At 38.4% G+C, this 130,250-nt stretch overlaps 15 protein-coding genes, 1 long non-coding RNA gene and 1 other non-coding gene across 26 annotated transcripts; 7 read left to right on the top strand and 10 right to left on the bottom strand.

Annotated features, from left to right (window-relative positions):
• Window positions 1-5,708: 5,708 nt before the first annotated feature.
• Window positions 5,709-11,439, bottom strand: LOC131310162 (uncharacterized). The gene is made up of 4 exons (XM_058337025.1): window positions 10,977-11,439; window positions 8,759-9,021; window positions 7,701-8,009; window positions 5,709-6,410 (listed from the first exon to the last, which is right to left on the bottom strand). Exons 1-4 carry the CDS (start codon window positions 11,311-11,313, stop codon window positions 5,766-5,768), a joined length of 1,554 nt encoding a protein of 517 aa, XP_058193008.1. The 5' UTR covers window positions 11,314-11,439; the 3' UTR covers window positions 5,709-5,765.
• Window positions 11,440-18,640: 7,201 nt separating this feature from the next.
• On the bottom strand, window positions 18,641-19,950 carry LOC131309717 (ankyrin repeat-containing protein BDA1-like). Its single transcript, XM_058336314.1, has 2 exons — window positions 19,626-19,950; window positions 18,641-18,990 (listed from the first exon to the last, which is right to left on the bottom strand). The coding sequence occupies exons 1-2, from the start codon at window positions 19,948-19,950 to the stop codon at window positions 18,641-18,643; spliced, it is 675 nt and encodes a 224-aa protein (XP_058192297.1).
• A 5,354-nt stretch (window positions 19,951-25,304) lies between these two features.
• On the bottom strand, window positions 25,305-30,662 carry LOC131310163 (ankyrin repeat-containing protein ITN1-like). Its single transcript, XM_058337026.1, has 4 exons — window positions 30,231-30,662; window positions 28,167-28,429; window positions 27,110-27,418; window positions 25,305-26,388 (listed from the first exon to the last, which is right to left on the bottom strand). The coding sequence occupies exons 1-4, from the start codon at window positions 30,565-30,567 to the stop codon at window positions 25,759-25,761; spliced, it is 1,539 nt and encodes a 512-aa protein (XP_058193009.1). The 5' UTR covers window positions 30,568-30,662; the 3' UTR covers window positions 25,305-25,758.
• A 6,770-nt stretch (window positions 30,663-37,432) lies between these two features.
• Window positions 37,433-42,402, top strand: LOC131310169 (uncharacterized). Its single transcript, XM_058337047.1, has 3 exons — window positions 37,433-37,627; window positions 40,946-41,364; window positions 41,487-42,402. Exons 2-3 carry the CDS (start codon window positions 41,260-41,262, stop codon window positions 42,180-42,182), a joined length of 801 nt encoding a protein of 266 aa, XP_058193030.1. The 5' UTR covers window positions 37,433-37,627; window positions 40,946-41,259; the 3' UTR covers window positions 42,183-42,402.
• Window positions 42,403-42,507: 105 nt separating this feature from the next.
• LOC131310171 (uncharacterized) lies at window positions 42,508-43,336 on the top strand. The gene is made up of 3 exons (XM_058337050.1): window positions 42,508-42,612; window positions 42,695-42,796; window positions 42,905-43,336. The coding sequence occupies exons 1-3, from the start codon at window positions 42,589-42,591 to the stop codon at window positions 43,037-43,039; spliced, it is 261 nt and encodes an 86-aa protein (XP_058193033.1). The 5' UTR covers window positions 42,508-42,588; the 3' UTR covers window positions 43,040-43,336.
• A 2,110-nt stretch (window positions 43,337-45,446) lies between these two features.
• LOC131310170 (uncharacterized) lies at window positions 45,447-49,433 on the bottom strand. The gene is made up of 8 exons (XM_058337048.1): window positions 49,207-49,433; window positions 48,951-49,043; window positions 47,960-48,070; window positions 47,104-47,208; window positions 46,817-46,891; window positions 46,011-46,073; window positions 45,801-45,925; window positions 45,447-45,673 (listed from the first exon to the last, which is right to left on the bottom strand). Exons 1-8 carry the CDS (start codon window positions 49,378-49,380, stop codon window positions 45,655-45,657), a joined length of 765 nt encoding a protein of 254 aa, XP_058193031.1. The 5' UTR covers window positions 49,381-49,433; the 3' UTR covers window positions 45,447-45,654.
• A 10,390-nt stretch (window positions 49,434-59,823) lies between these two features.
• Window positions 59,824-63,757, bottom strand: LOC131309716 (ankyrin repeat-containing protein BDA1-like). The gene is made up of 4 exons (XM_058336313.1): window positions 63,619-63,757; window positions 62,728-62,990; window positions 61,784-62,064; window positions 59,824-59,875 (listed from the first exon to the last, which is right to left on the bottom strand). The coding sequence occupies exons 2-4, from the start codon at window positions 62,962-62,964 to the stop codon at window positions 59,824-59,826; spliced, it is 570 nt and encodes a 189-aa protein (XP_058192296.1). The 5' UTR covers window positions 62,965-62,990; window positions 63,619-63,757.
• A 10,604-nt stretch (window positions 63,758-74,361) lies between these two features.
• On the bottom strand, window positions 74,362-79,108 carry LOC131309715 (uncharacterized). The gene is made up of 4 exons (XM_058336311.1): window positions 79,030-79,108; window positions 75,573-75,667; window positions 74,747-74,854; window positions 74,362-74,533 (listed from the first exon to the last, which is right to left on the bottom strand). Exons 1-4 carry the CDS (start codon window positions 79,106-79,108, stop codon window positions 74,432-74,434), a joined length of 384 nt encoding a protein of 127 aa, XP_058192294.1. The 3' UTR covers window positions 74,362-74,431.
• Window positions 79,109-81,175: 2,067 nt separating this feature from the next.
• On the top strand, window positions 81,176-82,965 carry LOC131310172 (uncharacterized). Its single transcript, XR_009195139.1, has 3 exons — window positions 81,176-81,320; window positions 82,326-82,387; window positions 82,736-82,965. It is a non-coding gene; the product is annotated as an uncharacterized LOC131310172 (long non-coding RNA).
• Window positions 82,966-86,791: 3,826 nt separating this feature from the next.
• Window positions 86,792-92,010, bottom strand: LOC131310165 (ankyrin repeat-containing protein BDA1-like). The gene is made up of 4 exons (XM_058337037.1): window positions 91,674-92,010; window positions 89,433-89,695; window positions 88,378-88,686; window positions 86,792-87,145 (listed from the first exon to the last, which is right to left on the bottom strand). The coding sequence occupies exons 1-4, from the start codon at window positions 92,008-92,010 to the stop codon at window positions 86,900-86,902; spliced, it is 1,155 nt and encodes a 384-aa protein (XP_058193020.1). The 3' UTR covers window positions 86,792-86,899.
• On the bottom strand, window positions 91,914-102,005 carry LOC131310166 (uncharacterized). 10 transcript variants are annotated; one of them, XM_058337040.1, is made up of 10 exons: window positions 101,792-102,005; window positions 101,536-101,628; window positions 100,548-100,658; window positions 99,674-99,781; window positions 99,386-99,457; window positions 99,228-99,278; window positions 98,581-98,643; window positions 98,371-98,495; window positions 94,197-94,273; window positions 91,914-92,029 (listed from the first exon to the last, which is right to left on the bottom strand). In XM_058337040.1, exons 1-9 carry the CDS (start codon window positions 101,963-101,965, stop codon window positions 94,222-94,224), a joined length of 849 nt encoding a protein of 282 aa, XP_058193023.1. In that variant the 5' UTR covers window positions 101,966-102,005; the 3' UTR covers window positions 91,914-92,029; window positions 94,197-94,221. The 10 variants fall into 10 exon arrangements, 9 of the variants coding, with proteins under 9 accessions (XP_058193023.1, XP_058193022.1, XP_058193021.1 ...); XR_009195138.1 differs by lacking the exon at window positions 91,914-92,029 and adding an exon at window positions 93,027-93,459 and having other exon boundaries at window positions 98,371-98,428; XM_058337039.1 differs by lacking the exon at window positions 91,914-92,029 and adding an exon at window positions 93,027-93,459.
• Window positions 102,006-103,124: 1,119 nt separating this feature from the next.
• Window positions 103,125-106,411, bottom strand: LOC131311241 (ankyrin repeat-containing protein BDA1-like). The gene is made up of 4 exons (XM_058338603.1): window positions 105,962-106,411; window positions 105,446-105,708; window positions 104,705-104,944; window positions 103,125-104,073 (listed from the first exon to the last, which is right to left on the bottom strand). Exons 1-4 carry the CDS (start codon window positions 106,296-106,298, stop codon window positions 103,468-103,470), a joined length of 1,446 nt encoding a protein of 481 aa, XP_058194586.1. The 5' UTR covers window positions 106,299-106,411; the 3' UTR covers window positions 103,125-103,467.
• A 3,489-nt stretch (window positions 106,412-109,900) lies between these two features.
• On the top strand, window positions 109,901-110,842 carry LOC131311022 (mitochondrial import inner membrane translocase subunit TIM23-2-like). The gene has a single exon (XM_058338335.1). The coding sequence runs from the start codon at window positions 110,006-110,008 to the stop codon at window positions 110,558-110,560; it is 555 nt and encodes a 184-aa protein (XP_058194318.1). The 5' UTR covers window positions 109,901-110,005; the 3' UTR covers window positions 110,561-110,842.
• Window positions 110,843-116,619: 5,777 nt separating this feature from the next.
• LOC131311330 (glycylpeptide N-tetradecanoyltransferase 1-like) lies at window positions 116,620-118,837 on the bottom strand. The gene is made up of 2 exons (XM_058338738.1): window positions 118,647-118,837; window positions 116,620-118,223 (listed from the first exon to the last, which is right to left on the bottom strand). Exon 2 carries the CDS (start codon window positions 118,218-118,220, stop codon window positions 116,895-116,897), a length of 1,326 nt encoding a protein of 441 aa, XP_058194721.1. The 5' UTR covers window positions 118,221-118,223; window positions 118,647-118,837; the 3' UTR covers window positions 116,620-116,894.
• Window positions 118,838-119,737: 900 nt separating this feature from the next.
• On the top strand, window positions 119,738-125,879 carry LOC131310660 (eukaryotic initiation factor 4A-9-like). The gene is made up of 5 exons (XM_058337813.1): window positions 119,738-119,984; window positions 122,314-122,383; window positions 122,532-122,644; window positions 122,986-123,416; window positions 124,949-125,879. Exons 2-5 carry the CDS (start codon window positions 122,316-122,318, stop codon window positions 125,582-125,584), a joined length of 1,248 nt encoding a protein of 415 aa, XP_058193796.1. The 5' UTR covers window positions 119,738-119,984; window positions 122,314-122,315; the 3' UTR covers window positions 125,585-125,879.
• On the top strand, window positions 121,034-121,146 carry LOC131312245 (small nucleolar RNA snoR98). The gene has a single exon (XR_009195812.1). It is a non-coding gene; the product is annotated as a small nucleolar RNA snoR98 (small nucleolar RNA).
• Window positions 125,880-128,885: 3,006 nt separating the features above from the next.
• Window positions 128,886-129,591, top strand: LOC131310661 (uncharacterized). Its single transcript, XM_058337814.1, has one exon. It carries the CDS (start codon window positions 129,019-129,021, stop codon window positions 129,400-129,402), a length of 384 nt encoding a protein of 127 aa, XP_058193797.1. The 5' UTR covers window positions 128,886-129,018; the 3' UTR covers window positions 129,403-129,591.
• Window positions 129,592-130,250: the final 659 nt, after the last annotated feature.

Raw genomic sequence — 130,250 nt, 5'->3', positions numbered from 1 at the left:
AAAGTATTAGTAAAACGTGCTCCGCTATATAACAAATGAAGCATATCCTATCGATACATTGGTGACACGTCACATGGTACTCAAAGATGCATGGTCACCAAAGTACTCCTATATATTATTATTATTGAATCATTTCTCATATGATAGCAAATGAAAAGATACAAACTTTTTCTTTTTCGGTGAAAGCCACACAAACAAATGGTAAATTAATGAAGAGAGCGGTACGTGGGATTCAGAATGCGAGTGAAAGCGCCCATCTGTTTAATTTACTCATTCAGAATGCAAGTCAGGTTTATTCTATGGCTATTGCTAAATGGTTACCCTGGGGCAGTATTATTCCTTGTAGTGAATGCGGGAGACTCTCTATTTCCTTTGACAAAAAGTACTAGTCGAGCATTTCTGACTTTCTGTTAAGGAGATTCCAGTTGTCTGCCACTGCAAGGGGCGATAGGGAAATATCTATCACTCTGATGAGCAACAAACAAATTAACGAGTGAACTCAAATTATGCACACCGTACCTCTGAGAACTTCTTTAATTTCTTGACCACTAGGTTCCTCTGGACCTCTGGTTGTGAATTGGTGGTGAAATGACATCATTATAGCAACGGGAAAGCATTTACATGATGAGGTCATGATGATGTCATCACAATTCTTTTATTACTCATTAGGTCCCTCAAGCTTTTGCTTATTGCAAAGTTAGTCCCTGGCCCATCCTTTATAAATAGGGCCCTCGCTCAATTCTCAGTTTATGGATTCAAAATATCAGAGAGATACTATTGTAGAAGAGTGAAAGTAAGGTTATGGGAAATACTTCAATAATACAGTATTCTTTTACAGTTTTGAAGACTGACCCCTCTCCCTCTCTAGTTTCTGAAGCAACTATATCTTTTCATATATATTGTGCTCTCTTGCTCTTGTTCTTTACTTTTATAACATATATTTGTCTTTTTCCATTTTTTTTTTCCTTACATTCACGTTGAATTTTTAGAAATCAGTTATTCATCTTTAGAGAGGTATTGGAAAACTATAAATTTTCTTTTAACCTCTGCTTAATGCCTTCTACTTTCTATCCTTTTAACCTGAAAATTTCTTTTTCGTTATCTAAAAACTCAACAACCAAAATAAAAAGAATTGAAGAGATTGAAATGATGAACACCAGAATATATGTGGAAAACTCCTTAAAAAGGATAGAAACTATGGGAGGAAATCAAACCACTAAAATAATTATTGTGCAGTTACAAAGACGATCTTAACTAAAACAATCGTGAATCCTCACCGACTAACCGAAGATCGACTTGCCGAATCCACATACACAGTACCGCACCAAGTGGTTGATTCCGCACATCTTGAATCCTCAAGTCCTCCGAGATACTAGCAGAATCCACCGGAAGAACGTTTCAAGTAGTAGGATTAAAGTTTGAACAAAACTGTTGGAGTTATTCCGAAGGCATGATGATCAATGGATCATGATTACTCCAAGAGACAAGCCACAATCTCCCTTGTGTATTATTCAAAAGATCGTTAAGGATACGATTATAGTGACATTATATTGTATAAGGAAAATCTCGAATTTGAATCTGAAATTGACGACTTAGAGTGAGCTTATCCATTTTTTTTTTTTGAATCAGTCAATTTCATTACACCCGAAGGCGAAGATTACATTGTAAAATACAGGAGTGCACCAAACTATCTAATCCTGGACCCTAGGACACCCTGCAAAAGCAAATCAACACTAGGTGCTAATATGAGAATCCTGTCCGGGACAAGACAGAAAGATCTCAAATGAAATCTCAGCACAAACCATTACACAACAAGGCTCATATGTAATCGAAAACAACAAACATAAAACAAGCTTAAAGGAAGAAACAGCCCTCATGGCCAGACCACACCGGCCACCAACCGACTGGAATAAAGACCATTCCAGCATAGGAGAAACTCCGGGGAGACTCCATGGCAAGCCTCCGCTGTCATGCGAAGCTCCGAACACGAGAGCCGAGGCAAATGCCGGAAAGCGACTCCGACATGCCCAAGCGACCACGGCGGTCGAAGACCAGACCCTCCATCACACCCAATCTGCCGTTGACGGCCCAGAGCAACCAAACCAGTGCTGTTACGAGGACCCCCAACACCAGCAACACAGCTGCTGCTGCTGGAAAACACCACATCACTGAACCAGCCGCCTACCACCCATCAAAACCAAGCTAAATTTATTTCGCCCACCACCTAAACCGCCGGACCTGGGGGAAACCCAGACCAGCACAGCCCGAATCTGGGGGGACCCAGATCGGAGAACACCAGGAAAGAAACAGTCGGTAAACAAAAAAGAAAACCAAAAGAAGGAAAACCCCAATCCAACCGCACACCTTATTATCTCGCCGATGACTCCGAGCAAGACAGATCTAGAGTCGCCGTGTGGAACCACGGATTGTGGACCACCACCACACGCCGGACGAAGCCACCGAACGGGGGAGCCACGTTTGGCCAAGCAACGAACGAACCCCAACTGTGCGCACGGAAAGCCAGCGGCGGGAGACCACGAGGCGAAGAGGGCGAGGGAAAACGAACAGGGAGGAGGGAGGAGGGAGAGAGAGGCGGATGCCTCCCCCCCAGCGGCGGCAGCTAGGGTTTCTTTGTTGAGGGAGTTTTTTTAAAAAGAGAGAGAGGCGACAAAATTGAGTGAGCTTATCCATGCGCTTATCCTCTTAGGCATTCTTTTTCTAATCTGTCTTTCGTCATTGCTTTCCTGGGTCTTTGACATCCTTTTACTGACTTCTCCACGTAGTTCTCTGAATTCGATTCTCTAGTTTGTTCACTAACTCATTATTTACGTTACATTTTCGAAAAGAGAAGGTATACAACATAGTAAATCAAATGTAGGAACAAACTTGTGAAAAAAATGGGGTCCTAATCTATAGAAGATATCTTCCATATTGAACCTATCGCAGTATAATACCAAATTCATAAACACAACAAAAGTCATTCCGGTTAGTGCGCGACTCCCGACGGCTATATTCCACAAGAATCTCAATATTCCCTGTTGATTCATTTTTATCCAAAAGGCTATAGCCGGTCGAATCTAAGGTATGGAACCCTTGTCAACTACCTACTTCTCTCTCGATTTAGTTGATCGAAACTACCGGATCGAAATCGTCCACCAACAACCCCCCGCAAGCTCATCGGGCCGAAGGTGGAGAGAAAGCTTGTCACGAAGAAATCGTAAACGTGACGAGGCCAACAAGAGCTGATTCGATTGTCTTTCCTTTTAGGTAATTCCTGAGTGAAGGGCAGAGGTCGACTTTCAAGGATAAACATAGATCGCCCCTTTCGTGTATTTCGACGTTGGTTGATCAAAAGGGTCGCCAACTGGGGGGAAGGGTTCGTTGGAGTTCGGGCATTTCTGTCTGTCTGCGAGCACGCCGATCTTAGGCCTGTCAATCGGCCAGATCCGATCCGGATTCGACAGATTCGAATTCGATCCGGATCCGATAAGACCCAAATTCGATCTGAATCCGATAAGACTAGAATCCGATAGTGGTAATCCAGATCCGAACTCGAAAAATCCGGATCCGATCCGAAAATCTGAATCCGATCTGAAAACTTTTTTACTTCAAAAATTTTAGCAAAAAAAAAAATTTTCCGAAAAAATATTTAAAAAATAAAAATAAAAATACAACTACTTAAACATTTTTTTTTCAAAATAAAAATTTTACTGTTTTTTTTAAATTTATAAAAAAAATAAATAAATAAAGTTCGGATTCGGATTGATAACGGATTTAATCCGATCCGATCCTTATTTGGATTACCGGATTTAGATTATCGGATCATATTTGGATTCGGATCGGATCCGGTCCATTGACAGGCCTACGCGTATGGAAGTTTATGAGTTTTGGAGACAGAGGAGAGTAGCACAAGTTTATTCGGTGGTTTAGAAAACCCAAAAGAGCTGCCTATAAATAGATGGATAAAATCTGTCAAGTTGCTCGAACACTGGTAAAAGCTTTACGTACTGGAGTTGCTCGAGCTCTAATTTTGATGCACGTTCCCATATTTTTCATCCATTGATTATGTGATCCCCTTTTCTTATAGGCGGCTATAATCATGAAATTCCTTTCAAAAGATTTGATTTTCTTCCAATCTATTTCATTAACAAACTCTATCTTTAAATTACACAATATAATTGATATACTTCCTAAAACATACGCTTTATAAAGGAAAATCAATAAGTTACAACTCAATAATAAGGGATACAAATCAATATGTGTCTTGATAAATGGAATTTGAAATATAGACCTTACATAACCAGAACCTCTGGAAAATTTTCTTTGTTGTTCAAAAAAAATTTGGAAAACTAAAAATTAAGACCAAAAACTAAGAATAATTGACTAAAAGTGGATAAAAAAATTGAAGTCTTATTTACAGTTGGTTCAATTGATTCATAAAAGTAATACTTACTGATTTTCGTTGGGGCTGATTTCTTATAGAGCCCCATAAAATAATATTCAAAAATTTATGGATATTTTTTTAGATTTTTGTGGGACCCGGAATGGGCCTAAATGCATTTTTCCTTGCGTGGTTCCCTACAAATTTTCCTTGCGAATAGCAAAGCTCTTTTCAATTCTACTTGTCGAGCCCAATTTAATTTTAATCCTAACTATTTTGACAACAAACTAAAAAAATCCACTAAACACCAAAAATTTCCTATGTTTCGGCCCTTTTGGGTATCATGTGATGTGTCACTAAAGTATTGATAGAAAGTGCTCCACTATATGACAAATAAAGCATATTCCATCAATATATTAGTGACACATCACATGATATCCAAAACATAGTAATTAAAGATGGTTACCAAAGTATTATTGAATCATGGGAAAGTTTCAAATGAGGACCTCTTAAAATGCAGACTCCCCTTTCCCGATCGAACCGAGCCGCTCAATGTGTTCAGAACATGATTTTAAGGGTACCCTTAAGAAATCGGCAAAAAAATAAACCCGGGAAGGGCTTATTTGAGCAGTTTTTTTTTAACCGTTCAATAAAAAACTGTTCAGATGAAGTCAATGTGTTGAGAACGTGATTTTAAGGGTACCAGCGAGAAATCGGCCAAAAAAAAAAACCTAGGAAGGGCTTTATTTGAGCAGTTTTTTTTAATTGTTCAATAAAAAACTGTTCAGATGAAGTCCTTTCCGGTTTTTTTTTTTTTCTGATTTCTCGCGGATACCCTTAAAATCACGTTCTGATCACATTGAGCAGCTCGGATGATTGAAATTCGATCGGGAAAGGGAAAAAATAGGAAGGTCTGCATTTTAACTAAAATAAGAACCACCTCGTTTGAAACAGACTGATTGAATCATTTCTCATATGATAGCAAATGAAAAGATACAAAGTTTTTCTCTTTCGATGAAAGCCACACAAACAAATGGTTGATTTTGAGTTTTGATGACGTAGAGAGGTTCCAGAGAGAGACCGGTGGGATTCAGCATGCGAGTGCAAGCACCCATCTGTTTTACTGATCCAATAAAGTCAGGTTTATTACTATGGTAATGCTAAATGGTGCCCCTTGGGCACTACTACACACCTTGAGCTAGTGGACACACACATGCTACATAAATATACTCACAATCACATCATAAAGGGTTTCATACGTTACCGTATTCTTTACTAAAGATTCTCGACCACACCAAATCAACTAGTCTACAGTATTGATCCCGACCCACAAGCACAAACCTCGGCTTGGAATAGAAGCCCAGAGTAGACCAAAGAAGACTAGCTAGCAGAAGTTTCCTATGCACCTTTGGCTGCCAGCTGCTGGATTAACCTGATCAATAGTAATATTGTGTGCATCTCTTGGAGTTGGTCCGCAACAACGATAACATGCTTTAACGAGTTTTACCAACTTGTTCCCCAACCATACCAAGAAGCGGCATGAGTGAAGCACCAAAACAAATGCGAATACACCCGTCCAACCAATCGACAGTCCATCAAACATATCCGAAGGGAGCTTATATTTAGACCATATTTCTGGGGCAACTAAAGTAATTGTCAACGCATAAGCTTCAACCAAACATATAATTGTGATGTACACAGTGAATAGCAACAGCCATGTTAAAAGCTTGTTGTGCCTCGGGAATCCACTCATGGCTAGCACAAGAGTGCTCAATGATGCTATTAACACTATGGTGTTAAGAACCAAGTATTTAGCAAAAGTGTCGCCGTCATTATTGTCCAGAATGGCATGTCCCGCAATGTGCTCATCCGAAATAAGATTTGAATTGCCTGAGGAAGGAGAAGGGGCAGGCGAAGCAGCATATTGCCTTCTCTTTGTGTCTTGCCAAAAACCCCTAGGCGGACTTAAAATGGATTGATAAGCCATGGTTGCAGTTAGGGTGGCTGCCGTTATTAAATGACCGCGTACCTGTTGTTGGCATAAAAGATGTATTTACATATATTTTGGGTCATCATAACTTTAAAAAGTGGGTTCCCATAACTCATTATCCATAAAAGATGTATTTACATATATTTTGGGTCATCATAACTTAAAAAAATGGGTTCCCATAACTCATTATCCGACCCATGCACTGACTAATTCGGATTCAATTCCACTATCCACAAATGAATTGTCCAATTATAACCAAGGACTAAACCCGTATAGAATTGGCCAACAAAGAAAATAATAGTACCTGGTTGGGAGTTAAATATCAGACCAAAGGTTTTGAAAGGCCCCCTAGTTGCTTTGTGACTACAAGACTGTGACGTCTCAGCACAATATTGCTCATCATATACACTCATTTAGGCCCAAAAAAGGATCAAAACCATTTTATTTGTTTGTCTCATCATGTTTCTCGTGCGTGTAAACATGATTTAATTAAACATGTTCATTCTTAAGTTTATCTCAGAAATTAGGCTAGCGGTTAATATTTTATGACAGTGTGTTTCGGTCGGTCATGTTTATACTGATGTCTAGAGGTGTGATTTTCTATGTACACGACAAACTCGATGAGCCGAAGAAGATAAACGATTAGAATCACTTTTCGAGGTTGAGATTGGGCCCATATGAAGGGCACAACATGACAAATTTGGGGTGATTACTAGTTCGCTAACTCTGGAGTTTGCTTGAAACATTAGTTAATAATTTGATCGATAGAATGTGTAGCTGTGATTTTGAATTTTTTAGCATCTACTGCGCACTAGGCGAAATGCCTACCCAAAACACCAAATTTTATTTTGGCTAGGCACAAAATACATCCCCACCCCCAGCAGCTTAAGCAAAATGGCTATTCAAATCGAAAAACCTCCTTTTGATCCAAAAAAAATCCAAAAATTTGTTCTCTATATCTGAAATACTTTTGCGCCTCCTTCGCCAAGCCCATCACCATTTATCATAAGAATGGGGTGAGTGCTACAGTGACTTGCTTGGTGTGGCAAGTCACCAAGCAAAAGCGAATTTGTTGAGGAGCATGGCGAGGCAGCTGGGAGTCGGTTTTGGGATGTTTGGCTCCGCAAAAGTTACGGAGGCTGGTGGAGCTGTGATTTATAGTTATGCATAAGTACGAGTGTATTTGAATTTCCGTTTGACCGAAAAAAAAAATTTATGAGTGTATTTCTATCAAATTGTGACAACTCATCAGAGAGAGAGAGAGAGAGAGAGAGAGAGAGAGAGAGAGAGAGAGAGAGAGAGAGGGTGTGTGTGGATATCTAAATGTACCTCTTGGAGCCAGACAGGGTCGACCTTGATATACTTGGTCCAAAACCTAGAAATGCATCCAATTAATAGAACTCCAGCTTTACAACAACGTTGAGGAGAAGGATTATTGGGAGGTGATTCAGGGTTGGGATCCGGCTCACTGCAAATGGATCTACAAACACCGACTTGTGAAAGAAACTCTCGAATTTCCATGGTTTTTAGGTCTCTGTTAGGACAGTGCTGCACAACATCCAAAGCTGTAGAACCATTCTTGTTCTTGACGTTGGCGAGGTCTTTGACACTCTTTTTTCCCAACAAGTATTCTATGGTCTGCAAATACAAAGTGCCATTAATGTTTGAAAATAATGCCACAAAATTAAGAACAAAAAATGAAAAGCAATTAGAGCTTGAGAAAATTCTGACTAGCTTTTCCTTTTCAGTTGTTTTCAAGCCGAGCAAGATAAAGATAAGCAACTAATTCCCAGCAAACTTTCAACAACTCAAGCGGTCGGCCTATGGCACACGAAACAAGGACAGTCAAAGACTCCAGAAAAGCACACTCGTCCTAGCATTCTAATAGTGGATTTGTTTTTGGAAGTCAAAGAGTCTTGGAGCTACCCAGAAAAAAATGTTTTCCTATGCGCGTTTCCTGTTTCGAGTGTATCCGGCTCAATTTTCACTGGCAAGGTTCAAACACAATAAGTGATAGCACGTGGGTAGAAGTCGAACCCTAGACCAAAAGGCTCTTACTGCACCTGGGTTTTTATTATTAGATGCCACTGCACCAAGTCTAAAAGATCAGTTTCTCTCTTTCTTGTGTTTTTTGTTACAAATGTTTAAATGGGGACAAAGGGATGAAAAATAACAGTTTGTAGTGGTGCAATAGGACTCAATTTGTTTAAGAACATTCAACTTATTTTAGGCATAGTTGTTGGTATCGATGAGATTTAAAATATGAACTTTTCCGTTACCAAAGAAGACCCGAGAAGGACTCACAAATGGACAAACTTAAGAGTCTGGTCCTTCTTCGTAGTCATAGTAGTGAGAGTAACAAGCTATGTGTATGCACAGAAACTCACATCCTTTTGTTTGAGGGCTGCAGCAAGATGCAAGATGGTGTTGCCATCATCGTCTCCGGCGTTTAGGAGAAACTCCATGTTGTTGTTGTGCAAATATTGCACCAGTGTCTTGAAGGCCTCTAGCCTGTTATATTTGACACATAAGTGCAGAACAGTCTCCCCTCTGCCTAGTTTCTCATGAATCGACTCCGATTTAGTTCGAAGTAGTTCTAATATGACCTCAACTCGCCCTTTCATGACTGCCAAGTGGAGAGGGATTCTACCTGTTGGAATATATGTTTTCAGAACTCTCATATTTGATCAATTCGAGAGTATTTTATTTTGGGCTACAGGTAGAATGGTAGTGCATTAGTAAGTTAAATTACTATTAGGATATCGATGCTACGTACACAATCAGTTTGAACCCAAAACCTGCATGACCTTCAGCTACATGTTCTGGTGTTATTAATTGCAAAAGCTGGATGATATATTTGTTGTAACTAATAGTTAGATGTCTACAACAATTCAATCTGTACAAATTTTGGGTGCTTCATTTACGACCATCCTGTAATGATTATTTCTCTGTGTTTGAGAGTTAGTAGCCTAATTTGGCCTTGCAGATGATGAGACAAGTGATGAAAGTTAAACAATTATGTTATGTACTCTCTCTTGTTTTTATGGATGACAATTGAGACAGTTTCTTTTCACTGATAGACTCAAACACTAGAGGCAAGGATGGAATTAGGGAGGGGCCAGTAGGGGCGGTCGCCTCTAAAAAAGAAAAAAAACTTTACTTATTATATATAAAATAAAAAATTTCTATGAAAGTTTAGAGGCTCGCCCCCCTCTCTGCCTAAAAAATCTCCATGGCATACCAGACCTCTCTCCCTCTTTCTTGGCACAAGAATCCCACATCGTCAAAACTTTGAAGGCAGTTTCGAGAAAATAAGAACGTAGGAGGAGATTTTATGAACTCTAAGTAATCTTAGTGAAATCTAAATTGTAACTATGAAATGAGTAAACACTAGACTCCGCAACACGATGGGGGATGAACTTTAGCAAGTTTCTAAATCACTTACATGGAGAGGGATAATGCAAAAAGGTTTGATGCCGATTCTATCATCGATATTTTTAATGATATGAAAGAGCGGAATGCAATTGAAGATGCCTCGTTTTACTAGATAAGCTGAGGTAAGTCGTTAATACTTTTGCAATATATATCAACTTCCGTGATGGCACTGTTGATAATGATCATCATTTTTGTTGTCAGTAGTAATCTTAGTTTTATCACTCTGGATTTTTGTGTTCCATTGTTTGGGAGGGGGGATATTAACATGCTGATAGAACTTCCCAGGAAGTAGCTCCGGCCTTACGTAGGCAATGTATAATCAATTTCTTTTATATGCTTGCCGCTTTATCTTTTTTAATGTTGTTTGATTTTCTATCTTGAAGGTATGGTGCAAAGGTCTTCGCTGCAGCAGGCATCCCGCATAGGCACAACACGTTTAAGAGTGCCACGACACGACACATGCACAACATGAGCACGAAAAAAGCACGGGCATGACACAACATAATTAAAAATTTAAACATATAAATAATTAATCACAAAAGTAGATGTAAGCTACATGTACACTCTTTGTCCTATAATTGATGTGTCACAATGTTGATGATTACAAATAAAAAAGTATTACATTCATTTTTAAATTTGCAACTGATTGTCAATTGATAGTTGAGTATGAGCTAACTTAGTTAAAATATACTCAAACTATAGTGATGCAACTCTTACCTATTTACATTCATTGTATTACGAAATTGCAATTTTCCATAATGTTTTGTATTTTTTCAGTTTAATTATTTTATTTTAGTATTTTTATGCAGAATTGGTCGCATATTTTATTTAAATTCTTTTGGGAGCATAATTTATGAAAAGCATAATTAAGTATGGAGTAGTCATGTTGCTATTTTTTACATTTTTGAGTTTTAATGTATTCACGTTGTTATGCACGTTTCTTTTCTTTCTTCCTTTTTGTCTTGCGCACATACATGGTCGCCCCTGTGTAGTGAAATTCCTAGCTCCGTCCCTGACTAGAGGAGAGTTGCTATAAGCTACCATCAGGTTAATTAGATTCGGGAGTCGCTATTGTCTGCTAGAATCTTCGCATGGGAAGGAATGACGAATTTCATAAAAAAAGAGAGATATATAAACTGTAAACAATTCTAAAGCAAAAAAGCAGTATACCATCCTGATCACGAGCATTGCAAATGTCAGTGTTCACCCGTAACAACTCTCGTACAATCTCAACGTGGCCCTCAGCGGAAGCTAAGTGGAGGGGCGAACACCGTAGCGAGTCTAACTCAGTGGCAAGTTTTGGTTTCCGAGCTAGAAGGGCTTTCGTGAAGTCCAAATGACCGCGCAATGCTGCTACGTGCAAGGTGGTGTCATCGGAGAAGCATGTTAGTGAGCTAACTCGGTCGAGAATGAGTTGATCTTTCTCAATCAATGCGTCTAATGCTGGGACACTCCCACTCAAACAAGCTTCATAGAGCCTTCTCCCCATGTCTTCTCTCTCGTTCATATCGAAATATTTATGCTTTCTTTTATGAGAGAAAAAAGGAGAATTTTACTACTATATAACTCGAAGAATGATAGTACAAGAAGTTAATCAAAATGGAACCGGTACAAAATCTTCTTATAGAAAACATTGATACTACAAGTCAAACATTCCTGTGAAGGAGATTTCAATTTGCATGTCAACCACAAAAAGGAGAGGCCTATAAAAGTCTTTAGCCATCGTAGAAGAACTGTGGGTTTGCGAAAATGACAAGAAATTTCACCTTGTAGTTGTAAACTTCCAAAGTCGACGTCTCTGGTGCCTTGAGTGCGCAGAAAGGGGAAGCAATTAAAAGAGGGAAGGGATGATTAAACGAAAAGTATACGCGCACAACCATTGTATTGGTTGTGCACGTAATTCTGACCGTGCAGATGTATTTGAATGGTCTAGATTTAAAAAAAAAAAAAACTCATCCAGGGAAAGTTGAAGAGTTTGAGTGAATCCTGATTATAGACTGGTTGTGTGTTGTGTTTTACACAACCGTTGTGTGTGCTTAGAGAGAACCAATTGATTGGTCAAGGTTTTCGGATGGAGTTTTGGTCATTCTACGTTTTCATTTAATAAATTTCACGTTTTCACTTTGTTTCAAAGTTCAATGGGTGTAAGTAAAAATTGAAGTGTAAACTGGGCATCTTTGCCAAAAAAAAAAAAAAAAGTTTTTTTTGCCTGTTTTCAACACACTAGGATGGCAACGGGGAGGGGCAGGGTATATCACTGTCCCCCTCCCTGATTTCTGAAAATTTACAGCAAACCAAAAAATTCAGATAAGAAAAAGATTATACAAACATTAATCAGTGGTAAGTTTAGTCCAACTCTCTAACTCGGCTATTGCAAATAGAGAGGGAAAAAAAAAAGTGTAATGATTGGGACACAACATTCAAAAAAAAAAAAATTGATTGGGGCATAAATACATCCAATGTTGTCGTTTGTGTGTAAGTCACATGTATCTCATGTGGTCTCGTGCATACGGCTTAAAAATATGAGTCAATAGCATAGATAAAAAAAAATACTACCATTGTCTCAAAATTATTTGTACGATTCACAAAACAAAGACTTGAAAATAATACATTTTTTTAAGAAAAAATTCTAAACATTTTCATTAATTAAAAAAACTCATTAACAATCTAGTAAGTTGGTTAAATATTGAGTACCGGAAAACAATAGAGTAATTAATTTGCCTCATCGTGTACATGTATTCCACCTCGACTATCAAATCCATGTATGTCCACACTATAAGGAAACAAATCAAACTTCGGGAGTACTCTTCAAGGTTTGGAGTTTGATTTTCCACCGGATGAGTACCCTGAAGTAAGTGGGGAGCCACGATTGGTGTGGCCGCACTAGCTCCCCAGGAGGTTTGGGTTGCACAGACGGGTCCATTTAGTGGCCTGGCTGTAGGGTTATTCCTTCGTTACCAAAAAGAAAGAAAGAAACAAATCAGACTCCATATTAATAGAGATTATGCCCAAAAGAAAGGGAGGAATAAACCGCCACAAGATGAAGAGATTGCTGTTTTCGGGGTACTTTCGGAGTAAGTTTTCTTTGTGCCTAGCATTTCCCTTCTCAAAATCCGTTGCCTAGTGGGGTACTCCTTGCAAAAAAAACACGAGACTACCTTCCAAACGAATATCTAATGAATTTTGGCGCGGTTATTTATAACTTCATGCTTGTTATTTATAACTTCATGCTTCCATCAAATACCTCGGCGGCAAACAAAGTTCATTTTTCCTCCCTCTTACTAACAGGTTACATTACATGATATCGTTCTTAAAATTTAGAAACTCTGGGGTTAGCTGCCATTCCTGGTCTTTCAAAGCACCAAAAATTTCATTGAGGAGCAACACAAGCAAATTGGCTAAATGTGGCTCGTATCTAGCCGCAAATGAACTGAGCCGTTCGCGAATTGTTCGAAGCTCGATTTGGCAAGAGCTCATTCGAGTTCGATTCGTCTGCTAAACAAACTGAACTTGAACCTCGATTCTAGGCTCGTTCCGTAAATGAGCCGAACCTGAGCCTAACGGTATTCGGCTCGGTTAGGCTCGCGAACCTGTAGTTAAATATAATTAATAATTCTTTAGGGGTCTATTTGTAAATATAAAAAAAACTTAAGGTTATATATATAATTCAATACTTATTTTTCTCCCAAATTCTATACGATCAATAAGAGAGTTTGGGTTCGGTTGAGATTAATGAGCCGAGCCGAGCCGAGCCGAACCAAAACTACTCGTATTTAATACTCCCTCCGTTCCATATTGAGAGTCCACTACGAAAAGTCGTACCATTTTTCAAAAAAAAAAAATCAACTACTTCCGTGAAAATTACACACGAAAGTAGTTAATTTTTGGATTTGAAAAATGACAAGAGAGAGAGAGAGAGAGAAAGAGTATGTGACTCTCAATATGGATGGAGGGAGTACCAACCAAATCTTTCAAATAATGATTTTTTGATTTGAAAAATGGCAAGAAAGAGAGTATGTATGCAGCGTTGTTGAGACTGTTGTGATCTTTGTTTTGATTTGGGCTGGTGTTTCGGGCCACGCCCATGGAGTTTAGAGCTAAATTGTTAGGGGCCTGGCCCACAAGGCGTGGTTTGGGCTCGGTCCCAAACTGCTTTTTCTTTTTTCATCCGACTTTTAGTTGAATTTTCCTTCCCCTTTCCCCTTCAATGTACTTGTCAAGATTTTAAATTGGATTCACTCAGGTGGAATCCATGATAGACAAATCCTATACGTAATGCATTAAAATAAAAATAAAAACAGAATTAGTTTCATGACGACCCGTTTCTTATTTTTGCAGATGTGATTAATTATGAATATCGCCCACTTGGATTTCTCCATTACGTACGGGGCTTATTAATTAAAGTAAATTAAAAAGTACTAATTAGGAAAGCTCAAAGAAATTGTAAATTTATTTTAAACTATCCTAACTCAACATTGGAAATAGAGAAAACAATAAGTCTACAACACACACAATTGGGTCACAAATGTGTTCAACAATAAGTCTACATCCACACACACTCCGATGTGAGGAGGCCACACTTGTTTGTGTGGGTCGTGTGTGTTCGGGTAAGGTTGCAGCATTTTTTTATGTATTCAATGTCGTCGTTTTTGTGCACATGTATCTTATGGGGTCTCGTGCATTATACAGCTCCCGTGATGTGTCAATAACATTGATAAGAAAATGGACGTGATTTTGATAGTCCACTCTTTAATAATTACACTATAAAATTTGTCTTTTATAACTTTTGCTTTCAAAATTGTGCCATGTGTTTTTTTAACGTTAAAAGAAAAGCATTGGAGTACGTGTGTTTATCAAAATGTGAGGTGCCAAAATCATTTCAAGCTAGCAATGATATAGTGATCATATTTAAGTATCATATTTTAGGTATCATATGATGTGTCACCGAAGTATAGGTAGAAAGTGCTTTACTATATGACAAATGAAGCATATTCCAAAAATACATTTGTGAGACATTACATGGTACCCAAAACATAGTACTCAAAGATGGTCCCAAAATATTATTGAATCATTTCTCATATGATAGCAAATGACAAGATACAATATTCCGAAGTACACACACACAAAAAAAATGACAAGATACAAACTTTTTCTTTTTTCGGTGAAAGCCACGTACACAAACAAGTGGTTAATGTAAAGTGTCTCATACACAAGCACAAACCCTCGGCTTGGAATAGAAGCCCAAAGTAGTCCAAAGACTAGCTAGCAGAAGTTTCCTATGCACTTATGGCTGCCAGCTGCTGGATTAACCTGATCAATAGTAATATTGTGTGCATCTCTTGGAGTTGGTCAGCAACAACGATAACATGCTTTAACGAGTTTTACCAACTTGTTCCCCAACCATACCAAGAAGCGGCATGACTGAAGCACCAAAAAAAATACGCATAGAATCCCCAAAACATAAATTATAATCGAAAAGTAAAATTTGGATTTGGACCATATGTTGGGGGATACTAAAGCCATTGCCGACTGATAAGACACAGCCATACAGTAAATTGTGATGAACACAGTCATCACCATCAGCCATGTTAAATGCTTGTTGAGCGTCGACGGGAATCCAGTCATGGCCAGCATGATAGTGGCCAATGATGCTATTAACATTACGGTGTTACTAACCATGTAAAAAGTATAATAAGTGCCATTGTTGTCCATAATGGCATGTCCCGCAATGTGCTCATCCGAAATAAGGTCGTCCATAATGGCATGTCCCGCAATGTGCTCATCCGAAATAAGATCAGAATAGCCAGAGGAAGGAGGAAGGGCGGGCGAAGCAGCGTTTTGGCATCTCTTTGTTTCTTGCCATAAACCACCAGGCGGACTTAAAATAGATTGATAAGCCATCGTTGCAGTTAGGGTGGCTGCCGTTATTAAATGGCCGCGTACCTGTTGTTGGCATGGAAGATGTATTTACATATATTGTGGGTCATAATAACTTAAAAAAGTGGGTTTCCATAACTCGTTATCTGACCCATGCACCATCTAATTCAGATTCAATTCCAGGCTAAACCCATATAGAATTGGTCACCCAAAAAATAAAATGATAGTACCTAGCTAGTTGGGAGTTAAATATCAGACCAAAGCTTTTGAAAGGCCCGCTAGTTGCGTTGTCACTTCATGACCGTGTCTCAAGCACAATACTGCTCATCAAATAGACCCATTTGGGTCCAAAAGAGGATCAGTTCCGTTCTATTTGTTTGTCTCATCATGTTTCTCGTGCACATAAACATGATTTAAACATGTTCATCCTGAAGTTTATTCTCAGAAATCATGCTAGCAGTATTTTTTTAAGGAAGCTGTTAATGCCACGGGGCAATTTGTTTGTGCCACGGACATTAATTACATTGAATGATAAAAAGGCTCAATTGCCCTCTCAGCAATCAAAATTGTACACCTTTTACTGCATTAATTAGTGTTCAATCCTTTTAGTGCAATCTAGTAGCATGGGAGGAGTTAAAAATGAAGAAATCATTATACTAAGTTAAAGTTTTGAGAAGTTATTGGTAATTCAGTTTTTTTTTTTTAATCGTATCAACTTGGTTTTATAGAAGAAAGATTTTGTTCGGAGTCCTACTATTGGTATTGAAAATGTACAACGGTTTGTGGGTCAATTTTGGATCACACACAAATAATCCCAACCATTCATTAATTAAAATAATTTTTCAAGTGGCCTTTCAAAAAAATCTGCTCAATTGAATATGCATAAGAGGTTGATCCAAACTTCAAGTTGTCATTCAAAATTGTAAACTCTGAATGATAAATTGAAAGATTAGATCAACCACTATCGGAAATCCAATTGAGCTGATTTTTTGCAAGAGCCACTCAAAAAATTATTTTTCAAATTAATGAACAGTTTGAATTATTCGTGTGGGACCAAAAAGTAGGCCCCACATGCCATTGTACATTTTCGGTACCCTAAGATTCGGTACCGATAGCATTTTCGTTTTGGTTGGGTCATGTGATAGTGGAAGTATCAAATTAGATTAGGAATAAGATCAGAAAAAAAAAAAAAAGGATTAGGAATGGAAAATATATGAAGAGGATTTGTAGACTGTACACGGAAAGTCACCAAGAGACATTTTGAAAAGTAAAATGAGAAAAGAGAAACCAAAACAATTTTGCTTGCTTGGGAGGGCAATTAAGCCTTTTTTTACAATTCTGTCTAATTAATGTCCGTGGCACGAACAAAACACCCGTGGCATTAACAGCTTTCTTTTTTTTAATGATATATTATATGGGTCATGTTTATACCGATGCCCGACGGTGTGATTTTCTATGTACCCACGACAAACTCGATAAGCCAAAAAAGATATAAACGATTAGAATTACTTTTCTGAGATTGAGATTTTGGGCCCATATGAGTGGCACAGCATAACAAATTTGATGATTACTCCTGGAGTAGTTCGCGAACTCTGAAGTTTGCTTGAAAGCATTAGTTTTTTATTTGATGGATAGAATGTGTACCTGTGATTTTGAGCATCTCCTGCATGCACTTACTAGGCGAAATGCCTTCCCAAAACACCAAATTTTATTTTGGCTAGGCACAAAATACATCCCCACCCCAGCAACCTAAGCAAAATGGCTATTCAAATCGAAAAATCTCATTTTGACCCAAAAAATTAAATAAATAAACTCATTCACTCTCTCTCTCTCTAGAGAGAGAGAATGGGGCGAGTGCTACAGTGACTTGCTCAGTGTGGCAAGTTACCATAGCAAATGTGAATTTGTTGAGGAGTCTGGGGAGGCAACTGGGTGTCGGTTTTGGAATGTTTGGCTCCACAAAATTTTCAAAGGGAGGAGTTGCGAGGCTGGTGGAGCTATGATTTATAGTTATGCATGTGTATGAGTGTATTTAATTCTATGAGAGAGAGAGAGAGAGAGAGAGAGAGAGAGAGAGAGAGAGAGAATCATCCAAATGTACCTCTTGGAGCCATTCATTGTCGACCTTGATATACTTATTCCAAAACCAAGAAATACAACAACGTTGAGGAGGAGGATTATTGGGAGGTGATTCGGCATTGGGCTCCGGCTCACTGCAAATGGATCTACGAACACCAACTTGTAAAAGAAACTCTCGAATTTCCATGGTTTTTAGGTCTCTGTTAGGACAGTACTCTATAACATCCAAAGCTGTAGAACCATTCTTGTTCTTGACGTTGGCGTGGTCTTTGACACTCTTTATTCCCAACAAGTATTCTATGTTCTGCACATACAAAGTGCCATTAATTTGAAAATAATGCCACAAAATTAAGAACAAAAAATTAGAAGCAATTAGAGCTTGAGAAATTCATTTTCAGTTGTTTTCAAGCCAAACAAGATAAAGATAAACAACTAATTCCCAGCAAACTTTCAACAACTCAAGGGGTCAGCCTATGGCACATGAAAGGAGGACAGTCAAAGACGCCAGAAAAGCACGTTTTCTTATGCGCGTTTCCTATTTCAAGTATATCCAGCTCAATATTCACTGGCGGGTTTCAAACACAAGAACTGATAGCCCGTGGGTAGAAGTCGAACCCTAGACCAAAAGGCTCTTACTGCACCTGGGTTTCTATTATCAAATGCCACTGCACCAAGTCTAAGAGATAAGTTTCTCTCATTCTTGTGTTTTTGGTTACAAATGTTAAAATGGGGACAAAGGGATGAAAAATAACAGTTTGTAGTGGTGCAATAGGAGTCAATTTGTTTAAGAACATTCAACTTATTTTAGGCATAGTTGTGGGTCTCGATGAGATTTAAAATATGAACTTTTCCGTTACCAAAGAAGACCCGAGAAGGACTCACAAATGGACGAACTTAAGAGTCTGGTCCTTCTTCGTAGTCATAGTAGTGAGAGTAACTAGCTCCTCGTATACACAGAAACTCACATCCTTTTGTTTGAGGGCTGCAGCAAGATGCAAGATGGTGTTGCCATTATCGTCTCCAGCGTTGAGGAGAAATTCCATGTGGTTGCTGTGCAAATATTGCACCAGTGTCTTGAAGGCCTCTAGCCTGTTATATTTGACACATAAGTGCAGAACAGTCTCCCCTCTGCCTAGTTTCTCGTGAATCAACTCCGGTTCAGCTCGAAGTAGTTCTAATATGACCTCAACTCGCCCTTTCATGACTGCCAAGTGGAGAGGGATTCTACCTGTTGGAATATATGTTTTCAGAAAACTATCATATTTGATCAATTCGAGAGTATTTTATTTTGGGCTACAGGTAGAATGGTAGTGCATTAGTAAGTTAAATTACTATTAGGATATCGATGCTACGTACACAATCAGTTTGAACCCAAAACCTGCACGACCTTCAGCTACATGTTCTGGTGTTATTAATTACAAAATCTTGATGATAAATTTTTTGTTGTAACTAATAGTTACTGTATCGTTTACAACAATTGAATCTTTACAAATTTTGGGTGCTTATTCATTTACGACCATCCTGTAATGATTTTTACTAATATGTGTTTGAGAGTTAGTAGACTTATTTGGCCTTAATTGCTGATGGATGATGACAATACAATTACTATGTCATGTAGTCTCTTGTTTTTATGGATGATGACAATTGAGACAGTTTTTTTCCCACTGAGATAGACTCAAACACTAGAGGAGAGTTGCTATAAGCTAGCATCAGGTTAATTAGATTTGGGAGTCGCTATTGTCTGCTAGAATCTTCACGTGGGAAGGAACGACGAATTTCAAATTCTTTTCTTTTTTCTTAAAAAAGAGAGATATGAACTGTAAACAATTCTAAAGCAAAAAAGCAATAAATCATCCTGATCACGAGCAATGCAGACGTTGGTGTTCACCCATAACAACTCTCGTACAATCTCAACGTGGCCCTCGGCGGAAGCTAAGTGGAGGGGCGAACACCGTAGCGAGTCTAACTCAATGGTAAGTTTTGGTTTCAGAGCTAGAAGGGCTTTCATGAAGTCCAAATGACCGCGCAATCCGGCTACGTGCAAGGGGGTGTCATCGGAAAAGCATTTTAGTGAGCTAACTCGGTCGAGAATGAGTTGATCTTTCTCAATCAATGCATCTAATGCTGGGACACTCCCACTCAAACAAGCTTCATAGAGCCTTCTCCCCATGTCTTCTCTCTCGTTCATATCGAAATATTTATGCTTTCTTTTATGAGAGAAAAGAAGGAGAATTTTACTACTATATAACTCGAAGAATGATACTTGTACAAGAAGATAATAAAAATGGAAACGATACAGAATCTCTTGTTATAGAAGAAAACATTGATAGTACAAGTCAAACATTGATAGTACAAGTCAAACATTGACTGAATAAATGGGAATGCTTGAGACTGGTAAAGTGAATAGACGTCGTGTGAGGCACTATGAGATTGAAAAGAACGAGATAACTATTGGGCTTCTTAAAGCCGTGAATTGTGAAGTAGTGGATACTTGGTGAGTTTGTTAGACACTCTATGAGTTTGTTGGATACCTTGCGAGTCCATTGGATACTGAGTGAGTTTGTTAATGCATGAACATATTTGGTGTTGTGTGAGCTATTAAATTGCATGGTTGGTTTGTTGAGGTATTTGTGTATGAAATGTGCTGCTATTTAGTTTAAATTCTTTTTGTTTGACCGGTTGTGTAAACCTAGTGGGTGAAGTCATTTCTTTGAATGCGATACTAATTAGATAGTGATGTGATATGTGGATACTTGTCACTAGTCAAATGTGTAAGCGATAGAAACGTACTTGAGTTGATTGACACAAATCTTTTAGTTTGACGTAACGCTATGCAAATTATTGGAATCTCTATTTTCAATTTCTTGTTTGGTTGTGGCTTACGATTTGACGAGTACTTTACATGCCTTTCATTTTCTGGATTGTGGTCGTATTGAGAACCTTGATAATCTAGTTCATTCTTCGTGAGATGTATACTGAATAAGTAAGACTAATTGGACGTTGTAGACACTGTCGCATTCGAATCAAGTCTTACAGTTGGGACGTCGAGTAAGTATAGAGAAACATGTGAAGTGGTGGATTTTGGTTTTCGGAACCGTTACACCTACGGAGTTATATACATATGTAGTTGGACTCAAATTATTATTTTTTTATTTTTTATTTTTTATTTTAAAAAAAGAAGAGGAAAGGCTTTGTGAAGACTGATTGTTCATATAGTCACTTTTGGAAATGGTAACAGTATAGGCTTAGAATCAGTTACATCCCAATGGAGTGAACTTCATCCCAAGTTTTTGCTATGTTGACTACTTGTTGATAATGTCTTTCAAAAAAAAATTTACTTAATGACGTACGACACTATACACATGCTCTTATAAATCGTAACTTTGAGACTCGTGGTTGATAAATTTTTGACATTCATCATGTTGGACACTTAGACATTGACCTAGCGTTTATCTTCTCGAGGGAGCATGTCTTGAGTATTGCTATTTTATTGGAGATGGTCCTAGGGGATTATTTACTCGAAAATGCATTAGTTTTCATGAATCTATTGGAGCTTAGTAATTGAGAAGGGTCTCCATGTTTCAATTATGACTAGCAGTGTTATTTCTTTGGGTGACTAAGTGGAGTTATTTTGTAGTTGGAAGTTGGCATATGTCTCTTCTTTAACAGCATCAATGGTATATAAGGAACTAATTAGTTTGTGGGGAGGGTAAAGTAAATTCACTTGACTTCAAAAAAATTGTTTCCTTACTATTCTAGTGTATGATATGATCAAAAGATTAGATATGAGAAGTTTCTGTGATATGTCAACCCTTAGTTGAGAGTAATTAATGACTTGTGGTAAGGAGAGTAGTGGATTTCTGAGTTCACCTGAGTAGTTTTAATGTTATGTCGTGTTGATTTATGTAGAAGGGACATTACCGTGGGAGTAAGTTTGGGTTTCCAAGACAGAAGTTGGTGGTGATTCCGAGTTGGCTGAGAGATGTAAATTGGAGATAATGGCTAGTGGTTTGGTGTTGTGTACTTCGCTATACCAAGGGAAGTTAATCGTGTCTCTGTGAGGGGGAAGTGAGTACCAAGATGCATAGGACCATTTGGGATAATTAAGGGAATAATGTTACAGCCTATCATTAGTAGTATCATCAGAGTTGGATCGATTGTGGGACATGTCTACTCTTGGAGTTGAAAGAAATATCAATAACTTGAAGCGTGAGGAGTTTAACCATTGCAAGTTGATGATTATGACTGAGCAGAGGATAATGAATCATTATGTAGTCTAATAATTGGATCTTGAATTGCTTGCAAGCTAAGTTTAGTTTGGATCCGTATTGTTATTATGAATCTTGTTCGTGAGTAAGTCACTCCCAATTTTTTTTGAGTTTTCTGTAAGTATCCTTTGGTAAAATATGCATGCTTAGTTAGATTTTTTTTTGTGGGGGTACTATTGAACTTGGTGGTCACAAGGTGGAAATCATTAAGCCAGAGTTTTAAGTTAGGAATGACCCATGATACTTCAAAGAATTTAACATCATGCGAAAAGGAAAGGGACAATTCACTATTATATGAGGTGTGTATTAGATCAAGTGGTACCAAGTGATTAGTTGACTCTTGAGAATTCATTTAGAACACTATTAAGTGGATGAGGATATTCTTGATTCTATGACAATATAGAAAATTTGGGTACTCTAAATTAGTATGTGAAAATTTTAATTCGTTGGTTGACGTTGATTGAGGGAAATAAGAATTGGAGTTTTATAAGCTTTTCAATACATCCTTCTTGGTAGGTGGATGAATACTTATTGGAATAAGGCACAAGGAATAGGAATGTGAATTTCAGAGTTTGGAGAACGCGGGTGCTCTAGTTGATAGATCTTGATGTGGTTGTTATGTAATTATATGGGATTAGAACTTTAGTACGAATATTCAACGAACTTGAGTATTTGTGCAAATTCAAATTTGATAGGGATGATTAGAGGTTGGTGGATTTCTTGAGGAGAAATTGACACGTATCCTAGATTCGCGTGAGCAAGTTTTGAAGGGTAAAACTATTCCATTAGCGCGAGTTTTTTGGAGTAATCTCGGAAAGGAAGAGTCGACGTGGGAAAAAGAGGACAAGGTTAGAGAATAGCATCCGCATTTGTTTCCGAACTAATCAATGTGAGTTCTAAGTTTTCACCCCTTTGATTGTTGATTTATTGTTTGATTATATATGTTGTGGCATAAGCATCAGTAGTTGATGCATGATCTTAGTTGGCGTGGGTTGTAAATTTCGGGACGAAATTTCCTTAAGGAGGATAGACTGTAGAGACCCGAAAAAAAAATCATTAATTATTGGAATGTTTATTAAATGTCTAATTGGGAAAAATGTGATTTATTTAGTGGCTAATTAGATTGGGGATTGAAGTAATAGAATGGAAACATGAGGGAGCGTGTGTGTGATAAAAAGATGTGGGAGTAAATATATGGGGTGTGTGTGTAGGAGATTAAAAAATATCTCCCAATCTCCCTCTCTCATCCGTTCTCTCTCTCTCTCTCTCTCTCTCTCTCTCTCTCTCTCTCTACCGGATTCTCTCTCTCCTTCTCCCACTCCAAACTCCACTCAATCTCTCAAGAACTTCAAGAATCAACAACCCTTCAGCCTTCCATTGGCGTTCTTAAGCTCGAAAATCCTTGGGTCAAGCTTGGATCGAAGTTTTGAAGTTCAAAAAGGCTAGGGCTCGTTCAAATCTTGTAGATCTTGGCTATCGCCGCGAGGTAGGGACTTCTTTACCTCTTTTATGTGTTTATATGTTGATATGATGTGAGAATCGAGCCTTGATCATCTCCCTTCGTTCGTTTCGAAAGCTGTTGAAATCTGCAGAAATCGCCCGAAATCGCGTAGGGATCGATCCCTAAACCCAGGGATCGATCCCTGGTGATGGGGGGATCGATCCCTCCCCTCTCTGGAATTTTCTGCTCGTCTTTCGGGTTTCAGCCCAACTTCAAACGGCCATAACTTTCTCGTCCGATGTCGGATTCATGCAAATTTTATATCGATTCGAAGGTCTTGAAGTTAGCTTTTCATCGCCACCAAAATCATCTAAAGATTCTAAGTACACAAAAAGTTATGACTGTTAAAGTGAGGGTGTGTCGATCTCCCAACGTCCATTGGCTACTCCTATGATCCTTGTTTTGTCATTATGACTTTCTATGATTAGTAGATGTTATTTTTGACTTGTTGGCCTTCTGTTAGTAAGGAATGAATAATAGATTACTTGGTTAAAATGCCAATAAGATGCAACTTGCGAATGAATGATTGCTTGTGCACGTTTGTGGCATATTTGTGATATTGTTGGCCTGTCGTGACATGTTTCATGAATGAATGAGGTTCTGAGAAAATATTAACTTGTATGTTGAGTGAGGAAATGGTTGTTTGAGTCGGTGGTCGATTTAGAAAGTCTCGTAACGCAAGGGGTGGTAATACGAAGACTAAGATGGTCTCGTAACGCAAGGGGTGGTAATACGGAGATCCTAGATGTTGGTGCATACCGTAACGCTAGGGGTGATAATATGGTGACTCTTGTAGTGCTACACGGTAACGCAAGGGGTGGAAATACCGATGGTGGAGATTAGTGATAAAGAGTCGTGTCGAACCGTGGAGTTGCTCGAGTCTTATGAACAGTGTGGTTGATTGGTGATAGTGGCAAGTCTTAAAATGGTTGTTATGAATGATTGGCATCCCTTTGAAATGATTCCTATCTATCGATTGAGTTATACCTTTATGTTTTCATCTTTTTGCACTTGTCTTCATGTTTGCACATAGAATTGGTAAAGATTTTCCTACTGGGCTTGTAGCTCAACCTAATTTTTCTTTTCAGGTTCAAATACTGGTTAATAGCTCGCATGCATTGTTTTCTTGGAAGTAAAGGACCTTTTGGAAGCTATTCGTATTGAGTTACTTAATCATCTTTGTAATTGAATTTCTTTTGATAAAGAGGGGTTTGTAACTATTCATTCAAGTATTTCCTTTTGACTAAACTGTTTGTAACTTAACAACTTGTTCGTACTTGTTTTAAGTTTATTTGGGCCGGAGTGCCAATGTTGTATTTTTCTTAAATTTGGGAATTTATTTGTAAAATTAAACAGGTGGGGACTCTTTTGGGATATTATTAATGATATGCGAGGACCCTTTCATTAAAAGCGGAATATTTATTTATGTTGAAAATTCAGGGCGTGACACTAGTGATGTAAGCTTGTGATGTGATGATGTAATCAATTCTGTTTGAGATCGTGCAAAAGATATAAGCACTGATCTTTCCCTTTTGTAACACCCAAGTCAGAATGAAATAGAAATCAAGATTCCTCTCTCTCTCTCTCTCTCTCTCTCTCTCTCTCTCTCTATTTTTTCCATAGTACCAACTTGAACTCGTCCCGCATTTCGAGTATCTCATGATGTGTCACCAAAGTATTGATAGAAAGTGCTTTGATATATGGCAAAAGAAGCATTTTCTATCGATACTTTGGTGATACATCACATGGTACCCAAAACATAGTACTTCAAGATTGTCACCAAAGTATTATTGAAACATTTCTCATATGATAGCAAATGAAAAAAAAAGAAAAGAGAGATACAAACTCGATCTTTCTTTTCGGTGCAGAAAGCCACAGAAACAAGTGGTTGATTTTGAGTTTTGATGACGTAGGGGTTTCATAACATTCAACTGAAGGGAGCAATGGGATTCAGCATGACATAGGGGGTTCATGTATATGGTAAATGGTGGGCATGCTAGCTACTACAAACCCTGGGCTAGTGGGCACACACATGCTACATAAATATACTCACAATCACATAATAAAGGATTTCACAGACTCACACACATGTTACCGTACTATTTACTAAAGGTTGTCGACCACACCGGATCAACTAGTCTCCAGTATTGACCCCGACCCACAAGCACAAACCCTCGGCTTGAAATAGAAGCCCAAAGTGGTCCAAAGACTAGCTAACAGAAGTTTCCTATGCACTTATGACTGCCAGCTGCTGGAATCCTGATTGATCAGTAGTATTGTGGGCAGCTCTTGGAGTTGGTCTGCAACAACGATAACATGCTGTAACAAGTTTTACCAACTTGTTCCCCAGCCATACCAAGAAGCGGCATGAGTGAAGCAGCGCAACAAATGTGCATAGACCCAGCCAACCAAGCAACAGTCCAGAAAGTATATCCGAAGCGAGCTTAAATTTATACCATATGCCTGGGGATACTATAGTCATTGCCAACACATAAGCTCCAGTCATACATGAAATTGTGATGTACATAGTGAATACCAACAGCCATGTTAAAAGCTTGTTGTGCATCGGGAATCCAGTCATGGCCAGCATAATAGTGCTCAATGATGCTGTTAACATTATGGTGTTAATAACCAAGTATGCAGCATACCTGCCATCGTCATTGTTGTCCAGAACGGCATGTCCTGCAATTTGCTCATCCGAAATAGGATCTGAATAGCCTGATGAAGGAGAAAGGGCAAGCGAAGTGGCATTTTGGCTTCTCTCCGTGCCTTGCCAAAAACCACCAGGCGGACTTAAAATGGATTGATAAGCCATGGTTGCAGTTAGGGTGGCTGCCGTTATTAAATGGCCGCGTACCTGTTGTTGGCATGGAATATGTATTTACATATATTTTGGGTCATAATAACTTAAAAAAGTGGGTTCCCATAACTCGTTATCTGACCCATGCTCCGTCTAATTCGGATTCAATCCCACTATCCACTAATGGAGTGTCCAATTAAAACTACGGGCTAAACCCATATAGAATTGGTCACCCAAAAAATAAAATGATAGTACCTGGTTGGGAGTTAAATATCAGACCAAAGGTTTTGAAAGGTCCCCTAGTTCCGTTGTCATATGACTGTGTCTCAAGCACAATACTGCTCATCATATAGACCCAATTGGCCCCAAAAAAGGATCAGAACCGCTCTATTTGTTTGTCTCATCGTGTTTCTCGTGCACATAAACATGATTTAAACATGTTCATTTCTAAGTTTATTCTCAGAAATCATGGTAGCATTTAATTTTTTTATGACATAGTATTTCGATCATGTATTGATGTCCGACGGTTTGATTTTTTATGTTTACGAAAAACTTGCTGAGTGTAATTATAGTTATGCATGTGTATGAGTGTATTTCTATCAAACTGTGACAACTCATCAGAGAGAGAGAGAGAGAGAGAGAGAGAGAGAGAGAGAGAGAGAGAGACTTTGTGTGTGTGAATAATCCAAATTACAGAGAGAGAGAGAGAGACTTTGTGTGTGTGAATAATCCAAATTACAGAGAGAGAGAGACTTTGTGTGTGTGAATAATCCATTACCTCTTGGAGCCAGACACGATCGACCTTGATATACTTGGTCCAAAACCTAGAAATGCATCCAATTAATAGTACTCCAGCTTTACAACAACGTTGAGGAGGAGGATTATTGGGAGTTGATTCAGGGTTGGGATCCAACTCACTGTAAACGGATCTACGAACCCCAGCTTGTAAAAGAAACTCTCGAATTTCCATAGTTTTTAGGTCTCTGGTAGGACAGAGCTCCACAACATCCAAAGCTGTAGAAGCATTCTTATTCTTGACTTTGGCGTGGTCTTTGACACTTTTTATTCCCAACAAGTATTCTATGGTCTGCAAATACAAAAGTGCCGTTAATGTCGAAAATAATGCCACAAAATTAACAACGAAAAATGAAAAGCAATTAGAGCTTGAGAAAATTCTGACTAGCTTTTTCTTTTCAGTTGTATTCAAGCCGAGCAAGATAAAGAGAAACAACTAATTCCCAGCAAACTTCAAACAACTCAAGGGGTCAGCCTATGGCACACGAAACAAGGAAGTCAAAGACTCCAGAAAAGCACACTCGTCCTGGCATTCTAATAGTGGATTTGTTTTTGGAAGTCAGAGTCTCGGAGCTACCCCTAAAAACAACATATGCCTATGCGCTTTTCCTGTTTCGAGTGTATCCAGCTCAATTTTCACTGGCAAGGTTCAAACACAAGAACTGATAGCATGTGGGTAGAAGTGGAACCCTAGACCAAAGGTTCATACTGCACCTGGATTTTTTTCATCAGATACCACTGCACCAAGTCTAAGAGATCAGTTTCTCTCTTTCTTGTGCTTTTTATCACAAATGTTAAAATGGGGACAAAGGGATGAAAAATACTAACAGTTTGCAGTGGTGCAATAGGAGTCAATTTGTTTAAGAACATTCAATTTATTTTAGGCATAGTTGTTGGTCTCAATGAGTTTAAAATACGAACTTTTCCATTACCAAAGAAGGCCCGAGAAGGACTCACAAATGGACAAACTTAAGAGTCTGATCCTTTTTCGTAGTCATAAAAGCGAGAGTAACTAGCTACATGTAAAAACAGAAACTCACATCCTTTTGTTTGAGAGCTGCAGCAAGATGCAAGATGGTGTTACCATCATTGTCTCCAGTGTTGAGGAGAAACTCTTGGTGGTGGTTGTGCAAATATTGCACCAATGTCTTGAAAGCCTCTAGCCTGTTATATATGACACATAAGTGCAAAACAGTCTCCCCTTTGCTTAGTTTTTCATGAATCGACTCCGGTTTGGCTCGAAGCAGTTCTAATATGACCTCAACTCGCCCTTTCATGATTGCCAAGTGGAGAGGGATTCTACCTGTTGGAATATATGTTTTCAGAAAACTCTCATATTTGATCAATTGGAGAGTGTTTATTTTGGGCTACAGGTAGAATGGCAGTGCATTAGTAAGTTAAATTACTATTAGGAGATACCGATGCTACACAATCGGTTCTGACCCAAAAGCTGCAAGATCTTCAGCTATCTGTTCTGGTCTTAATTACAAAAGCTGGAGTAACTAATAGTTACTGTAGATGTCTACAACAATTGAATCTTTACAGAATTTGGGTGCCTATTCATCTACGACCATCCTGTAATGATTATCAGTACTATGTATTTGAGAGTTACTCATTTCTAGATATGGTAAATGGGCGGGTTCAACGGGTTTGACCAAGTTGAATGGGTCGTGAGTTAAATAGGGACGGGTCAAATAGTAAACGGGTTAAAACGGGTAGGGTCAAATATGTGTTAAGCCAAACCCAAACCGACCTGACCCGACCCGTTTTCCTCTTTTTTTTTGTTTCCCTCCCCGCTCTCTCCCCCTTCCCTTTTCCACCTTCCTCTTTTCTTTTTTTCTTTTCTTTAGGATTATTGGTTCTACTTAACGTGAGGAATCGATAAAGTAAAAAATTATGGTCCAAATATAATTTTTTTAATAAAGACGAAAAAATGATTTATTGGCTTATGTTTGTCTTTATTCAAAAAAATCAAATTTCTATCGTAATTTTAAATTAGGACTTTTTTTTGGTTTCATCCTTATTCAATTTTTTTTTTGCGTTTGTTAATTTTGCACTTCATGTTTTTAATTTTTTGATTCGTATCTTCAAGACAAATCGGACAAGTAAAATTTTTGACTTTTACCTATATATTTTTGAAAAAAAACCATTTTTAAACAAAAAAAATTGACTTTTTTTTGGCTTAAAAGTGCATATTTCCCAAAATATTTGGGTAAAAGTAAATTTTTTTATTGTTCCGATTTGTCTCGACTAGACGAATCAATAATCCATAAAAATTTGACACAAAACTAACAAATGCAAAATTTTTTTGAATAAAAAAAAATGATAAAAGAAAAATTCTTAGCGGAACGGGCCTTGTTCAGAGTGGTCGGTTTTGGAGATTCTTTGAAATGGAGAGAGAGAGAGAGAGAGAGAGAGAGAGAGTTTGTGAGGGTGTACTTATCGCACTGGAGAGAGAGAGAGAGAGAGAGAGAGAGAGAGAGAGAGAGAGAGAGAGAGAGAGAGAGAGAGAGTTTGTGAGGGTGTACTTATCGCACTGGAACATTTTTCTACGAAACAAACCATAGTTCCTTGTTTTGTCCGGTACAGCGTCCAGGAGCGTCGAGCGAGAGATCAGCTAGAGATCAGTAGTTCACGTTTTTAACCGATATTGAACATATTTTTAATCCATTTAAATCCATGTAAATGTGGGTTTATATGGATTCAATCCATATCAACCCGTTATAAAAATATGGGCGAATTGGGTAAGGTAATAAATGGGCTGATTTGGACGGATTAAAAAATATGAGTTGAGATTGCCACCTCTACATTTCTATGGTATGCACAACATATAAGGTTGTATAGCAGTAGCCTTATTTGGCCTTGCTGAGGATGAGAAAAGTGACAACTCTCTCTCTCTGGATGACAATTTCTTTTTTCACTGGTAGACTCGAACACTAGACGAGAGTTACTATAAGCTAGCATCAGGTTAAATAGTTTTTGGAGCCCCTATTGTCTGCTAGAATCTTCACCCGAGAAGGAACGACAAATTTCAAATTCTTTTCTTTTTTTCTTAAAAAAAGAGCTATAAACTATAAACAATTCTAAAGCAAAAAACAGTATACCATCCTGATCATGAGCGATGCAGACGTCGGTGTTCACCCGTAACAACTCTCGTACAATTTCAGCGTGGCCCTCAGCGGAAGCTAAGTGGAGGGGCGAACACCGTAGCGAGTCTAACTCAGTGGCAAGTTTTGGTTTCTGAGCTAGAAGGGCTTTCGTGAAGTCCAAATGACCGCGCAATGCTGCTACGTGCAAGGGGGTGTCATCGGAGAAGCATGTTAGTGAGCTAACTCGGTCAAGAATAAGTTGATCTTCTTCAATCAACGCGTCTAAAGCTGGGACACTCCCACTCAAACAAGCTTCATAGAGCCTTCTCCCCTTGTTTTCTCTCTCGTTCATATCGAAATATTTATGCTTTCTTCTTTAATGTGAGAAAAAAGGAGAATTTTACTACTATATAACTTGAAGAATGATACTAGTACAAGAAGATAATCAAAATGTAAACGGTACAAAATCTTCTTATAGAAAACATTGATACTACAAGTCAAGCATTTCTGTGAAGGAGATTCCAATTTGCATGTCAACCACAAAAAGGGGAGGCCTATAGAAGTCTTTAGCCGTCGTGAAAAAACTGTGGGTGATTCTAAGTTTGTGAAAATGACAAGAAATTTCACCTTGTAGACCTCACGAAGCCGACGTCTCTGGTGACTTAAGTTTGCAGAAAGGGGAAGCAATTAAGAGAGAAGGGATGATTAAAAGATCGATCTTTAGAGAGCACCAATTGATTGGTCAGGGTTTTCGGATGGATATTTGGTCATTCTACGTTTTCATCTCATTTAATAAAGGGAAATGATTTCTACACTCCCTTTTTTTATTATGACACTTATTTTCTTGTCTTTTAGTAAGAAAAATACATACAAAAGCTTCACTAAAAGACAAAAAATTGAGTGCCATAATCAAAAAAGAGAATGTAGAAATCATTTTCCTTAACAAATTTCACGTTTTCCCTTTGTTTCAAAGTTCAATGGGTGCAAATATCCAATAATGAAGTGCAAGAGGTATGAGTTAAAAATGATTAAACTTTAAGGAGTGTAAGTCTACATGTACCTTAATGTGGGTTTTCGTGAAATCCAAATGGCCGCGTAATGCAGCTATGTGCAAGGGGTGTCATCGGAGAAGCATGTTAGCGAGCTAACTCGGTCGAGAATGAGTTGATCTTTTTCAATCAATGCGTCTAATGCTAGGACACTCCCACTCAAACAATCTTCATAGAGTCTTCTCCCCATGTCTTCTCTCTCGTTCTTATCGAAATATTTATGCTTTCTTTTATGAGAGAAAAAAAGGAGAATTTTACTACTCCTATATAACTCGAAGAAGAGTTATGCTATGTGTACCGACGAGATTTGTAGGGAAATCGTACTGATCGGCTACGCAGGGCCGAGTGTTTAGATCAAGCACCATACACATATTGGATGCCGTTAATTTCAGCGTGGGCCCCTCAGTTTTTTTATTTAGAATTTTTGGATGCGTCGGATAGGCCGTCCGGTGGCCGGAGAAGGCACGGCACGGCCTGTCGGCAGGGGCGGAACTACTGTTGGGCAAGGGGGGTCCCTTGACCCCACTGACTGGAAAATTTATGTGGAGAGTAATGCAATTTTGGGGGTATTTATGTAAACTTGCCCCCTAGAATATGTCCTCCAAACATTTTGCCCTTATACACCAACCAAATTACAAGTGTTGCCATTTTCACTTTCTCTTTTTCCAGCCACTTTTTCCTCCCTCTCTCTCTCTCACTTTCCCCTTTTCCTGGTTTTCCAGCCACTTTTTTCCTCTCTCCGGAAAAAATGTAGAATGAAGAACTCACAGTCTGAAGGAAATTTTTTTTTTGAAACCCTCGACGGCTTGACCCCAGTGTAATGAAATTCTGGTTCCGCCACTGCCTGTCGGTACGATTTTCCTACACACGGTCGATACGTATATCATTTTCGCTCGAAGAATGATAGTACAAGAAGACAATCAAAATGGAAACGGTACAAAATCTTGTCACAGAAGAAAACATTGATAGTACAAGTCAAGCAATTCTGTGAAGGAGATTCCAATTGCATGTCATCCACAAAAAGCAGGGGAGACCTATAAGTCTTTAGCCGTCGTAGACCTCCAAGGTCGACGTCTCTGGTGACTTGACTCACTTAAGTGCGCAGAAAGGGGAAGCAATTAAGAGGGAAGGGATGATTAAACGAAAAGTGCTACGAGCACAACCATTGTTTTGGTTATGCGCGTAATTCTAATCGTCCAGATGTATTTGAATAATCTAGATTTTAAAAAAAACTCATCAAGGGGAAAAGTTTAACTTTTACCGGAAAGAGTTTGAGTGAATCCTGGCCATTTATTACAGCAATGGACGGCTAGGGATTGATTGTGTATTATGTTTTACACAATCGTTGTATGTGTTTAGAGAGAACCAATTGATTGGTCAAGGTTTTCGGATGGAGTTTTGGTCATTCTACGTTTTCATTTAATAAATTTCACGTTTTCACTTTGTTTCAAAGTTCAATGGGTGTAAGTAAAAATTGAAGTGTAAACTGGGCATCTTTGCCAAAAAAGAAAAGAATTTTTTGTTTTTGTTTTTGTGCCTGTTTTCAACACACTAGGATGGCAACGGGGAGGGACAGGGTAGATATCACTATCTCCCTCCCCAATTTCCGAAAATTTAAAGCAAACCAAAAAATTCTGATAAGAAAAAGATTATACGAACATTAATCAGTGGTAAATTTAGTCCTACTCTTTAACTCGGCTATTGCAAATCGAGAGGAAAAAAGAAAAAGAAAAAGAGTAATGATTGGGATACAACATTCAAAAAACAAAAATTGATTGGGGCATAAATACATCAAATGTTGTCGTTTGTGTGTAAGTCACATGTATCTCATGTGGTCTTGTGCATCATACGGCTTAAAAATATGTGTCAATAGCATTGATAAAAAAAGGGGGCAAATTTCACTTACCTCCTTTGAGGTTTCTGACAATTACAGACACCTCCCTTCAGGTTATTGAAGTTGCACTTACCTCTCCTGTCAGGGTTAGCAGGTAACAGAACCTAATGGGGGAAGCAAAAATACTTATTTGCCCATGGTATTATACTGAATAAAGAAAACCGGATAAAGAAGAAGAGAAAATAAAGAAAATGTAAAAAATAAAAGAGAAAAGTGTACAATGGTGTACAGTGTTTCAGCTACCTACCCACCACGTGTAGGGCTGTGATGTGTTTCTCCAATCCTGAGGTCTGCCCCTTCAATTTACGCGCCAAGAAGAGAGAGGGAGTACTCAAAAAAAAAGGAGAGAGAGAGAGAGACAGACAGAATGGATATCGATCAAATCCTCTTCAATCATTGAGAGAGAAATCTGAAGGAAGAGAGAGATGGCTTAGGGTTTGAAACTGATCAAATCTCCTTGTTTGTCGAGCGGTACCTACGATTTGGAAGAAACGAAGAAACGGTTATGGTGCTGTGATTTTGTGAAGAACGGCTTGCTCTGTAATTGTTGCTTGAAGGTACAAATTTCTCCTTTTTGAAATCAAATCCCGTATTTCTCTTTGCCAATGTGAGTATTTTCAAACAAATTTTAGGGTAGTTTCAGTTAGGGTTTCCAGGTTTGAAAACCAAGTTGCATTTTTTTTTGGTGCGCCTTTTTAGTTTTTTGGTCGATTTTAGGGTAGTTTAAGTTAGGTTTCCAAATTTCAAAAAAAAGTTACATATTTCCAGGTCTGACGGTTTTTTGGTCAATTCAGTAGGGTTTGGAATACCTTAGGGTTTACATTATGATCTTGTGGTTGTAAACTGATAATGCAGTAGCCAAAAAGGAGGAGTATTACCTTAAGCATTCCAAGGCCTACTAGTAGGTATTTTCGTAAATAATTGATCGAGGAATTTGGTTTTGCGCCCACTTGGGTTTGATCTTAAATGGCCCAACGGTTAGGACACATTACCTTTGGCTATGTGCTGCGTGTTTTTTAGCCTTCTGAGGCCATCTGGGCCTTAAAATGAGCATTTGAACCGTTTTTGGGGTATTTTTGTTTCACTTATAACTTTTCGTAAGAAACTCCGTTTCAGCCCGTTCTTTTTTCAGAACTCTTGTTTATTCCTCTATTTTATGGATTTGTAATAATTTTAGTATGGTTACTTTATGCTTTCTAGGGTTAGAGTTGTGTCCTATATATTCAGTTGTTCGCCTCTAGGCTGAGGCAGTTGATTATTGAATATTGAAAAGAGTTTCTCTAAACTATCATGTTTGTGATTGTCCCTGCATCAACTGATGTTGAACCTTATTTTACCCATGTTTGTTATTTTCAGTTATGGATGCTCTATACTTCGACATAACTGTGTATTTTAGAGGTAATGTTTCAAGGATAAAAAATGTGAACCTTGGGAGGTATACCTATGTTGATCTGTTGGATGATGTTGCTGAAAAGAGTTTATCTACAATCCCATGTGAGAATGGTTGTACGATCACATTGAAAAGCAAAATTCCTGAATCTAATGAAACCATGGTTGTAAGTTGTGACCTAGATGTTCTTGATATGTTTAGGTTCAACTCTCGAACTTGTCAAATTGAATTGATTGTTGATGTGGGTGAAGATGGTGGAACACTTGAGGTAGGAGGATAGGAGGGTGTTAAGAATGATGTAAGGGCACATTATGGAATTGATCTCAGTGATGATGTAGTTGAGGGTCTTACTAGTGAAGCTCATAATAGGAGGGTGTTAAGAATGATGTAAGGGCACATTATGGAATTGATCTCAGTGATGATGTAGTCGAGGGTCTTACTAGTGAAGCTCATAATGTGCAGAGAATTGAGGGTGTTAGTGATGTTAGTGAGGGTAGTACTGTTGGCCAGTTTAAGAGTGTTAGGAAGTGTAATAATGTCACAAGGCAAGAACATGATGACTATCTTGCAAGTTTGGACAGTGATAAGGATGGTAGTCTTAGTGATCAGTCTGAACATAGTGATGAGGATTTCATTAACGATAGTGATCAATCTGAACATAGTGATGAGGATTATAGCTTTCCCTCTGCTAATGAGGATTCTGGCAGTAGTACTGATGGATTCTCTAGTTATGAGTCTGATAATGAGGATGGGAGAGACTCTAGTGATGAGGAGGAGAAGAAAGGAAAGACTTATGTTGATATTACCAAATTTGGGCAAGAGTTTCATGTTGATGGTGAAGATGGGAAGGTCGTATTAAAGGAGAATTTGTTATTTGAGAATGTTGACAAGTTTAGAGAAGCTTTAAAGGAGTACACTATCCAAAAGGGTTGTAAAATTGTTAGGGTTAAGAATGAAAAGAGTATGGTCACATGCCATTGTGCTGCCCTTGGTTGTCCTTGGAGAATTCATGCATCTCCTTTACCAGATGGTGTAGAGACCTGTATTTAATTTATTTGATTTTTAATGTTTATAATTGAGAAAGAAATGGGAAATAGTGGTGTTTATGTGATTTGGGCTAGGGTGATAAAATTGATTTTGGAAGGGTGCAATGTGTAATTTGTATGTATATGAGTATATATAGGAGGGTGAGAGAGCATGGAATCATTTTTCCCTCTCTCTTTCTCACCATCTCCCTCTCATCTCTCGACTCTCTCCTTCTCTCTTGCTCTCTCTCCAAATTTCACCCTAACAACTCCAAACCCACTCAAAACAACATTCAATCCTTCACCCTCTGCGTATATTGTGGTCCATATTCCGTTGGTTTAAGCTCGGAGGAGTCGTATTGCACTTGGTTTCGATTTTTGGAAAGCTAGGGCTCGTATCTTCTTGGGTTTCGTGCTTCGACTTCGAGGTAGGAAATTCTACCTCTCTTTATATGTTATTTTGGGTAATTCTATGCCTTGTTCGAACTTGTATTGATTGTTATTGAGATCGGATCAAAATCTGAAAAATCCTGTCAAAATCGCCTGAAAAACACTCCCCCTATCGGTAGGAACTTTTCACCTACCGGTTGGACAAGTAAGAAATTTTACCTCAACCAACTCAGATGTACTGCAGCAGCTCAAAAACTGCTCAAAAGTTCATTCACCTACCGGTAGGAACATTCCTACCTACCGCAATTTTTACGATTCAAATGTTGACCTCTCTGTTCCAAGTTCCAAATTCCTACCGGTAGGACTCGTTCACCTACCGGTAAGACAAGTGCAGAATTTCTCTCTTCTACCGGTAGGACTTGTTCACCTACTGGTAGGTAATTGACCTGCTGCAGTGTCTTTCAGCAATTTTCCCTACGTTCTTCCTAATTACTTTTTGAAGCTTCTCGTCGACTCCAATGGGTTTGTTTATGCCTTCTTTCAAGTGTTTTGAAGAGTATTACTTGTTTCACACTAGAGTGGTATCCGATGGACTTAAATGAACTCGTTGAATTATGAAATGAGAAATATAAGTTGTTGCACTATGAAAATACGAACGATACACTTAAGTGTGTAAATGACGCGCGAATACTCGGGGCCCATCGACGGGTGGGTGCCTGGCAGGGGATATTGGGGTCCCATAATCAGCCTGATAGGAGCTAATGCTCATATTGAACACTCAAGGCCTAACCTTCAAGGTAGGTGCTTGACAGGGGATATCGGGGTCCCATAATTAGCCCGGCAGGAGTTTCGGCTCAGACACATTAATGATACGAGTTATTGAGACATGAGTGAAATGAAAAGGATATAAGAGTATGTTGAGAAGAAGGATTGGTGATAGTTGGACTTTGAACATGCAAGCTGTGCTTACATTTGTTGTCATTTGATTTCCTTCATTTGTTCATCCGTGTTGCTCAATTGCATATAGAGTTTGCGTAGACTTTTCTACTAAGCTAGTGTAGCTCAAGCCTTATATTATTTTCAGGTACTAACCCGGAATCATAGCTTGCACGCCTAAAGTGCTTAGAGTGTGGACAATACTTTTGAAAGCTAACCAAAGGAGTTACTCATTCATCTTTGTAAACCTCTTTTGAAAGATGCATTTGTAACTAAAATTGTAATTCTTTTGACTTGGAATATTGTAACCCTTAATACTCTTTCGAAATTTGATACTTATGTTAATTTGGGGCCGTCGAGCCGATATTGTAATATTTTGGAACCGTATGAACTTGGAAGTATTTGCTTTGGGAATGAGAATACGGTGATCTTTTGGGTATCGTAAGGGATATTTGTGAGGGTTTATTTATGAAAAATCATTTATATTTATGTTAAAAATCGAGGGCGTGACAGATGGCACCACATTTAAAATTAGGACTTATCATGGAGAGCACACTTGCATATCTTCCACAAAAATTCCTGAGGCAACTTCTAAATGGATTTGTAAGAAGATGTTGAGGTGCTTGAGAGCAAATCCAAAAAGTACCTTAGAATCAATGCAAGTTGAAGTGCAACATAAGTATGGAAGTGAAGCATCACTTACCCAATTGTACAGGGCAAGAAGGAAGGTGTCACGACCCAAATCTAGTGGTTTGAATATCGTGATCGGCCAGTGAGTCTGTCTCACCAAAGGCCTACATCTACATATTTTAAAAAAAATAGAAATACATGAACTTAATAGTTGTGGAAGCCATTTCAAAAGATAGAACCACTAACTCTTTATTCATTATGCTAACGATGATGTAAGTCACATTATTACTTCTTTTTTTTCCTTATTCATTACATGTCCATAACATAAGCTTAATAACACTGTTGTTTCTGCCACAACCTAACCGTTGAAATAGGTTGATTTACCCCGAGCGTATGGCTAGGTCGTTGTCAGCATAATATCCGGAAATCCTGTATCGTTCCCACAGAGAAAATTCTTTATGGCTTGCTAGGATTTGTAGATGTAAGGGTTTGTGGCGTTTAGATGGCCAACTTTTGGTTTTGCTTTGGTCGGTGATTAAAACTTCTAACAATAACTTAAAAATGAGTTTTAACTTAATTAAACAAGCGGCAAGGCATAGAAGTTCATAACGCCCGTGACTTAGCCAACTTACCCTTCTCAAAGAAAACTCGGTTGAATCGCATGGCATAGGCTATCAACCGGAAGATTTAGCTAGGAAACCATTAAAGACTAGAAGCGTAGTTTGTAAACAAGTGAGCTCTTTCGGTTTTTTGGCAAACATGAGGCGAGACATAGCTCACGGAACCACATGAGCGAGCATATGATCACCGGAGATTAACATCGACAAGTTTTGTTACATAAAAGGCGAACCATACATATTTACAAACTAAACTTCAAGTTTTTAGTTGAGAAAGGCAAGATAAACATAAGTCCCGAGGCATTAATCACTTCGTTGCCAAGCCTAATCGACTACTCACACATATTAAGAAGAATAGAAAGCTTGCCAATTTTTGACAACATGTTTAACCGATAGAACTGCAAATAAACTTGATTTTGTAAAGGATCTAGAACATACAAACAACTTTAATACTCGAGAAATTAACGTAACGAAAATACCTAAAGGTGTTCTTGAGGAATTGTACTTGAAAAGAGCGTACAAAGTTTAATGGAGAAAAAGACTAAGTTAGTAATGAACTAGATACAACCAAGTAAAGGAAAGCCCCTATTTGTACATAAGAGGGCCTCTCTCTCTGCAAATGCTAGAAAATATCTAAAAAAGCTACCTATTAAAAGAAAGTTTCCATAAGTGAAAAGTCTAAAAAAGAAAGAAAAATATCGGCTGGGAACAAAAGGTATCGATAACACCCTTTGTGTTATCGATAACATCTCACTAATGGCTCCCCCGTAACACCAGGTTATCGATACCATGGACCCTCTGTTATCGCTCCCCTTGCCTCTGGACAAATTCTGGACCAAGATAGTGCAAAGGTATCGATTACTTACTCAATGTAATCGATAACATAGGGTTCCTTTACACTGGTGGACCAAATCTAGGAAAATGTTATCGATAATAGTCACTTTGTTATCGATAACATTCTGCAGAAATTGCAGACTTCAAGCTTCCTTTCGGAAACTCTGCCATGGCACCTCCCAATCTCTTCCGGGACATCGCCAATTGACTCGAGGGACTTGGTAGTGCTGCATATAGAGGCCTCGAGCACTTGGATACCCTCAAGGGTCATTCTCGATGAGTTTGGCTAGCTTGCCATGCAATGGCGCGATTCTTGCCAGCCAGACCACCGGAAGACCTTTGGTGTTCCTCAAGATGTCGTTAAGTCCTGGTGACATGAAGATAGCACCGAATGGCACTTGGATGCTTGGCCACATCCCGTAATGTCTATTGGCCTTCAAAACCGCTTTAACTTGCATGTTTTACCTACAAAACTCAACAAAACGCCTTACGTGCAACATTGGACTTAAACGAACAATTAAACATAGAAACATCACAATTTGGAGGATTTGAGCACCAAGATTGTGCAATCTTGTGTGCTTATCAACTGTTACTCGACCCCCCTTCTAATCTTGATTACCTGAAAAAGGAAAGATTTCAACAACATAAGCAACTGCTTGTGTGAGTTTGTGAATTATCAGAGTTACATGACCTACAATGGAATCTTTAAAATTATTTTCATAATCAAATAAACACAAGGAACATAAATTCAATTTTTCAAGGGTTGAACTGTAGCCCAAAATCATAACTTCAATTTTTCATGACTTAAACTGTAACCAATATCATAAACAAAACCATATATACGATATACCATCCAACAATTACCACCGGTACTGAGGGAGCGACCCCCAACGCATATAAAGTGAATTGATCAATTCAATTGGACACCCGGCTGTGCCCCCTTTCTTTCCGCCCTTATAACACCGGTCCAACTAGTATCTTTACCGTCCCTTAAATTCCAGGGACATCGTTCGGATGTATCGATAATACTTTTTCATAAACTGTTCAAAACATCATAACTCCATGGTATATTTGCTACAAAATAATTCAAATGTTAAATAAACATACTTTTGTAAGTCAAAAATATAATTTTATGAAAATTCATGTAACAAAGATAATTCATAACTCACCTTTCGTTCCGTCCAACTTGGCTTATGATCAACTACTTCGAAGGGCTCGTACCTAATTCTTTTCCTCTTCTTTCCTCCTCTTCTCTCTCTCTCTCCTTCTTTCTTTGTCTCTTTTTTTTCCCTCTTTCTTTTCTATTTACTTGGTGGTGTGTGTGGTATGTGGAGGGGAGGGGAGGAGGCTTGCCTATTTATACTAGTGAAAGAAGGATCTAGATCATATCAAATTTAGACCATAATCTAAACATAATTTTATAATATCTAATAATATCTAGCAAAATCTATATAATATCCAACAAAATCTATATAATATCTAATAAAATCTATATAATATCTAATAAAATCCAATATCAAATCTTAGTGAATCCATATCAAATCTTAAGAATATCTAGAATAATCTTCCAAAATCCAGGTATATCTAGAATAATCTAATAAAATCCAACATAATTTTATCATATCTTGTAATATCTAGAATAATCTAATAAAATCCAACATAATCTTATCATATATTGTAATATCTATAATCTAATAAAATCCAAGTATATCCCACAAAATCTAGGGATATTCTAATAGGATTCGATCCGATTCACCCTATAATGAGATGTCACCTCTTTTCGGATTATTTGTTTCAGTTCGCAGGGACAATGTTCACAGGGTTAGGGTAATAACGTTTTATAAATTGACACATATGCAGAAAATAAGTCATAAATAATTTACTTCTTAAATCCTAACGGTAAGCGGCCCGTTAAATGATTAACCTCTTACTTTTTCCTTCTAAGAAGTCGGGGTGTTACAGAAGGCATTAACAGAGATTGAAGGAAACCATGCAAAGTCATATTCATTACTTCCAGTATATGCATATGAAGTATTGAAGAGCAACCATGGTAGTCTTGTTAAGATTAAAAGTGAAATGTTAACTCCAACCTCAACCCCTATGTTTCAAAGGTTCTTCATAGCATTTGATGTTATGATTACTGTTTCAAATCTGGTTGTAGGCCCTTCATTGGACTTGATGGTTGTCACCTCAAAGGGCCATATGGAGGTATATTATTGGCTGCAGCAGGATTGGATGGAAATAATGGTTTGTTCCCAATTGCTGTTGCTATTGTGGAGATGGAAGGGAGTGAAAGCTGGAAGTTTTTCATTGACCATTTGCGGACAGTCTTGGGTCATGGGAGCGAAGCCAAGCCTTGGACCTTCATGTCAGACATGCAAAAGGTATTCTTTGTTATGTTGTATTCAGCTATATTTAGTTTTGTTATGCTATATTCTGCTATGTATTAGTTGGATACAGTAGCATTACTTTGATACATATTTCTGTGTTTTTATTCTGTTTGTAGAGTATTGAACCCGTGCTTGCAGAGTTTATGCCTCAATCTGCCCATAGGTTGTGTTGTAGACACCTTTTTGCCAACTTTAAAAAGGTGCATTCTGGATTGTTGCTTAAGAAATGTTTTTGGGAAGCTGCAAGAGCTTATAATCAGATTGACTTTAATCGAGCAATGGAAAGGATAAAAGACATATCAAAAGAAGCTCATAAATGGTTGTCAGATGTCCCAACTCATAAGTGGGTTAGGCATGCATTTGATGATAGAGTCAAGAATGATCACATCACAAACAACCTCAGTGAGTCATTCAATAGTTGGTTAGGTCAACTGAGACATAAACCTGTCCTTTCACTTTTAGAAGGTATTAGAACTAAGGTAATGAGTAGGATCCAGAAGAGTTATGCAAAAGGGATGACATGGACTCGGTCAGCTGGATCACATGTGAAGAAGAGGTTGGCTAAAGCACAAAATGCCTCTAGGATCTGTACCTTGTTGTATTGTGGTGGTGATGAGTATGAAGTGACAGATGATGGCCACACTTTTCAACTTAACATGAGTACAAGGACATGTACTTGTAGAGAGTGGCAGGTGGCTGGAATACTCTGTAGATATGTTGTTTCAGCCCTTACACATAAAGGGTCGACATTGAAGATGGTTGTGATCCAAGTTATAAACTTGAGGCATATATGCAATGTTATGGAGGCATGATACATCCAATCAGGGATCAAAGGTATTGGGAACCTAATCAATTCCACAAACTGGATCCTCCACCTTTGAGGAGGATGCTTGGAAGACCAAGAAAGAATAGAAGGAGGGAAGCTGACGAGGCACCTGCTGGGGCTAGTCACATGAAGAGGTGACTAACCCTTAGATGTACCAATTGTAAAGAATTTGGGCACAATAGGAGGACATGTCAAAGGGCTCCAGTGAAGAAAAAGAAAGGTGCAAATAGCTAGGTACTAATAATGTGTTCCACTTCCTGTAACCATGTGTTATAACCCATTATAATCATGTGTAAAATCAACCTCAAGGACAAGGGGATCAAGCCACACAAGGTCAGGCATCTCAAAGTGAAATTTCATCCCAGTGTGTTACACAAACTGAATCTGCAGTTATGACTTTCACAGGTTCCAATGAGGTAAAAAATCATGAGTTTTATCTATTTTTTGCCATTCATATTTGTAACCATTGTCTTTAATTTATCACTTTAACTATTGTAGCAAGCTGGAAGCAGAGAAAGAGGGAGAACAAATGGTAGGGGTAGAGGAAGGGGGAGAAATACTTCAGTTACACATAATGAAGGTGGAAGAGGTTCCAATGAAGTATTCACTGTTCTGTCATTTTTTTTCATTTCAAGTCTTAACTTTTGTAATATTTTATTAGTTGTTGTGTCACTTTCTCAGATGTAAAATTTTCCATTACTATTGCAGAATGCTGGTACTAAAGGAAAAGGTAGAACAAATGCTAGGGGCAGAAGAAGGAGAAAAGATGTGGGCAGAGGAAGGGGAACAAGTGTGAGCAGAGGAAGGGGAACAAGTGGGAGCAGTGAGTATGCTCAGTTTTGAGACTTATTTGATCTGCTTATGGACTTAATTACTAAGTAGACTGCACTTATGAACTTAATTACTAGGTAAATGGTGTTATACATGGGTCTTAGTTGCAACTCACTTTTATTTTATGTTTTTTTGTAAGTGAGTTGCAACTGAGATGATTCTTTTGGTATAGATGCAAATGGTACTGGTATAGATGCAAATGGTGCTAGTGTAGATGTAAATCAGTGGATGCACGTGACCTTTTTTGGGATGCACATGGCCTTTTTTTGTATGCACATGGCATTTCTTTTGGTATAAATACAATGGTGTTGATACAATAGGTGATATGTATCAACTGGTATGTAATGGTTATTGAACAAATATGACATTTGAATATTATGCTACTAGTTTTTGTAAGTGTTGTGTTTGAATGAACTGCTACATGGTCAAATACTAAATGTGCCACTTGCATTATATACCCAAGTTCTCTTGCATTACATACACAGGTTCTCTTACATTAGTAGAATGACATTACAACAAAAGACCCCTTGCATTACAAAACATAACCAGGTTCTAGTCTAGATATTTACTTCATAAGTGCTCCTACTGACATTAGGATTGCAGTTATGGCTAGAATAAAGCCTGCAAGCATCAATACCTTCACTATGCTAATAGTGGCTTCAATGATCAATAGCCTTGTGTTGACCCTCCCATCTGGGATTGCTGTGTCAGTTTCTTCGGTTATATCCAGGCTTGGTAGCTGGGATGTTGGTCTTGTCTGTGAAACATTGTTGATCTGGTTGATTGGGTTGCACCATGCCCAGAAATCACAGCCCCCATTATCTGCATTTTTGCATGCGTAGTACAACCTTCCCGGATTCTAATCAGATTCTGAGATCTTCACAACAGCCCAATCTGCATTTGCATGTTCTATTCCTGTACCTTAGGTAGTTTTGGGTACCAACAGTGCTTGAAGTAGGCATTCTTCAATTTTAGCATGTACAAAAACCAACAAATAAGTAGTTACATTTACTTACTTTTTCATAAATTTGAATATATAAACCATACATGGTGCTATACTTGTACAATACCTGGAAAAGAGGAGAGAGAAGGAGGTTGTGAGTGGTGTGCTGCTTGCTCCTCCAACTGATGGTGGGAGAAAATGGTGAGAGGCATTGGTTTTTATACAGGTAATAGGTTTTGGCGCCTAATAGGGAAACTGAGGGGGAAACTAAAAAGTGGAGCAAAGTTGAGCCAGGGGTAGATTTGTCATGGAAAAATGTCTTTATGTTGACCTCATCACCTTTATTGCTTTTCCATTACGTCCAACAAACGGATGGGCTAATTTGCAGCCGACAACTAAACCAGAGGGAAGGTAAGTGCAATTTCAGTAACCTAAGGGGAGGTGTCTGTAACTGTCAGAAACCTAAGGAGAGGTAAGTGAAATTTGCCCTAAAAAAAATACTACTACCATTGTCCCAAAATTATATGTACGATTCACAAAACAAGGACTTGAAAATAATACATTTTTTCAAGAAAAAATTCAAAACATTTTCATTAATTAAAAAAAAAAACTCATTAACAATCTAGTAAGTTGGTTAAATATTGAGTACCGGAAAAAAATAGAGTAATTAATTTGCCTCATTGTGTACATGTATTCCACCTCGACTATCAAATCCATGTATGTCCACACTATAAGGAAACAAATCAAACTTCGGCAGTACTCTTCAAGATAGTGAGTACCCTGAAGTAAGTGGGTAGCCATGACTGGTGTGACAGCACTAGCTCCTCAGGAGGTTTGAGTTGCAAAGTCGGGTTCATTTAGTAGCCTGGCTGTAGGGTTATTCCTTCGTTACCAAAAAAAAAAAAAAGGAAACAAATTAAACTCCATATTAATAGAGATTATGCCCAAAAGAAAGGGAGGAACAAACCGCCACAAGATGAAGTGATTCTCAAAATCCGTTCCCTAGTGGGGTACTCCTTGCAAAAAAACAGGAGACTACCTTCCAAATGAATATCTAATGAATTTTGGCGGGCGTATTTATAACTTTATGCTTCCATCAAATAACTCGGCAACAAACAAAGTTCATTGTTCCTCCCTCAGACTAACAGGTTACATTACATGATATCGTTCTTAAAATTTGGAAACTTTGGGGTTAGCTGCCATACCTGGTCCGTCAAAGCACCAAAAATTTCATTGAGGAGCAACACAAGCAAATTGGCTGAATGTGGCTCGTATCCATCGCCTAATAGTATAGTTCATGATCCAAAAAAACAAGAGGCATCCATTAGAGAATCAGATGTAAAACGCAGCAGTTGTGACATTTTTCAAACGGGAAAAAAATAATAATTTCAACACCCATGCTTTGTCAGGAATCATTTAAAGGTTATGAAAGATATGGTTAATAACCATTATATATCTATTTCACATTGCTAAAGATCTTTGAAGTGTCTCGGGATCACTATGCTCTTTCACATCCATCCTAGTATTAAATTAATCAAGCTACCATGGTTTACGGGGGAGAAATATTCATTTGCCAGTATGTTTTTGCTGTCGTTTGATAACATTCATTCTGAGTTCCAAGTTCCAACTATCAGAGTTCGCAGGTGCAGTAATGGAACAGTGATAATTAAGTCAAATATGTCCATCAAAATTTATCAACTTCCCTGTACATGTACAAAAAGTTTACAGCCAGAATACGTATACAAGGATAACATGATAAAAGAAAATTTGGAATGCAAGCCAATGCCAATGTGCTATAAATAAAAAGTGATTATTCAAATCAGAACTCACCCAGACATGGTTATGTTCTGAGAACGATTCTGAATCTGTCTGCCGTATATATCCATATCTACAATGGTGAAGCCAGCACCTCCAAACAAGGTTGACAAAAATTCTTCAGAGAAGTAAAAAGCGCTCTGAAGTGTAAATGGTCAACCGTCAAACCGGCTATACAAAGTATTCAAGAAGAACAACAATGACTTTTGGATATGGAGTTCTTACAGTACCATCTCCTCGAATATAGAAGTTCTCACTAATCATCTGATTCCTCTGATCCAACTCTACCTACAAGTTCGGTCAGAAGATTTACACAACAAGAGAACAAGGAGGCCAAATCAAGATAACTCAATAAAGAAGTAAATCAAGGACAAGAACTGCCATAAGTGAAAAGAAAAAAGAAAACAGTGATATCAAGAGAATCTATGTATAGCAAGGCTATGCCCCAGTGTTGATGTAGCTTCTTGCTTTATTGATTAAATGAATTAGCTTCTTGCTCCATTGATTAGTACAAGTTAGTTTTTCTTCTTTCATTTTAAGAGGCATCAGTAAAGACATCACAAGCAAACTGTAACACCCAGGGTAAACAAGGAAAAAACGCCCACAAAATGCTACAACAAACACTGGGCCTGAATCTATCATTTGATTTCAGATGTCGAATACAAAAGTGGCTCTCATTTTTACTGCCCATGCTGAGACATAGCCACGGGTATCTGAAGTCCAACTCATCCAGCAGAAAAAATAAAAAATTACGTGCAGTAGTGGAAAAGAATTTGTGAGTGCAAGAATTCTATAGCTATCTAGTAGAGTCCAGGAAAAGTGTTGGAAACAAGCTTAAATAAGCTGTAATAGGTATAGATTTTGGACACTGACTTGAGCATAATCTCCTATTGCATAATCTCACAAAAGAACGTGACCATCTGGCTGCAAATTGAGAACACCATAATATGTCCTTGTAGCAATTTTCAAAAAAAAAAAAAAAAAAGAGCATGAAAAAGTGGCTATGTCAAGCAACACAAAGCGATAGCTACCTTTAATACTTTCTTGACATTCTGTAGTATCAAATGCATCTTCGTTGGACAAACTGCAGACAACATAAAAATCTGCTTAACACGTTAGGTGTTTCATAAAAGCAGTGATGGCATTCTCTATGAACCAAGGACAAAACAAGAACTTCCCAACACGACAGGAAAAACTATGTTTGAACCAGAACTATAGAAACAACCATAAACAAGAAGAAGATGATCATGTACTGATGTACTTCCCCCTTGTCTGTTTCCAGACCACAAGTAAGCAATTACTTATAGCCCACACTTACCAAGGTAACATCAATAGAAGAAGGCATCATTGTGTCACAGAGATCATCAGTCACAACATCACAAAGAAAAGCATTGACTTGGTCTTCATTGAAATCCACATGTGACTGCAATCAGTGGAACAACAGAAGTTATTTAAAAACTGATCATCGAGTTCATAGAGAAGGGGATTTCTTTGAAGTGGAATACTGATCATGAACATGATTAAAGGATTGCAGGCAATAGAAAAAAGTGGGACTCAAACACTTACGAAGATACTAGGGATGTTGTGGCTACTAGATGAAGATCTAAGTTGAATTGGCAATGTTGAGAAGATAGATCTAAGGTCAACGATTGACTCGAGTAGGAGCATACCATTTATTATTTACTAAAAGTTATTAACTATATGAACAAAAAACACAAGCAGTCAACTGAAATTTAGATCTTCAAAAACTACTCAGATAGAGGAAAAACAGTGGAAAAGGGCAGTAATCACCAGTAACTGTAACACAGGGAGACACAATTTTCTATCCCTACGGACAATATATGGAAGTTATACTTCAGATTAATCTGCATAACCATGAGTTAACTCACAAGCATCATTACAGAAAGTTCGCTTCAAAAAGTAGTAAGAAAATAATAATTTAAAGAGGAAAACATAAACAACATATACTTTTCTGAACACAAAGAGACAGTTTGGCATTTTACAGTCAACATTAAGCCTCTTGTAGATTTTAAGATAAAAAAAGACAGGAGATACACAATTATGCATATGCAGGAGTGTGCACGAGCGTGCACAATCACAAACACTGAAACACACCCCTGCATTCACTCACACACGAGAGAGAGAGAGAGAGAGAGAGAGAGAGAGAGAGAGACCTTAACAAGGATAATCGCATGGGGCGAGAAGTCACAGGCGTGAACAAATAGTTTAGGATATTTAGCAACCAGGGGAAATACAGTATTGCATGCTCCACAACCAACCTGCCACTAGAAAACATCATATTACCGGCAATAACAGAGGTATGGTAATGCAGAGTAATTTCCCTTACAATCTTTTTATTGCTCTAAGAAGCTTCTACCGAAACCACATATCACAAAAGACAAAAAGATCTTATAAACATCGATGAGCAAGACACATGACCTATCGTGCTGTAAGCCTGTAACGACTAAATTAACCAAAATAGAATCCCTATGAACTTGTTAATCTACTATTAGCAAGACACATTGTAAGGATAGCTCTGTGCAATCCAGACTTTGCAAGCTCAGACCAGCTGCTTCAGTATACTATATTTGGAAAGAGCGAAATGGAAGGATCTTTCAACAGGTTGGGCATGATTCCACTTCTGTGGTGAGGTTGATTTTGGAGGAGGTCAAAGGCCAGTATGAGTTCCTGGAGACATGTGAGCAGATCTGCTATTAACCTTGGACTGATTCTAAAGCCTAGTTTTAGTTCTTTTTTCTTTGTGTCTGGTTTTCTACTACAGCTAGAGAGTGTCCTAGTGTAGTGAGGTGTTCTTCTCTCAAGGATTCCGCCTTGCAGTTTTGGGCTTGGTCCCGTCAATAAAATATTTTGTTCCGAAAAAAAAAATTGTTCAATGATTTAAGCTTATGGGCACAGCTGATACAAACCAAATATATCAAATCACGTAGCCACAAATTAAAGAAGAGAACTACACCCAATCCCACGCAGCAGTTAGCACCGCTGTAAATTTTCTCCGATGGCCTTCCGAATAATGAATCAGTGATATCAACAATGTTACGTCGCTCCTGTTTGAGATTATATCAGGCTCGAACGTATAATAGCATATAATAGCATATAATAGAAAATAAAGATATTAGATATCTAGTGTTAGTCGAAGAAACGAACCTCCAAAACGACCTTCCCATTCGGAGATGCGGAACTATCATCGGAGAAGTTTTTCCCCCAATGCTTATCCAAGTAATGCCGGTCCTTGAAGAACTACAACAAACCAGCAGCAATTACACACACATTTACACTCCCTCGACACAAATAACTCCTCATTGTGTATTTACATATTCTACATATAGATTGGGAATCCATGGGAGTTTAATAACTGAATCATTGGTAACTGGTAATAAAGCTGAGGGGTGAGGAATTCGACCTTGTTTTGGTGGCGCTTGTAGAACTTGTCCCAGTACTTGTTAGTGCCGCCGTCAAACCCTAGAGGTCCTTGCACGGCCGGCGGTGGAAAGCAGTGTCGCTGGCGAACGGCGGTGAAGGAGCCGGCGAACGGTGACGGTGAGACTGATATGGTGGCAAAACGGGGTCCTCTCATCTCGCTCCTATGAGAGTAGAGTTTCGATGGGTACAGTACTGAGTATTGGCGAGTAAGATTAAATAAATACTTACGGGGAATGATTTTGTCGTTCTCATTTTCTTTAACGGGTATAAATGTTGAATTAAATGATTTTGTTTTGTAAGAAAATAAGGGTGGTGTTAATAAAAAGATAAAGTGACGAAATTAATTCTCATAATTATACATCTTCTAAATTAAGTTCAATAAAAAATTATGCGAGCATAATTAATACTTTTACAATTTAAGAGGTAAGGAGAGTGATTGTTTCAAATTTTTCATGCAAACTACATGGACTGTATTTTAAGAAAATCTGAAAAAAATTATCTTGTTGAACACTCATGATTTTGCTATTTGAAATTGACTTGTACTTATATTTTTTTGTCTCATCAAATACATATTTACTACTCCTAGTTCTTACTCCTTTGAAAAATAAAGAAAAAATCCGAATCAAACTAAAAAAATTGAGTAAAACAAAAATAATCTAAAAAATCCGTGGATTATATTTGTTTTTAGTGAACTTTTAAAAAAAATTATCATAACTTTTTTATTTTAGATTCCTTGATCAATGATTCAAAAAGTACACAAAATAATAAAAGACAAAATTTTAAGTAAAGACAAATTAATAATCCAAAAAGATTGATAAGTCAAACCACTCCAAAATATTGCATTTACCCCAAACATTTCTCCCTCTACACAGTCGGCAACAATCATCGATAGAATTTACTTTTGTTCACCCTACCAACATTGTCTGCATCGTTTACCTCCTCCGTCAACTCGCATCGCATTCCTTCCCTACTCGCAACCATTCAAATCTGTCTTTGTTTTTCTTTTGTTCAATGTAGTTTTTTTTCCTTTTCTCGACAGTATCCTTATTTTAAGTTATGTATTGATTCTAAGTTCTGATTTTATGGGTCAATGATTATTATTTTTCAAGGTGTTTTGATTCTAAACCATCAAGGGCGTTGCAGTGACCACCACGTGAACATTGAAAGGCAGTTCCGCCCAATTCATTCTCTTTATAGTATAATAATAAATCTGTAAGCTTGGGTGTTTGGATTTTTTGAGTTCTAAACTGATTAATGGGATCAATGGAACTGATTGAAAGTAGACTATTATGCATACATTCACTCCAAAGTAATCTTGCATCCTTTTTAAGAAGTACGGGGAACTAAATCAAATTGGTCAACACACAACAAACCGAACAGTATTTGTTAATAACCATACAATACAACAAACACAAGGCACCCACAACCGTAAACAAAATACACAAAGACGGCTCTTGCTTCTTTCATACTACTCCATAGTCCATGCCATAGGCAAGTAGGTAGACACACTCAAATTACGTAAATTCACACACTCACATGAATAAAGGGCCATATCTCACACACACACACGGCATCGTAGTACTCTTTACTAAAGATTGTCGACCACCCCAGATCCACTGCTCTGCGACAATTGTCCCGGCCAGCCCAAAAGCACAACTCCTCCGCTCGGAATGGAAACCCAGAGTACTCCAACGATGTGCTAGCTAGCAGATGTTTCCAATGCACTTATGGTTGCGGGTTGTATTATCACGAGCATCACTAGTACTGGCCCGATCACCATCGACACTATTTGTAGCTCCTGGTTCGTGACGCGTACGACATTTTTTAACGAGGCCGTCTCGAAACTTTTTCAACTTGTTCCCAATCTTTTGACCTTTTTTGCAGCCATAAGATGAAGTTGCCTGCGAGAAGCACCAGGACAATTCCGCATACACCCATCCAACTATAGAACATTCCATTGAATATCTCCAGAGGCAACTTGAAGTAATTCCATACTTCTGGGAAAACTATTAAGACAGCCATCACATAAGCTCCAGCCATACATGAAAGTGACATATACACAGTTAATATCAACATCCATATCAGCAAGGATGGGATCAGGGGGGGTCTAGTGGCGGCGGCCGCCACGACAAGAATTTTAGAAAACGCAATTATTATATGTGAAAAAAAAAATTTATCCCCAACTTATATAGTGTTGCCACTGCTAGATTTTTTTCCTTATTTTTTATTATATACTAGTCATAAATCTTCTATTTTTTTCAAGAAAGGAGATCCAAAAAAGTATTCTAAAACTAAATTCAATGGGCCAATAACTATTAATATTATAATGCATCTTTTTATTTTTTTAGCATACATTTCGCCACTGTTAGGGTAAAATCCTGGTTCCGTCCTTGCATATCAGAAACTTGTTGTGGAGTCCTGTCAAGGCCAACATAATAGTGCTCAACGATGATGTTAACACTGCGGCGTTAACAAGTAAGTATGCAGCATAAAGTTCGCTATGATAACTGTCCATAACGGCTTGTCCAGCAGTTATGCCTTTACCGGATTTTTGCCAGAAACCACCAGGCGGACTTAAAGTAGCTTGGTAAGCCATGGTTGCTGTTAGAGTGGCTGCCGTTATTAAATGGCTGCGTACCTGTTGACATGGAAGACATATTTATATATGATTTCGGGTCATGATTATTTGAAAAGCTAGTTTTTTCTATTGAATTTTTTTTTTAAATTCGAATTACAACCCAATGTATTCCATTGTCCGCTAATGAAGGGTCCAATGAAAACTAGGTGACCCCATTTTGAGCCCAAAAAAAGTGACCAAACCTAGTAATATATTTGTCTTATCATAGTTTATCGCGTACATAAAAAATACACTGGTTGAATATATGTAGTCACATGATTCAAACATATTTGTCTTGAAGTTCATCCCCAAAAGTCATGCTGGCCGTTAATTTATTTGAATACATGCATGGTATTTTGTTCATCCTACCGATGTCAGATATTGCAAAAAATGGCAAACTCAACAAGTCGAAGAAAATAACCGATTTGAATCACTTTTGGGCGGGGCTCAGGATGGGGCCCTTATGAGGGGCACAATAGGCTGAATCCGACGACTATCGATCACCCCGCTAGCTCTAAAGTTGCTTGAAAAAGAAGTTAATGTACGTCAGATTGAATGAGTCTATAGGAGTGATATGTATCAAATTGTGGCTCAGAGAGAGAGAGAGAGAGACTGTGTGTGTGTGAAACATCCAATAGTAACTCTCGGAGCCAGTCACTCCCAACTGAGAAATACTTGTTCCAAAACAGATGCAGTTTAGATGGAGGAGTGGATTGACAAAAACACCAGCTTGTACAAGAAACTCTCTTATTTCCATTTTTTTTTGTCTCTGTTAGGACAATTCTCCACAACATCCGAAGCTGTAGAACCATTGTGGTTCTTGACAAATGGTGCTGTAGGTAGGAAAAATGGTTTTGTTGGTGTAGGGATTGTGGCCCAAGATGATTGGGGTCATATTTTGGGCACCATATCTATTCCATTTCTTGGTATTTTCTCTCTAAGAGTTGTTGAAGTTTTAGGTTTTCATGAAGCTTTAGTTATTGCTGCGAACAAAGGTTTCTCTAGTATTGTTATTGAAGGTGACTCTCTCAAGCTTGTCCAGCTCTTACTCAAGCAGAGAAATCATTCTCTGATTGTGGCTCTATTCTTTTGGATTGTTTAGAGCTTCTCCCATTATTTTCCTATTGTCTCTTTAAATATGTTAAATTTTCTTTCAATATAGTAGCCCATTCTTTCTGATGTTATGTCTTCGGACCATTCTTCATTTTAATGATATCCCAGATTTTCCGTGGAATATTTTTTTTTATCATCTAGGCTAATTGCAACAAAATGATTCATCAATTCCCAATCCTTGGACCAGTAACGATTGCACTAACTAGCGAATTGATTAACTTATGCCTCACAATTATCATCTAAGCTAAGACTACAACAAATTAAAAGATTCATAAATATTCTTTGGTACAAAGCTAGTACTGTATTATCTAGCAAATCATAAGTGGCCGCCCACTGAAACATTTGAATCATAATCTAATCCCCAGTTCAATCAAACTTTCCATATGCAGTAATATTCTTTGGACTTAAAATCGATAAATTTAAAGAAGGCAGATCAAACTTGTTTGTTTCCCTTTCTGAAAAGAAATTTCCAACTAAAAAAATACTTATTACTCCTACTTTCAATAATTACTTTTCACTTATTACCCATATCTCCAATCATTATTCTCATTTCTCTTTCTATCTCTTTCTGTAGACACCCCATTCTGGACTGTCCAGATAACGTTATTTGTCGATCTTATATTTCCCCAATGATGATTTTAGTCGAAAACAGTTTAAGGACAAAGGTGTGGTCGAGCTTTGAGCGTCCCGAACCTCTCTCAAACACCTTTCAAAACCCTTCAAACCAGAGCCAAACAGCCCCAGCAAAACCCAATTGGCATACGCCAGTGTCCTGGAGGCGTACGCCAGTCACCTGCCACGTGTCAGTCATCGACCAGTGGCCCATCTTGTACTGGCGCACGCCAGTTACTAGTGGCGCACGCCAGTCAAACCCAGTCAAATCAACTTTATCCAGCCACTTGGGCGGGACTTTTGTGCCACCCTGACGTCGGACACAGTGTCCCTGATGACCGCTTTCGGCCAGGCCCGCTCCCCCTCTCTCCTACACCCCCCATCAAGGCAAGTCCCATGCATTTAATGCATGGGAGGCTCCAACCTTACCTTAAACAGCCAAACAGGGCCTTAGACCAGACTGACCTCAGTCACTCCCCCTCTATAAATACCCCCCTTGCATTCATTTGCAAGGGGTTGGCCTCATTAAGAAGCACAAAGCTTTCTTCTCCTCTCTTCTTACTCTCTATTTCTCTTCTTCCATTGAAAGAGAAAGGAAAACAACCCACCTCCATACACCCTGCTGACATACAGTCACCTTCTTAGCCTCCATCTTCAACCCATAAGCTCAATACCTCCTCCAAACCTCCGTACAAAAAGGTATACCACCTTTACGTTCTTTTCTGTTTTCGACCCCTGAGGGGAACCAGCAAGGCCCAGGCTAGTAAACAATACTAGTCCTGGCCTTGAAATGGTAAAAATATGACCATCGTATCAGATGAAGCATGGCGCACGCCAGTAAGTCTATGCCGTATGCCAGTCATGGAAGTATGGGCACAACTGGCGTGGGGATCATGGATCGTCATTCCTTTTTGTTTTATCTTTCTGTCGATCACCTTAGCATGCTAATAACCAGTTTACTGCTTTCCATATTTAGAACTGTTTAGTGTTGGCATCCTATCTTGTTCATTTCTGTCATGTAAAGGCCTCTGGGATCCTTCTGGTCATGTTCCAGAACCCGGATGATGCAAAGCCAAACACTGGAATCAAAGGCAAAGTGGCGTACGGCAGTAATATACTGGCGTACGGCAGTAGGCTTCTGGGTCCAGTGACTGGCCCTTGCATCTGAAGCGTAAGCTAGGCCTATCTTCTGTCCCACACTGTTTTGGGGTGTTCTGCTTTCTTTCATGGCCTAAAGCCATTCATTTTGCCTGTGACTGTGTATATTCTGCTATATTAAACTGCGTGGTTTGCCCTGGGTGTGCGCTGGTCCCTTTCCAGAGCCCAGAGGGTTGCAAACAAAGACTGAGAGATCCAAAAAGTGGAGTAAGCCAGTTTTTATGTGGTGTGCGCAGGTTGTGTCACCATGCAGTGGCTCGACCAGTGCATGTTGGCAGAATCTGCTCACGCCACCTTGTGACAGCGTACTGCAGTTTACTCGGGATACTCAGTGCTTGTTCTCAATCTATATTTAGCATTGCAATCAAGCCATTCAGATACATTTTGCCATAAATCACAACTTGTTATAGTACTTTAATCCCCATTAACTGTTCCCCCGCCCTAACTGGCTAAAAAAAATGATTAAATGAGAGAAAAATGCAAACGCTTTATAAAAATGCCTGAGTAGAGACCGATCTCCGGATTGGGCGAGAGGGGTGCCATAAAACCCTTCCCCTCTCGTAACATGGCTCCCGAACCTCAGATATCGAAGGTATCGACGGACCAGTCTACAAGCCTTTTCAAAATCAAACAAACGTGGCAAACGTTTTTCGAGTTCGGTTCCTTGGGTGTTCCTACCGCTAAAACCCGAGTGGCGACTCCGAATCGAGGCGTTTCGCCGCGCTTTTTTCCAAGCAAAAAGGGCCGCGCCCAATTTTACGAATAAAATTTCCGGGGGCGCGTGCCCACACTTTCCACTCATTATCCTACTTCCAATCATTACTCTCATAAAAAAATCATCCAAAAATAGCATTTTTTTTATTTTTTATTTTTACCTTTTTCACTTTCACTTCCACTTCCACAATTACTATCATCTAGGCTTATAATTACGAGAAAAATGAAATTCAATTCCTAATCCTTAGGCTAAAAATGATTGGCTAAAACTACTCGTATTTAATACTCATTCCGTTCCATATTGAAAGTCCACTATGAAAAGTCGTGCCATTTTTCAAATCAAAAAATCAACTACTTCCGTATGTAATTTTTTCAAAAAATTACACACGGAAGCGGTTAGTAATTTTTTGATTTGAAAAATGGCAAGACAGGGAGAGAGAGTATATGACTCTCAATATGGAGGGAGGGAGTACCAACCAAATCTTTCAAGTCATGATTTTTTGATTTGAAAAATGACGAGAGAGAGTATGCGGTGTTGTTGAGACTGCTGTGTTCTTTGTTTTGATTTGGGCTGGTGTTTTGGGCCAGGCCCGTGGAATTTAGGGCTAAATTGTTAGGGGCTTGGCCCTTAGGGTGTGGTTTGGGCTCGGTCCCAAACTACTTTTTCTTTTTTCATCCAACCTTTGGTTGGATTCTCCTTCCCTAAGGTGTGGTTTGGGCTCGGTCCCAAACTACTTTTTCTTTTTTCATCCAACCTTTGGTTGGATTCTCTTTCCCTTTTCCCCCCTTGATGTACCTTTTGACGAGATTTTATACTGTAAAATTTTGTTGCCTATAAAAAAATTAAAAAAAAAAAAAAAAAAAACTAAACCAACCACCTGTCTCGCACAAATTTCAAATCTGCAAAATTTTACAGAATTAGTTTCATGGCGACCCGTTTCTTATTTTTGCAGATGTGATTAATTATGAATATCGCCCACCTGAATTTTTCCATTACGTACGGGGCTTATTAAAGTAAATCAAAAAGTGCTAATTAGGAAAGCTCACAGGAAAAAGAAGAAGAAAAAGAATAGGAAGAAAAAAGAAAAAAGAAGTGGAATGATCGATTGGGGCACAAATGTGTAAACAATAAGTCTACAACACACACAATTGGGCCACAAATGTGTTCAACAATAAGTCTACATCACACACACTCCGGTAAGAGGAGGCCATATTTGTTTGTGTGGGTCATGTGTGTTTAGGTACAGTTGTAGCATTTTTTATGTATTCAATGTCGTCGTTTTTGTGCACATGTATCTTTATGGGGTCTCCTGCATTATACAGCTTTCGAGATGTGTCAATAACATTGATAAGAAAAGGGACGTGATTTTGATACTCCACTCCTGAATAATTACACTATAATATAACTTTTGCTTTCAAAATTGTGCTATGTGAATTTTTAACGTTAGAAGAAAAGCATTGGAGTACGCGCGTTTATCAAAATGTGAGGTGCCAAAATCATTTCAAGCTAGCAATGATATGATGACCATGTTTGAGTACCATGTTTTAGGTATCATGTGATGTGTCACCAAAATATAGGTAGAAAGTACTTTAATACTATATGACAAATGAAGCATATTCCATCAATACATAGGTGACATATTACATGGTATCCAAAACATAATACTCAAATGTGGTCCCAAAGTATTATTGAATCATTTCTCATATGATAGCAAATGATAAGATACAATATTCTGAAGTACCAAAAAAAAAATGATAAGATAAAACTTTTTTTTCGGTGAAAGCCACGTACACAAACAAGTGGTTAATATAAAGTGTCTCATACACAAGCACAAACCATCGGCTTGGAATAGAAGCCCAAAGTAGTCCAAAGACTAGCTAGCAGAAGTTTCCTATGCACTTATGGCTGCCAGGCTGCCAGCTGCTGGATTAATCTGATCAGTAGTAATATTGTGGGCAGCTCTTGGAGTTTGTCCGCAACAACGATAACATGCTTTAACGAGTTTTACCAACTTCTTCCACAGCCATACCAAGAAGCGGCATGACTGAAGCACCGTAAAAAATAAGCATAGAATCCCCAAAACAGAAAGTATAATCTTAAAGTCAAATTTGGACCATGTGTTTGGGGATACTAAAACCATTGCCAAATGATAAGATGAACCCATGCAGTAAATTGTGATGAACACTGTGATCACCATCAGCCATGTTAAATGCTTGTTGACCGTCGACCGAAATCCAGTCATGGCCAGCATAATGGTGCTCAATGATGCTATTAACATTACGGTATTACTAACCATGTATACAGTTTGAATGGAATGGCAATAGTAAGTTTTGGTGTGGCATTAGTAATTTTGGCGTAACCAAGAAATGGAATAACAATTTCTTAGTTTTTTGAATGGAATGACAATTCCTTTACTAAGGTGAATAGTGATTCCATTATTCAATGGTGAACCAAACATTGAAATAAGTAAGTCATTGGAATAACTATTCCATTCCAACCTTGATTCCATCCAACCAAACATACCCTTAGTGCATTAATTAGTGTTCAATACTTTTAGTGCCTAGTCTAGTAGCATAGGAGTTAAAAATGAAGAAACCATTATACAAAGATAAAGATTGGCTGCTGATTTTGTCATTCCCTGTTTTGTTAACGCCACTCCCCTGCAAATGTATTTTTGGTGCAAAAATACACTTGCAGGGGAGTGGCTTTAACAAAAAAGAGAGTGGCAAAATCATTTCCCTAAAGATTTAAGAAGTTATTGGTAATTTAGTTTTTTTTTTGTTTTATCGTATCAACTTGGTTTTATAGAAGAAAGATTTTGTTCGGAGTTCTACTATTGGTACCGAAGTTTGGGGTATCGAAAATGTACAACGGTTTGCGGGCCAATTTTGGATCACACACAAATAATTCCAACCATTCATTAATTAAAATAATTTTTCGAGTGGCCTTTCAAAAAATCTGCTCAATTGAATATGCATAAGTGGTTGATCCAAAGTTCAAGTTGTCATTCAGAATTCGGAATTGTAAACTCTAAATAATAAATTGAAAAATTAGATCAACCACTATTGGAAATCCAATTGAACTGATTTTTTTGCACGGGCCACTCAAAAAATTATTTTTCAAATTAATGAACGGTTTGAATTATTCGTGTGGGACCAAAAAATGGACCCGGGGACCCTGCCGAGCGGCACCCCTGCCGAGCGGCACCCCTGCCGAGCGGCACCCCTGCCGAGCGGCCAATCCGGCCGTTCATCTCGGAATCAACGACCCGAATCGAAACATCTTTTTCCTTTTCTTTTTCTTTTTTTTTAAATCCGTTCGGTACCTTTACATCCGGGCCATCCAAAACACTTTTGGACGGCCGAGATGCGCTCGGCACCGCTGCCAAGCACCTCTGCTTGGCAGCATCTCCCAATCCCCAAAAAATAGGCCCCACATGCCATTGTACATTTTTGGTACCCCAAGATTCGGTACTAATATATAGCATTTTCGTTTTGGTTAGGTCTTGTAATAGTGGGAGTATCAAATTAGATTAGGAATAAGATCAAAAAAATAAAAGGATTAGGAATGGAAAATATATGAAGAGGATTTGTAGACTGTACACGGAAAGTCACCAAGAGACATTTTTGAAAAGCTAAATGAGAAAAGAGAAGCCAAAACAAGTTTGCTTGCTTGGTAGGGCAATTGAGCCTTTTTTACAATTCTGTCTAATTAGGCTCCGTTCCAGAAATCTTCTTCAAAATAAGTAGCTTATTTTACATTTTCAAACTCAAAAATAAAGTAAATAAAAAATAATTTTTGAATTTTTTTTGCATCGTATAAAAGATTTCAATAAGTCCATAATTTTTAGATTTCAATAAGTCCATAATTTTTGAGCTTGAAATTACTTTCTTAAAAAATAAAGACTTTTTTTTTTCGAAAACGGAGCCTTAATGTCCGTGGCAGGAACAAAACACCCGTGGCATTAATAGCTTTCTTTTTTTAATGATATAGTATAAGGGTCATGTTTATACCGATGCCCGACGGTGTGATTTTCTATGTACCCACGACAAACTCGATGAGCCAAAAGAGATAAACGATTAGAATCACTTTTCGAGATTGAGATTTTGGGCCCATATGAGTGGCACATAGGGTTGCAAATGAGCCGAGCTGAGTTTTACTGTGTTCAAGCTTGTTTATTAAGTTTTTAATGAACCCGAGCTCGAGCTCAATGAAAACTTAACGAGTCGACCTCGAGCCGAGCAGGCCTTGGCTTGACTCGAACTTGAGTTTGTTCACGAGCCTCAACGGATCGGATAGGCCTAAATGTATATATATCATTGCATATGCCTAATACAACCAAAAATATTTTGATTTTGAATGTATATATATCTTTCATTTTCCTATGGAGCAGGGGTGTACTGATGTGCATGTGCTCTCGTCTCTCTTAGTTGACTGGAAAGTGAAAACAGAAATAACAAATTATGAAATAACAATAAAAATCGTAAACTTAAGTATATATACCCCGGCTCGCGAGCTGACTCGAGCCGAGCTTATTCTAGCTCGAGCTCGGCTCGTTTACAAAACGAGCAGAAAAAATCTGCTCGAGCTCGTTTGTTTAACTTCCAAGCCGAGCTTGAATGAGCTACTAACGAGCCCGTTTGTAGCACAGCATTACAAATTAATTTGGTGATTACTAGTTCGCTAACTCTGAAGTTTGCTTGAAAACATTAGTTTTTTATTTGATGGATAGAATGTGTAGCTGTGATTTTGAGCATCTCCTGCACTTACTAGGCGAAATGCCTTCCCAAAACACCAAATTTTATTTTGGCTAGGCACAAAATACATCACCACCCCAGCAGCCTAAGCAAAATGGCTATTCAAATCAAAAAATCTCATTTTGACCCAAAAAAATACACTACAAGAAAAATGAAAATTAGTGACGAAAAAGTGGCGACGAAATTTAATTTTGTCACTAAATGAGTATATTTGGCGACGAAAAAATAAATTCGTCACTATTTTGATAACTTTCGTGACGAAATAATTTCGTCACCAATTATGCCTGTTTAGCGACGAAAAAGGTACCCATTTGGCGATAAAATACATTTTTCGTCGCCGAAAGCTTAAAAAAGGTGACAAAATTATTTTTTGTCGCCAAAGATAATCATTTGGTGACAAAAAATATATTTCGTCGCCAAATGTGAGCAATTTAGTAACGAAATATTTTTTTCGTCACCAAATGCTTAACTTTGGTGACGAAAAATAATTCTGTCACCATTTTAACGCTTTCAGCGACAAAAAATATATTTCGTTGTCAAATGGGTACATTTCGTGACGAAATTTATGAATTGCGCTTTGTCACTAAATGTATTTCGGACATAACTCTTTACTAAAATCTCCGATTGGGATAATTCAAATTGAGTTTGAACAATAACTCAATTGCCTACAACTTTCATGTTTATCAAAATTGATAATTTTAATGTTTAAAGGTCCAAAATTACATTCGAAATATATGTTCATGTTAAACATATGTGTTATATATTAGATATTTCAAATATTTACTGAAAAGTGTGTGTAGTGTAGTTGGTTGGAGCTTGCGCGAAAAACTCAAGGGACTCGGGTTCGAAACCCAGCAGGAGCAAGAAAGATGGATTTCTTTTCCCATATGAAAACATCTTTCGCAACGAAAAATTTCGTCACCGATTTCTTATATTAGTGACAAAAAATTTCGTCACCAATGTGACCCATCGGTGACGAATTTTTTCGTCGTCAAAAAGCACAATAAGTGAGGAAAAGAATTTCGTCACCAATTATTCACTTTTTGGTGACGAAATATTTCGTCATCAAAAGGCACTATAGGTGACGAAAAATAGATTTCGTCACCAGGTAGGAATCCTCGACAACCTTTAGTCGACAAATTTTTTTTCGTCACCTATATAATTTGTGACGAAAAACATGCAATTTGTGACGATTTTCATTCGTCACCTAATTGAATTTTTCTTGTAGTGATAAATAAATAAACTCATTCCCTCTCTGTTTGAAACACTTTTGCGCCTCCTCTGTCGCACCCATCACCATCTATCATACCCAACTCTCTCTCGAGAGAGAGAATGGGGCGAGTGCTACAGTGACTTTCTCAGTGTGGCAAGTCACCATAGCAAATGCGAATTTGTTGAGGAGCATAGGGAGGCAACTAGAAGTCGGTTTTGAAATGTTTGGCTCCGCAAAACTTCCAAAGGTTGCAAGGCTGGTGGAGCTATGATTTATAGTTATGCATGTGTATGAGTGTATTTCTATGAGAGAGAGAGAGAGAGAGAGAGAGAGAGATGAGAGTCACAGTGTGTGTGAATCATCCAAATGTACCTCTTGGAGGAATTCATTGTCGACCTTGATATACTTATTCCAAAACCAAGAAATACAACAACGTTGAGGAGGAGGATTATTGGGAGGTGATTCAGCGTGGGCTCCTGCTCACTGCAAACAAATCTACGAACACCAACTTGTAAAAGAAACTCTCGAATTTCCATAGCTTTTAGGTCTCTGTTAGGACAGTGCTCCATAACATCCAAAGCTGTAAAACCATTCTTGTTCTTAACGTTGGCGTGGTCTTTGACACTCCTTATTTCCATTAAGTATTCTATGTTCTGCACATACAAAGTGCCATTAATGTTGAAAATAATGCCCCAAAAACTTAGAAGCAATTAGAGCTTGAGAAAATTCCGACTAGCTTTTCCTTTTCAGTTGTTTTCAAGCCGAGCGAGATAAAGATAAACAACTAATTCCCAGCAAACTTTCAACAACTCAAGGGGTCAACCTATGGCACATGAAATGAGGACAGTCAAAGGCGCCAGAAAAGCACGTTTTCTTATGCGCGTTTCCTATTTCGAGTGTATCCAGCTCAATATTAACTGGCAGGGTTCAAACACAAGAATCGATAGCCCGTGGGTAGAAGTCGAATCCTAGACCAAAAGACTCTTACCGCACCTGGGTTTTTATTATCAGATGCCTGCAGCAAGTCCAAGAGATTAGTTTCTCTCGTTCTTGTGTTTTTGGTTACAAATGTTAAAATGGGGACAAAGGGATGAAAAATAACAGTTTTTAGTGGTGCAATAGGAGTCAATTTGTTTAACAACATTCAACTTATTTTAGGCATAGTTGTTGGTCTCTATGAGATTTAAAATATGAACTTCTTCGTTATCAAAGAAGACCTGAGAAGGACTCACAGATGGACAAACTTAAAAAGTCTGGTCCTTCTTCGAAGTCATAGTAGAGAGAGTTACTAGCTACGTGTATACACAGAAACTCACATTCTTTTGTTTGAGGGCTGCAACAAGATGCAAGATGGTGTTGCCATCATCGTCTCCAGCGGTTAGAAGAAACTCCATGTGGTTGTTGTGCAAATATTGCACCAGTGTCTTGAAAGCCTCTAGTCTGTTACATTTGACACATAAGTGCAGAACAGTCTCCCCTTTGGCTAGTTTCTCATGAATCGACTCCGGTTCATCTCGAAGTAGTTCTAATATGACCTCAACTCGCCCTTTCATGACTGCCAAGTGGAGAGGGATTCTACCTGTTGGAATATATGTTTTCAGAACTCTCATATTTGATGAATTCGAGAGTATTTTATTTTAGGCTACAGGTAGAATGGTAGTGCATTAGTAAGTTAAATTACTATTAGGATATCGATGCTACGTACACAATAAGTTTGAACCCAAAACCTGCACGACCTTCAGCTACATGTTCTGGTGTTATTAATTACAAAAGCTTGATGATATATTTGTTGTAACTAATAGAGTTAGATGTCTACAACAATTGAATCTTTACAAATTTTGGGTGCTTATTCATTTATGACCGTCCTGTAATGATTATTACTATGTGTTTGAGAGACAGAGTTAGTAGCCTTATTTGGCCTTAATTACTGATGACGAGACAAGTGATAAAAGTTATAAAATTATGTTAATGTACTCTCTCTTGATTTTATGGATGACAATTGAGACGTACAGTTTCTTTTTCACTGATAGATTCAAACACTAGAGGAGAGTTGCTATAAGCTAGCATCAGGGTAATTAGATTTGGGAGTCGCTATTGTCTGCTAGAATCTTCGCGTGGGAAGGAACAACGAATTTCAAATTCTTTTCTTTTTTCTTAAAAAAAGAGATATAAACTGTAAACAATTCTAAAGCAAAAAAGCAGTATACCATCCTGATCACGAGCAATGCAGACATCGGTGTTCACCCGTAACAACTCTCGTACAATCTCAACGTGGCCCTCAACGGAAGCTAAGTGGAGGGGCGAACACCGTAGCGAGTCTCACTCAGTGGCAAGTTTTGGTTTCTGAGCTAGAAGGCTTTTGTGAAGTCCAAATGACCGCGCAATGCTGCTACGTGCAAGGGGGTGTCATCGGAGAAGCATGTTAGTGAGCTAACTCGGTCGAGAATAAGTTGATCTTCTTCAATCAACGCGTCTAAAGCTGGGACACTCCCACTCAAACAAGCTTGATAGAGCCTTCTCTGTTGGTCGCGGGCCAGCATCCTGCCTACGCGGGTTGAACCGTGGCGCTTGGGGCCTGCTACGCTATGGTATAAGGAAATAGAGTTGCGCTTTTACCACTACCTGCGGGTTTTGGTAAGATGGTAAGCGCTTGATCCTACAAGTGGTATCAAAGCTAAGGTCGCGGGTTCGACTCCCCTGGATGGCATGCTGCTTGCGGGCAGGTGCTGGGGGGGGATTGTTGGTCGCGGGCCAGCATCCTGCCCACGCGGGTCGAACCGTGGTGCTTGGGGCCTGCTACGCTATGGTATAAGAAAATAGAGTTGCGCTTTTACCACTACTTGCGAGTTTTGGTAAGATGGTAAGCGCTTGATCCTACATTCTCCCCATGTCTTCTCTCTCCATATTGAAATATTTATGCTTTCTTCTTTAATGAGAGAAAAAAGGAGAATTTTACTAACTCGAAGAACAATAATGAATGCAAGAAGTAGTTAATCATGTGGAGTAAGGGAAAAACTGCATCAAAATGGAAAAGGCTACTACAAGCCAAGGATGCATTTCTGGAAGATTCCGACTGCATGTAGGGTTGGCAATGGGGCGGGTAAGGGGTGGATACCACTGTCCCCGTCCTCAATCTTCGAATCCAAATCCATCCCCATCCCCTTCCCGATCCCCACCGGGGAATTATTTTTACCCTCCATCCCCTTTCCAAACGGGGAACGGGGATCCCCGTGGGGAATCGGGGATCCAACTGAAACCACAGACAAAACCGGTATTCTTAATCCGGTATCCCTCCTGCAGCAAGACGCCAAGAACAAACAACACACGCAAAGCTCTTTAAAGCTTCGTTTCTTAGTCTCTCAACACGACGCTATTTAATGAGTATCCGACGTGAACAATATTTATTTGATGTGAACAATATTTATCTAACTAGAACTATCGATTTGAGCTCTTTTTTCTATTAATCTTCTATCCATGGTAAGTGAATTCAATTACTTCTATGTTAATTGACAGTGAGATTTAGTTTCTTTCTTTCTTCTTCACTTTTATATATATTTATATATATATATATATATATATATATATATATAGTACTCCTATATAATTTTCATTTATGTATATAACTTATTTATTTTACTCTCTCCGTCCCATATTATTTGGACTTTTTCGATATATGTGTCAGTTTTCAATCGTTTGTATCTTTCAATATGAATCTCCAACAATATGCAATATGGATCTTGTTAGATAGTTCTCGATTAGATCTATAATACAAAGTTTTCAAAATTATAAAAAATATCATAAATTGAGAAATATAAGAGTTTAAAGAACGGCGCTTATATCGAAAAATACCAAATATTTTGAGTCGGAGGGAGTGTGTATATATATACACACACACACACACACAAACGGGGCGGGGCGGGGCGGGGATGGGGATGGGGCGGGGACAGACTCATACCCATCCCTTACCCGTTTTCCATTTTTTAAAAAAAATTATCCCCATCCCTTACCCGATCCCCGAAAAATCCCCGAATCCCCAATCCATTTGGGGCGGGGTGGGACGGCTGGGATTGCCATCCCCAATTGCATGTCAACCACGAAAAGGGGACACCTATAAGTCTGAACCAATTGATTGGTGGGCCAGGGTTTTCGGATGGATTTTTGGTCATTTTACCTTTTCATTTAATAAATTTCACGTTTTCACTTTGTTTCAAAGTTCAATGGGTGTGAGCATCCAATAATGTGCAGGAGGTACAAGTTAAAAATGATGAAATTATAAGGAGTGTAAGTTAAAAATCGAAGGGTGAACCGGGCATCTTTGGCATTCTAATCCCTACACAAAATGATTTCACACTTTAACTAGTTTTAAGTAGTGGTGCTTGCCAAAAAAGAAAAAAAAATTCTTTTTTTTTTTTTTCAACACACTAGGATGGCAACGGGGAGGGGCAGGATAGATATAACTATCCCCCTCCCCGATTCCCAAATATTTGAAGCAAACAAAAAAATTCAGATAAGAAAAAAATAATACAAAAATTAATCAGTTGTAAATTTAGTCCAAACTCCCCGAACTCTGGCTATTGCAAATAGAGAGAGAAAAAGAAAAAGTGTATGGATTGTGACACAACATTAAAAAATATATATATATATTGGGGCATGAATACATCCAATGTTGTCTCGTTCGTGTGCAAGCCACATGTATCTCATGTGGTCTCGTGCATCATATTGCTTTGAAATAGGTTTCAATTGCATTAATAAATAAAAAAATAACCATCGTCCCAAAATTATTTGTACCATTCAATAAACAAGGACTTGAAAATGGAGTACATTTTTTCAAGAAAAAATTCAAAACATTTTCATGAATTAAAAAAACTCATTGACAATCTAGTAAGTTGGTTAAATATTGAGTACCAGAAAATAGTAGAGTAATTAATTTCGCCTCATTGTGTACATGTATTCCACCTCCGCTATCAAATCCATGGACATCCACACTACAAGGAAACAAATCAGACAACATAATAGAGATTATGCCCAAAATAAACCTCCGAAAGGCGTCTACAAAACGAAGTGATTTTCAAAATCCATTACCTACTGGGGTATTTGACTATCAAAAAAAAAAAAACACGACTACCTTCAAAACAAATATCTAATGAATTTTGGCGGGGATATTTATAAGTTATAACTTCATGCTTCCATCAAATACCTCGGCAGCAAACAAAGTTCATGGTTCCTCCCTCATACTAATAGGTTACATTACATGATATCGTTCTTAAGATTTGGAAACTCGGGAGTTAGCTGCCATACCTGGTCCGTCAAAGCACCAAAAATTTCATTGATGAACAACACAAGCAAATTGGCTGAATGCAGCTCGTATCCATCGCCTAATAGCTAGTAATATAGTATAGGTCGTGATCCAAAAAAACAAGAGGCATCCATTAGAGAATCATATGTAAAACGCAGCAGTTATGACATTTTTCAAACGAAAAAAAAAAGAAAAATCGACACCCATGCTTTGTCAGGAATCATTTAAAGGTTATGAAAGATATGAATAATAAACATTGTATATTTATTTGATGTTGACAAAATCTTCAGCTAAAGAGTATGTTCTTTCGCATCCATCCTATTAAATCATTGATCAAGCTACCATGGTTTTTAGCGAAGAAAAATTCATTTGCCAATATGTTTTCGCTGTCGTTTGGTAACATTCATTGAGTTCCAACTATCAGAGGTCACAGGCGCAGTAATGGAACATTGATAAGTCAAACACGTCCATCAAAATTTATCAACTTCCCTGTGCATGTACAAAAAGTTTACAACCAGAATACGTCCACAAGGTTAACACGATAAAGGAAAAACTGGAATGCAAGCCAATTTGCTTAAATAAAAACTGATCATTTTAAATCAGTACTCACCGAGACATGGTTATGTTCTGAGAACGATTCTGAATCTGTCTGCTGTATATAACCATATCTACAATGGTGAAGCCAGCACCTCCAAACAAGGTTGACAAAAATTCTTCAGAGAAGTAAAAAGCGCTCTGAAGTGTAAACGGTCAACCGTCAAACCAGCAATACAAATTCTCACTAATATGGAGTACTTACAGTACCATCTCCTCGAATATAGAAGTTCTCACTAATCATCTGATTCCTCTTATCCAACTCTACCTACAAGTTTGGTCAGAAGATTTACACAACAAGAGAACAAGGAGGCCAAATCAAGATAACTCAATAAAGAAGTAAATCAAGGACAAGAACTGCCATAAGTGAAAAGAAAAAAGAAAACAGTGATATCAACAGAATCTATGTAGCAAGCTTAGTAGCACGAAGCGGGGGCGGGAGCGGAAGCGGGAGCGGGTGTGGGGGAGCGGAGGCACCTAGAAGCTCCTAAGGTTGGGAGTGCCTAAGGAGTGTATATAGATTATATAAAAATCTACCTAATAAAACACAAGGGTGTGGGCCTCCACACAAGACAAGTTGATTGCTTGACCGATTTCCTAGACCTAAAATAATGGGTTGCCCCAAGCGTAGGGCGGAGACCGACGCAGCATAATATCCGGTAAGTCCGGAGTCGAATCCACAAAGACGGTGATGTCTGCTGACTAAAAACTCAGGTTGTTATAATTTAAACGGGCTCTTAGGTAGCCACCCCTTGACGATTGATTGAGATTAACTAAAACCTACGAAATTGATTGTACTTTTCAGAAAATTAAAAGGAAGGTACGGTCGTAGGACTCATAGCACTTGTAACTAGTCCGGATTAACCTGCTCTGTTTGGAGTTCTTAAAAACGTTTAATTTTAGATTGAAATAGATACCCCGCAAGATGCGAGACCCTATGGTCGCCGTATACCCATGCGCAGCGAAGAATGAGTTTTGGACCCCCATTCTCCTGTTCATATGGGCTCCGACGATGCCCGAGTTCGTCCTCGGGAAGTATTTTCCAATCGAAAATCATTTAATTTAACAGTTTGATAAAAGGAGCAGTGCCCGAATTAGCCACGGTGTGCTAATCACCCCACGACCCTACCTAAACAACTACTCACTAATCATTATGCAAGAAATAGAAGAAACCCTAATTTGAAACATGCTTCCGAATACGAAATAAGCAATAGAAATAAATTAATAAACAAATATCAACGAACAACTTAAATAAAGAACATAAATCAATACGAATTACCGGAGTACGAAGATCTGAACAAAACTTTAGAAACTTGAAGGGAAAAGAAAATCTGAAACAAAACAACCTAAGAGAAAGCTGTAAAGAAAACGAATGTTCGAACCCAAAAGAAGCGTAACACGGCAGTCTTGTTCTTTCGTTCTTCTTCCTGTCCGTGCTTTTTCTTTTCTTTTTTTCCCACGGCCCCCAGACTGACCTAAAGTCAATTAGTAAAGTGTTAATCACACAAAGGCCCTTGAACTTCAGTAAATAATAAATGAACCACTCGATTTTGGATCATTTCGCATTTTAACCCCAAACTTCTTTAAAATCTTCTTTTTATCCAAAGTCTCGGACAACGGGCTCGAACAACCTATAAACAACAAAAGAACAAAATAAAAATCAATTAACAAAAATAAATGACTAATAAATGTATTTTGGAGGGCCAAAATATGAATATTTTGGCACTTATCACACCCCCCAACTTACACTTTGCTAGTCTCTAGCAAACCAAAACAAATGCAACTAATTAAAATGGATATTTCTTTTAAACCCCCAGGCAGCCCCGGTAGGACGAGTGAAGTCTCGTGAGGGTTTTCAGCAGTGATTACCCACAAAACACCGTGAATCCTTTTCACATAGAACCCAAAAACTGCAATGCAACTCATTGATACACCAATGCCAAGAATATAGCATACGCAACAGTAGTTCTAAATGCTATCAAAACATAGAAATTAATCATGGCATCCAAACTTAGCGTGGGTGAGTAAAGACCTTGACCACAAGTGAATCGCAACTAAGTACTCTCTCCGGACCGAGTCTCGACTTCAATTCTCACCATGTCATGCACTCAACAAAAGAAAACGCTCGAAACAAGGTGCATTTAATAAACTCTCAAAGTGTGCGGACGGAAGTCAATTATGTAATAAAAAATCAAAGTACCCCGCACACTTTAGACACGAAGAGAAAGCTTTTTTAAGGTAGACACATGATCTCATGGTAGACACATGATCTCATGAAATGAATGTCAAGCATTAAAGACTATCTATCCATCGAATCACAACCCATTGCCCCTAAGATTAAATAGGACTTTTATTCGGTTATATCGTCCGGTAAAGAAAAGTGTTTCAAGGTTAGGGTAAGACATAATCAAGTGTCCGAGAATAGACCAAAACACAAAAGGCAAATAATAATGTACGCCCTCTTTCAACTCCACCATATCGCTCATATTCTTCACTCTTCACACAATTCCCCTATGAAGTTCACACGTTTCTTTCTTCATACAAATGCATGGATGTCTTCCATTTTTTCATTCAAGTTCCTTTCTATCTTTCTTTTTCTCAATTTTTTTTTTTTTTTTAGCTATGGGGAAGCACACATCTCATTTCAAGCACATTTCTCAAATACACTTTCTCCATTCTCTTCAAAAATTAACCCTCATATGATTAATTTGTCATTCTCAAGACACAATATGGTTGGTGAAGCTTAACAAGAAAAAGGCTCATGCAAGAGGCTCAATGTGGCTCGCAAGGATAAATATTTAAGAAAAAGAAACGAACCGGCTCAATGTACAAAAATGGCCTACTATCATCTCCTAGGGGCAATACAACCATGTAACTTTCCATTCCCAAAAGAAGAAATAATAAGCATGCATTAAGTCCCAATACTTGACGACAAAGATAATGAGATCGACAACGATCTAACTTCTTTTTTTACGACAAACAAAGATTTTATGTGACACCACTCCAAAAAAAGGTAAGGCACTAAAGCTCACATGGGCATAAGTCTCCACTAATCTAGCCATTGAAAGCACTCAAGTCACAACTCACAAGCAGTCAAGGTCCAAGAAACGTACAGTGCAAAGATGCTAAGAGTGTATGCCAAGATAAATTCATATCGCCAAATTAGCAAAAAGAACTACCATGCAATATAAATATTCAATGAATGCCCATAAATTCTCAGCACAACCAACCAACAAGTAGACTTTGCAATTTCCAAGTCCCAAGTAGAAAGGATCCAACAAGTATTTTTTTTAATTTTCAAATTTTTTTTTAATAAAATAAAGAACAAAGTGATTCCTCCCCCCAACTTGAACTATTCAATGTCCGCATTGAAAGTATGAAAAATAACGATAGGACATAAACGTATAAGAGAGGAGAGATATCACCTCGAAAAGGAGAGCCTAAGCAGAGAAAATTATAGAAAGAGGGAGACCCCCCAACTTGGATCGAACAACCTGCAAAACGTGAGCCTCCAAGACAGCAAGAAAAAAAAAACTAAAAGAAATAAACAAGGGAAGAAATAAAATAAAAGACAAAAAATCATCCACTTTCTTCACGTGAAAGACACGGGTACTACTTTTCTCCCCATTTCTCAAGCGAGAAACGGGTGGCTATACCAGACCATAAAAAAAAAAAAAAATTTATGTACGTGTAGCCAAACGTGGGTTCCGAACATTTATCATGCCAACAAGAGCTAAGACAATAAACATAGTACTCCATTCGACACCTTTTATCAAGAATTGAACTCGGCCATGCCACAAGATAAGATATTTTGAGTAGCGCATTTGCCTAATTCGTTTTAGACACTTAAATTCAACCAAGTGCTTAGCCCAAACTAGATCAATTTTCAAAGCATTGACAAAGTCCACAAAATATGGATGATAAACTAAATTAAATTCATCAACACCAAGAAAATCATTATGCTTCACATTTAAAAACTCTTGTGAAAGTGGAGACTCAATAGAAGGGGTGGCACAATCTAGAGCTGGGAGCACTTGATTATTCAGTGTAACTATTGGCAATGACTCCTCAAAAGGCATATAGCCTTCACTAATGACAAAGGACTCTATTTCCTCTTTTTCTCTCGCATCAGAATTGATATCCTCATGAAGCGGCTCTATTTCCTCTTTTACCCTCACCTCAAAATTGGTATCCTCAGGAAGCGGCTCTTTTTCCTCTTTTTCCCTCCCATCAGAATTGGTATCCTCAAAATTTTCAGTCAACTCACAAAATTGGAGCTTTTGAGTTAAGTCATCTAGGTAATCCCAAGCCTCTTCAGCGTTTTTATCTAGGAATTCGTCAGTGGACCTAAAATCCACCTGGCATGGTTTAGGATTTAAACTACGGCAAAAGATAACCAGAAGACTGCCAAGCTCACAATTATAATTCGACCAAGAGAATACGACAAATTTAAATCGCTCCCAACACTGTGACAAAGACTCATCATCTTGTTGAGAGAAATCTGATAGTTCTTGTAAAAGCATATGAGTCTCATACGAGGGATTGAAAGTTTTGAAAAACTGTATGACAATCTCACTCCATGTCAATCCTGGACTCAAAAAAATAAACCAACTTTGAGCACGACCACGCAAAGATTTTGGGAATACATGTAAAAGAGCCACTTCATCGCTAGCAAAAGCTTTCTCAAGGTTACCAATATGCGAAAAAGGATTTTCTGAGGCCAAAACATAAAATATAGGAAGTGATACTGAACAATCAAATTGTTTTGTATAACCTCCATAGCACTTTGCAAAATCGGCCATTTTTTTTTCAACAATTTAAAAAAATAATAAAGAACTAAAAAGAAAACAAATAAAAAATAACTACCCGAATTCTTAACACACGTAACCGTCCCCGGCAACGGCGCCAAAAATGCTTGACCGATTTTCTAGACCTAAAATAATGGGTTGCCCCAAGCGTAGGGCGGAGACCGACGCAGCATAATATCCGGTAAGTCCGGAGTCGAATCCACAAAGACGGTGATGTCTGCTGACTAAAAACTCAGGTTGTTATAATTTAAACGGGCTCTTAGGTAGCCACCCCTTGACGATTGATTGAGATTAACTAAAACCTACGAAATTGATTGTACTTTTAAGAAAATTAAAAGGAAGGTACGGTCGTAGGACTCATAGTACTTGTAACTAGTCCGGATTAACCTGCTCTGTTTGGAGTTCTTAAAAACGTTTAATTTTAGATTGAAATAGATACCCCGCAAGATGCGAGACCCTATGGTCGCCGTATATCCATGCGCAGCGAAGAATGAGTTTTGGACCCCCATTCTCCTGTTCATATGGGCTCCGACGATGCCCGAGTTCGTCCGCGGGAAGTATTTTCCAATCGAAAATCATTTAATTTAACAGTTTGATAAAAGGAGCAGTGCCCGAATTAGCCACAGTGTGCTAATCACCCCAGACCCTACCTAAACAACTACTCACTAATCATTATGCAAGAAATAGAAGAAACCCTAATTTGAAACATGCTTCCGAATACGAAATAAGCAATAGAAATAAATTAATAAACAAATATCAACGAACAACTTAAATAAAGAACATAAATCAATACGAATTACCGGAGTACGAAGATCTGAACAAAACTTTAGGAACTTGAAGGGAAAAGAAAATCTGAAACAAAACAACCTAAGAGAAAGCTGTAAAGAAAACGAATGTTCGAACCCAAAAGAAGCGTAACACGGCAGTCTTGTTCTTTCGTTCTTCTTCCTGTCCGTGCTTTTTCTTTTCTTTTTTTCCCACGGCCCCCAGACTGACCTAAAGTCAATTAGTAAAGTGTTTATATAGGAATTGAAAACCTTAATCACACAAAGGCCCTTGAACTTCAATAAATAATAAATGAACCACTCGATTTTGGATCATTTTGCATTTTAACCCCAAACTTCTTTAAAATCTACTTTTTATCCAAAGTCTCGGACAACGGGCTCGAACAACCTATAAACAACAAAAGAACAAAATAAAAATCAATTAACAAAAATAAATGACTAATAAATGTATTTTGGAGGGCCAAAATATGAATATTTTGGCACTTATCATTGATCCAAGGGTTGAGATTGATTTGATCCAAGGGTTAATGTATGCTCTCCAACTCTCTTAAGAAAACACTCACATTCTTACAAACATATTACAAAAATGTCATATTTCTTTTTACCCATTGTTTATATTACCAAAATGCTCGCACCTACGGCACTACAGGAGTGAGTGCGTAGTGCCGTAGGCACGGGCAAATACTAGTATGTATATAAAATACCTTTAAATACTTGACCATTAAAGGAAAAGTAAAACTTACTGAAATTTTTCCGATCTTAAAGTATAATTATTGGAAGTTATATATTCTCAATTTGTAAAACTTCTTGACTAATATGATTTTCATATTCTTATTTTCCCAATGGCATAACTCCCTTAAAAGTAAGAGAATAATTGCCTTAATGGCCCGATAAGCTCCCATCTTAATTAAGAGCGAGCTCCCGCCTTGGGAGTGCCGATTTGAGCTCCCATCTAGGGAGCGCACCCATTTTAGAAGGATCCTGCTATAGCAAGGTTATGCCCCAGTGTTGATTTAGCTTCTTGCTCTATTGATTAGTACAAGTTATTTTTTCTTCTTTTGTTTTTAGAGGCATCAGTAAAGACACCATGAACAAACTGTAACACCCAAGGTACACAAGGAAAAAATGCCCACAAAATGCTACAACAAACACTGGGCCTGAATCTATCATTTGATTTCAGATGTCGAATACAGAAGTGGCTCTAAATTTTATTGCCCATGATTAGACATAGCCACAGGTATCTGAAGTCCAACTCATCCAGCAGAAAAAAAATAAAAATTAGGCGTAGTAGTGGAAAAGAATTTGTGAGTGCAGCAATTCTATCACTATCTGGTAGTGTCCAGGAAAAGTGTGGGAGACAAGTATAAATAAGCCCAAATACTGTAATAGGTATAGATTTTGGACACTTACTTGAGCATAATCTCCTATTGCATAATCTCGCAAAAGAATGTGACCATCTGGCTGCAAATTGAGAACGCTATAATATGTCATCGTAGCAATTTTCAAAAAAAAGAAAGAAAGAGCATGAAAAATATGGCTATGTCAAGCAACACAAAGCGATTGCTATCTTTAATACTTTCTTGACATTCAGTAGTATCAAGTGCATCATCTTTGGACAAACTGCAGACAACATAAAAATCTGCTTAACATGTTAGGTGTTTCATAAAAGCAGTGATGGCATACTCTACGAAACAAGGACAAAACAAGAACTCCCCAACACAACGAAAAACTATGTTTGGACCAGAAGTATAGAAACAACCATAAACAAGAAGAAGATGATCATGTACCAATGTACTTCCCCCTTATCTGTTTCCAGACCGCAAGTAAGCAATTACTTAAAGCCCACACTTACCAAGGTAACGACATCAATAGAAGAAGGCATCATTATGTCACAGAGATCATCAGTCACAACATCACAAAGAAAAGCATTGACTTGGGCTTCATTGAAATCCAAATGTGACTGCAATCGGCGGAACAACAGAAGTAATTTAAACAATGATCATTGAGTTCGTAGAGAAGGGGATTTCTTTGAAGTGGAATACTGATCATGAACATGATTAAAGGATTGTTGGCAATAGCAATAAGTGGGACAAAAATAAATTACTGAGATTCTAGGGATGTTGTGGCTACTCGATGAAGATCTAAGCTGAATTGGCAATGTTGAGAAGATAGATCTAAGGTCAACAATTGACTCGCGTAGGAGCACACCATTTATTATTTACTAAAAGTTATTAACCATATGTACAAAAAACACAATGCAGTCAACTGAAATTTAGATCTTCAAAAACAACTCAGACAGAGGACAAACAGGGGAAAAGGGCAGTAATCAGAACTAAGTGTAACACAGGGAGACGCATGTTTCTATCCCTACGGACGGCATATGGAAGTTATACTTCAGATTAATCTGCATAACCATGAGTTAACTCACAAGCATCATTACAGAAAGTTCACTTCAAAAAGTAGTATGAAAATAAGCATTTAAAGAGCAAAACATAAACAATATACACTTTCCTGAACACAAAGACACAGTTTGGCATTTTACAGTAAAAAAAATAAGCCTCTTGTAGATTTTAAGAGAAAAAAAAAGAAAGGAGCTACACAATTCCGCATACGCAGAACGCGTGCACAATCACAAACACACCCCTGAATTCACTCACACGAGAGAGACAGAGAGAGACCTTAACAAGGACAATCGCGTGGGGCGAGAAGTCACAGGCGTGAACAAATAGTTTAGGATATTTAGCAATATTGAAATCGATACGGCATACAATACCTTATTATAGATAGGCAAAGCCAACCACAAGAAAACATTGATAGTAGAAAGTGTAGAGGTCGTGATCACTCATTCCACTTCCAAACAATGTGGGAGACTCTATTTCTTTAACAAAAAGTACTAGTCAAGCATTTCTGTAAAGAAGATTCCAGTTGTCTACCACAAGGGGACCGGAGATAGGGAAATATCCGTCCAAAAACATAGTACTGTGATGAGCAACAAATGAGTAAGCTCAATTATGCACACCTCTGAGAACTTTTTTTGTACATTGTGAAGGTGGTGAAATGACATCATTATAACAACGAGGAAGCTACTCATTAAATATTTTGACGAAAAACTGAAAAAAAAAAATAAAAATCATGACACTGAGTACGTACACAACCTTTCTAATCCAAACTGTTTCTTACTAAGAAGCTACTTTAGGTTATGCTTTTTTTGTTTTTGTTTTTTTGTTTTTGTTTTTTTTTTTTTTTTTGGGGGGGGGGGGGGGGGGGGGGGGGGGTGTTGGTTGTTTGTGTGTTAATTTGTTTGTTAAGACTCAAAGCTACTCTATATTACCATGTTATTCACATTCTTTGAAATAAGGTTTTTAAGATGATTAAACAGAAAGTCATCAACATCTATTCTGCTAATCAATTAGTCCAAACTCCACAATCTCGCCATTGCAAAAAGAGAGACGAAAAAGAAAAGAAAAAGTGTAATATTGGGGCACAAATGTATTCAATGTTGTCAGTTGTGTGTGTCTGTATCTTATGAATTTGGGTTCCCGTAGTGCCCCACAGCACTACACCTTTGCAATGCCTTCGATTGTGGGCTATTTGTAATATACGTATTTGTCATGTAAATCATTTGATGTAGGCCGATATTTTAATTATTTAAGAAATATAGAAATTTTAGTTTATTATTTTGCAATTAGTATATTTTTAGGAATCTTTCCATTTTAGCATAAATTGCCTAGGATATCGGGTTTTCTTAATTAGGTTTGATTCTATTTCCTCTTTATTGTTTTCTTGTTCTCTAAGACGTAGATTTAGTTTTCCCTTATAATAGGTTTTCTTTTTAGTATTTCTAGTTTATTATAAATTGAGTTGTAAGCCTTAGGGCTAAAGTTAGTTGTTATTGATTCAAGAAAATATATGACATTTGTCTCATTATTGTGTGTTCGTAGAGGGAGTACCTCTAGTTCATACTTATTCATGATTGTCCTTGTTGCGCATTCTTTTATTTCAACACGCCTCTCTGCATCACCATTCATTTTGCTGAGAACGTAGAGTAGACCATTCGTGCGAAAGAAAGAAAGAAATTTAAACGATGACCTATTTATAGGAGAAAAAAATCAGTTGATTAATCAATGGGAACGCGCGTATTCTACCATCATAAAGATTCTGTTCGGTTTAGATTTTGAGAGTAATGAGTGGGAAGAGATAGATAAAAAAAAAAATTATTGAAAATTGTACGCATGGATTTTGAGTCCCAAACGAACTAGCCGATCCTTCTTGTTTCTTTCTTTCTTTCTTTCTTTTTTTTTTTCCCCCTTTCTTTCACACATGTAAGTCTTGACCAATTCTATTGTTTTACATGGAAGCCTTAGTCATTACTTTTGGTCTCGTTCACTTATTTTTCTTTATGTTTTGCTAATCAGGTTCACTTTCGTGCATGTGAAATTTTCTGATGGGATTGCAGGTGGGTCTGCCTTGAACAAAATAAGTTGTATTTTTATTCGTCTTTTTTCCAGTTTTTTCTTACTTTCACGTTGAATTTTTAGAAATCGGTTATTCATCTTGAGAGAGGTATTGGAAAACTAAAAATTAAAACCAAAAACTAAGAATAATTGACTAAAAGTGGATAAAAAAATTGAGTCTTGCTTACGGTTGGTTCAACTCGATTCATATTTTTACCCCTTTTCAATTTTACTTGTCGAGCCCAATTTTTAATCCTAACTACTTTGACAATCTTTAAGAATAATACTCAAAGTTACTCTGTGAATCTAATTACCATAGTATTCGTATTCTTTGAACTGGAATTTTTAACATGAATAAACAAAAAGTTAATCTATATGACGAGACGAGAATATCTGGTATTTTTCCCAAATTTTTTTATTTGTTTGCAAAATATATGAAGCAAAACAAAAAAATTATACATAGGAGAAATATTAGAAAAAAAAAACTAATCAATTAAATTTATTTCAAACTCTCCTAACTCAACAATATTGGAAATAGAGAAAAAAAAAAGTGTAATGATTGGGGCACAAATGTGTTCAACAATAAGGTTGTGTTCTCTTAAACTTAACTTAAATCTGAAAATTGTCATTATTTGAATTTTTTTTGCATTTGTTAGTTTTGCGCCAAACTTTTGCGGATTATTGATTCTTCTTGATGAGAGGAATCGAAAAAGTAAATTTTTTTTTACTTTTGCCCAATTATTTTAAGAATTAATCAATTTTTAGTGCAAAAATAACACACTTTGGTGTGAGGAGCCCACACACTTATTTGTGTGGGCGTGTGTTTGGGTGTGGTTGTAACATTTTGATGTATTCAATGTCATTGTTTTATGTGTACATGTATCTTATGGGGTCTCGTGCATTTTTTCAACTCCCGAAATTTGTCAATAGAATTGATTAAAAAAGGAAGAAAATAATTTTGATACTCTAGTTTTTAATAATTACACTCTAAAATCTTTTTTATAACTTGTGCTTCCAAAATTGTGCGGTGTGTATTTTTTAACACTGAAAGACAAATATTGGAGTATGTTTATCAAAATGAGAGATGTCCAAATCATTTTGAGCAATGTTATGGTCACCATATTTGAGTACCATATTTCGGGTATCACGTGATATGTCATCAAAGTATTAGTAAAACGTGCTCCGCTATATAACAAATGAAGCATATCCTATCGATACATTGGAGACACGTCACATGGTACTCAAAGATGCATGGTCACCAAAGTACTCCTATATATTATTATTATTGAATCATTTCTCATATGATAGCAAATGAAAAGATACAAACTTGTTCTTTTTCGGTGAAAGCCACACAAACAAATGGTTAATTAATGAAGAGAGCGGTACGTGGGATTCAGAATGCGAGTGAAAGCGCCCATCTGTTTAATTTACTCATTCAGAATGCAAGTCAGGTTTATTCTATGGCTATTGCTTAAATGGTTCCCCTGGGGCAGTATTATTCCTTGTAGTGAATGCGGGAGACTCTCTATTTCCTTTGACAAAAAGTACTAGTCGAGCATTTCTGACTTTCTGTTGAGGAGATTCCAGTTGTCTGCCACTGCAAGGGGCGATAGGGAAATATCTATCACTCTGATGAGCAACAAACAAATTAACGAGTGAACTCAAATTATGCACACCGTACCTCTGAGAACTTCTTTAATTTCTTGACCACTAGGTTCCTCTGGACCTCTGGTTGTGAATTGGTGGTGAAATGACATCATTATAGCAACGGGAAAGCATTTACATGATGAGGTCATGATGATGTCATCACAATTCTTTTATTACTCATTAGGTCCCTCAAGCTTTTGCTTATTGCAAAGTTAGTCCCTGGCCCATCCTTTATAAATAGGGCCCTCGCTCAATTCTCAGTTTATGGATTCAAAATATCAGAGAGATACTATTGTAGAAGAGTGAAAGTAAGGTTATGGGAAATAGTTCAATAATACAGTATTCTTTTACAGTTTTGAAGACTGACCCCTCTCCCTCTCTAGTTCCTGAAGCAACTATATATATATATATATATATATATATATATATATATATATATATATATATATTGTGCTCTCTTGCTCTTGTTCTTTACTTTTATAACATATATTTGTCTTTTTCCATTTTTTTTCTTACATTCACGTTGAATTTTTAGAAATCAGTTATTCATCTTTAGAGAGGTATTGGAAAACTATAAATTTTCTTTTAACCTCTGCTTAATGCCTTCTACTTTCTATCCTTTTAACCTGAAAATTCCTTTTCGTTATCTAAAAACTCAACAACCAAAATAAAAAGAATTGAAGAGCAATAAATGATGAACACCAGGATATACGTGGAAAACTCCTTAAAAAGGATAAAAACTATGGGAGGAAATCAAACCACTAAAATAATCATTGTGCAGTTACAAAGACGATCTTAACTAAAACAATCGTGAATCCTCACCGACTAACCGAAGATCGACTTGCCGAATCCACGTACACTTACTCCACACCAAGTGGTTGATTCCGCACATCTTGAATCCTCACGTCCTCCGAGATACTTGCAGAATCCACCGGAAGAACGTTTCAAGTAGTAGGATAAAAGTTTGAACAAAACTGTTGGAGTTATTCTGAAGGCATGATGATCAATGGATCATGATTACTCCAAGAGACAAGCCACAATCTCCCTTGTGTATTATTCAAAAGATCGTTAAGGATACGATTATAGTGACATTATATTGTATAAGGAAAATCTCGAATTTGGATCTAAAATTGACGACTTAGAGTGAGCTTATCCATTTTTTTTTTTTTGAATCAGTCAATTTCATTACACCCGAAGGCGAAGATTACATCGCAAAATACAAGAGTGCACCAAACTATCTAATTCGGGACCCTAGGACACCCTGCAAAAGCAAATCAATACTAGGTGCTAATATGAGAATCCCGTCCGGGACAAGACAGAAAGATCTCAAATGAAATCCCAGCACAAACCATTACACAACAAGGAGTAGATGTAATCGAAAACAACAAACAGAAAACAAGCGTAAAGGAAGAAACAGCTCTCATGGCCAGACCACACCGGCCACCAACCGACTGGAATAGAGACCATTCCAGCAGAGGAGAAACTCCGGGGAGACTCCATGGCAAGCCTCTGCTGTCATGCGAAGCTCCGGACGCGAGAGCCGAGGCAAACGCCGAAAAGCGACTCCGACATGCCCAAGCGACCACAGTGGCCGAAGACCAGACCCTCCATCACACCCGATCTGCCGTTGACGGCCCAGAGCAACCAAACCAGTGCTGTTACAAGGACCCCCAACACCAGCAACACAGCTGCTGCTGCTGGAAAACACCACAACATCACTGAACCAGCCGCCTACCACCCATCAAAACCAAGCTAAATTTATTTCGCCCACCACCCAAACCGCCGGACCTGGGGGAAACCCAGACCAGCACAGCCCAAATTTGGGGGGACCCAGATCGGAGAACACCAGGAAAGAAACAACCGGTAAACAGAAAAGAAAACCAAAAGAAGGAAAACTCCAACCCAACCACACACCTTATTATCTCGCCGATGACTTCGAGCAAGACAGATCTGGAGTCGCCGTGTGGAACCACGGACTGTGGACCACCACCACACGCCGGACGAATCCACCGAACGGGGGAGCCACGCCTGGCCAAGCAACGAACGAACCCCGACTGTGCGTGTAACACCCTTTTTAATTGAGGTGCTTAAATGTTATATTTAATAACCTAAAGGGCTGGAGTGCAATTTTTCTTTGGAATTGTGCATGTGTGCCGTGTGTATGGTGTGGTGTTGTGTGTGTGTGTGTTCTTTTAAAACAAAAGAAAAAAAAATAGAAAGAAAGAAAACCCATCAGGAGGTTCCAACGTGAGAGAGAGAGAGAGAGAGAGAGATCAGCCGGTGGAGAAGAAGAAGAAAGAAGGAAAGAAAGAAAGGAGGAAATAGGTATGGTCAAATTGAAGCCATGAGAGAGGGTTTTTGAGCTTGAAGTTGAGTTTATTCCTGAAAATTCGTGTATAACATATGAATATGCATAACTGTGTTTTGAGCAGAGTTGAGTCTGTCCTGTTTTTGACGAATTTTTACCATTGACATACCGTTCATGTTATTTTCTGGTATTTTTACTGTAGATGCTTCTTTGTGTGTAGTTTATGCTGTAAAAATTTCAGAATTTTCTGAGAAACCTGGAAAAAGATAAAAATCTTTAACCGGGCTGCAGTCAGATTCGCGTCTGGGCAGACAGCCCAGACACATGTTGGAAAAAACGGGCATAACTTCTTGCTCGGGTATCGGTTTTAGGCACCGTTTCTTGATTCCGAAACTAGACTTGTATATCTTTCTGAATCTGTAAAGATTGTGCCTTAGTTTGGTCTGAGCAAATTCAGTTTTGGTTCCGAAGTTAATAGTTTAGTGATTCTGAAATCCTGGGCAGGATTTATAGCTGTGTTCTTCATCAGTTTTGTCATAGTTGAATATGCTTACTGACTATGGATGCTGTTGAGTCTTAAACCTTGATCAGTTGGTGTTGTTTTGGCGTTGGAAATATTGGAAAAGATTAAGTGTGTGATTTTTAATGAGCATTCGATCGCAGATTGTTCTGCTGGGTCTGTAGTTTCTGTTTTAGATGTGTAATTTCAATTGAGCATATCTTAGTCATTCGGAGTCCAATTTGGGCAAATTTTATATCTAGATTGATGTACTAGAAGCCTTCTTGCTAGTGGTGGTGGTCTTGTAGTATTCTTTGAAACCTATAGAATTCTATAGTCAGAAATCGATCAGTGGTTCCGTTGATAATGTGTGAAATTGTGGAATTCTTGGTTTTGGGTACGAATTGGTGAATTTACTTTTGTTCGGCAATTACTAAATAGTTGAATTGATGCAGAACATTGTTAATGCATTTGTTAAAGCCTTAAAAGTATTTCTATACTAAAATGTTTGGCTTGTGGATAGGTGACGAGTCGATGAATCAAGGAGCACCGAAACCATAGTTGTACTTTCTTTTGGAGTACGAGGTGAGTGTTTGATTCATAGATGTTATTCTATATTGAATTAAACTTGAATGTTGGCTTAGTGCCCGGTGATTGGCTTTATGCCAAAAGGCTTTTATGCCTTAAATTATTGGCTGTGTGCCCGGTGATTGGCTTTATGCCATATGGCTTTATGCCTTAAACTATTGGCTGTGTGCCCGGTGATTGGCTTAATGCCAAAAGGCTTATGCCTTAAATTATTGGCTGCTTGTCTGGTGTTACTTTTTATTTCTCGATAAACTGTTACAAGTTGAGAATATCTTTTAGCTGTACCTTTAATATGGAATTGCATCCATGTCTCATAACACTCCTGGATTCCATTTTGGAATCCAGTTTTGCAAGCGTTGTAGATATCCACTGCTGATCGTCGTGGGGTTGTGCACTCGCTTAGGGTAGCATGTTGGGAAGGCTGGACTAGTTTTGGCAAAATTTTGTAGATAGGGATGTAGTTGCAGCCTATGTTCATATTTGGTTTATTGTATAGTTTAATGCTTTCTTAAGACTTCCGCTGTGTTTGTAAGAACGTTAAGTTTTGCGTTATCAATAAAATGGTTGTTGGTTAATTTAGTTGCTAAAACTTGAGTTATAGAAATGGGTTGGTGGTTGATGTTGCACCCTCACGTCGGTTTAGGCTCATTTGAGTGCTGGCCCGGGGTGGGGTGTGACAGTGCGCATGGAAAGCCAGCGGTGGGAGACCACGAGGTGAGGAGGGCGGGGGAAAACGAACAGGGAGGGGGGAGGAGGGAGAGAGAGGCGGATGCCTCCCCCCCCCCCCCCCCCCCCAGCGGCGGCAGCTAGGGTTTCTTTGTTGAGGGAATTTTTTTAAAAAGAGAGAGAGGCGGCAAAATTGAGTGAGCTTATCCATGCGCTTATCCTCTTAGGCATTCTTTTTCTGATCTGTCTTTCGTCATTGCTTTCTTGGGTCTTCGACATCCTTTTACTGACTTCTCCACGTAGTTCTTCTGAATTCGATTCTCTAGTTTGTTCACTGACTCATTATTTACATTACATTTTCGAAAAGAGAAGGTATACAACATAGTAAATCAAATGTAGGAACAAACTTGTGAAAAAAAGGAGGTCCTAATCTATAGAAGATATCTTCCATATTGAACCTATCGTAGTATAATACCAAATTCAAAAACACAACAAAAGTCATTCCGGTTAGTGCGCGACTCCCGACGGCTATATTCCACAAGAATCTCAATATTCCCTGTTGATTCATTTTTATCCAAAAGGCTATAGCCGGTCAAATCTAAGGTTTGGAACCCTTGCCAACTACCTACTTCTCTCTCGATTTAGTTGATCGAAACTACCGGATCAAAATCGTCCACCAACAACCCCCCGCAAGCTCATCGGGCCGAAGGTGGAGAGAAAGCTTGTCACTAAGAAATCGAAAACGTGACGAGGCCAACAGCAGCTGATTCGATTGTCTTTCCTTTTAGGTAATTCCTGAGTGAAGGGCAGAGGTCGACTTTCAAGGATAAACATAGATCGCCCCTTTCGTGTATTTCGACGTTGGTTGATCAAAAGGGTCGCCAACTGGGGGGAAGGGTTCGTTGGAGTTCGGGCATTTCTGTCTGTCTGCGAGCACGCCGATCTTAGGCCTGTCAATCAGCCAGATCCGATAAGACTCAAATCTGATAAGACTCGAATCCGATAGTGGTAATTCGGATCAGAAAAATCTGGATCCGATCCGAAAATCCGAATCCGATCTGAAAACTTTTTTACTTCAAAAATTTTAGCAAAAAAAAAAATTTTCCAAAAAAATATTTAAAAAATTAAAATAAAAGTAAAACTACTTAAACATTTTTTTTTTCAAAATAAAAAATTTACTGTTTTTTTTAAAATTTATAAAATAAATAAATAAATAAAGTTCGGATTCGGATTGATAACGGATTTAATCCGATCCGATCCTTATTTGGATTACCGGATTCGGATTATCGGATCAACATTATCGGATCAAATTCGGATTCGGATCGAATCCGGTCCATTGACAAGCCAATGCGTATGGAAGTTTATGAGTTTTGGACACAGAGGAGAGCAGCAAAAGTTTATTCGGTGGTTTAGAAAACCCAAAAGAGTTGCCTATAAATAGATGGATAAAATCTGTCAAGTTGCTCGAACACTGGTAAAAGCTTTACTGGAGTTGCTTGAGCTCTAATTTTGATGCACGTTCCCATATTTTTCATCCATTGATTATGTGATCCCCTTTTCTTATAGGCGGCTATAATCATGAAATTCATTTCAAAAGAATTGATTTTCTTCCAATCTATTTCATTAACAAACTCTATCTTTCAATTACACAATATAATTGATATACTTTCTAAAACATACGCTTTATAAAGAAAAATCAATAAGTTACAACTCAATGATAAGGGATACAAATCAATATGTGTCTTGATAAATGGAATTTGAAATATAGACCTTACATAACCAGAACCTCTGGAAAATTTTCTTTGTTGTTCAAAAAAAATTTGGAAAACTAAAAATTAAGACCAAAAACTAAGAATAATTGACTAAAGTGGATAAAAAAATTGAAGTCTTATTTACAGTTGGTTCAATTGATTCATAAAAGTAATACTTACCGATTTCCGTTGGGGCTGATTTCTTATAGAGTCTCATAAAATAATATTCGAAAATTTATAGATATTTTTTAGATTTTTGTGGGACCCGAAATGGGCCTAAATGCGTTTTTCCTTGCGTGGTTCCCTACAAATTTTCCTTGCGAATAGCAGAGCTCTTTTCAATTCTACTTGTCGTGCCCAATTTTTAATCCTAACTATTTTGACGAAAAACTAAAAAAATCCACTAAACACCAAAAATTTCCTATGTTTCGGCCCTTTTGGGTATCATGTGATGTGTCACTAAAGTATTAATAGAAAGTGCTCCACTATATGACAAATAAAGCATATTCCATCAATATATTAGTGACACATCACATGATATCCAAAACATAGTAATTAAAGATGGTTACCAAAGTATTATTGAATTTGATGACAAACTAAAAAAATCCACTAAACACCAAAAATTTCCTATGTTTCGGCCCTTTTGGGTATCATGTGATGTGTCACTAAAGTATTGATAGAAAGTACTCCACTATACGACAAATAAAGCATATTCCATCAATATATTAGTGACACATCACTTGATATCCAAAACATAGTAATTAAAGATGGTTACCAAAGTATTATTGAATCATGGGAAAGTTTCAAATGATGACCGCTTAAAATGCAGACTCCCCTTTCCCGATCGAACCGAGCCGCTCAATGTGTTCAGAACATGATTTTAAGAGTACCCTTAAGAAATCGGCAAAAAAATAAACCCGGGAAGGGCTTATTTGAGCAGTTTTTTTTTAACCGTTCAATAAAAAACTGTTCGAATGAAGTCAATATGTTCAGAACGTGATTTTAAGGGTATCAGCGAGAAATCGGCCAAAAAAAAAAAACCTAGGAAGGGCTTTATTTGAGCAGTTTTTTTTAATCGTTCAATAAAAAACTGTTCAGATGAAGTCCTTTCCGGTCATTTTTTTTCTGATTTCTCGCGGATACCCTTAAAAATCATGTTCTGATCACATTGAGCGGCTCGGATGATTGAAATTCGATCGGGAAAGGAAAAAAATAGGAATGTATGCATTTTAACTAAAATAAGAACCACCTCATTTTAAACAGATTGATTGAATCATTTCTCATATGATAGCAAATGAAAAGATACCAAGTTTTTCTCTTTCGATGAAAGCCACACAAACAAATGGTTGATTTTGAGTTTTGATGACGTAGAGAGGTTCCAGAGAGAGACCGGTGGGATTCAGCATGCGAGTGCAAGCACCCATCTGTTTTACTGATCCAATAAAGTCAGGTTTATTACTACGGTAATGCTAAATGGTGCCCCTTGGGCACTACTACACACCCTGGGCTAGTGGACACACACATGCTACATAAATATACTCACAATCACATAATAAAGGGTTTCATACGTTGCCGTATTCTTTACTAAAGATTCTCGACCACACCAAATCAACTAGTCTACAGTATTGATCCCGATCCACAAGCACAAACCTCGGCTTGGAATAGAAGCCCAGAGTAGACCAAAGAAGACTAGCTAGCAGAAGTTTCCTATGCACCTTTGGCTGCCAGCTGCTGGATTAACCTGATCAATAGTAATATTGTGTGCATCTCTTGGAGTTGGTCCGCAACAACGATAACATGCTTTAACGAGTTTTACCAACTTGTTCCCCAACCATACCAAGAAGCGGCATGAGTGAAGCACCAAAACAAATGCGAATACACCTGTCCAACCAATCGACAGTCCATCAAACATATCCGAAGGGAGCTTATATTTAGACCATATTTCTGGGGCAACTAAAGTAATTGTCAACGCATAAGCTTCAACCAAACATATAATTGTGATGTACACAGTGAATAGCAACAGCCATGTTAAAAGCTTGTTGTGCCTCGGGAATCCACTCATGGCTAGCACAAGAGTGCTCAATGATGCTATTTACACTATGGTGTTAAGAACCAAGTATTTAGCAAAAGTGTCGCCGTCATTATTGTCCAGAATGGCATGTCCCGCAATGTGCTCATCCGAAATAAGATTTGAATTGCCTGAGGAAGGAGAAGGGGCAGGCGAAGCAGCATATTGCCTTCTCTTTGTGTCTTGCCAAAAACCCCCAGGCGGACTTAAAATGGATTGATAAGCCATGGTTGCAGTTAGGGTGGCTGCCGTTATTAAATGACCGCGTACCTGTTGTTGGCATAAAAGATGTATTTACATATATTTTGGGTCATCATAACTTAAAAAAGTGGGTTCCCATAACTCATTATCCATAAAAGATGTATTTACATATATTTTGGGTCATCATAACTTAAAAAAATGGGTTCCCATAACTCATTATCCGACCCATGCATTATCCGACCCATGCACTGACTAATTCGGATTCAATTCCACTATCCACAAATGAATTGTCCAATTATAACCAAGGACTAAACCCGTATAGAATTGGCCAACAAAGAAAATAATAGTACCTGGTTGGGAGTTAAATATCAGACCAAAGGTTAAAGGTCCCCCTAGTTGCTTTGTGACTACAAGACTGTGACGTCTCAGCACAATATTGCTCATCATATACACTCATTTAGGCCCAAAAAAGGATCAAAACCATTTTATTTGTTTGTCTCATCATTCTTAAGTTTATCTCAGAAATCAGGCTAGCGGTTAATATTTTATGACAGTGTGTTTCGGTCGGTCATGTTTATACTGATGTCTGGAGGTGTGATTTTCTATGTACACGACAAACTCGATGAGCCGAAGAAGATAAACGATTAGAATCACTTTTCGAGATTGAGATTGGGCCCATATGAAGGGCACAACATGACAAATTTGGTGATTCGCTAACTCTGGAGTTTGCTTGAAACATTAGTTAATAATTTGATGGATAGAATGTGTAGCTGTGATTTTGAATTTTTTAGCATCTACTGCGCACTAGGCGAAATGCCTACTCAAAACACCAAATTTTATTTTGGCTAGGCACAAAATACATCCCCACCCCCAGCAGCTTAAGCAAAATAGCTATTCAAATCGAAAAACCTCCTTCTGATCCAAAAAAAATCCAAAAATTTGTTCTCTATATCTGAAATACTTTTGCGCCTCCTTCGCCAAGCCCATCACCATTTATCATAAGAATGGGGTGAGTGCTACAGTGACTTGCTTGCAGCTTGGTGTGGCGAGTCACCAAGCAAAAGCGAATTTGTTGAGGAGCATGGCGAGGCAGCTAGGAGTCGGTTTTGGGATGTTTGGCCCCACAAAAGTTACGGAAGCTGGTGGAGCTGTGATTTATAGTTATGCATAAGTACGAGTGTATTTGAATTTCCGTTTGACCGAAAAAAAATATTTATGAGTGTATTTCTATCAAATTGTGACAACTCATCACAGAGAGAGAGAGAGAGAGAGAGAGGGGGTGTGTGGATATCTAAATGTACCTCTTGGAGCCAGGCAGGGTCGACCTTGATATACTTGGTCCAAAACCTAGAAATGCATCCAATTAATAGAACTCCAGCTTTACAACAACGTTGAGGAGGAGGATTATTGGGAGGTGATTCAGGGTTGGGATCCGGCTCACTGCAAATGGATCTACGAACATCAACTTGTGAAAGAAACTCTCGAATTTCCATGGTTTTTAGGTCTCTGTTAGGACAGTGCTGCACAACATCCAAAGCTGTAGAACCATTCTTGTTCTTGACGTTGGCGTGGTCTTTGACACTCTTTTTTCCCAACAAGTATTCTATGGTCTGCAAATACAAAGTGCCATTAATGTTTGAAAATAACGCCACAAAATTAAGAACAAAAAATGAAAAGCAATTAGAGCTTGAGAAAATTCTGACTAGCTTTTCCTTTTCAGTTGTTTTCAAGCCGAGCAAGATAAAGATAAGCAACTAATTCCCAGCAAATTTTCAACAACTCAAGCGGTCGGCCTATGGCACACGAAACAAGGACAGTCAAAGACTCCAGAAAAGCACACTCGTCCTAGCATTCTAATAGTGGATTTGTTTTTGGAAGTCAAAGAGTCTTGGAGCTACCCAGAAAAAAATGTTTTCCTATGCGCGTTTCCTGTTTCGAGTGTATCCGGCTCAATTTTCACTGGCAAGGTTCAAACACAATAAGTGATAGCACGTGGGTAGAAGTTGAACCCTAGACCAAAAGGCTCTTACTGCACCTGGGTTTTTATTATTAGATGCCACGGCACCAAGTCTAAGAGATCAGTTTCTCTCTTTCTTGTGTTTTTTGTTACAAATGTTTAAATGGGGACAAAGGGATGAAAAATAACAGTTTGTAGTGGTGCAGGACTCAATTTGTTTAAGAACATTCAACTTATTTTAGGTATAGTTGTTGGTATCGATGAGATTTAAAATATGAACTTTTCCGTTATCAAAGAAGATCCGAGAATGACTCACAAATGGACAAACTTAAGAGTCTGGTCCTTCTTCGTAGTCATAGTAGTGAGAGTAACTAGCTATGTGTATACACAGAAACTCACATCCTTTGGTTTGAGGGCTGCAGCAAGATGCAAGATGGTGTTGCCATCATCGTCTCCAGCGTTTAGGAGAAACTCCATGTTGTTGCTGTGCAAATATTGCACCAGTGTCTTGAAGGCCTCTAGCCTGTTATATTTGACACATAAGTGCAGAACAGTCTCCCCTCTGCCTAGTTTCTCATGAATCGACTCCGATTTAGTTCGAAGTAGTTCTAATATGACCTCAACTCGCCCTTTCATGACTGCCAAGTGGAGAGGGATTCTACCTGTTGGAATAAATGTTTTCAGAACTCTCATATTTGATCAATTCGGGAGTATTTTATTTTGGGCTACAGGTAGAATGGTAGTGGATTAGTAAGTTAAATTACTATTAGGATATCGATGCTGCGTACACAATCAGTTTGAACCCAAAACCTGCATGACCTTCAGCTACATGTTCTGGTGTTATTAATTGCAAAAGCTGGATGATATATTTGTTGTAACTAATAGTTAGATGTCTACAACAATTCAATCTGTACAAATTTTGGGTGCTTCATTTACGACCATCCTGTAATGATTATTTCTCTGTGTTTGAGAGTTAGTAGCCTAATTTGGCCTTGCAGATGATGAGACAAGTGATGAAAGTTAAACAATTATGTTATGTACTCTCTCTTGTTTTTATGGATGACAATTGAGACAGTTTCTTTTTCACTGATAGACTCAAACACTAGAGGCAAGGATGGAATTAGGGAGGGGCCAGTAGGGGTGGTCGCCCCTACAAAAAGAAAAAAAAAACTTTACTTATTATATTTAAAATAAAAATTTTCTATGAAAGTTTAGAGGCTCGCCCCCCTCTCTGCCTAAAAATCTCCATGGCATACCAGACCTCTCTCCCTCTTTCTTGGCACAAGAATCCCACGTCGTCAAAACTTTGAAGGCAGTTTCGAGAAAATAAGAACATAAGAGGAGATTTTATGAACTCTAAGTAATCTTGGTGAAATCTAAATTGTAACTATGAAATGAGTAAACACTAGACTCCGCAACACGATGGGGGATGAACTTTAGCAAGTTTCTAAATCACTTACATGGAGAGGGATAATGCAAAAAGGTTTGATGCCGATTCTATCATCGATATTTTTAATGATATGAAAGAGCGGAATGCAATTGAAGATGCCTCGTTTTACTAGATAAGCTGAGGTAAGTCGTTAATACTTTTGCAATATATATCAACTTCCGTGATGGCACTGTTGATAATGATCATCATTTTTGTTGTCAGTAGTAATCTTAGTTTTATTACTTTGGATTTTTGTGTTCCATTGTTTGGGAGGGGGGATATTAACATGCTGATAGAACTTCCCAGGAAGTAGCTCCGGCCTTACGTAGGCAATGTATAATCAATTTCTTTTATATGCTTGCTGCTTTATCTTTTTTAATATTGTTTGATTTTCTATCTTGAAGGTATGGTGCAAAGGTCTTCGCTACAGCAGGCATCCCGCATAGGCACAACACGTTTAAGAGTGCCACGACACAACACATGCACAGCATGAGCACGAAAAAAGCACGGGCAAGACACAACATAATTAAAAATTTAAACATATAAATAATTAATCACAAAAGTAGATGTAAGCTACATGTACACTCTTTGTCCTATAATTGATGTGTCACAATGTTGATGATTACAAATAAAAAAGTATTACATTCATTTTTAAATTTGCAATTGATTGTCAATTGATAGTTGAGTATGAGTTAACTTAGTTAAAATGTACTCAAACTATAGTGATGCAACTCTTACCTATTTACATTCATTGTATTACGAAATTGCAATTTTCCAAAATGTTTTGTATTTTTTCAATTTAATTATTTTATTTTAGTATTTTTATGCAGAATTGGTCGCATATTTTATTTAAATTCTTTTGGGAGCATAATTTATGAAAAGCATAATTAAGTATGGAGTAGTCATGTTGCTATTTTTTACATTTTTGAGTTTTAATGTATTCACGTTGTTATGCACGTTTCTTTTCTTTCTTCCTTTTTGTCTTGTGCGCATACATGGTTGCCCCTGTGTAGTGAAATTCCTAGCTCCGTCCCTGACTAGAGGAGAGTTGCTATAAGCTAGCATCAGGTTAATTAGATTCGGGAGTCGCTATTGTCTGCTAGAATCTTCGCGTGGGAAGGAATGACGAATTTCAAATTCTTTTCTTTTTTCTTAAAAAAAAAGAGAGATATATAAACTGTAAACAATTCTAAAGCAAAAAAGCAGTATACCATCCTGATCACGAGCAATGCAAACGTCAGTGTTCACCCGTAACAACTCTTGTACAATCTCAACGTGGCCCTCAGCGGAAGCTAAGTGGAGGGGCGAACACCGTAGCGAGTCTAACTCAGTGGCAAGTTTTGGTTTCCGAGCTACAAGGGCTTTCGTGAAGTCCAAATGACCGCGCAACGCTGCTACGTGCAAGGGGGTGTCATCGGAGAAGCATGTTAGTGAGCTAACTCGGTCGAGAATGAGTTGATCTTTCTCAATCAATGCGTCTAATGCTGGGACACTCCCACTCAAACAAGCTTCATAGAGCCTTCTCCCCATGTCTTCTCTCTCGTTCATATCGAAATATTTATGCTTTCTTTTATGAGAGAAAAAAGGAGAATTTTACTACTATATAACTCGAAGAATGATAGTACAAGATGTTAATCAAAATGGAACCGGTACAAAATCTTCTTATAGAAAACATTGATACTACAAGTCAAGCATTTCTGTGAAGGAGATTTCAATTTGCATGTCAACCACAAAAAGGAGAGGCCTATAAAAGTCTTTAGCCGTCGTAGAAGAACTGTGGGTTTGCGAAAATGACAAGAAATTTCACCTTGTAGTTGTAGACCTCCAAAATCGACGTCTCTGGTGACTTGAGTGTGCAGAAAGGGGAAGCAATTAAAAGAGGGAAGGGATGATTAAACGAAAAGTGATACGCGCACAACCGTTGTGTTGGTTGTGCACGTAATTCTGACCGTGCAGATGTATTTGGACGGTCTAGATTTAAAAAAAAAAAACTCATCCAAGGAAAGTTGAAGAGTTTGAGTGAATCCTGATTATAGATTGGTTGTGTGTTGTGTTTTACACAACCGTTGTGTGTGCTTAGAGAGAACCAATTGATTGGTCAAGGTTTTCGGATGGAGTTTTGGTCATTCTACATTTTCATTTAATAAAATTCACGTTTTCACTTTGTTTCAAAGTTCAATGGGTGTAAGTAAAAATTGAAGTGTAAACTGGGCATCTTTGCCAAAAAAGAAAAAAAAATGTTTTTTTTTTGCCTGTTTTCAACACACTAGGATGGCAACAGGGAGGGGCAGGGTATATCACTGTCCCCCTCCTTGATTTCCGAAAATTTACAGCAAACCAAAAAATTCAGATAAGAAAAAGATTATACAAACATTAATCAGTGGTAAGTTTAGTCCAACTCTCTAACTTGGCTATTACAAATAGAGAGGGGAAAAAAAAAAGTGTAATGATTGGGACACAACATTCAAAAAAAAAAATTTTTGATTGGGGCATAAATACATCCAATGTTGTCGTTTGTGTGTAAGTCAGATGTATCTCATGTGGTCTCGTGCATCATACGGCTTAAAAATATGAGTCAATAGCATAGATAAAAAAAAATACTACCATTGTCTCAAAATTATTTGTACGATTCACAAAACAAAGACTTGAAAATAATACATTTTTTCAAGAAAAAATTCTAAACATTTTCATTAATTAAAAAAACTCATTAACAATCTAGTAAGTTGGTTAAATATTGAGTACCGGAAAACAATAGAGTAATTAATTTGCCTCATTGTGTACATTTATTCCACCTCAACTATCAAATCCATGTATGTCCACACTATAAGGAAACAAATCAAACTTTGGGAGTACTCTTCAAGGTCTGCAATTTGATTTCTCACCGGGTGAGTACCCTGAAGTAAGTGGAGAGCCATGACTGGTGTGACCGCACTAGCTCCCTAGGAGGTTTGGGTTGCGCAGTCGGGTACATTTAGTGGTCTGGCTGTAGGGTTATTTCTTCGTTACCAAAAAAGAAAATAAAGGAAACAAATCATACTCCATATTAATAGAGATTATGCCCAAAAGGAAGGGAGGAATAAACCGCCACAAGATGAAGTGATTCTCAAAATCTGTTGCCTAGTGGGGTACTCCTGCAAAAAAAACACGAGGCTACCTTCCAAACGAATATCTAATTATTTTTGGACGCGGGTGGGGACAGCAGCGTGCTGCTATCTCAATTTTGGGGCCCACCCCGGTCTCGCTCCAATGATCTGAATTGTTCACTTTGTAGAGCTCGTCGAGTAGAACAACTTTGCAAAAAATCAGCTTAATTGGATATCATTAAATACCTGATCGAAGCCCATATAACTCTCAGTCCATGGGTTACAATGGATTTGATCCAATATTTCGGATCCATTCTTTTTAAGATAAAAAGGTTCCGATCAGGCACTTAATAATATCCAATTCAGCTAATTTTTTTCATAATTGTTCTACTCGACGAGCTCTACAAAGTAAACGATTCTGATTATCGGAGCGAGACCGAGATGGGCCCCAAAATGAGGCACAGCATCATGCTGCTGTCCCCTTGGGATAGCAGCCCCCCTCCCTCCATTTTGGCGGGGGTATTTATAACTTCATGCTTCCATCAAATACCTCGGCTGCAAACAAAGTTCATTGTTCCTCCCTCATACTAACAGGTTACATTACATGATATCGTTCTTAAAATTTGGAAACTCTGGGGTTAGCTGTCATACCTGGTCCGTCAAAGCACCAAAAATTTCATTGAGGAGCAACACAAGCAAATTGGCTGAATGTGGCTCGTATCCATCGCCTAGTAGTATAGTTCATGATCCAAAAAAACAAGAGACATCCATTAGAGAATCAGATGTAAAACGCAGCAGTTACGACATTTTAAACGGGTAAAAAAAAAAAAATTTCAACACCCATGCTTTGTCGGGAATCATTTAAAGGTTATGAAAGATATGGTTAATAACCATTATATATCTATTTCACATTGCTTAAGATTTTGCAATTGTGAATGTGTTCACACCCATTTTTGGCCAAAAATTAGAAAATGAATTTATTTGTTATAAGGTGGCCTTGAATGCTAATCTTTGGCCTTGAAAAGCTTTACAACCGGTTGCCACGGAATAAGACAGATCTGGAGACCATTGACTAGATGGAGTTTGCAAAGGGTTGGGTCAAGTTAACGCCTAAAATTTCTTTATCACAAGCCCAAGCCCAAGATTGGCCAAAGACTTGGGCCAATCCACTAGGCCCGAGCATTTTATCCAAGCCTGGTCCAGTTCTTGGAAATGATAAGACCTTCAAATAGGTCCAAATCAATTAAAACCTAGCCTTCTCTCCAAGCTGTAGACACCCCATTCTGGACTGTCCAGATAACGTTATTTGTCGATCTTTTATTTCCCCAATGATGATTTTTAGTCAAAAACAGTTTAAGGACAGAGGTGTGGTTGAGCTTTGAGTGTCCCTAACCTCTCTCAAACCCCTTTCAAACCCTTCAAACTAGAGCCAAACAGCCCCAACAAAACCCAACTGGCATACGCCAGTGTCCTGGAGGCGTACGCCAGTTATCTGCCACGTGTCAGTCATCGACCAGTGGCCCAGCTTTTACCGACGCACGCCAGTTAATAGTGGCGCACGCCAGTCAAACCCAGTCAAATCAACTTTATTCAGCCACTTGGGCGGGACTTTTGTGCCACCCTGACGTCGGCCACAGCGTCCCTAATGATTACTCTCGGCAGAGACGTTCCCTCTCTCCTACACCCCCCATCAAGCCAAGTCCCATGCATTTAATGCATGGAAGGCTCCTTTCCTCTTCCAACCAGCCAAACAAGGCCTTGGTCCCAGACTGATCTCAGTCTCTCTCCCCTATAAATACCCCCCTTGCATTCATTTGCAAGGGGTTAGCATCATCAAGAAGCAAAGCTCCCCTCTCCTCTCTTCTTGCTTTTTCTTCTTCTTCCATTGAAAGAGAAAAGAAAGAAGCCCATTTCCATATACCCCCACTGATATCCAGTCACCATACAACATCCATCTTCAACCTTTAGGCTCTAAACCACCTTCAAATCTCAACACCCAAAAGGTATACCACCTTTGCATTCCTTTCTGTTTTCGGCCCCTGAGGGGAACCAGCAAGGCCCAGGCTAGTAAACAATACTAGTCCTGGCCTTGAACTGATAAAGTACAACAATCATATGCGACGATACTTGGCGCACACCAGTTTCTATATGTCGTACGCCAGTCATGGCAGTACGAGCACAACTGGCGTGGGGATCATGGATCGTCATTCTTTTGTTCTATCTTTCTGTCAATCACCCTTGCATGCTAAACAACCAGTTTACTGTCTTCTGTATGTTGAGAACTGTTTAGATGTAGTAGTTATTGCTTATTCCTTGTCTATTTAGAAGGCCTCTGGGATCCTTCTGGTCATGTTCCAGAGCCCAGATGATGTAAAAGCCAAGCACTGGATTAGGGTCAAACGTGCGTACGGCAGTCCATAACTGGCGTACGGCATTTGTCCCGCGACCCAGTGGCTGGCCCTTGCATTTTAGTGTGATTCTGGCCTGCTGCATGTCCCCACTCTGTTTAGGGGGTTTCTTGTCTATTTTCATGGCTTCAAGCCATCTCATCTGTCTGTAAATACATATATCCTGCTTATTTAACTGCATGATTTGTCCTGGGTGTGCGCTGGTCCTTTTCCAGAGCCCAGAGGGTTGCAAACAAAGACTGTGAAACCAGATAAGTGGAGTACGCCAGTCGTTCTGTGGCGTGCGCAAGTCCAACCAACATGCAGTGGCTCGACCAGTGCATGTTGGTAGAACTTGCTCATGCCCCTGCGGGGCAGCGTACTGCAATTTGTCCAGTTTGCTCAGTGCTTGTTCTCAATCTATATTTATTATTGCAATCAAGCCATCCATAAACATTTTGTCACAAAAATCACAACTTGTTATAGTTTTAATCCCCATTAACTGTTCCCCCGCCCTAACTGGCTAAAAAATGATCAAATGAGAGAAAAATGCAAATGTTTTATAAAATGCCCGAGTAGAGACTAATCTCCGGATTGGGCGAGAGGGGTGCCATAAAACCCTTCCTCTCTCGTAACCTGGCTCCCGAACCTCAGATATCGAAGGTGACGACGGACCGGTCTACGCCTTTTCAAAGTCAAATAAACGTGGCAAACATTTTCGAGTTCGGTTCCTTGGGTGTCTTCACCGCTAAAACCCGAGTGGCGACTCTGAATCGAGGCGTTTCGCCGCGCTTTTCCAAACACAAAAAGGGCCGCACCCAGTTTCCCGAAGCGAAATTTCCGGGGCGCGTGCCCACACAAGCCTAGGCTCACAAGGCTTACAAAGGATGGAGGCCTATGATTCACCTCAAGTTCAGGCCTAATTGATAGATGGGCCTACTCCTTTAAAAAAATGTCGCATATGGCCTTTAATTAGCAGGAAAAGGCCTTAAGCTGCTCACAAGCAGCTTAAAGGCCTAGAATGTTCTTGCTGGGTAGGTCTGGACAAGCTGCTCACAAGCAGCTCAAAGGCCTATAATGTTCTTACTAAGTAGGTCTGGACAAGCTGCTCACAAGCAGCTTAAGGTCTGGTTGGCCACCATCCTTCAACATGAAGCAAGGCCAAAGACAGGTGGCGTACATGCAGCCCTTGGAGCTGCTGGCAAATGACTCATGCAGACCTAAGCAAGATGCTCACAAGCAGCTCACCCAAGTCAGGTTGATCCTTTGTTTCTTGATTCTTCTTCCATAAGAAATCAAGCTTAGAGAAATTAAGGGCCCACAATAGATGTAGGGACCAATATAATAGTGGGAAGGCCTGGAGAAGTCTCGGTAGCTTGAGTGTTGAAGCAGCTCAAAAGGCCTGGATGCTAAAGGAGCCGAAATTCCTTTTGCCTTTTTGCAAAGTTTTATGCAAGAAATAAGGATTTTTTAGGCCTTGGCCGTTTTCTTAGAGTGAAGAGCACGTTTTGGTCAAGGAACAACCTCTCATTGGAGCATTTTGAAGTAGCTCAAGAGGGTCACATGGCAACCATGCATTGAAGCATTTGAAGCAGCTGAAGGCCTGAAGCTCCTGCCTATAAATTACAGTTTTGAAGGCCTTGGCAAAGGTCCACGACCATCAAGCCCACGACTTACCCAATTTATCTTTCAATTGTCTTTACTTTCCCGTTCAATCTAGCACGGACTAGATTTTATTTCATTTCATTTCCTTGTACCCAAACTTTGTTAAACCGATTAATAAAGTTTGTTTTCATTCCTTCATTACCTTTCAGTCCTTTCCTTTTCTTTTATCCATTTTCTAACAACGGTTAGGAAATATTTAAGTCCTTATCCAGCAAAGGCGAACAACGAACCATCACGAGGCTTTACCCTTTGGGCCTAGCACAATCACTCGAAAGGAGTCAGATTTTGAGGCTTCCAGGCCTTGAAAATAACTTGGACAGCAGACCTGTCCTGGCACGCCCGCATTTTTAGCCGATTTGGTTTGACACTTTTTGTGGAGAAACAGAATGTAAAAGTTACTAAGAGACCGTTCAAATTAAAGATCTTTGAAGTGTCTCGGGATCACTATGCTCTTTCGCATCCATCCTATTAAATTAATCAAGCTACCATGGTTTACGGGGGAGAAATATTCATTTGCCAATATGTTTTTGCTGTCGTTTGATAACATTCATTCTGATTTCCAAGTTCCAACTATCAGAGTTCGCAGGTGCAGTAAAGGAACAGTGATAATTAAGTCAAATATGTCCATCAAAATTTATCAACTTCCCTGTGCATGTACAAAAAGTTTACAGCCAGAATACGTACACAAGGACAACATGATAAAAGAAAAATTGGAATGCAAGCCAATGCCAATGTGCTATAAATAAAAAGTGATTATTCAAATCAGAACTCACCGAGACATGGTTATGTTCTGAGAACGATTCTGAATCTGTCTGCCGTATATATCCATATCTACAATGGTGAAGCCAGCACCTCCAAACAAGGCTGACAAAAATTCTTCAGAGAAGTAAAAAGCGCTCTGAAGTGTAAATGGTCAACCGTCAAACCGGCTATACAAAGTATTCAAGAAGAACAACAATGCCTTTTGGATATGGAGTACTTACAGTACCATCTCCTCGAATATAGAAGTTCTCACTAATCATCTGATTCCTCTTATCCAACTCTACCTACAAGTTTGGTCAGAAGATTTACACAACAAGAGAACAAGGAGGCCAAATCAAGATAACTCAATAAAGAAGTAAATCAAGGACAAGAACTGCCATAAGTGAAAACAAAAAAGAAAAAAGTGATATCAAGAGAATCTATGTATAGCAAGGCTATGCCCCAGTGTTAATGTAGCTTCTTGCTTTATTGATTAAATGAATTAGCTTCTTGCTCCATTGATTAGTACAAGTTAGTTTTTCTTCTTTCATTTTAAGAGGCATCAGTAAAGACACCACGAACAAACTGTAACACCCAAGGTACACAAGGAAAAACGCCCACAAAATGCAACAACAAACACCGGTCCTGAATCTATCATTTGATTTCAGATGTCGAATACAAAAGTGGCTCTCATTTTTATTGCCCATGCTGAGACATAGCCACGCGTATCTGAAGTCCAACTCATCCAGCGGAAAAAATAAAAAATTACGTGTAGTAGTGGAAAAGAATTTCTGAGTGCAAGAATTCTATCACTATCTAGTAGAGTCCAGGAAAAGTGTTGGAAACAAGCATAAATAAGCTGTAATAGGTATAGATTTTGGACACTGACTTGAGCATAATCTCCTATTGCATAATCTCGCAAAAGAATGTGACCATCTGGCTGCAAATTGAGAACACCATAATATGTCATTGTAGCAATTTTCAAAAAAAAAAAAAAAAAAGAGCATGAAAAAGTGGCTATGTCAAGCAACACAAAGCGATAGCTACCTTTAATACTTTCTTGACATTCTGCAGTATCAAGTGCATCTTCTTTGGACAAACTGCAGACAACATAAAAATCTGCTTAACGTGTTAGGTGTTTCATAAAAAGCAGTGATGGCATTCTCTATGAACCAAGGACAAAACAAGAACTCCCCAACACGACAGGAAAAACTATGTTTGAACCAGAACTATAGAAACAACCATAAACAAGAAGAAGATGATCATGTACTGATGTACTTCCCCCTTATCTGTTTCCAGACCGCAAGTAAGCAATTACTTATAGCCCACACTTACCAAGGTAACAACATCAATAGAAGAAGGCATCATTGTGTCACAGAGATCATCAGTCACAACATCACAAAGAAAAGCATTGACTTGGTCTTCATTGAAATTCACATTTGACTGCAATCAGTGGAACAACAGAAGTTATTTAAACACTGATCATCGAGTTCATAGAGAAGGGGATTTCTTTGAAGTGGAATACTGATCATGAACATGATTAAAGGATTGCAGGCAATAGAAATAAGTGGGACTCAAACAATTACGAAGATACAAGGGATGTTGTGGCTACTTGATGAAGATCTAAGTTGAATTGGCAATGTTGAGAAGATAGATCTAAGGTCAACAATTGACTCGCATAGGAGCATACCATTTATTATTTACTAAAAGTTATTAACCATATTAACAAAAAACACAATGCAGTCAACTGAAATTTAGATCTTCAAAACTACTCAGATAGAGGAAAACAGGGGAAAAGGGCAGTAATTACCAGTAACTGTAACACAGGGAGACACATTTTTCTATCCCTACAGACAATATATGGAAGTTATACTTCGGATTAATCTGCATAACCATGAGTTAACTCACAAGCATCATTACAGAAAGTTTGCTTCAAAAAGTAGTAAGAAAATAAGAATTTAAAGAGGAAAACATAAACAATATATACTTTTCTGAACACAAAGAGACAGTTTGGCATTTTACAGTCAACATTAAACCTCTTGTAGATTTTAAGATAAAAAAAAGAAAGGAGATACACAATTATGCATATGCAGGAGGGTGCACGCGCGTGCACAATCACAAACACTGACACACCCCCGCATTTACTCACACACGAGAGAGAGAGAGAGAGAGAGAGAGAGAGAGAGAGAGAGGAGAGAGAGAGAGAGACCTTAACAAGGACAATCGCGTGGGGCGAGAAGTCACAGGCGTGAACAAATAGTTTAGGATATTTAGCAACCAGGGGAAATACAGTATTGCCTGCTCCACAACCAACCTGCCACTAGAAAACATTATATTACCGGCAATAACAGAGGTATGGTAATGCAGAGTAATTTCCCTTACAATCTTTTTATTGCTCTAAGAAGCTTCTACCGAAATCACATATCACAAAAGACAAAAAGATTTTATAAACATCGATGAGCAAGACACATGACCTATCCTGCTGTAAGCCTGTAACGACTAAATTAACCAAAATAGAATCCCTATGAACTTGTTAATCTACTATTAGCAAGACACATTGTAAGGATAGCTCTGTGCAATCCAGACTTTGCAAGCTCAGACCAGCTGCTTCAGTATACTATATTTGGAAAGAGCGTATGGAAGGATCTTTCAACAGGTTGGGCATGACTCCACTTCTGTGGTGAGGTTGATTTTGGAGGAGGTCAAAGGCCAGTATGAGTCCCTGGAGACATGTGAGCAGATCTGCTATTAACCTTGGACTGATTCTAAAGCCTAGTTTTAGCTCTTTTTTCTTTGTGTCTGGTTTTCTACTACAGCTAGGGAGTGTCCTAGTGTAGTGAGGTGTTCTTCTCTCAAGGATTCCACCTTGCAGTTTTGGGCTTGGTCCCGTCAATAAAATATCTTGTTCCAAAAACAAAAAAAAAATTGTTCAATGATTTAAGCTTATGGGCACAGCTGATACAAACCAAATATATCAAATCACGTAGCCACAAATTAAAGAATAGAACTACACCCAATCCCACGCAGCAGTTAGCACCGCTGTAAATTTTCACCGATGGCCTTCCGAATAATGAATCAGTGATATCAACAATGTTACATCGCTCCTGTTTGAGATTATATCGAGGCTCGAACGTATATAATAGCATATAATAGAACATAAAGATATTAGATATCTAGTTGTAGTCGGAGAAACGAACCTCCAAAACGACCTTCCCATTCGAAGATGCGGAACTATCATCGGAGAAGTATTTCCCCCAATCCTTATCCAAGTAATGCCGGTCCTTGAAGAACTACAACAAACCAGCAGCAATTACACACACATTTACACTCCCTCGACATAAATAACTCCTCCTTGTGCATTTACATATTCTACATATAGATTGGGAATCCATGGGAGTTTAATAACTGAATCATTGGTAACTGGTAATAAAGCTGAGGGGTGAGGAATTCGACCTTGTTTTGGTGGCGCTTGTAGAACTTGTCCCAGTATTTGTTAGTGCCGCCGTCAAACCCTCGAGGTCCCCGCACGGCCGGCGGTGGAAAGCAGTGTCGCCGGCGAACGGCGGTGAAGGAGCTGGCGAACGGTGACGGTGAGACTGGAATGGCGGCTAAACGGGGTCCTCTCATCTCGCTCCTATGCAAGTAGAGTTTCGATCGGTACAGTCCTGAGAATAAATAAATAAATAAATATGATTTTGTATCTCTATTGGATTAAATGATTTTGTTTTATGAGAGAATAAGATTGCCGTTAAAAAAAAAAGATAAAGTGACAAAATCAATTATACATCTTCTAAATTAAGTTCAATAAAAAATTATACAAGCATAATTAATACTTTTACGATTTAAGAGGTAAGGAGAGTGATTGTTTCAAATTTTTCATGCAAACTACATAGACTGTAATTTAAGAAAATCTGAAAAAAAATTATCTTGTTGAACCCTCATGATTTTGCTATTTGAAATTGACTTGTGCTCATATTTTTTTGTCTCATCAAATACATATTTACTACTACTAGTTCTTACTACTTCAAAAAATAAAGAAAAAATACGAACCAAACTAAAAAAATTGAGTAAAACAAAAATAATCTAAAAAATCCATGGATTATATTTTTTTTTAGTGAATTTTTAAAAAAAAATTATCGTAACTTTTTTCTTTTAGATTCCATGATCATTGATTCAAAAAATACACAAAATAATAAAAGACTAAATTTTAAATAAAGACAAAATAATAATCCAAAAAGATTGATAAGCCGAACCACTCCAAAATATTGCAATTACCCCGAACATTTCTCCCTCTACACAGTCGGCAACAATCATTCGATGGAATTTAATTTTGTTCACCCTACCAACATTGTTTGCATCGTTTACCTCCTCCATCAACTCGGCCAATAGCATCCCTTCCCTGCTCGCATCCATTCAAGTCTGTCTTTGTTTTTCTTTTGTTCAATGTAGTTTTTTGTTTCCTTTTCTCCACAGTATCCTACTTTTAAGTTATGTATTGATTCTAAGTTCTGATTTTATGGGTGAATGATTTTTTTTTTTCAAGGTGTTCTGATTCTAAGCCATCAAGGGCATTGCAGTGACCACCGCATGAGCATCGGATCGAAGGCAATTCTGCCCAATTCATTCTCTTTATAGTATAATAATCTGTAAGCTTGGGTGTTTGGATTTTTTGAGTTCTAAACTGATTATTGGGATCGATGGAACTTATTCAAAGTAGACTATTATGCATACATTCACTCTAAAGTAATCTTGCATCCTTTTTAAGAAGTACGGGAACTAAATCAAATTGACCAACACACAACAAACCGAACATTATTCATTAATAACCATACAACAAACACAAGGCACCCACAACCGTAAACAAAATACACAAAGACGGCTCTTGCTTCTTTCATGCTACTCCATATAGTCCATGCCAATAGGCAAGTAGCTAGACACGCACAAATTACATAAATTCACACACTCACATGAATAAAGGGCCATATCTCACGCACACACATCATACGTAGTACTCTTTACTAAAGATTGTCGACTACTCCAGATCCACTGCTCTGCGACAATTGTCCCGGCCCACAAGCACAAATCCTCCGCTCGGAATGGAATCCCAGAGTACTCCAACGACGTGCTAGCTAACAGAAGTTTCCAATGCACTTATGGCTGCGGGTTGTATTATCACGAGCATCGCTATTACTGACCTGATCACCATCAATACTATTTGTAGCTTGTGGTTCGTAGCATGTACGACATTCTCGAAACTTTTTCAACTTGTTCCCAAGCTGTTTAGACCTTTTTCGCAGCCATAAGAAGAAGTTGCCTGCGAGAAGCACCAGAACGATTCCGCATATACCCATCCAACTATACAACATTCCATTGAATATCTCCAGAGGCAACTTGAAATAATTCCACACTTCTGGGAAAACTATTAAGACAGCCATCACATAAGCTCCGGCCATACATGAAAGTGACATATACACAGTTAATATCAACATCCATATCAAAAACTTGTTGTGGAGTCCGCTCAAGGCCAACATAATAGTGCTCAATGATGATGTTAACACTGCGGTGTTAACAAGTAAGTATGCAGCATAAAGTTCGCTGTGATAACTGTCCATGACAGCTTGTCCAGCAGTTACGCCTTTACGGGATTCTTGCCAGAAACCACCAGGCGGACTTAGAATAGCTTGGTAAGCCATGGTTGCCGTTAGAGTGGCTGCCGTTATTAAATGGCCGCGTACCTGTTGACATGGAAGACATATTTATATATGATTTCCGGTCATGATTATTTGAAAAGCTAGTTTTTCTATTGATTTTTTTTTTTAATTCGAATTACAACCCAAGTATTCCATTGTCCGCTAATGAAGGGTCCAATGAAAACTAGGTGACCCCATTTTGAGCGCAAAAAAATTGACCAAACCTTGTAATTTTTTTGTCTTATCATAGTTTATCGCGTACATAAAAAATACACTGATTGAATATATGTAGTCACATGCTTCAAACATATTTGTCTTGAAGTACTTCATTCCCAAAAATCATGCTAGCCATTAATTTATTTCAAGACATGCATTGTAATTTGTTCATCCTAATACATACCGATGTCAGATATGGCAAAAAATGGCAAACTCGACAAGTCGAAAAAAATAACCGATTTGAATCACTTTTGGGCGGGGCTCAGGATGGGGCCCTTATGAGGGGCACAATAGGCTGAATCCAACGACTATCGATCACCCCACTAGCTCTAAAGTTGCTTGAAAAAGTAGTTAATGTACGTTGGATTGAACGAGTCTGTAGGAGTGATTTGTATCAAATTGTGGCTCAGAAAGAGAGGGAGAGAGAGACTGTGTGTGTGTGTGAAACATCCAATAGTACCTCTCGGAGCCAGTCACTCCCAACCAAGAAATACTTATTCCAAAACAGATGCAGACTATGCAGTTTAGATGGAGGAGTGGATTGACGAACACCAGCTTGTGCAAGAAACTTTCTTATTTCCATGGTTTTTTCGCCTCTGTTAGGAGTGTCCTCCACAACATCCAAAGCTGTAGAACCATTTTGGTTCTTGACATTAGCTTCGTCTTTGACACTCTTTAATTCCAACAAGAATTTTATGGTCTGCACATCCAAAGCCCATTAATGTTGGAAGTTAGTAATACCACAAAATTAAGAACAAAAATTAAAAACAATTAAAGCTTGAGAAAAATTCGGACTAGCTTTTCCTTCCCAAGTTTTTTTTTTTTTTTAACTACTCCATAACCGGCTTGATGTCCACTGGCAGAGGTCCAACACAAGAATTGTTTGTACGTGGGTAGACTTTTGGTTGTCATGTGATTACTATTGCGCCAAGTGTGAGAGTTCAGTTTCTCTCTTTCTTTCCTTTTTTGGTTAGAACTGTTCAAAGGAGGTAAAGGGATGAAAAGTTGCAGCTTGTAGCAATGCCATAGCACTCAATTTGCTAAAAACATTGAACTTGAATAATATTTGACATAGTTGATGGTCTTGACAAGATTATGAACTGTTTTGTTATCAAAGTGGACCAGACAGACCCACAAATGGTCAAACTGATGGATCCTTATTTTTAGTCATATTAGTGTGGGTAACTACACAAATACTTACATCAATTTGTTTGAGGGCTGCAGCAAGATGCAATACTGTGTTTCCATCATCGTCTCTAGAGTTGAGGAGATTATCCATGTGGTTCCTCTCTAAATATGTCACCACTGTCTTCAAAGCCTCTAGCTTGTTATATTTGACACACAAGTGCAGAACAATCTCCCCTTTGCCTAATTTCTCATGAATTGAATTTGGTTCGGCCCGAAGCAGTTCCTCTATGACCTCAACTCGTCCTTTCATGGCCGCCAAGTGGAGAGGAATTCTACCTGTTAGATATGTTTGATCAGAGCCTTGATAAAGATATATGAGTCAACAGAATATACATATTGCAACATTATTTTATGTACGCACTATTATCTTTTATGGATGATTCAGATTGGGACAGATCAGGTTAATTAGATTTTGGAGTTGCTGCTATCTGCTAGAATCTTGACGAGGAAAGCAACGATGACATTGTTTTCTTTGTTGAAAAAAAGAAGAAGAGAGCTATAAGCAAACTGTAAAGGAAAAAAATACTACCATCTTGATCACGAGCAAAGCAAAGGTCTTTGTTCACTCTTAACAACACTTGTACAATCTCGACATAGCCCTCAGTGGAAGCTAAGTGGAGGGGCGAACACCGTAGCAAGTCTAACTCGGTGGCAAGTTTTGGTTTCCGAGCTAGAAGGGCTTTCGTGAAGTCCAAATGACCGCGTAATACTGCTACATGCAATGGGGTGTCGTTGGAGAAGCGCGTTAGTGAGCTAACTCGGTCAAGAATGAGTGGATCTTTTTCGATCAATGCGTCTAATGCTGAGACACTCCCGCTTAAACAGGCTTCATATAGCCTTCTCCCCATGTCTTCTCTCTCGTTCATAGCGAAATATTTAAGCTGTTCTTTATTAAGGAAAAAAGGAAGAAGAGAATTTTGCTAACTCGAAGAATGATACAAGAAGTCAATGAGGAGTAAGGGAAATGAAAAACTGCAATGAAACCCAAAGGGCATACAAGACCTTCTTATAGGCAAAGCCAACCAAAAGAAAACATTGGTAAGTTTTAAAGGAGATTCCAATAGTCTACCCCACTAAAACTGGAGAAAATATGTCTTTAGTTTTTTTGGTTCGATCAACATAGGGAATTATGGAGAAATTATTCTTTGCTCTTGGAGCAATGACAAGTTTTTTTTTTTATAACCGGATGTCCGGGCCAGCTTGCGTGCACCTCAACTAATTCTGGAGCCCTAAAAGTAACCACCGGGCATAACTTTCAGTGATCTCAAGGTTTGGAATGTTTAGTCTTCGTAGAAATGGAACCTGTGACCTTGTGACCTCATGTAAGAACAATGACAAATTGTGCTCCACGTACGTGTATTGTGATTGGTAAATATATAGGTAGAACGTACCCATAACTTTTGTGTCAATAAATTAGGAAACAAAGATAAGCGCAGTGTGTTGTGCTTTGTGCTCCAACAGCACTGCATAACCTGTCGGAAATGAGTCCAAAAACATGTGTGCATATGAAGTTACAAAAGCATCTGACCCAGACAACCAGTCTTCAGCAACAAACTGAGTGAACTGATCAATTATGCACACCTCGAAGGAGAGCCTTCGAGGATTATTTTTTTTTAACCAATCTTCCTCCAACTTAAAAACGAGCTCATTAGAGGTCTCACGTTGATGATACTCGTTCCGTCCCAAACTGTTAGACCTTTTATATAATATAAATATTGTTTGAGAGATTTTAATTAATTCTATTAAACAAAATAGATGGTATATCTTAGCCGTTTGTTTTGTAGCCCTGATGCATAAATCATTCATCCAAAAATCAAATTGTTAGACAATCGATCGTAGACATATAAACCAATCATATTTGTTTTTAGAGAAAAATGAATCCATGGTGTATATTTTGGACGCGGCTTCTCTGTGGTCCAACTACAAAGAGTCCATGCAGTTGTATCACAGCCGTTCCTTTTTGCATTCAACGGTCCAAATTTTATTTTTTTAAATCTCGACTGTTAAAAATACCATCCAACGATTGTGAACACTCCAACCGCACCTCTGCAGACAAGTCTTGTGCTATATTTTAACCATCTATTATTCTTAAGAAAAACAATATGATTCTATCAGACAAAACAAACTTCAACCTTAAAACAAAATAGTAATAATCACACAAAAATGGTAAAAGTATATCTAGTGATTTTCGCACTCCCCTTTTGTCCATATTCACTACTTTTTTCGTCCATTTTCACATGAGTTTATGGAACTGCCCTTCATGAGTAAAGAACCTAATTACAATGCAAGGATATAACTTTAGAATTTCACCAAAAAAAAAAAGACAACAAGAATTGGATGAACGGGGAGTACCACAATCATTTTCCTAAAATTACTCTTTTTGTCCCAATTTTTTGGTCCTATTTAGCACTTTTTACTGTCCAAATTACATCGGAATAATGAGGGGTGGTATTCTCTATGCAATTGCGATTAATTGGCCCCATCTGTTATAGGAAAAATTAGTTGGTGGTCACGTCGCATAGTGCCCCAAAACTCTTACCTCCACACATTTTCGTAAACCCTAGTAAATGTACGAGATAGAAAACAATGTTGGACGCCACACGGCAGTGCCCTACGCCATCAAATAGTACTACTCGTGATCTCCGAGTAGGAATAATTCTTTTGTCGATCATCACGCAGGAATAATTCATGAAACTTGTGCAGCGGCCAAGGTAAAAGAGAAAAGCAGTAAAGCAATCAAACCCCACCAAACAAACACATGATAAAGAGTGATTCTTTTTAGTATAAAATATTTGGTCTTGACTCTCTCCAGTGGCGTAGTGGTATAGCCAAGGAATATGCATATCACCATGGCGTTATAGAAACAAATTGTTGTTGACGATGCGACAGTGATTTGCGTCTTGATTGTTACATACATGAGGACAGCCAATGGAGAGTTTTTAGGTTTTTGAATACTCTTTTATTCGCCCATGCACCTAAACAATGGATGAACATTACTCATGACTGTCGGTAAACATTACTCACTTTTTCAGCAAATTCACGTCGGATTTCTACTTCGATGATTAGAAACATAGATTTTGTGGGACTTATTTTTGTGGAACCATTCAAGCAAGTCATTCTGATTTTGATAAGTATTTAATCAAATAACATGTGTTTTGCTTTATGTTAGGCCCGGAGTGCTCCCATGGATTTGATTACATAATGTCATTCTCTGCAACCGCTCTAAAAACAGACTTGCGGGTGCGATGTCGAATGCCATAAAAGACTTAATTGAAGCCTTCACTAATACCAATTGATTTTAGGAGAGATGGTGAAAAAACGGTCCAACACTTTAGTTTTTTTGAGGTAAAACTACCAATTCCAAAGGTGGGGAACTTGTAAGTTAAAGAAACTTTTTGAAATAGAGGAGGTCAATATAGCGGAAAGGATTAACGTTCTGGAGATGTTTTCTTGGAGGACGATGATGATTTATAGGATGGTGCTTCTCTTTCTCTAGAATTTTAATTTCGAGGTTTTGCAGGTTTTTGGTTAGTTCTTTTGGGTATCGATTTGTTCTTTTGGCTTTTGTTTGTTTTGGTTGAAGTTTTTTTGGATTGTTTTTGCGGGTGTTCAAATTTTTACTTGAATAACAAACTCTACAAATTTTGGCTTTTTGTTATTCAACAAGGGGAGAAGAATAAGGAACCAAATAATTTTGTATGAATTAAATTGAAACTATCCAGCATTTCATACTAATAAATACTTTGCCTTAAATTTGGCGAGTGTTTCTTTTGATTGCACTGAAATTAAAGTGTTTGATCAGGGATTATAATCTACTCCAATGAAGTGTTTGATTCAAGAAATTATTCTGGAGATTACGTCAATAACGACATATTGATTCCAGAGTGGAATAAGAGAAACTAAATTTGTAAGCTTCCAAACAGAAATTTGCGTACTCATAAATTTATAAGTCTGAAATTTATTTCATTTTTTTTATTTTTCGTAACTTTTTATTTAGATTTTCGTTGTAATTTTTGGAGTTAATTGTTCGTCTCATCGAAATGAATCAGAAAAGTATAAAAATATGGACGGATAAAAAAATTCAAATAAGACGGCACTTTAGACAAAAAAAAAAAAAGCTATTTGATACTTTTTTCGTTTTTAGTGAACTTTTTTGCTTTTGGTCATAATTTTGTACTTTTTATATTGCTCTCGTCGAGACGAATGATTAATCTAAAAAATATCACAAAAATCTAACAAAATTTTCAAAATAAACAAATAAAACACACAAAATGAAGAAATAAGTTAAGTTTATTAGAACTCACCATAAATCGAGAATAATAAAAAAAAAGGAATTAAACCGGTTCATCACCCAATTAACCTTTCCCCTTGTTTCTTCACTCAAACCGGTCCGCCACAGAGTCGGCGTTGTGACACGAGCCCCACGGTCCCACCTTGATTTCTCTCCACGTAGCGTATTATCGGAGGGAACCTCTCCAGAAATCTCAGCTTCTGTTTCTCTCTCTCTAGAATAAAGAATCTTGAGAGATCGCACCACCCAAAACCCTAACCCTAGGAAAAACCGAAACAGGCCATGGCGTTCAACAGCTCCAAAGACGAAACCGACCAAACTCGCCGACTCTACAACCCTTACCAGGACCTCCAAGTCCCGATCCAAACCCTATACAAGCTCCCAACCTCCCCCGAATTCCTCTTCCAAGAGGAAGCCGTCGCCCAACGCCGCTCCTGGGGCGAAAACCTAACCTACTACACCGGCATCACCTACCTCGGCGGCGCCACCGTCGGCGCCGCCAAGGGCTTAGTCGACGGCGTCAGGGCGGTCGAGCCCGGCGACACGATGAAGCTGAAGGTGAATAGGATTTTAAACGGGTCGGGACATGCGGGTAGGAAGTTTGGGAACCGGGCCGGGGTGATTGGGCTGATGTTCGCCGGGTTGGAGAGCGGGATGGTGGCGTTGAGGGACACGGACGACGTGGTGAACAGCGTGGTGGCGGGGCTGGGGACGGGGGCGCTGTACAAGGCGGCGTCGGGGCCGAGGTCGGCGGCCGTGGCGGGGGCGATTGGAGGGATGGTGGTTGGGCTGGCGGTGACGGGGAAGCAGGTGTTGAAGAGATACGTGCCGATCTGATGAGGATAGGCCTTGTTTCTTTGGCTTGTGCAAGCGCTATGGTGGTAAAACTGTTTATTGTTGTTCCCAAATTTTGATCTGCTAAAAAGTGTGTTTTGATGGTTTAGTAATTTAGAGGCACGGTGGATTCGTGCTCCTACTGCATATTTATTCATTTCATCATGTATCGCAGTAGTACTTTGTCAGTGATGTGGTGATGAATAATTTGAATTGTCTTTTATATGGAACTTATTGTTTCAAATGGACCTGTGTTAAATTCAGCTGGGAAATTTGTGTCTTGAATTGATGGTCAAGTGTTTTCAAATTGGGATACTATGGTGTATAGTTGTCAAGGGCGAAAGGCGCACCGAGGCCCAAAGTTCTATTGGGCCTGAGGCGAGAGGCGCAAGGTGCGCCTTTTTGAAGAGAGGCACACCTATGTAAAAAAATAATTATTTCTGAAAATAATTGTGTTATGTGCGTTTTCTTGAAAAAAGCGCGCTTTTTTGGAAGAAATCACACTTTTTTTTATCAATTTGAAAGAAGTGCTTTTTTTTGCGCTTGGTCGCCTTTGACAACTATGGTATGGTGTATTGTTATTGTTATTTTCATTTTCATATCGTATCAAGATACATTAAAGCTAGTATCGAGATACATTAAAGCTAGTATACAACTAAAAGTTAGTTATGCCTAAGTACAAGCTAGAAATCTATCACATTGAGGCTTTCTAGCGCCTTGGTCAATGAAAGAGAAGAAGAGTGACAGGAGTCATTCTCTAATTCATGCTAAACATGATTGAAACATGTTATCTCTTCTATTCGGCCCTAATGAATTGGCTTTTGGTTTTGTGTAGATGGTTAGAATGTCGCCATAATTATCAAACGATTTAGAATGCATTTGGGGTTCCGCTTCTTAAAATATTGTATGAACAAGTATTTGCGGGATACATTCCGTATCAGGATACGCGATTATATTGTTGGATACTTTATCCTATCATAGTATTTCTATATAAAAACGATATGGGGTGGGACCGTGGGATACGTGTCATTTTTGGAAAGAGACGATACGGGGTGGGATACGGGTCAACTTTATCCTACTCTTGTTGTGTGCAGTTGCATCAGAAAAGTCATGGATTTTGAAGTGATAGTGCTAGTCTGCTGTGAGCTTGTTGGTTTGTTGTGGGATTTTTTTCCCAACCTTTTGTCATAGGGCAACATTGCTACTTATGCTGGCTTAAGTTCAATACTGCTATTATAACACGGCTACTTAGGCTGGCTTAAGTTCGATACTGCTATTATAACTTATCAGATGACATTTGGTGATGAAAGTTACCATCTCTCTGATGACCAAAAGCTGCCACTTTGTGGTAGAGGTTATTGTAGTGATGTTCATTGCCATTGAATACTCAAGCAATTTTTGTTGGTATCTCTGGAAACCAGTGTTCTAAAACTCGGAAATACTCGGCGAGTACTCGGTACTCTGTGCCTAGCCAAGTAGAGTTAGGGCTACTCGGTGGAATTACTCGGCCAGCCGATTACTCGGCATTACTCGGCGAGTACCCGGCGAGTACCGATTACTCGGTAAAACGAGATTACTCGGAAGTGGGGAGAAAATCAAAAAAAAACTGAAATATGGGGTAAAATACATAATATGTTAAATTTGAAGGGTCGTTAGTGTAATTTCAGTATAGTTTTATACTTACCCTGATCGAGTGAACACACCAATCAAGCTGCTGCTGCTGTTCCTCTTCTTCTTCGAGGAATAATTGAATACTAATTTCGTACTTCGTTTTATTTGGTTTGAACGTTGAACTTTGTAATTGACTATTAATTTCGTATCTGGTTTCATTTGGTTTGAACGTTAAGCTTTGCAATGGACTAGTAATTTTGTACTTAGTTTCATTTGGTTTGAACTATGAACATTGAACTTCTCATTATGCATTATGAATATCATTTGGGGAACATATAAAAAAAATTCAAAGTAATTTCTACTCGCCGAGTAATCACCGAGTAATTGCCAAGTACTCGGCCTACAAGGTACAAGGTGGCCGGCCGAGCGAGTACCGAGTACCGAGTTTTAGAACATTGCTGGAAACCACCGAGGCAAGAAGCAACGGTGTGAAAATTGAAAATAGATGGTTTCTTAACATGGAAGGCTCCATAAGAACACATGAACAACTCTTAAACCCACCACCTGCCCCATCCATCTCCCAGGAAAAGTGGTAAAGGTCGTTCAATTTGAATATCCTAGGTAAGTCCGTGCCTCAATGATTTGAGCTGAAGTTCTGTTGATAAGCTCGAGAGAAGTGTAGAAATTCTGAGCTTTTAAAACGGAAGGAGTTTATTCACTTCCAATTAGCTGAAGATGATGTGAAAGGTGGTTTGATGCTACGGAAGGTAGCACTGAGACTTTCCAGAGACCTAATTGTTCCATGCTTTGCGGCCACAATCTTGGAGTTCATTTTTTCCAACACTGACGTGGATAACATTTGTCTTCTATTACTCGTGTTATTAGTGTAGGGGAGGAGCAAGATGGTGTAGCAGGGAAAGGTTGATAGGTGGTTCTGACAGCTATATATTAGAATCTGGATAATCAATCTGTATAAAGGACTCATTTTCGGATACTGTTTATGGCACTGGGTGTATGAGACTACCTTTATGGGGCTTGGTGTATGGGATGTTGGACAAACAATTATTAGTGTTTACGTGGAATTGGATCTTTCTCAAACTTCACGATGATTGGTTGCTTTAGAAATCATCAGATACTACGTGGGTTTGGTAAGTTTTACTGCTACGAAAATGTAACTATTGTTAGTCATCTGGTTTGGCTTCCAAGGTAAGGTGAACAAAGCAATCTGCATTTATAGTAGATTAAAGTACAGAATTGAGGGGGATACCTAGAACTTGAAGGAAAAGGATGAACACTTTAAGTTTTATGGGAATGAATTCGGGGAGTTGGGTGGACATTTTGGGTACGTGCTTCCAAGTTCCAACACAAATGGACAAGTTGAAGTTGGAACAGCTCTTTTGGCATGTCCTCCCATCGATTTAGTTTCTACATTGGGTGTAAATAACTCCTTGCAAACATGTTTGTACGCATTCCCATGCAATGCAATAATGTGTACAGAGAAAAATTGACACCATGGTAGCATCTTATTCTGATAGGCACTGTAACTTCTATTCATCACGTCCTGGACTTTGCTGCCTTCTTGTCAGCCCGAAGCATCTTTCAACATGTTTGTTTTGGAATGGATACCTGTTGATTGAAGGGGGAATATTGTCGTGCTTTGAGTTGCTAGCATTCTTCTCGTGTACAATCAAATTCCATGTGTCGTATTTTTATTTTTGCAACTGTATGAGTTGAAATGTTCTTGTTGCTTGGATTCGATTTTCATGTTGCACATATCTTTTGTTGTGTGTATTTGATTGGAATTCTGAAATCACTTGTGATGTAGTCAATACTCAAGATATGACTAGACAAAGTTATTTAAGCTTGGCCTCATCAAATGGTAGTAGGCAGTTACTTTTTAATGTGTGGCCAATGGTAGTCCGAAATGGTGTTTTTCAGCTTCCAATATGCTTGAAGAATATTTGAATTGGGAAGCAGCTCTTGTTAGAAGTTGGCACATGTAAAATTGTTGGAGCATCTCCAATGGGTTTGGTATTTTTTTTAGTTTTAATGGAGTACTAATTTATAAGTGTCTGTATTGAATTTTGTGGGTTAGTATAAATGTGACGATGATTTCAGTGATCAATTTGACGTGGGAATGTTTCTTGTGGTGGCAAAATTTGGTTGTCTTCATTAACGAGATTGTGACTCAGGTTTTTTGAATTGCCTACTTTTAACTTACATACTACCCCAGAGTATTGGTATTAAGACAATAAACTCATAGTTTTGCTTGGTCATGGGGCAGTTTCTTGATCGCCAATGAACTTCGCTCAAAAATCTGCTTGGGCTCAGGGCAGTTCATTATTCGTGTGCTTATTTTGATTGAAGAAATTTGCCAGCCAAACTTGCCCAGTGAAATGCAGTTCAAGAAAAACTTGCTGAGTGAAATTGGCTATTAGCTGACCTCTTGAAGAAGGTTTTGGGTTCACACTTGAAGGTGGCTGTAGTGCAAGTCATGTTTCCTCAAATGCCGAAGTAAGATGCAATTGCTGCGATGGGAAACTTTAGATTCCCCGATGGAAGTTTGCCGTCAAGCACATAGAAGGAAACTACAAATTTCTACCTGGATGCCTCTCCAGAACCCAAAGAACCAATTCAGGCCCTAACCATTTCGTATTTTGTAGATGCGTCATGTTATACATTGGGATCGAGTTGTGTTCTACTCGATTTGAATCCCGTACCGTAACAGCACCGGCTGCTGGCTGGTGTATACCAATTTTTAGCGAATCCAATACCCTAGAACTATAAATTCTTTTCGGCTCGAATACTGGTTTAAACCAACCGATATCGGTCCGTGCCGGTGGGTACCAGCGATTTTTGGAATTTTTTTTATAGATAAATGTATACATTATGCTAAATTTTTCTGTGAGAAAATAATATTAATAGCGGTGAAACCGAAACGGTACCTGATATCTTATTGGTACGTGCTAGTAGAATAACCGGTTCTCTCAAGCGGTATAATATTCAAAAATTTTGGTACTGGTAGAAGAACTGGTACTCTAGCGCGGTACCTCCGTGTTGATAAATTTTCATTTTCCCTTGAATGTTGATCACAGGGGGACAATTCGAAGGGCCTGGGTCATGGATCTGTTGCCCATCTTCTTCCCACGCGTCTGAATGGATCTGTTGCTCATCTTCTTTCCACTCGTCTGATTCAAAACCTTCAGACTCTGGTTCCGCGATCTCCAGATAGCATGAGCCCTTAGAGTCGTACGATATTCAAAACTATGGTTCTACTGCATTCTAGCTTAGTTTTTGCCCTGTTTTTTTTTTTTTTTTTTTTCCAGAATTTTGGGAACTGTGAAACAGGCCTCCAAATTTGTGAAAAAATTTGTATCTTCCTAACATTAGGTAGTGTTCAAAATCTACATACCGGCATTTTCCCTCCAGCCTATGTTTCCCTTCAAAGAGAAGAAGGGGACAGTTGTGACGAAAGGGGGGATATTCTCATTTTTTTCACTTAGTGTCAACTTGTAAAAATTGTTACATATGAAGACTATGCTTGTTTCTCTTTCCAACGACATCAATAACATCACCTAAGTAATCCCCTAACGTGGGAATATGGTTGGAGAGAACCGGAGACGTTCCTAATTTTGACAATAAATGACCAAGTGGCTCATGGATGGGTCGCACACTGAATTAGGCCTTCGCGAATTTATGAGTGGCCTCGAGGGAGAACGTGCCCTCTAAACCCACTGTTGAGAGTTGTGCTAGTGAGAGAGCTTAGTATGAAAGGTCAGAACATTCCAACCCAACTAGTCTCGTGATCATAGAATACACTGTGGACATGTCAAGTATATCCTGAATGTTAATGGTAAGAAGTTTACCAAGTTTGACAATGCTGGAAGAGCAACTTATATGGGTGATGGCTCACTTCAACACCCTGGGATTGTTTTGGTGGAGTATGCGATCATATCATGAAATCGACTTGCTACTTTAACAATTTTGTAAGACATGAAAGTTGAGCTATTGGTCTGAGAAGTTCTTGAATCTCTTCTCCCTCCTCGATTTAAATTAAAGGTGGTATAAAAACCACCATGATCGAACATATCAGGTGCATATTGTCCGAAAAGTATCGATGACACACTGTGGCAACACTCCAGGTCCACAGAAAATCATCTAAACCTGTAAGCAAAAGGAAAATGTTCTGTTGCCAAGAATAAGATGCTAATGACCACGAAAAACAAAAAACCCACATTTTGTTTGAGCCACCAACCACCTACCCTCGAAATCAAGAGCTGTACATGAAACCATTACAGATAACCCAGCTGTAGAACGTGAAAAAGAAACAGATGCTTTAACAAGAATAGATTGTCTCTTGCTGTATTTGACTAGGTGCTCAATCGATGTCAATGGGGTTATGACCCTAATAACACAATACAGATATCAAAGCGGCATAGAACAACCAATAATGGAGCTGGAAAGGAAATTGTTTTGAAAACAAAAAACAACCTTTTTGCTGTTCTACAACACATGAAAATCAAAGCACCAGTACACTACCCAAGAAACTCGGGAAATAAAAGCTCATGAAATCAATCTTCCACTCAAGTAACAAAATCTAAAATCCAATCATGGATTGCCAACAAACTATGAAGCACAATTGTTGCAACTTGGAAACTGAAACAATCAGGATAATTAGACAAAACTGCCTCCTGTGGTGCATACCATATATGAATTGAGGGCTCTACTACAAAAGCACAAGCCCAAGTTCTGATGGTCTCATGACATGGTTAAGCCGATAGTTGTAGAGATAATAGTGCAGTTTCCCATCACCGGGTCCAAACTTCAGTTCCTTCAAGAAACCTTCATTTTGCATAACATCCAAGGCATTAAAAACATCGTAATCCTTCCGTTTCGCTACGATAAGAGCATCATTCATGAGCTGAAGCAACGGAGTCTTTGTAGACACGTTATAGTAAGAATAAGCAGCTTTCAATGTTGAGTAATTCTGGTTTCCTAAGATAGACGATGGAAGAGTGTAAAAACTGCAGAAGTCGGTGATCTCATGCGTCTCAGGGCTCTCGACCAGAAAACTTTCCACCACATCTTCCCTCGGAAGAAGCCAGTGCTCAATGTCATTTTCATCAAAATCAGGTGCAACGAGAAATTGACTCAAGTAATTCCTAAGCAAACGCGTAACCGCAGGAACGTCGTGGGGCTCCATCTTCCTAAACCCAGGGGTAGAAGTGGAATCCGGTAATTTATACAGCTTAATCGTTCGGCTCATTGTCATTCTAGCACCAAGCCTAGAAAATCCAACATCGATAAGCTTCTTCGGATTCAAAGACCTATGCCAATACTGGCAAGTGGATATGGGTGTAGGAATAACCACTCCAGCTGTATAAGCTGCTTGCCAAATATTTTCCAAATGAACCCTCCTAGTAACTTCTTTAATCATCACAGGAGCAAGTCGTTTCGACCTAAGCTTCTTATGAACACACAAGAAATTGATCTCTGCCATGTTGACGACAGTATCACGGGCCCGGATCCTCGCGGGAACTCCAGTAATAAAAGCGACTAACTTCTTCGAGCTTTTGACTCGCACCCCAATGTGCCAGCTTGTAAAATAACCCGGCGGGTGAAGGGCCCACCGAAGAAACTCCTTCGAATAGTTAAACCTGAACATATTCTCATCGTCCTCAACATAGTTATTGGTTAGGAGGTTATAAACCTCAGAGCACATATCTTCAGAATTCATGTCACAAGTTATCCATTCGTATAGATTCGGTAGATTATAGGGTTCTTGTTTGACTTCCGACAAGGGTGTTGGCGGTTCAATTGGCCCTTCAGGCAAACTTGGGTCCCCAAGGTCCTTGAACTGACCAACAGGTTGGGTTTCCCAAAACTTGTGCCTCTTTGCAAGAGAGAGTGATTCTTGAACCCTTCGCGATATCGCATCAATTGAAATGTCACCCTCAGAAGGTGAATTCCCATCAGGATTAGGGTTTGGGGTTTCTGCCGGAGATTCAGAGGTTGAATTGTTCTCTACCATTTCCAATGAATTTGGTGCCATAGTCTGTATGAAAATAACAATAATGATCCACTTGCAATATAGAAGTAGAAAATGAACTGTTACGAATGCCCTTGACGATTTTTATAAGTTTCCTTTCAATATTTTGAGGAGGGAAAAAACATGTAAACACAGTACAGCATAATGTTACATATGCCCTCAAGGTTTTTAAATTTGTTGGAGTTGCTACATAATAAACTAATTATGATTCAATTACATATTTTCATCTAGGTATCTCATTGCAGTTTCTACAGGTATGATCAATTCTTTTAACACAAGCAATTACACTAATCACTAATGGAGGTAAATGAGAGAGGAATAAACCGTTTTCCGGTTACCAAATACCCACTACGATGATCATAAAAAATAAAAATAAAAAACCCACTAAGATTAACACACACACACACACACACACACACACAGATGTACCTCGTCGCCGGGAGCTTTGTTCGATTCAAGATCAAGATTTTGGGGAGTGAGATTCTGATCGATTAGAAATGTAGGGCTTGACACGATATATTCTTGGGACAATTACATAAAGAAGCCCCTATTACTTGATTCGTGCCCCAAATCACACCACATATTCTCAGCTTATCAGTTTACAGCCTTGAATTTTAATTAAACTATCAATTTTTTTTTTCAAAGGTAGAATACCTTAAGTAAAATGATAATTGTAATATAATAAACATAAAAAACCCCTTATTGCATTTATTGCTCAGAGTGTGTTTAATAAACGAGTTGAGCTCGAGTTAGTTGTATCTCGGCTCATTTGTAAATGGTCGACTAATTAGTTGCAGCATGGTTTGTTCAGTAAATAAACCGAGCTTAGTCTCAACTCAAGATCGAGTCGAGCTTGAGATAGGCTAGTTTTGAACGAATTGAATTTGAGCAATCCAAAGCTCGGCTCGACTCGGCTCGGTTACAACCTTAGATGCTGAATTTGGGAAGCTTGTTGTGAGGGCCAAACAACAGGGTTTGCAAAAACTCTTGGCAACCATTGCACCTGTTGGACCATGTTTGGAAAGATATAAAATCAAGAAAAATGGGATGAGAAAAAAAATATTTAAAATTAAGTATTTTCGCTCTATGAATTTAAAAAAAGGCCTTATCAATACCGATTGAGATAATTTTTTACTAAAATAAAAAATATAGAATTGTACTAATTTTCTGCTGGAATAAAAAAACATATTAAGAACAATGAGCAGTTTCAATAATCTTTTAAGAGACTTGAAACGACCCACAAAAAATCATATTCATTAATATGAAATTAATTAAGTATTTCTTGGGATTTGTAAGCACAAGGAGGGCTACAAATAAACGATTATGTTCATTGTTGTGGGACCATGAAGAGTCTACAAAACCTCAAAAATTGAATCTAACAAAAATGTATTTGGTGGATAAGAGTGTTGATGCATTACGTGGCGCTGCAAGACTACCAAATAATTTAATTTTTTTTTCTTTGTGGTGACTCTCCCTATTTTGTTCGTTCCCAAACTTGGTCCAAGAGGTGCAAGGTGTCTGGCTGCCCTTTTTTTTCCTTGAACGGTGGCGTTTCTAGGCACGGCAATCCTGCCGTGTCGCCCTCACGGCAGGCTTCCCCAGTACTACTATATATTAGGGTTTAATAGGTTTTGAACGAGTTTACCGCCGCAGATCCGACGAGTTAGGGAAAACTCTCGCTCTGCAGCACAACTCTACAATCTCTTTCTCCAACTCTCTTTCTTGCTCTCTACACAGATTCACACCAATCTCTCTCCTCCTTTGCAGGTTCGTCCTCTCTATTCTTTTTTTTTGCTAATGAACGAGTTATAGCGTTTATGTATCTGTGTTGTTCGTTACCCAGACGCAATGCTTTTACAGATCGATAAATATGTGTGGTGGTATATAATTAGACGTGTATGTCTCTTGTATATGCATATGAATATGTATTCCACGTACATCGATGCTAGTAATATTTTTATGGTTTCTGGTTTTACTCGGACGTTTTTTGATAGAATAAAAGACAAATTTGAAGCCCTAAGGCTTTTTCTTTTTTGGTTTTCAAATTGTTTTCTTATTTTACTCGTTGTTTTATCTCCCATTGGACCAAGGCCCAATCTCAGTAGGGCAACCATCGCCCACCCCCTCTCTCTCTTCCCATATTTGAACCCTGCTTCCACCCTATCTTCACTCCCCTCTGAGATCTCTGCAGCCGCAACTGAAACAATCAGGATTTCAAGGTGTGTCTCTAAAGTCTAAACCATATGGGTCGTCTTATTTTCCGCGCATTTCAACTGGGTTCTCTTTAGTTTTTCTCCAATCGATTCGCTGAATCCTTCAGTTACTTTCGTCTGAGTTCATCCGAGATCAAAATTTCTACGGTTCTATGTACCTTTGGTGGAACATTATCAGTTGTTTATTTAATTGAAATGTGTTAGTATGTGGCTAGTATATGGGTGGGTAGCAAAGGTATGGCAACATTCTCTGAAAAAATGGATTCTTTTTCAAATTTACTCGGAAAATAAACCAACTAGAAAAAAAATTGTGTTAAGAAAAAAAATCAGAAAATAGTCTAAGGATTAATGAAACAAATGTTAACGGGATGATTATGCGTTGGAAAACTTGTGCAACTGGGTATTTGCTCTAATGGATTCAAATCTGAACTTCAAATTGTTGCTTAGTGTTTCCTTTTTCTGTTTTCCTTTTGTTCACTTTTGGTTTATTTGTACTGTATTTCTATGGAATGTCCTTTATGCATGGAAGTTCGATTGTCACTGATCTTTTGGTCTCCGGGGAGAAAGGAAAAGCGGCTTGGGGCACTGGAGGACTAACCTTTTGTTATCCCAATAGCATCTCCCTCTATGCATATCTCCCCAAAATATGAAAACAGATGTTTAATGCTTGTACGCCACACCATATGGTTTGCAAGTTTGGCTCTTCTGTTAAATTTTTCTAAGCACTAGAGGATTTGCATTTCACATGTGAAAGAGGTGCCTGAAATGTTTTAGAGTAAATTGCTTGTAGTGTTGCATTGTTTTTCGTTTCCCAGACTCAATGTGATGCATTTTAGGTAGTGCTTTCAATTTGAATGTACGTTAATTGTGGACAATCAGTCAACTTTGGGTCTTGGGGAGAAGGCAAAGAGGCTTCAGGCACTGGAGAACTAATCCCTTGTTATATCATTATATGATATCCCAAAATATGAAAACGGATACTCCCTCTGTCCCAATTCTTTTGTCCCTTTTGGGAGTCTGTGCCACTTTTCAATTGATTATATCTTGCAATGTATAATGTTTTAGGTGATTTTGAAAACACCGTTTAAAAGAGCTCATTGAGATCTATCAAACAAGATCCATATTGCATATAATCGGTATTATCAATTAAAAGTTATAATTAGTTTTTTAGCCAGTTAGGATAGGACGAGGGACAATAGAATTGGGACGGAGTGAGTATTTAATACTTGTGCTCTATGGTAAATGGCTTGCGAATTTGGCTCTTCTAGTAACTAAACAGAGGAGATTTGTATTTTGCATGTATGAAAAGTGGTTCCTCCGCTCGTTTGGTGATGTATTAAGAACTAATGATGCATAACAGATTTTAAGTTGTTGGCAGTGGAGGAGTAACCTTTCGTTAGCTTAATAGCCATCTGAGTTGATGCATATCTCCCCAAATTTGAAAACAAATGAATGAATAAAGTTTTACGCAACCTTATATGGTTTCCAAGTTTGGTATTTGTGTTATATTTTTCCAACACCGACGTTGTACATTGTGCATATGGAAAATAGTGCTTGAATCTTGTCATCGTAAACTGGTTGTATCAGCTTTTCCGGTGTGTGATGTGTTGGTCTGTCAGTCTATGTGCATGCGAGAGAGAATAAGGAATGAATATAATGCACTGTTGGAACTCTTTTAAGTGCCCCCTTCTCTCGTAATAGGCTGAGTGTTGCAAACTTGCAGTATCTGTAGTACTATCTTTTAATTTTATGTGCATGAATTGGTTTGTAGTTTGTACCCTGAAAAGATTTCACCGGTTTCAACGTTGATGTTGCATGTTGCAATCCTCTCTTGTGCCGACGATCTTGATTTGCCTAATATTATTAGGGTGTTCTCATTGTAGATATGGCAGCTTTGGCACCCGATGGTTATCAATTTGACACTCGTCAGTATGACGCCAAAATGACTGAGTTGTAAGTTCTTTATCACGTGCTCTGGTTGTGAGGGAACAACGGATCTTCACTTTGTATACATCAATATTTCTTGTTTAATTCATCTTAAAATCTACATGCCTTTTATATTGTGGTTGCTTAGGTTGATTGTTATTTTTTATCTTTACAGACTGTCAGTGTCTGCGGATGGACAAGAATTCTTCACATCATATGACGAGGTTTGTGATACCTTCGATGCTATGGGACTACAGGAGAACCTCCTTAGGGGCATCTATGCTTATGGTAAGTACTTCGAAGTTGTTTAAGTTCTTCAAAGATGTGCCAATGGAACATGTCTGCTGAAGTTGCTTTTCTCACGTGGAATTATTCTAGAACCTCCTCTCTTTTGAATTTGAAACTAACAATGGCTTACTAAAGAGTAAGGGTATGTTTTGGAAATTAACAACCTTTACAGTGCAATCATTTCCTTAGATAGTTGGATTCTCCAAATTGGACCAAAATTAAGGGAGGGTTAGATGATCGAGGATTGCTTATATTTACGATGTGCAACCTTTCTACATTCTCTTTGTTGTTTTGGTGAACCTCCTACTGACATTTGGAATATGTGCTTTATTTATCTGAAGGTTTTGAGAAACCATCTGCTATCCAACAAAGGGGAATTGTTCCATTTTGCAAAGGCCTTGATGTAATTCAGCAGGCCCAATCTGGAACTGGGAAGACAGCTACTTTCTGCTCTGGAATTTTGCAACAACTTGATTATGATTTAGTCCAATGCCAGGCATTGGTTTTGGCACCTACTCGCGAACTTGCACAGCAGATTGAGAAGGTTATGCGAGCACTTGGTGACTACCTCAACGTGAAAGTTCATGCTTGTGTGGGGGGGACCAGTGTTCGTGAGGATCAACGGATTCTTTCTAGTGGTGTTCATGTTGTTGTTGGCACCCCAGGTCGTGTGTTTGACATGTTGCGAAGACAATCACTTCGCCCTGATTGCATGAAAATGTTTGTGTTGGATGAGGCTGATGAAATGCTTTCACGTGGTTTCAAGGACCAGGTACTTTCTTGTCTCCATTTCATATTTATTTCCGAATCAATGTGGGGACCTAGACAACCATGTGAAAGTTTGTGTGAGTTTTTTTCTTTCTGAAAATTTTGTGTGAGTGTCTATGATTGTGGAGAAATCATTGTTTTGTGCTGGATGTTCTCTCAGGGGTGTCACACACCCCATCTGAGAGCCTGTGCAAGTGTGAGTGGTTGTAAAAAACGTAAATTTCATGTGTTGCATGTTCTCTATGGAAGTATGTACATGTGTATAATAGAAACTCTTCAAGATCATGGGGTGTTGGCAATGCAATTACGTAAATCATCAGTCCCCATTTCCTTGATCTTGGATAAATGCTCATCAAAAGTTGAAGTAGCTTCCCTCTGCCTGTTTATTTGAGATGTATTAACTGGATTAAATTTTCTCATGCAACCGATTAGTTGCCAGCAATGGTATAGCCTTGTGAAATGGATGAGCTTGAGCTTGGAGGAGATTTTTTTCCCTTTCCACCATGTTGAATGTTGGTATGTTAGTAAGTTAGACAACTACAAATGGTCGATGCCACTTCACTAGCTCAAACCCACAACCTCACCTTTGGAAGCCTAACTCTTGGAGGAACAGATTGCTATGTGGAAGGATGGCAAACTTTAAGTTGAGCAAGGGCAACTGCTTTTCAGTTTTGGATGGAACTCTCAAGGAACGTAGTTATTGTTTTCTTCTTGAAGGCACTAAATGCTTTATGTATGTGCTTTGCCTATATGATTGTCTATGTTTTTTTTTTTCCTCGTATCTTTATTGTATCGAGCTCTTATTGTGTTTTTTCTGCTTTTGATTGGTACAAGTTTACATGGCAGTTTGCAAAGTATGGTTGACCATATTGTTGATTCTTTACTGTTTTATACTCATAAATCGTGTGCGTGTGTGTGACGATCCTAACATGCTTGTTCACTTCTCTCTCTGAATGACCATGAGCAGCTGGCATAGATCTCCATTCCAATATTAATGTTGACTCCATCGCAGCACGGGAGATTTATTTGTGTTGCTGGAAACTTTTATCTTCTTTTATTAGTAGACTTCACAGTTATTTGTTTATTTGGTCTTTGTTCTCTATTGAGATTCGAGAACTATTGAAATATCAAAATCTTTTCTTGCATGTATTTTGGTGGATTGGGTAATGAAGTTCATAATTTTGCCCTCTGTATTCCTTGGAGTAGGTTGAAATTTTGTTCCTGTCACATGATTTTTCACAACTATGTTTACTTGCATTGAGTTTTTTTTTTTTTTGGAACATGAATCGAGTTTCTTGAGAGATTGTTTTAGGAAATGATTTTCACCCTCTCCTTTTTGTTTTTTTTTGATAATACTCCTTCTGTCTTTCATTCATCAACTTTTGGTACAGCTTTTCACAGATGAAAGGTTGTATGATTGGGTTTAGATGAAGATTAAAAAAAAATGGAATGGTTATAACAAGTGAAGATCATTTCCCTTGATTAAATGGCATTTTAATAATATTGTTTTCTGATAATGGTTTTCTATGCTGTCAGATCTATGACATTTTCCAGATGCTACCGCCAAAAATCCAAGTTGGGGTTTTCTCTGCCACAATGCCACCCGAAGCTCTTGAGATTACGAGAAAGTTCATGAACAAACCTGTACGGATCTTGGTAAAACGTGATGAGCTCACCCTAGAGGGTATCAAGCAGTTTTATGTTCATGTGGACAAAGAAGAATGGAAGCTTGAAACACTATGTGATCTGTATGAATCCCTAGCCATAACCCAAAGCGTCATTTTCGTTAACACAAGGCGAAAAGTCGACTGGCTCACGGACAAAATGCGAAGCCGGGACCACACAGTCTCTGCGACCCACGGTGACATGGATCAGAACACTAGGGACATAATTATGCGTGAATTTCGCTCTGGATCCTCCCGTATGCTCATCACCACAGATCTCTTGGCACGTGGCATTGACGTGCAACAAGTCTCCCTTGTCATAAACTATGACCTACCTACTCAGCCGGAGAATTACCTTCACCGGATAGGAAGAAGCGGACGGTTTGGGAGAAAAGGTGTTGCTATTAACTTTGTAACTGGGGATGATGAGAGGATGCTGTCGGATATTCAGAGGTTCTATAATGTGGTGGTCGCAGAGCTGCCGTCCAATATTGCTGATCTCCTCTAATGAGGTTTTTCCTAGATCGGTAAGTATAAAACATTTCTGATATTTTATCGCCCAGTTTTTCAATTGGGTATTGCGAAACATGTCTTACCATCTAAGATACTTGCAAAAATGATGCAAGTTTTCAATGCGGGTAGGGTTTTGTACCCTATGCCCTTTTTCTTGTTCTTTATTTCTATTTGTAGCTCCGGATTTGTTTAGTTATTGAGGTTGTAGGTTGGATTGGTTTCTCTATGGCCGATACCCTTTAATTAAGAAGAGGGATGCGTTATTTAATTAGAGTAAGGTTCTTATTTAATTAGGGTTTTGTACCCTTCTCCTTTCTGGCTTCTGTCTTTTGCAAATGTTTTTGTTGGTTGGTTGCCCTATATTGTTGGCATCACTGGTGTTGATTCTCTTTGTTGGTGATGATGTGTGGAGCTGCTAAATTGGATCTAAAAATGTAATTAGGAGAGTCTTCCATTGCATTAGCACTCTACTTCTCTCTCTAGAAAGACAATGATACCCTTTTGGGACCTACCATGTTCTTACCATTATCTTGCCTGTATTCAGCAGATCATTAATTATCTTTCCCACTTAATTAACATCATAAGAGCCATTCCTCTTTTCTAGGTACAAAGTCAAAAATGCCATGCTTTTATTAACAATCATAAGAGCCATTCCTCTTTTGTAGGTACAAGTCAAAAATGCCAAGCTTTTGGGTCCACTTGCAACAGTCATGCATCATAGATGTGATGTACATTTGCTTTAGATAAGATTAAGGCATTACCTTTATCGACATACACCCTGACTGTGGCCTTGCCTCCCTTCTCAAAGGAAAAGGCTCAATAAGAATTGCAATTTTACATGTCATTGTCTAAATATGCCTGTCCATGTTATTTTTGAAAAAATAGCAAATGGTCTGTTTCTGCCTTGTGAAGTTGAATATGTTTTCAATTGCCGAGGCCTTGGTGTTTTACTTTGAAATTTGACGGATAACCCGACAGCTCTGTTTTGGAAGACTGATTGGTTCTCTGCAAACTTGAGGAGGATGTATCTGTAGATAGAATCAAATTGAAGAATTGAAGGATTTGTATCAGTGTAGCCTATCCCCAGCAACGGAGACCAGAATTTGAATTGTTTGGTTCACTTCTTCGCAATAGGTAGAATCTATTTGAGCCAGGTAGTACATAAATCGCTTGTCTGTCGACTGCACTTTTCAGCTTGAACTCAGGGGCTAACTCATCCTCTGTGGACTAATCTTGCGGAGGAACCTGGGTTTCGGAGGATTGAATTCTTACTCACATTTGTGTCTCAACCTGACACTCTTGCTTTCACTTTGTCCCTGTTGATCAAATCGTACTTCCCTCTGAGGTGGATGCACTTCGGAGTCCCACCACATTATACAGCTTCAACAGATCGCTTAGCTTCATTCATCTTCAATGGAAGAGAAGAGTGTTCGATTAGTTCAAGCCTTGATTTCTACCTCTGAGCGATTCGCTAGCTCTTTGCTGCGGTCTTGGCGCCTCTATGTCCTCTCTAAGGAATTTGGCAAAGTAGATTTGCACTTCTACGTCCTCTCTTTAAGGAATTTGGCAAAATAGCCCGACTTTTGGGTAGAAGACTGTATAATGGTGTTGGGGGTTGCTGTCTAGGGTTCTTGAATTAACTAATTTGATTGCCATGACACTGACATTGTCCGGATCGTTGAACATACCTGCCTATTGTCTAAACAGACGGGTTAAAGTTCATAAAATCATGAATTTTGAAATAGGTCATTCGTCAATTAAAAATCTATTTAGCGGAAATAACCTGTTTAAAATTCTTAAGCTATAGATGAACTTTTTAACGGAACCCACCTCACAATCAATGGCGGTAGTTGGCCCAACTGGTGAAGGACACCATTGTTGGTAAGACGTTTTCCTGGTTTCGTTGTGACCCACCGTTGGAAGTTTTTTGTTCTAGATAAAGTAGTTAACGGTCAAGATTTAACCTTTCCACGTGTCAACTGAAGATATTAACAAGCTCAAGAGGTCGACAGCATAAGGTAGGCAAGACTTAATCGTTTGCCTTTTTACTTGGTTTTTGGTTTTGGTTTAAAGCTATCACCTCAGGTGGGTCAGTTCATACGAGAATTTGTTTCGATTAGGATGCAAATGATGACTCCCTTCTGCTTTTTTTAAAAAACATTTGGCACTTTCGGCACCGTTTATCGTACTCCTCGGAATCAAATTCTCGGTGCTTGATCTCCGTCAGCTCATCCCAGACCGATCCCAACTCCACTGCTGCAGCGGATGCATAGGATGACTCCCCTCTGCTTTTTTTAAAAAACACTTGTATTTTGATTGAACTTGACTTGACAGTTCCGAACATTTGGAATTTACCGTTCCAGGGTTATGTAATTAATTTGACTGTGGCTGTTTAGCTTTTTCCTTAAAACATATTCTCAAATATTGCAGGGTTAACATTCCGTATGAGAGAGTTCTACTCTATCGTCTCAGAGATCTTGCGAGGTCACGCATCCCATACGAGAGAGTTATACCTTTATCAGCATGTTCATCTGTTCATGTATTAGCATACTCCCCTCTGTCTTTATTATCTATTTAAAGAGATGAGTATAATAATTGCTCTTAACTTTTCAGAAGAATACACAAATTAAAACAGCACACAATTTTTTAATCTTCAAATCTATGACATCATCAATACAAAAAGAAAAGAGAAAGGTAAAATAGAATTGTACCAAATCTTTCTTATTGACTGTTTACAATGAACAAATACTATAATAGTAGTAAGACATTTGAGAATAAATTGTTGGTCTTAGGGAGTAATTCTTCTTTAATCTAATAGGATAGGAGATCAGGGTAATAGTGGTCATGCAACTCTCTCTTAATAGTATATCTTTCCTTTATTTATTGGTCCACAGGCTCTTACATCTAAGCGCGGACAAAAATTAAATTGGTATGGTATGGTATGATCACGATTATATCCAATCAAGTTCTTGCTTAATACACTCCACCCTGAGATTCAGGAAATGATACATGCCTCCCTTGGTCAAAGCTTCCCTGTCAATATATAAATACCAAACTGACCCCATAAAGACGAGTAGTTATTTACACGGTTCTTCCAATCATTTAAGTAGCGACAAATTATGTTGTAGAGACATTATCATTTATTTTTGTTAGTGGTTGAATGACCTAGATTGTGTCGTGGCGATCTGACGATCCTTTATTGACGAGAAGTAGCATATGGTAATGCTACGTGGTACTCCGGTCTGGGAGTACCTAATAATTGGCCCACAAATATACATGGTCCAAATACTCCTCCAATGGGAGAAAAAAAAGCCACCCCTCAATCTTGAGCTGTTCCCAATTCTTCAAACTCACCAAAAACAGTACCACAATTCAAAACTAACTAAAAACCCAACAGACTCTCTCTCTCTCTCTCTCTCTCTCCCTTCCATGATGGATTTCAGATCCAAATCATGTAGGGATGGCAGGATGATGAGGACAGAGAGCTACTCCTACTATGGAAACAGGCCAGCAGGCCCACCAACTGGAATGCGTGATCTGAGGAGTTACAGTACTAATTCCTATGCCGCCCCCAAACTACCACCAGCCCAATTGGACAAGGAATTGAAGATCAAGAAAGGGAAGGTCAATAATGGAATTGGATCACCAAGTTCAAAGAATTGGAGTTTGATGAACGATCCAGAGTTTCAGAGGAAGAAAAGGGTTGCTAGCTATAAAGCCTATGCTGTGGAAGGTAAGATGAAGGGTTCTTTTAAGAAGAGCTTCAGATGGATCAAGGACACTTGTAACCAAGTGGTCCATGGCTGGTGGTGATGAATATCTTTGTTTCCTCTTAAAAAGGAAAAAGAAAAAAGAAAAAAGAAAGAGAATATTTTTGTTTGTTTGTTGTTTAGATTTATGTTTTGTGTCTTGCTATATGAACTTATGTATGTATGTATGCATGTATGTTTTTGACGGAGGATTGAGTTAATGAAAATGGCATTTTCAGCCTTCTATGGTCAAGATCCTGTACTTTTTTTTTTTTCAAATGTTGGGAGAAGTTACATTAGCTAGTCTATGTCTAGGGGGAGGGGAAAGGGACGTGGGGTATAAACCAACATAGATCGAAACTAGCTCGCCTTTCGCGAGGTTTGATCCCAAGACGTTCCGGTTGGGAGAGTGAAGGAAGTGCCATCTGGGCGAGAGCCCATTGGCGCTAGCCCAAATGGGAGAGTCAAGGAAGATCCTGTGCTTGAGGAATTGGAGTTGTGGATTAGTCTGTTCTGTTTTTATCTGAGTTTGGAGGAACTTTCTGCTTTGTCAAAAGTTGGGTTAATTTTTCATACATTAATGGGATTTGATAAAGGTTTATGTTAAGAGATGCTCTTATCTTTTCTCGTAATATATTAAAAATGTTGGAGTGAGTTTCTAACAGAAGTGGTCATACGGGTTTGCCCTGCAATTTTTAGGGGCACATACTAAGAATTTTCGAGCTGGGTTTCGATAGAGATCATGTCAAAAAGAGAGAGAGAGAGAGAGAGAGAGAGAGAGAGAGAGAGAGCTCTACAAACCTGAAGCACTGTAATGGATTGTTCTTCCTCTTTTCATAGACGTTGGCGCACTGCCGAACTATGTATGATCTATCATGTGTTTTCTTATTTGTGTATCTATCGATTCGCATT

This window comes from Rhododendron vialii, chromosome 12a (genome assembly GCF_030253575.1).
Source record: "Rhododendron vialii isolate Sample 1 chromosome 12a, ASM3025357v1".
Lineage (NCBI taxonomy): Eukaryota > Viridiplantae > Streptophyta > Magnoliopsida > Ericales > Ericaceae > Rhododendron > Rhododendron vialii.
The sequence above is the reverse complement of the archived record's forward strand: the minus strand, read 5'-3'. Positions and strand labels throughout refer to the sequence as shown.

Bases quoted from the DNA above. Each gene is read 5' to 3' on its own strand.
- LOC131310162 (XM_058337025.1), bottom strand. From the start codon at position 11,313: ATGAACGAGAGAGAAGACATGGGGAGAAGGCTCTATGAAGCTTGTTTG. The intron at 9,022-10,976 runs GTATACTGCTTT...ATATTCCAACAG, and splicing joins CAATGCTCGTGATCAGGATG to GTAGAATCCCTCTCCACTTG. The intron at 8,010-8,758 runs GTGAGTTTCTGT...TTGTATTTGCAG, and splicing joins CAGCCCTCAAACAAAAGGAT to ACCATAGAATACTTGTTGGG.
- LOC131309717 (XM_058336314.1), bottom strand. From the start codon at position 19,950: ATGAACGAGAGAGAAGACATGGGGAGAAGGCTCTATGAAGCTTGTTTG. The intron at 18,991-19,625 runs GTGATCAGGATG...ATATTCCAACAG, and splicing joins CACCAACGTCTGCATTGCTC to GTAGAATCCCTCTCCACTTG.
- LOC131310163 (XM_058337026.1), bottom strand. From the start codon at position 30,567: ATGAACGAGAGAGAAAACAAGGGGAGAAGGCTCTATGAAGCTTGTTTG. The intron at 28,430-30,230 runs GTATACTGTTTT...ATATTCCAACAG, and splicing joins CATCGCTCATGATCAGGATG to GTAGAATCCCTCTCCACTTG. The intron at 26,389-27,109 runs GTAATGGATTAT...TGCCAACAACAG, and splicing joins ATCGTGTCTGGCTCCAAGAG to GTACGCGGCCATTTAATAAC.
- LOC131310169 (XM_058337047.1), top strand. From the start codon at position 41,260: ATGGAAGGGAGTGAAAGCTGGAAGTTTTTCATTGACCATTTGCGGACA. The intron at 41,365-41,486 runs GTATTCTTTGTT...TTCTGTTTGTAG, and splicing joins TCATGTCAGACATGCAAAAG to AGTATTGAACCCGTGCTTGC.
- LOC131310171 (XM_058337050.1), top strand. From the start codon at position 42,589: ATGACTTTCACAGGTTCCAATGAG. The intron at 42,613-42,694 runs GTAAAAAATCAT...TAACTATTGTAG, and splicing joins CTTTCACAGGTTCCAATGAG to CAAGCTGGAAGCAGAGAAAG. The intron at 42,797-42,904 runs GTATTCACTGTT...TTACTATTGCAG, and splicing joins GTGGAAGAGGTTCCAATGAA to AATGCTGGTACTAAAGGAAA.
- LOC131310170 (XM_058337048.1), bottom strand. From the start codon at position 49,380: ATGAGAGGACCCCGTTTTGCCACCATATCAGTCTCACCGTCACCGTTC. The intron at 49,044-49,206 runs GTCGAATTCCTC...GGTTTGTTGTAG, and splicing joins ACAAGCGCCACCAAAACAAG to TTCTTCAAGGACCGGCATTA. The intron at 46,892-47,103 runs GTAAGTGTGGGC...TAACGTGTTAAG, and splicing joins CTTCTATTGATGTTACCTTG to CAGATTTTTATGTTGTCTGC.
- LOC131309716 (XM_058336313.1), bottom strand. From the start codon at position 62,964: ATGAAAGGGCGAGTTGAGGTCATATTAGAACTACTTCGAGATGAACCG. The intron at 62,065-62,727 runs GTGAGTTTCTGT...TTGTATGTGCAG, and splicing joins CAGCCCTCAAACAAAAGAAT to AACATAGAATACTTAATGGA. The intron at 59,876-61,783 runs GTACATTTGGAT...TTCACTTTCCAG, and splicing joins ACAATGAATTCCTCCAAGAG to TCAACTAAGAGAGACGAGAG.
- LOC131309715 (XM_058336311.1), bottom strand. From the start codon at position 79,108: ATGATGTCATTTCACCACCAATTCACAACCAGAGGTCCAGAGGAACCT. The intron at 75,668-79,029 runs GTACGGTGTGCA...ATCTATAATAAG, and splicing joins AATTAAAGAAGTTCTCAGAG to GTATTGTATGCCGTATCGAT. The intron at 74,534-74,746 runs GTAAGTGTGGGC...CATGTTAAGCAG, and splicing joins CTATTGATGTCGTTACCTTG to ATTTTTATGTTGTCTGCAGT.
- LOC131310165 (XM_058337037.1), bottom strand. From the start codon at position 92,010: ATGAACGAGAGAGAAGACATGGGGAGAAGGCTCTATGAAGCTTGTTTG. The intron at 89,696-91,673 runs GTATACTGCTTT...TTATTCCAACAG, and splicing joins CATTGCTCGTGATCAGGATG to GTAGAATCCCTCTCCACTTG. The intron at 88,687-89,432 runs GTGAGTTTCTGT...TTGTATTTGCAG, and splicing joins CAGCCCTCAAACCAAAGGAT to ACCATAGAATACTTGTTGGG.
- LOC131310166 (XM_058337040.1), bottom strand. From the start codon at position 101,965: ATGAGAGGACCCCGTTTAGCCGCCATTCCAGTCTCACCGTCACCGTTC. The intron at 99,782-100,547 runs GTCTCTCTCTCT...CACTGATTGCAG, and splicing joins ACGCGATTGTCCTTGTTAAG to TCAAATGTGAATTTCAATGA. The intron at 99,279-99,385 runs GTAGCTATCGCT...CTCAATTTGCAG, and splicing joins ATGTCAAGAAAGTATTAAAG to CCAGATGGTCACATTCTTTT.
- LOC131311241 (XM_058338603.1), bottom strand. From the start codon at position 106,298: ATGAACGAGAGAGAAGACATGGGGAGAAGGCTATATGAAGCCTGTTTA. The intron at 105,709-105,961 runs GTAGTATTTTTT...CATATCTAACAG, and splicing joins CTTTGCTCGTGATCAAGATG to GTAGAATTCCTCTCCACTTG. The intron at 104,945-105,445 runs GTAAGTATTTGT...TTGGATGTGCAG, and splicing joins CAGCCCTCAAACAAATTGAT to ACCATAAAATTCTTGTTGGA.
- LOC131311022 (XM_058338335.1), top strand. From the start codon at position 110,006: ATGGCGTTCAACAGCTCCAAAGACGAAACCGACCAAACTCGCCGACTC.
- LOC131311330 (XM_058338738.1), bottom strand. From the start codon at position 118,220: ATGGCACCAAATTCATTGGAAATGGTAGAGAACAATTCAACCTCTGAA.
- LOC131310660 (XM_058337813.1), top strand. From the start codon at position 122,316: ATGGCAGCTTTGGCACCCGATGGTTATCAATTTGACACTCGTCAGTAT. The intron at 122,384-122,531 runs GTAAGTTCTTTA...TTATCTTTACAG, and splicing joins GACGCCAAAATGACTGAGTT to ACTGTCAGTGTCTGCGGATG. The intron at 122,645-122,985 runs GTAAGTACTTCG...ATTTATCTGAAG, and splicing joins TAGGGGCATCTATGCTTATG to GTTTTGAGAAACCATCTGCT.
- LOC131310661 (XM_058337814.1), top strand. From the start codon at position 129,019: ATGATGGATTTCAGATCCAAATCATGTAGGGATGGCAGGATGATGAGG.